This window comes from Leiobunum rupestre, chromosome 6 (genome assembly GCF_980474605.1).
Source record: "Leiobunum rupestre chromosome 6, qqLeiRupe1.1.hap1, whole genome shotgun sequence".
In the NCBI taxonomy this organism is placed as follows: domain Eukaryota; kingdom Metazoa; phylum Arthropoda; class Arachnida; order Opiliones; family Sclerosomatidae; genus Leiobunum; species Leiobunum rupestre.
In genome coordinates this window covers 17,239,253-17,383,431 of record NC_143389.1, presented here as the reverse complement: position 1 = coordinate 17,383,431, position 144,179 = coordinate 17,239,253, and the positions used below count along the sequence as shown (strand labels likewise).

At 36.3% G+C, this 144,179-nt stretch overlaps 3 protein-coding genes across 5 annotated transcripts; all 3 read left to right on the top strand.

Moving 5' to 3' along the window:
* The first annotated feature begins 23,558 nt into the window (after positions 1–23,558).
* KrT95D (phosphofurin acidic cluster sorting protein KrT95D) lies at positions 23,559–85,987 on the top strand. Of its 3 annotated transcripts, XM_090177351.1 has the most exons (22): positions 23,561–23,662; positions 23,740–23,885; positions 26,449–26,647; positions 28,338–28,425; positions 54,250–54,339; positions 54,819–54,944; positions 56,420–56,576; positions 57,192–57,394; positions 62,220–62,279; positions 63,404–63,549; positions 64,046–64,091; positions 64,156–64,215; positions 65,426–65,689; positions 73,274–73,482; positions 74,656–74,810; positions 75,452–75,671; positions 76,885–76,927; positions 77,680–77,722; positions 82,439–82,574; positions 82,769–82,992; positions 83,609–83,725; positions 85,265–85,987. In XM_090177351.1, the coding sequence occupies exons 3-22, from the start codon at positions 26,529–26,531 to the stop codon at positions 85,381–85,383; spliced, it is 2,625 nt and encodes an 874-aa protein (XP_090033477.1). In that variant the 5' UTR covers positions 23,561–23,662; positions 23,740–23,885; positions 26,449–26,528; the 3' UTR covers positions 85,384–85,987. The 3 variants fall into 3 exon arrangements, with proteins under 3 accessions (XP_090033478.1, XP_090033476.1, XP_090033477.1); XM_090177352.1 differs by having other exon boundaries at positions 23,559–23,885; positions 82,772–82,992; XM_090177350.1 differs by having other exon boundaries at positions 23,559–23,885.
* A 26,601-nt stretch (positions 85,988–112,588) lies between these two features.
* LOC149939622 (uncharacterized) lies at positions 112,589–114,868 on the top strand. The gene has a single exon (XM_090179163.1). The coding sequence runs from the start codon at positions 112,589–112,591 to the stop codon at positions 114,866–114,868; it is 2,280 nt and encodes a 759-aa protein (XP_090035289.1).
* Positions 114,869–126,843: 11,975 nt separating this feature from the next.
* LOC149939621 (uncharacterized) lies at positions 126,844–127,863 on the top strand. Its single transcript, XM_090179161.1, has one exon. It carries the CDS (start codon positions 126,844–126,846, stop codon positions 127,861–127,863), a length of 1,020 nt encoding a protein of 339 aa, XP_090035287.1.
* Positions 127,864–144,179: the final 16,316 nt, after the last annotated feature.

Genomic DNA, 144,179 nt, shown 5'->3' with positions numbered 1-144,179 from the left:
CCTACTTATGGAATGAAACATTTTCCGGTATTGTTTTACTTGTTGAAAAGTTTTTGCAATGCGTAAAAGCACAAATTTTTACCATTTTTACCAAATAAAAATAGATTTTTAGTAGAAAACACTTAAATAACTGCTTTTTAAGTAAAAAATCACAAAAACTTAGGTCAAATTTTTTATAATTAAATTTCCTAGTCATAAACGTACAACGCATTTTTCAAATTATCCGCTAAAGTTTTTGCGTCTGTTTTTAAAGCCAATAAGCGTTAGGTGGCGCTTTACACGGGTACCACAGGAATACGGAACAACTCCCGGCTGTCTGCTAGCTATAACTCCCGTATATTTTTGGAAAATCAAACTCCGCGTAAGGTGTCTATTTCTTTATTATGTCTATGGTAGCGTCTGTCAAAGACCAGTTTATTTTGGGCTATGACCAGTTAATGAAATGGAATCTGGGGGGTTCACTGGTCATAATGGCCAGTTTATTTTTAATTAAAAGTATAATTCTATACCGAAAAGAGAAAATGATAAAAGCGTTGCGCTCTCAGCTTCTCACAGCCAAAGAAATTGCGGATTTTGACTTATTTCTACTCCTAAATCAAACGTATTTCTTGGCAGTAATGCAATTGGACGTTCTTCCCCTACAATCAGTCAGATTCGTCGAGCTAAATGCGAAACATCTAGATCAATCATTAAGAATATGTTTAAGAAACATAAGCATAGAAGACATTGATGCCTATCGTGCAGAAAAAAAAATCGCTGTATTGTCCTACCAAAGAATAATATATATATATTATTTGGTCCTACCCAGCGTCGTTTTTAACCGGTGCCTTTTAACAGTGGTCATAATTTACCCAATTTTCAAGTCTGACTCGTCGTAGCTTAGGAAATATAGCGAACACCATAGAAAACTCATAGGTACCTAGAATGCTGCCGCGTAACTGAGAATTAGACAGACAAACGACCAATATTAACCAATCAGCACTCAAGAGCGACTACCGCCGGTAACGTGTGACATCTAGCTTGAGTTCTTAATAATAATAAATTACTATATAAATTACGTCACTATAGAACCAGCCGATATCTCTCTTTTATTTTTACTTTTACGGTCGATGTTTTTAAATATGGCGGGTGATCAAATTGTTCCGACGAGGCGATAAGATAAAAAAAACTATTTATTTAATAATTTTAACTTTAATTGTTAAGACTCCTCGGTGTCTAATTCCGACGTGCAAAAATTAATTCATTGGGCGCGAATGTTTCCTTGTACAGGTAATAAAGTGGTATAACCCTCGGGCGATTTGAAATGTTTGTTTATAACTTTATTTGGAGGGCTATCAAAGCAGCGGTCTATTTTTATACGGAGTTCAATTTAAGTGACGCAGAACGATTTAATTTTTTTTATTTAATTACAAAATATATGTCCAATGCTGGTATTGCTGAAAGTAAAATTATCCTTATAATGGTTGTGATTTGTTGCGTTGGTGAGAAGACTCAGTAAACCCAACTGGAATATTCCATAAATGTCTTTGGAATTTGATTGTAATGAAATTTATGGCTGTGTGTCTGGCAAGCAGATGGGTATTGTCAGAAGCTGGGTATTATAGACTTCTGGTATTGTTAAACCATAAATACATTTTGAGAAACTTCTTTACCTTTGTAAAACATAGTGTGGTTATAAGCAACGCAGCCCCAAATTGTCTCATAAATGGGACTTTATCACAGATTATACTAAAGAGAGTGATTGTGGCATAAGAAATTAATTTTTGTGGTTAGATTTGTGTTTATTCTATCAAAACATTTGGAACTTTAAATTAATTTGTGGCAAATTGTTGGATTTGATATTAAGGCAGGAGTTTTCTGAATGAATAAAGTTAAATTGTGAGAGATAGAGTGATATGACTATTATAATAGAGGGATTATTGTTTTGGAGCAAGCTAGACACAAACCTAAAGTTTTATAAAGTGCATTTAAAAATAAATGTTTTCTTCTACCAAATGTCGAAATCACTTATCAGTCTCATCTGGCCTCATCATACGCAGTTTTTATCAAGGAGGATAGGAAGGGAGGTGAAGTAGGAGGGTTGAACGCGCCTCCATCCTTGTAAGAAGCTTAGCGCGCGATCGGCGGGAAAATTTCGGGAAAATGGCGGCCAGATTGCGGCCGCTACGCTACGGGTTGCCGCCATTTATCCGAAATTTTCCCGCCGAGTTCGCGCTAAACTTCTTACAGGGATGCTGGCGCGTTCATCCCTCCTACTTCGCCTCCCTGGGAACGACTCATAATTCCGAAAAATAACAACTCCGAATACAAAATTCCCATAAATTCCCTTATCGCCGAATTCCCATTTCTCCGAATTCCCATAACTCCGAATTCCCATTACGTAGAATTCTCATATCTTCAAACCAAAACCCCGAATACAAAATTCCCATAACTTTCAATTCCCATAACTTCGAATTCCCATAACTTTGAATTCAAATAACTTAGAAATCCCATAACTTCGAATAGTAGTTTTTTGGGTACGGAAATGCTAATTATTATTCTCAACTCAATGGTGAAGTTTGTTTTCGTTGTAAAGCTCTCTTGCGGAAGTGAATAGGAGAAAGCGTGTTGATTTCAAATAAATGATGAAAAAAGGACTATAATTAACGGAAATAATGGAAAGATTCAATAGGCCATATCATAAGTAACATAATAACGGTAAGTATGACAATTAACGAGATTTACAACGGAACTGATCTTCATAGCTATTGCGCAATCCAGATGTTTTATCAGCACAGAGCCCCCTAGTGTCTAAAACACGCGAGACTTCCGCCTAAGCCAAAATATCTGGTTTCCGATAGATCGGCGGAATATTACACTTAATTGATAAAATAAAAAATAAAATTCGGCGGCACGAGCCCAAATTAAATATGTTTTTTGGCACGCGGGCTTCAAAACAAAGGCAAAGTTCCTCACGACTCCAGAACGGGCTCTCCGTTTGTTTTTATTATATTCTTAAAGAAAATTATTCACCAAGGACGGTAACTTCAAGAGAGTATCTTTGTCGCAAAAAGGTTCTGTAAGGAAATTAGAATTAAAGCAATAGAAAGTGTCCTACTTATTGTAGTTATGGCACCTATGGCCATATCTAGTTATATATTTGAAACTCAGGTATTATAAATATCATACGTCTATAATATTATTCAATAAGTATATCACTTTGGAAAATATTTTACTAACGTCTCGTAAGAGCTAATCACAGAGTGACGTCATCATGGTACGAAAATCGCCCGGCTAGACACGATAAGGAGCAGACGCAAAACGTCACCGAAGTCCATTATAAAGTCTCTCGTATCTAGCTCTCAGTAAAAGTTTTGCATGTAAAAGGAAGTGACAGACTTATGTAAAATATTATAAACTTATGTAAATATGTACTGGTGAAATAACATCACCCGAGTTCAACAGATAAATTACCTATACTTGAAAATTATAATTAATGATTATTTGTAATTTAAGATTAAATCTTGTCACATCAGGGCCGTGCCGAGCTTTCGTGGGGCTTCGATTTGCACTCCCCCCCCCCCTTGAACTTTTCCCGTGGGCACCTTCAGCTTGCGGGCCCCCTAACAGTCCCTCATGGGCCCTTTTCAACGGGACAATGCGGATTCCCCCCCCCCACTTCCCCTTGTCTGCACGGCCCTGTGTCCCATATCAACTCAATCTAATAATCACAATAACTCTGGTTGATTATCGTTTTTAGATATTAATATTGAGAAAAAACAAAATGGCTTATGTTTCACGATGTACCAAAAACCAACTCATCCAAAAAGTTTCTAAATTTCAATTCCAATCATCCTCACCAGGTGAAAACATCAGTGATAAAGGGTCTAAAAAGCCACATTGAGAAAATATCTGATAATCCCGTTTTAGATAAACAAATTATAACTAATCAATGAACAAGCTCGGACTATCCTAAAAGTTTGGTGACTTCTATTCTGAACCAAAATATAGTTCAAAATTTAAAACCAGTTGATTCTGAAAAATTAAAACATTGGTTCTCCCATACATGAAGAACATGACGGAAAAATTAAAACGTATTTTAAAACCATTTGGTATTAATCTAGTTTCGAAAACCACTATCACATTAGGAAAACAACTTTCAAAATTAAAACCAAAAATTTCCGAAGAAAATTTACGAGGTGTAATTTATGAAATTCCCTGCTCGTGTTCTAATGTATACATTGGAGAAACCAAACGTTCAATTACCGATAGAATTAAAGAACATAAAATTTGTAGAAAGAACTGTGATTTGACAAATGGTATTGCGAAGCATATTTGGGAAAATTCTTAGAAGGCATATTTATTCGAAAAAAGTGTACTTTAAATTTAGATACAGGCTGTTCAGAAATAACTAACTGGGGTTTACTTAATAGGTGGTTTTTTTTTCGCCTGTCCCAGGACAAAAAGTGTAAACTTTTTACCCTAAAATGTTTTATTCGCCTGTTCTCGGGGTAAGATTTACCCTGTTCCGAATTTTGTTCGCTTGTTCCAGAGCTCAAACGTTACACTTTTTACTCCTCCTTGAAAGGAGGTCTAGAGGGAGTAATCTTGCTTATATATAAAATTCATCTGCTTAAATTTCATTTCACGAAAACATAACGGGTTTTGAAGCTTTTAATAACGAATATCCAATTGTTAAATGCTATTTAATGACTATAAAAGTTGCTTGATGACCACTAAGGTGGTGTCTTGGGTATTAGCCTAGCTGATTATTATTATTATTATTATTATTATTATTATTAAATAAATAAGCCCGGACAGACCCACATACATACAGACAGACACGGTGATTGTAATACAACTCCAGGGTACAAAGTACCCTCGGAGAGGTAAAAACCATTTAATATGTTTATGCTTAATTAATTAATAGACCTTCATTCAAAAAAATGCTATTTGCAAATTTGTTACTATCTAGTTTATACCAATTAAAGTGTTATTGCACAGTAGTTTTAAAATATCATGACTGATGACGCGTCTATATCTAAAAAATATTCAAGCTAGAAAGGTTTGTTGATTTAATAATAATAATATTTCGCAAAATAAAACTCTGCGGGCAACCACAGAGGCCTATACGTGGTGGTTAGATTCCATTAAAAATTAGATTAAAGATTTGAAAGCTCTACAAGAAAGGTTTAAATAGATAAAACCAAATTAAAAAAAATTAAATTTAACATAAGAAATTAAGAATTTTGCGGAAGCCAAATGCCAAAAAAGAATTCCGATACGCAAGAACGAAATAGCGGAATTGATTTCTGAGTGACAGTCTCCCTGATTCCAGCCCAGCACCGTAACCAGGATTTGATTTCGGAGGGAGCACACAATGGGAATCAAAAAAAGCCATATGTTTCGGGGGAGGTGGACTTGCCGCTTGGCCCACCCATCTGGCTATACCACTGCATGCTCCTCTCTATTGAACACTGTTTGAACCCAAAAACGAACCTTTTTCTATTTGACTAGGCAAAAACCTAACTTTTCACCCTACCCCTCTAAGACCGAGGGGTAAGACAGTCTAATATAATCGGTACACCGAGTTCGTGCATTTAGCACTGTTAAAGGTACATATTTTCAAGAGTTCGCGAGTTCCATTTAGCACTGTCAAAGGTACGGCAGTGTACACCGAGTTCACAGAGTGTCCTACCCCTCGTCTAAGACGAAGCACTTAATTACATACGTTCCTGATTTCCATACGTGACAAGTCACAACGTAACTAAAACCAAAAAAGAAATGCCATAGCACCCACTTAAAGGAAGAAACAACTGGACCATGATTATCCAAATTATAGTTCGACAATTCAAATTTGTTTAATGCTGGGAAAAGGGTGGGGCTACTACCACTCTGCTGAGCGCCTGACACGTAGTCACAGAGTGGATAAGAGATTGGTTATGTAAGGTTACAAGGTAGTCGTTTTGGTACGGTTTTACCTCAATAGATCACCGTAAAACGAAATAGAGGCTACGCGGTACCGTATTTCGACTTACTCGAATTCGTTTTTTAGTGTTTGTCGAAAGAGTATTTCATATTTCGTTAATACTATAAATATGAAAAATAGAATCAATATAGTTTCAAAATTATTGGTTGTTTTCATTTTAAAAAAGCATGGGGTAAAAGTTAAACTGTTATTCAATTTAAATAAGCTTAATTTTTTTTGAACTAGCGTATTGACGTGGGATCTTTCGGGGCCCCCTGATCCAGGAACTCTAAGTCCGCCCCTTTGCGTCTTTGCGTAATACAGCAAACCGGAAGCTGTCAAACATGCATTGAAACCGGGTAAATCGATATTGTTTCCACATATTACAATTAAAGATTTTGTAAAATTGCGATGTTTAAATCGGGCGTCGAATTCGTGAGGCTACCGGCGAGCCGCGATCGGTGGAATTTCTCACGCAAAGAATTGCTATTGCGGTTCAAAGAGGGAACGCAGCATCAGTTCTTAACTCGTTCCCCCCCGGTGCTTCGCTCGCCGATTACCGGGCAACCTTGTGCTAATTTATTTTATTTTATTTTGGTTCATCATAAACATTCTATGTAACTTGTTTAAGTGCTTAAAGTGAATAAATCTATTACTAATAGTACGAAGCGCTCTTCAATCACACGTTTAAAGAAGAGGAAAAAATTCACCATTTTGGAAAATGACGACCAAAGTTATAAACAAGGAAACAAAAATATATTTTTGTAATATGAATCGTGTACCCGTGTGTTTTCTCAGATTGTTTATTGTTAGTAGTTATTTTAGTTTAAAGAGTGTAATTTAATATTTTTAATATTTTTGGAAATACTACTGAAATTAAATACTATTATAAATAATTATAATTGAAAAATACAGCAATTCAAAAATTCTTGGTTATTTTTATTTGTAACGAGATGGCGTTGGGAGCCCAGAATGAATTAAAATGACAAGATAATTAATTCGAGGAATTTCAGTAATATAAATTATTTGATATAAAAAGCAGATAAAATGTTCAAACTGAAAATAAAATTAACAGAAAAAAAATTATCTAAAATATATGCGGAAGCGAGATTTGAACTGACGACCGGTAGATTGACAGAGCGCGTCTTTAACACTGAGTGCAATAGCCAAAAAGAAAAATATGTATAAATGTAAAAGCATCCAAGTCTTAGCGATAAATTGACAACGAAATAGCCAGAAATAACCGATTTACAATTACATACAGGTCAAATCGCTAATTATTTTATTGCACAAACTCAATTTGCAACTAGATTTTGTATTATTTATGAATTATCTTTAATTTTGACCATAAACTAAACCCGTTTTGCCTGAATGCTCGTATTTTCTCAACGACGTTTTTTATATTTCATTTCTAGCCGGGAAGCTGAAAAGCGCATGCGCGCAGTCGTGAAACGAATAATGATAGTCTGTCTCGGCAATGACCATATAGATCATTAATAATAATAATAATAATAATAATATTTATTTCGCAACACAAAGTTTGCAGGCAACCACAGAGGCAAAGCCTGTACAGGGTGGTTACCAAAACAGTACACACAATTAAAATAAATAATTTAAAAACAAATACACAATATAAATTATACCAGATATTAATTAAATTATAAATAAATAAATTAAGAATTTTGAATAAGCCAATCCGAAAAGAAGACCGAAAATGTTGAATTGAAAAAGAAGTGGCATTCTACCGGATGTCAGCTGGCAAAAAATTCCAAGTCCGTGCACTTCTGAAGAAGAATGAATTTTCTAAAGCCAAGCATCTAGCAAACTTTAGATTATACGTAGGGCAGGTCTTCCGGGTGCATAATGTCATTTTGTCATCTGTATTAAAGGTCGGTGACTTGACAATTTTCAAGAGTGTGACCATATCCGAAACACTTCTACGAACGGAGAGTGGCCAAAGGTGAAGATTTCGTAAGCGTTGGCTATAAGGAATATGACCAGGCAAATACGACCGAGGCTACTTAAGGTAGTAACTCGGGAAATTACGCTGTACGCGTTCCAGTGCTGCAATATCCTTATTGAGATAAGGATTCCAAACTGGAGATGCATAGTCCAGCACTGGCAAGCACATCGAACGAAAGAATGTGGTAGATGCAGGCGTAAAACCAGTGGTTCTACGAATAAGACCACAAAAGCGGCGAGCTCGATGGCTAGAGTAATTAATATGGGAGGTCCACTTTAGATCTCTTGAAACGACGACACCGAGAATCTTCATAGAGTACACACGGTTAAGTGGAAAGCCATTAATATTATAGGTGACATCATCATGGGACTTCCTCCTTGTAATTACCATGACGTTGCATTTTTTAATATTGAGGGAAATGTTGTTGGCCACACCCCAATTGAAAATACTAGTGATGTTATCTTGCAAGTTCAAAAGATCCGTGGAAGATCTAATTGCGAGAGATATATAGCTGTCATCCGCATACTGATATAGATAACATTTTGAAGTCAACACAGATGGCAGATCAGACACAAAGACGTTGAAAAGTAATGGTCCCAAAATCGAGCCTTGAGGCACTCCAGAACGCACTGGAAGGTACGTGCTGAATTCACCACGATAGGTCACTCGTTGAAATCGATTGGATAAAAAATCCCGAAGCCAAAGCAATACCTCACCAGTGATCCCGATTCTTTGAAGTTTAAAAATAAGCCGCTTGTGGCAAACGGAGCCAAAGCTTTTGACCAGTCAAACGACACCACGTGAATGTCAGTTGGGTTACGCTCATCGAGAAAGGAAGACCACTCGTGGAAAGACTTCAGAAGCTGGTGCGTGCAAGAGCGACCCTTCGAAATCCATACTGCGAGGTAGGTATTAAGGAACTGTCTTCCAAGAACTTATTCAGCTTCTCGTAATCAATCGATTCCGAGTAATTTTCCAACGACAGACGTGAGTGATATAGGTCGATAATTAGAAAGATCGTTGCGCTTGCCCGACCCTTTGAAGACCGGCATAACATTAGCAAGCTTCCAACCAGAAGGCAGAGAAGACATCGATAGTGATAACTTAAACATTTTCACCATCGGGTCAATTATGGCAGGAGACATCAATTTAAGAAGCCAAGGATATAATACCATCCGGCCCACAGGCCGATCCATTCTTCAAACGTTTCAAGGCGTTTTTTCTGGTGTCGAAACGGATGGTAGAGTTAAGGTAGTGTCTGACATGCTAAAGCTTCGGTAGAAGAATTCACCAAAGGCCTTAGCTATGGCCAAAGGACATGATATTTGCCCATTCTTTACTTTAAACGAAGACGGTGGAGGGAGTTGGGACTTTGAGCGGACGAAACTCCAAAACCGCGTACGATAAGTAGCAATGGTATCATGCAAATTTGACACAAATATATCATGTGCACCTCTAGTCTTAGTTCTCAAAGTGTTGTTAAAATCCCGATACTTCTTCCAATCAAAATCTCTTCCCAACCATTTGGCCTTCCTAAAAAGAGAATTCTTCACGTGGCTCGCGTGAACAAGACCAGCCGTAATCCAGGGCGGACGCTTCTTTCCATGAAGGGTTATACTCGGAACATTGTCCCTAACTCATGCCCAAAAGAGATCAAGCCAAAGTTCCCAAGTCACATCAATATCACTTGAAGAAAAAACAATGTCCCAAGGAGCGTAGTACAAAGTGCCTGCAAGATCATTTTTAGACCGATCTTTGTAATTGAGAATAGTTCGATGAATTCTCTGAACAAAATACCGAGGTAAGTTCAGGCTTCCAGCAACCGCAAAGTGATCACAACCTGGTAGGCTGTCTCTAGTATGAATCTCAGTGAGGAAACGTTCGTCATTTATGAAAACCAAGTCAAGGAAGTTATTTCCGCGTGTGGGATTTGTTATACCGTCTGTTGAAGTCCAAGGCCAAACACAGTATCGCAAAAAATTTGCTCCTGGGCTGTACAAAGGGACGGATTCGACCAGTCAACATGTAGGTTAAAATCTCCCATTAAGATGAAAACATCGTGCGGTGGAAGAGTCTCGTGTAAGAAACCAAGAAGGTCACTTACATCCTAATGACTGACAAATCTCCGCGAGTTAAATCGGAACATATTTTAAACTTTATTTTTGTTTCTGAAGGTAGTTTTGTTCGAATTTGAGACACAAACCTTGCCCAAACGTGCTTTGGCTCGTATATACCGCCGTAAAAATAATCTTTAGACGAATTTCCGGTTAGGAATCCTCCCACGACAGACCATCATTAATATCATTAACCGACGTCTTTCAGTTTCATAATAATGGTTATTATGTTAGTTATGATATTATATATTAAATAGTATATTTTATTTTTAATAATAAAAATATTTTGGTACGCCCTTAAAGCAAAGAGTGTTTATGTAGTATCAGGGGATTTTAGCGTATTTTACAATTGTTATCTTTCTGTAAAATGAATAGCATCGCTCTTCGATTAGGAAAGCCCCAAATTTGTCATAATTTAGAAAAAAGGCTCCGTTGAAAATTCGTAGTTTTTAGGTTTGGCCCGAGGGGCAGTTCACTCCCATGATTAAATCTGCACTCTTGGTTGATTAAATCTGATTAAATTTGATGTCTGTAGCTTTGGCTGTATTGAATTTAATCCGATTAAATTTAATGTCAGTAGCTTTGGCTGTATTAAATTAAATCCAATTAAATTTTTAACCTTGATTACTTCTGCACTCTAAGAAGGAGTGAACTGCCCTTCGGTTTGGCCTCGGGTTTGGCCCCGTTGGGCGCATTTCATTTCGCCGTCTAGCTTACCTGCAAAAAGTTCCGATTCCTCGTCTGCTTTTATTTTTTGTTGACGTGCTTCGGTAAAGCTAAATTGTATCCAAAAAATTCCAAATTCGATTTCAAAGAACAAAATGAGCAGAAATGTTTAAAAAAATTAAGACTCGATGCAATGAAGTGAATAAACGACTACAGGCCAGCTCTTATTTTCAAGGAGTCGGATTCTACCTAACCTAACGTACATAATCTCAGAATGTTATAGAATTTTAGGAACGTGTGAAAAGTATGGGAGACGTCACACTGATACTACTCTATTTCCCATTTTCTGTATTTCTGCTTGAAATACTTTAACACAGTAATAAATAATCTAAACTACTAACGCCCCCTTTCAAGTGAAAATGGACTGCAATTTCTTGAAAACAATATAATAACTTACGAAAGTTAGTTCCGCCATTTAGATCCCCAGATTTAATTTTCATAAACCATGGTACGGATACTAACAAGGAGAGTACCCGAGGTGTTTTTTCTGATTTTGTTCAAAGGCGGGCTTAATGTAGACCAATATGAAAATTGAAATTTACCAAAATGAAACGGTGCACTATCCATTGGTTTTGCCATGGCAACCGAAAATGTTTTTTGACCACTTCAAACAGAAATGAGATTTTTTCCTTATTTTACCCAAAAATATTTACAACTTTAACCCAAAAATGTGAAAATTTACCCAAAAATGTTCCAATTTACCTAAACGTGGTCGAAATTACCTATTTCGTGATTTTAATTTTTTTTTTAAATTTTCGTAGGTAAAACCGAAAACATTCCATGCTTTTTAAAATGGAGATTTTTTGTTTAAAGTGGTCAAAACATTTTCAGCTTCCATGGCAAATCGAAAGGGAAGTGCAACGTCTCCTTTTGGGAAATTTCATATCTCAGATAGGTCTACATTATATCAAAGATAATTTAAACTCGTTGTTAAGAAACTGTTTAAAACTATGTGGAATGTTAAAATTAAAAATTAAAAGTTTCAAAACTAAATGTCAAAAAGATAAAAATTAAAGGTTTTCTTAAAAAGTATTTTGTATTTTTAAACTTGTCTTTCTGTCGTTAATGATGTATTCGTACACGTTTTAAAGTTCGACAAGCATTGTTCGCGGATGCTCCTTTTCTAGAAGGCCCAAGACACGTGTTAAGTGTTATCTCTTGGGGGGAGCGGAAAGCAGACGAGCGGGGTTTAAACGGTATCTTTGGCTTTTCGGACGCCAAAGCGTTCACCTTGTAAAAAATAAAAGTCCTCAAAAATAAAGCTATTTTTCTCGGTTTTAAATATACTTTGTTTCACTAGTTATTTCACCAATTCGATCAAACGATAGTTTAGTGGATTGTTTCAGTCCGATTGCTAAAATCAAACGCTCTCCTAAAATAAAATTGTTACGAGAAGAAATAAACCGAAATTCTTCACTCGTACCCTAGATTCGAATACTAAGAGCTTTCCCATTGACGGTTTTGTTACGAAGCGTTTACCCTTTTCCGGCACGTGACTTCAGAAAAATCGGGCTCCATCGGTTGCGGTAAGGTGCAAACCATGGAGCGAATTTTTTCTGAGTTCCAGCGGGAAGTGGGTAAACGCTATCGTACACGCGCGAGAGAGTTATTTCGAATCTAGGGTACGAGTTTAAATTATCTTTGATTATATACGCCCGACTTTGAACAAAATCGGCAATTAACACATCGGGGATTCTCCTTGTAAGTGCGCAGTTTGTACCCTTATTAGAGACTCTTATATTGGGATAATTACTTAGGTGGGGAATGAACTAGTGGCGACATTGAACCTAATCATCGCCGATTAAGTTCTATTTCGTCGCTAGTTCAATTCGCCACGTAATTATTCTAATTGTACTGCTCTAGCTTGTACCAAAATATTTTTATTGTTAAAAACTTGTTATTAAAATAAGCTGATTACCACTCAACTGAAAAAAATATATGATTTAATATAATATCATAATTAACATAATAATCATAAGTATCACTGAACGACGTCGGTTAATGATATTAATGATGATCTGTCGCGGGGTGATTGCGTAATCGGTGGATTAGAAACTGCAAATTCGTCGAAAAAATGACACCTACGTATTATGTACCAGCCAAAGCACTTCCTTCAAACACCAGGGTAATGTTTAAAATTTGCCCCGATTTAATTTGCAAAAATCTGTTCGTCCATAGGATGAATGGTAATTGCCGAGACAGACTATCATTAACTAACGTAGCATTGGGAGAATAGGACGTGTCATACTTATAGTTATTATGTATTAATATAAAATTGCAATTATAATTATAAACTAAAATTAGGTTACGTTTTTTTAAGGCTAATATAATTCTCAATAATAATATGGTAGATAACTATACTATACGTTCTAAAGTATTACTCGTTATGTTAAAATGTAGCTTTTTTCGCTCGACTTTTTCATAATTTAGGTCGACATTTACCAAAATGGCGATTTTTTCTTTTCTTTAAACGTGTGATAGACAATAATTCGTAGAAGAGCACTTCATACTATTTAAACCAGTGACGGCGATCCCGTGGGGGCTCTGGGGCTCGAGCCCCCACAGGGAAAACCAAACGAGGGCAGAGCCCCCACAGAAAAAAAATTGAGGAAAAATAGCAATCAGGGAAAAATTTATAATCTCACTGCCTTTATTTGGGCCCGAATTCAGTCTATTAACAGAATTTATTTTGAGATTGCAGATGCGAGTAGCATTAAGATGATTTAACCGTAAAATTGATTTCGATAGTTTCGTCCAAACAGAAAATCGCCGCGTCGTGTACCCTATTTTAGCTAAAATACCTTCGTAAAGTATGTGGTCAAGAAAGGCTTAATTATCTAGCCCTGTACCATATATGGGTGGGGTGCATTTGGCCGACTCCGCATTTGGCCGACTCCTCATTTGACCGACTTTTCATTTGGCCGACTGCTCATATGTCCGAATGCCCATTTGGCCGACAGCTCATTTGGTCGACTTTTCGGTCGGCCAAATGAGCAGACCATATGGCCGACTACTCATTAGGCCGACTACTCATTTGGCCGACTACTCTTTTAGCTGAAATTCTGGTCGGCCAAATGAGCAGCCCGTTTGACCGACTGCTCATTTGTCCGACTACTCATTTGACCGACTGCTCGTTTGGCCAACTGCTCGTTTGACCGACTGCTCGTTTGGCCGACTGCTCATTTGAACGACTGCTCGTTTGGCCGACTACTCATTTGACCGACTGTCATTTGGCCGACTGCTCATTTGAACGACTGCTCATTCGACCGACTGCTCATTTCACTGACTCTTATACTATAGCCTGTCCTTATCTATGTCTTTAGTGTTAGGTTGACTTATAGAACGGGCAATGTATTCTAAGCATTGGCGCCGGACGGCGCCGCGCACTCGCTTCGCTCGAGCGCTGGGGGGCCGGACCGGCGCCCCCCCAGCCCCGTTCTTTATAACCAAGCTGGGCCTTCTAAAACGCGACCTAGAGGACAGTACCTAGCCAAACGCACCTAGTATCGTCTAAATGACATATGAGCAGTCGGCGAAATGAGTAGTCGGCCAAATGAGTAGTCGGCCAAACGAGCAGTCGGCCAAACGAGTAGTCGGCCAAACGAGTAGTCGGCCAAACGAGCAGTCGGCCAAACGAGCAGTCGGCCAAACGAGCAGTCGGCTAAATGAGTAGTCGGAAAAATGGGCAGTCGGTCTAATGCACTGTCCATTTGGCCGACTGCCCATTTGGCCGAATTCTCAGTCGGCCAAATGGACAGTCGGAAAAATGTTCAGTCGGTCAAATGAGCAGTCCATTTGGCCGACTGTCCATATGACCGACTTCTCAGTCGGACAAATGTGCAGTCGGCCAAATGGACAGTCGGCGTAACGTGTATTTTGTGGTCGGCCAAATGAGAAGTCGGCCAAACAAAACTCTCCCCCATATATATAGGAAACGTATATAAAGGTCTAGATAAAATATATCAAAGGGAGTGAATACGGAGGTGACAGCTAGCAGAAACGCGTAATTTCTGCTGGCTATCCTTATAAGGCGCTATCTATCGGTAAGAAAGCTCGTGCTATCGTTGCGAGAGCCATGCATTGTCTCCTGCTTAAAAATTATACTAAAAGTCACCAACAGATGGTGTCTAAAGACTACGGCCTCCGGAAAGGTCAAGCACTTACGTCGTTAGTACTAAAATGCTAAGAGAGCTCGCGCTCTTGGTCACGTGCCTTCCTCGATGTCTGCTAGGTGTCAATTCCGTATTTTATGTTAGGCTTAGACGCCCCGAATTTTATCTAGACCATTGAGTTGGGAATATTAATCTAGGGGTCCAATCAAAACGTCGGATTTCAGTATTTCGCGATACAAGTTTTTAAAAAATAAGAATACTGTCGTCTGCTCCCAAATGACCAGAAAACTTTATCATTCTACCCGTGGCGCCGTCTATCTCTCAATGGTTCGTTCAAATAAGACGCGTTTTCCGGCAAAAAGTTTTTTTTTAAAAGTAATGAATGGCGCCACAGGTCATATGATAACGTTTTCTCGTCTATTTAGAGGAGACGGCACATTCGTAATTTTCAAAAACTTGGATCACGGGGAGCTGATTTGATTGGATCTCTAGATTAATATTCCCAACTCAATGATCTAGACCTTTATATACATTTATTATAACTATTCCATGTACACAGATATTTTTCTAAAGATATAGACTTAACCTTTATTATCAATGTATTCATTGACGGATGAGATATCAGAAAGAACACTTTAAAAAAAAATAAATATAGTAATAAAAATTTAGAGCTGTACGTTTTAAATATATGCATTTTTTGATAAAATAAATACTGGCCCGTGCCCCCACAGAAATGTTTTCCGATCGCCGCCGCTGATTTAAACAGTGAAATTTTAACAAATTATTTAATTATAGTATGTGGAATTTTGGATTTCAAGAAATTTATCTATTGACCCTGTTTCAATGCATGTTTCCCACCTTCCGGTTTGCCTGTACTATAAAGGTACGATTGTCAGGAGCCACGACAGTCTGCCCGCGCGATTTTAAAAAGTCGTAGTTTTTAGGGTCTTGATATTGGTGTTTTTTATTTAAAATTATTTATCTACCGCAATTTATATTGTCTTAAGTAACATATTCTACTTACAAAACGTTGACATTTTTTGTAAGAATTTTTTTTTGAAAGCTGTTTTATTCAGTAACCGCGGAAGTACTCCATGACTCCTACGACTAAAGCATAAATAACCCTACATTACCATGCAAAATGGGGGTGCATTTGGCCCTACCTGCCCCCCAATTCCGCGGCTCCTGCTTTTATTTAATTGTGTACTGTAGCTGACATGGATATTGAAAGCTTAATATGTGTTTTTATATTAAAAATTCATTCTTCTGTCCCCTTCTAACAGAGGACGTAAAACACAATGCCATCTACATTATAGAATTTGTATTGTAACAATAAAATATGCTACCAAACAATTTTCTTATACTGTAATAAAACATCATATTTAATTACGACTAAATTAAAATAAAGGGAAAACTTCAGTCAAGATTATTTAATTTCAATAATCTTGCTTTAGCCACAAGCGGGCGTGACACGTAGGAGGTTTAACCAAAGAGTATAAAAACTACGTAACCTAGAGATATAATGACGGTCGAAAGCAGTAAAGGAAGTTGTAGCAACCGGGGGGGAAGGCACTCAGTGAATTTGCACTTCAAATTTCGGTACCGCAGTGCCACTACGGCAGTTTTAAGTGGCAATCATTTTGATTTAGTTCAACGTTCTTGAAAATTCCTTAAGGACTTGGCTACCTTTAGGACTTGGCAAGGTTAGAAAACAAACGCCTTATTCTTCAATTTTTTAAAGTAAACACCGAAACAACGAATCCACAAATTCTAACTAAAAAAATCACGAAACAGTAACCAATTACTGTCACTTTTTTGAATTGACAGATATTAGACAATTAAATATCCAAAATGCCAAATTTAGCACCTCCGCAACACCGTAACTGCCATTTTTCTCCGGTATTATTATTTATTGTACTAAAAACTGCCGTAGTGGCGCTGCGGTACCGAAATTTGAAGTGCAAATTCACTGAGTGCCTTCCCCCCGGTTGCTACAACTTCCTTTACTGCTTTCGACCGTTATTATATCTCTAGGTTACGTAGTTTTTATACTCTTTGGTTTAACTCTGCATAGTGTAACTAAATACATTTCGGAGAAATGGGACTTCGGTGATATGAGCTTTCGGAGTAAAAGCAAGAATATGTCAATTCGGTGAAAAGGGAATTCGGTGATATGGGAATTCGGAGAAAGGGGAATTCGGAGAAAGGGGAATTCGAAGAAATGGGAATTCGGAGAAACGAGAATTCGGAGATGTGAGGTCACTAAATACATTTCGGAGAAATGGGACTTCGGTGATATGAGCTTTCGGAGTAAAAGCAAGAATATGTCAATTCGGAGAAAGGGGAATTCAGTGATATGGGAATTCGGAGAAAGGGGAATTCGGTGATATGGGAATTCGGAGAAATGGGAATTCGGAGAAATGGGAATTCGGAGAAATGGGAATTTGGAGAAACGAGAATTCGGAGATGTGAGGTCACTAAATACATTTCGGAGAAATGGGACTTCGGAGATATGAACTTTCGGAGTAAAAGCAATTCGGAATTATATCAATTCGGAGAAAAGAGAATTCGGTGATATGGGAATTCGGAGAAAGGAGAATTTTGCGTTGTGAGGTCGACCCGCCTCCCTTCCTATCCTCCTTGTTTTTCTGAGCGTCGTCTGAGTCGTCTCGCCAATTTTGGCCAGGCAGATTGACCTAGGCTTAATATTTTCGAAGCGCACCAAGGAAAGAAACCGTTGAAACGGAGATATATTATTCCAAATTACTCCAAATGTTCCTTATTTATTACATATTAAAAATAAAACTAAAAAACTTGGTATATTTACCGTAAAAATTGCGTTATTTTTCCAAAACGGTTAAGATCTCAAAATCGAAAAAAACCCAGCAAAATTCCATCGTCTGCAGCTTTCATATTTATCCGCCGAGAGATGATGCCTCGAGCGTAGCGTAGTCACTCTATCGCCTCTCCTTGGCTGAACGGCACCTGGCGAACAGGTGACAGGCCTGCCTTAGACGGCAGCATTCTAGGTAATTATGAGATTTCTATGGTTGAGATTGAGTTGGGAATAAATAGAGGTACAATTGAAATCAAGTAGTCGCGGGACAAAAATTTTGGTTCAAATCTGAAATTTTATCACTCGACGATGTTGCCATCTATCTCTAGCGGTGTGAATCATTAAAGCCTGGAAGCAAAATCCAGGAATTTAATTCTGATTTGTGTATTTAGTTACGTGGATTTTACTTTCAGGCGACGTTGTTTCGCGCGAAATTGACGCAAAATTTTAAACGGAGAATAAGCTTAGCAAACTAAACGCGTCTTGAAGTTACAGTGATTTATTAGACTAAAGTAAATTAATGTAAAAAGATTATTTTTAATACGCTATTGTAATTGTTTAATAAGCTATAGTAATTGTTTATTAAGGTATAGTAATTGTTTAATAATAAGCTATTGTAATTGTTTAAAGGGAATATAACCTCAGGTATTTGGTGTGGAACACCAACGGTTGCAGCTCCAGCCGCTCTTGCCTTTGGCTTTAAAAATATTTGGCGCCACTGTACAGGGTAGTTGGAAAAATTTAAGGGGTCTTCCATAAAGATTGCTTTGCAGGTTATATTCCCTTTAATAAAAACCATAATGGGTCGAAACGTTTCAGTTAAAGGTTGTGTTAACACCGGTAGAAACAAAAATGTTCTATGCATAACTAACAAGGAGACATCCCGAAGTGTAACCCACCGATTTTGTTCAAACTCGGGGGATTGGTAGACCTTCGTGTAACTTGAAAAATCCTAAAGGGAATTTATTCAATGGGCAACCGTTTTGCCATGGCAACGAAAAATGTTTTTGACAACAAACAATTAAAATTTTCCCATTGAAAATAACATAGGATTCTGACCGATTTCCTAGCCCCCCCCCCCCCCCCTGTGAAAAATTTTAAAAAATTTCAAAATTTCTATAATTCCGAAAATAGAAAAAATAGATAAAAATTGGCAAAAAAAAACATCAAAACTGATCAACTTTTGATCAATTTGAGGTCAAAATCCCATGTTATTTTCAATGGGAATGTTTAATATTTTGTGTTGCCATGGCAAAACGGTTGCCCATTGAATAAATTCCCTTTAGGATTTTTCATGATAAATGAAGGTCTACCAATCCCCTGAGTTTGAACAAAATCGGTGGGTTACACTTCGGGATGTCTCCTTATAAGTGTATAATAAGGAATAGAAGGGATTTATCTGAAGCAATGATTTAATATTTAGATTCCCAATTAAAAGACCGACTTTAATAAAGAAATTATTGAGGCTATAAGGGAACTTGATGCGACAACTGGTCCACAACAGGAAGACGTGATTTGCGGGGTTCATTTTGATCATTCTGCTTATCGTGACAACGCGAAAATAAGAGTACTATCAGGTAAAATGCAGTGCCAACTTTGAAATTTTATTTATTTAAAGGGGCTGGAAAGTGGGGTTTTGAAATCGTCTAGTGACGTGGTATCTCCAAAAAAATCCGGACCCTGCTTTAATTTCTTTTTTCCCCGCTTGAGGAATTTGGCTCGGACGGAGATGTTTTGAAAATAATGAGGAGCGACACGAGAGAGAGAGATTCATACGCGAACTAACATATTCGGGCCTTCGTGGACGTGGTTTTGGTTCTAGTATGAACGAGTTTAATTTAAATAAAAAACGGAAACGTTACGATAGGAAAATATCTCTTGTTGGTGAATTTGATAAGTGGGAAAAGACAAAAGAACTGTGGTTGAGTACCAAGGTTTATCAAAATGCTCCAGTGAAACCAAGCCCTAGGAAATTGACTTCGATTTATCTAGCGTTTTTTCGATGAAACTAGCAAATAATAATTTAAAAATTTACGAACACACTACTACCAAAAGACCTTATCGCACAATAAAGATTAATGAAATTTTAAAACTTCCTACGAGCTCAGCTAACACTAACCCAGACCACGCTGGATTTCGTCATACAAAAATCACAACACAGCAGTGCCTGTTTACGTCTTCGCGAACTTGAGAAAAAGTAGTTCTACGCGCCAAATTTCGATAATGACGTCACAGATCACGTTTTTCAAAACACCACTTTCCTGCCCCTTTAATGTTAAGACGTTCTCGGCTTGTGTACAAACATACCAAAAAGATACAACATAATAATACATTCATAAATGAGATCAAACTGAAAGAAAAATAATGTTGATGAAAATTGCAACAGAAAGTGCAAAGTAGATCCACAAATACAATTAAAATATAAACCAAATTACAAAACCTGAGAAAAATTAAAATAAAGTTAAATTAAATTAAATGGAAAATTTATAAATTAAGCTTATAATTAAGGATATACTTTGGTTATTGGTAACGTTGCTTGAGCTGGCGCAGGAAGAAGGGATAAATATCGCCAACATGATTATTACTTAACATCGAAAGGCTTAATAATCCTACGGAATCATGAAGGGTTAATAACTCCATCTGAAAGTGTTGTTAAAATTCTTCAAATAAAGGAAAAATGCATAAGAAGCATTGAACTGGAAAATCAATGGGCCTCAAATAAACGCCTTGCCTCAAAAATGAATTGCTGGTTCGAATGTGCCTTAACCATGATCATATTTGACCATGATGAAACACTTCTCCCAGCCTCAAATAAACGCCTTGCCTCAAAAACTGAGTTGCTGGTTCGAAGGTACCTTAACCACGATCATATTTGACCATTGTGAAACACTGCTCCCAGATTTGAATGATCACATGTTTGACCAAGAGGTTGGTTTGAACTACATCATTTAAATTTCCCCGTCCCTAAAGTACGTAATTAATATTTGTACCGTCGACTTAAGACTCAGTAACGTAGCGAAGAATATTAATGGGAAGGTGAAAAGGGAATGCATTAGGAAAATACTAAATTGTTCAAAGGCCAAAAGTTATTTTAATTCTAATAGTTTGGAGTTATGTTAGAGTAGTACAATATTTACATTTTATTATAATCAGAATATTAAACGTTATTTTGATTTTCTTCCCAGTAATTTAAATATCTAAATACAAATTACCACTACGATTCACGTGAACACATTCAAAAAAAAATATATAAGCAGACGATATTTTCAAAAATATAGTTTTTTGGAAAAGATAGAAAGCGCCACCGCCGAATGATGAAGTTTACAATCAGTGAAGAAAATGTCCCGCGAAACCCCGATTTCTGAAGCCGTATCTCTAGTTATATATTCCCAACTCAATGGCGCCACCTGCCTTCGTCAAGTTACTTCATAGATAAAATAACTTCGTATATAGGTAGGAAACTTCATGTTGTAGAAGTGACGCCAGAATTTTGGCCGACATCTGGTGGCGGCACCTGAATAATAGTATTTGGTGTAGTTCGCACTACTCGAAGTCCGTACTAAAACCTTGGTGTAACGCAATCCCAATTGCAAAGGCTTAAAGGGATCCATCGCTCACAACAGGGGGAGGCTATAGGGGTAACATAAAATCCAGACTTGCAGTGTGCTTCAAAACCAGTGTTTTTGTGACCCCTATGCCTTCTCCTGTTGTGAGTGAGGGATCCCTTAATTTAAGCGAGCTATATGTATTAAAAGTACTTTTTCTTGAACTAAGAGCAAATTTAAAAAATAGCACTAAAGAAATAGCATTCATTAAAGATTTCAAGTTTGTTTTAAATGCTATTTCTGGTATATTTGAAGACATTTACGTTTATAGAGTAGTATCACCTCGTAGCTTTGGCCATGGCCGCCATTTTAGTAGCAGTGATACCACTCTATTCCCAAAACTCCGACCTTAAATTTCTCAATACGTTCTACGCTCTTGAGAACACAGCCAACTGGCCACGTTCACACTAGAGCCTAAAACCCAGTTTAGGTTGGTTTGAATGCCAGTTTTGACCGCCGATGATATTTCTTGGTTCACACGTGCAAAATCACTTCACCCCGGTTCGCTTATAGCCAAGGCTTAACGCCATTTCAAATTATGACTAGAATTTTGAAAATACTAAAATGTATCCCAAAACAATTAGTTAATCATGTTTACTATACATACAGTAATATTATTTGACCGTATTTAGAATTTTATTCCCATTATTTTCGAAATTACGAGCAGTTTTACTTCGTTCTGAAAGCGATTCTAAGCGAACCGACTTGGACGAGTTGCTTCCCGAACCAACATGAAGCGATTTCTCACGCTGGTTTTGGAAACTAGTTATCTAAACGAAGCGATTCTAGGGGTAAGTGTGAACACAGGGCAATCTCGTGAGAGTCAGTTGGCCCCATTGAAGTTTCCTATATATATTTCCGAAGTTATTTTATCTATGGTCAACTTTTAGCGTTTTCCTTTTTATTGCTCAAGATTCGCTCTGAATCTGTCTCTGACGTCACAGATCTCGCTCCAATCAATTAGAGTAAAACCGCAAATGGAACCTTCCATGAACATATTCTCGCGCTTTTTTATTTTTCGTCTGCTAGTAATTTAAATTTTCGCGTCTTGGTCTGCCATTTTGCCAAAAAAATCTAAAAGGAACAAAATTTGCTCCGGTATCGATAGCTTATATAGTCTTTGGACAAAGACTATATAAGCTATAGAATTTATATAGTCATTGGTTGATCTGTCGAAATCGGCAGATCGGTTTTGGGCATAGAAATCTCATAGGTAACTAGAATGCTGCCGTGTAACTGGCAAATGGGCCAAACGCCGTGGCAGACGATAGCCAGATCTCAGCCAATCAGAGCTCAAAGAGTGGTTCTGCCAAGAATTTAATGTCACCAGAGAGAATGACGTCATCTATCTCCCGCTATAGTAGCAGATCCAAGGAGGATTATTATCCTCCTTGGCGGAACCACTCTACGGCCTCTTATTGGCTGAAGGTCCAAGGCGAACTGGCGTCAAGCTCGGCCGTAGGTGGCAGCATTCTAGTTACCTATGAGATTTCTATGGTTTTGGGCGATCTCGGAGCACCCGAGAGCGCGAAATGGAAGACCCGAAACTTGATCGGAGCAGATCCGAGCACGGTAATGGAACATAACATGTTGAGAAGAGCGATCTAGAGTGCTCGAGAGCTGTCAAATGGAAATCGCTTTAAATATGTGAAGAAATAGAGGACGACTTTTGAATTTCAATGTTTTTGTGTTTTTGGGCTAAAACTTTCAGCTGTTGTGTAGAGATAATTTTGATCGAGCAGACAGCTTTCAATTTAAAATCAATCAGTTAATGGTGATATTTGTGATCAAAATTTAAACTACGCATGAAGGCTACATTATTTTGGAGCATGGCTATGGTTGGAGGAGTTGCTGAAGATGACATCTATCGTATCATCTAAGCACTACACTAAAATTTATCATCAAAGATTATTAACTCGTTGCCCCCGTCATTAACTTTATTCATAAACAAAATTAATTTCTATATTTTCATAAGAATGTTAATTTTTACCAAATTCCACGGCTTTTGTGATTGGAATTGATGTCCATTGGCTTGAAACTTGAAATTCGTCAATAAAAGTGTATAAAAAATATATGATATGATGATAATTCCATGTTGTTTTATCCCCGGAATGAACGATTAATGTCGGTCTACTTGTGACATCGCGGAAGGTGTCGTTGGTGTTGGAGTGATCAACAGCCAACTCGAATTTTCAATTTCGTGTTTCCCGCTAAAACTAGAATAGGAAGGAAATTCCAGAAAATTGTACCTCTAACTCCCCAGTCTTATAGATTGTTACTGGGGAAAATGTAGTTCGATTTTGTCGGAAAATTGCTTCTGTCGTTAAATTAAAATTCGTCAGTTAAATTCGTTAGTTAAGTGTGTGCTTTTTAAAAATTTTAATGTGGTTGGTTTTAATGTAATCGTGCTAACCTGTAGTGAAATTTGACCTACAGTGTGGTGAGTGAAGGAATTATGACAGGAATCAAATGACAGCTAAGGCCTTGGTGACTTTGAATGGCATTAGGCTATCTCTTATAGTTATGCCCAAGTGTCGTGGGCCACTGCTTTGAGTACATGGCGACCTGTCAAAATAAACGTGGTTAGTAGTGATTTTTTTTCTATTCTTTTGTGTAATTTAGGCTGCATCTACACCTAGGAAGTTATTTCTTGGTGTGTTCTTCCTTTGGTCATCCTAGGGAGATTAAGAATTGTAATTGAGTAAATAAATGAGACTATCGTTTATCTGCAGAATGATAACTACATAAAACTTTAAGAAGTAAAAATTACCAACCTTTTTGGGGATGCTAAAGCTTTATTAGGGAAATAACATAATATTTATTCACCCAATTTATGGTCCAATTACTCAGAATCTCTTGGCAAGCTGTTTAATCTGTCAAATTGCAAAGCTGCCATAATGTGGTAAAAGCACCAAAATAATATTATCTAGGTATGATTTAAAGTTAGTGCAACTTTGGGTTTAAGGACTTATCTGTTTGATGTAGATAAAACGTCACCCATGCTTTTCCCGATTGAAACAAGATGTATGACGGTCAGGATACACACAATCCTTCTAATGTGTTAAGTTTGTTTGAGCTATTCACAGCAACCTGCAACGCCGGTATCACAACCAATATATATCCACAGTCACACATTATTGTATTTACACTTATTTGTTACTTCTAGTCATACTTTGAAAGCATCGAAGGTTCCTTCGAATCTTCAATCAGTGTCACTCTTTTTTTTTTACTTCTGATCACACTTATTTGTTACTACTAGTCAGCCATTGAGTGTCACGCTTTATTTTTTCTGGATATACGACAAAGACTAGCTCGATCAGTTTCACACTTATTTGTTCCGTTGAGTGTCAGCCTTATTACTTCTGGTCATACGCCGAAGACTAGGGCGATCAGTGTCATACTTAATTGTTACTTCTGGTCAAATGTTGAAAGCGCGGCGCACTCTGAACGGCCTTGAAAAACGCAAGAGGGAAACGGGCGTGTAAACCTCTAAAAACGCGTATTTACAATGTTGGAAATTGCGGGGGTCCGTATACGCTGCCCAAAAAACCTTACTTAGAATTAAAATTAAGGCACTTATTTGCAACTCTAGGTTATATGAAAACCACAGCTATTCAAAAATATAACTTTCATGAAAATCAAACTTAAATTAAGAAACTATATGTAGATTTTTAGGCGAAAATATAAAACCATGAAAATTGGGTTCCCGTAAATTACACTGAAAACTACACTTAAATTTAATATTTACGGATATAACCAAAGTTGTAGGGCTGCTGAATCCTAACCTATCCAATAATATTTTTTTTTACGTTATCGAACTTCATTTTTAATAAAATATCTACAACATAAAGCGAAACCACCAAAAATAGTAAATTAGGCAAATGCCCAACTTCTAGGGCTCCGATTTGAAAACTTTATGAAAGGCTATCAATGGCGATGTATGTACATACGAACAAGATAACATTGACTCTTCTAGCCCTAACCGTTGAAGAGATATGCGTGACACAGCGGCATCGACATCGGCATTGGCTACACTGTACGTGAGACTAATACACACAAATCCTTAGGATTGTGTGTAAAAAAGCATACCAGTTTGGTGGCCATAGCCAAAGGTACGGCACAATGTCGTGTTGCCCAGTCCCTATTTAAAAATAACAATAATAATCAGCTAGGCTAGTACCAAAGGCACCACCTTAGGCCCAAGTCATCGAGCAACTTTTAATGCCTTTGAACAGGTGACCCGGTTACAATGCCTAGGAGGGTGGTGGCAAGCCACGCGAGCCAACAGAGCCCTACACTAACTATTACCGTTAACCTCTACTAGTTTTTATGGAAGGGGAAACCGAAGTACTCGGGGGGAAAACCCCTTAAACCAGTGGAGAGATAACTTGCAAATTCAACGGGGAAGGAGTTATTCCGAGTTTTCAGCATAAGCTGGAATCGAGGGTTCTGGTTTACTGAGGCTACACTTTTTTTATTATGCCGGTGTCCAGCTCTACATATAGAGTTTCTGATTTTCCCTTTTACTAGCATTTTGCTTTGGTTGAGCACAAATAATGAGATAGATCTCATACTTTCTTAACCCTCCTTCGCTCACATAAATGATCCAGTATTTTGATTTCTTAACATTTCCAATGACTACTTTAAATTTCTTTAATAGCGTTTTTGTAGATATAATTCTTTTAAATCCAATTAGGCATTGCAGATTTTTCGTATCAGATAAGTTAGGTTTTTTTAATAATACAGTGTGACTCCAGTTTTTGGGTTTTGAGTAAATTCCAAAGTTTTGCACTCTCCCGAATTCTGGAAAGCGCTTAGACTCTAGAGTTCTTAAAAATACATAAAACGTAGTAGTTGATTCTGATTCTAGTTCCAAATTTATCTACAAATACGAAAATGATAACAAAATTTAAAAACAAAACATCCCAGAACATTTATTTTAAAAGTGAAAATGATTGAACTAACTTTTTAGGATAGGTTATTTTTACTTAATCATACCTATGACAATTTAGTGGACAAAAATACCATAAAAAACTTTATATCTGACATGTACGAATATAGTAAAAGTATTAGAATTGTAATAGTTTCTTTTGGTGGGGCTATTTCATGTAGATATGGCTAATAATAACTTTAATTTTCTTTTAGGGTTTTCTTCTGGCATTTGAAGAAATTGTATCTGTACTTGTTCATTTAGTTCTGGGACTAGTCTGAAGTAACTTGACACAATGGCTGAGAAAAATCTTAAGCCAATGCAACCATCGCCTCCTGGCTTCAGCAAGCCAGTTCCAATGAAGCTATTTGCAGCTTGGGAAGTTGATAGAACGTCTCCTAATTGCATACCTAGGTACCATTATTTTTATAATATTGTAATATTGTCTCAAGTTTCAATAAGATAAGTAAAAGAAATTTTTAACAAATTAATACCATGACAGAGATACATAGTAATATTTGGAAAATTTTAGACTTTACTAGAGAAGTACATTGTGATAAATTGAAGATTAAAATGATGTTTTTTTACTGTTATAACTAAAAATTAATTTATACCTTGGTTTTATCAAAACCTTTGTACTTTCAAATAACATTTAAAGAAATATACTCTGTATTGTAGAAATTGCAGAAATAACAAGTTCCTTGCATTGATTCGAGTAACCTACACATTGAGCAATTAAAATTGATTTAACCTTTTTTCTATCATAAAGACATACGGCTTATCTATGTTATATACTAATAATCGCTTCAAAAAACCAATTCCTTAATTTGTTAGAAACTTTGAATACCGACAGCTAGGAGCAACAAACACAAGGAGAACGCAGCTAGCCTTTAAACACGCTAATGAAGGGTTGTGTACGAATTTCATTGGACGAGCGTCACGAGCCTTTAGGATGAACGGTTTACGGGCGGGGGGGAGACAATTTCCAAATTTTCCCCCTTCCGACGGCAGCAGGTGCTAAAGTGTCTAGCCAATGAAAAACTTACATAAGAAAATCCACGACTTTTGACGGGTTGCGTTCTCCTTGTGTGGGGTGTTGTGTTTGTTGTTCCTAGCCCACAGCCTGGACGTGCAAACTACTATTTTTCTGAAAGGGGAAAATGTTGTGACAGTGAGCATCATCTAAAAATTGTGGTTTTGTTGCTGAAGCTCAAAGTCGCGGTAGTCTCTGTAGAAAAAAAAACAACAAAAAACTAAATCTGCTAGGTTAGGTAACCTTCGAACCACCTCACTGTTTATGTTCAAAATGTCCTACCAGAGTTAAGGTCAACCAACCTAAAATGTCCAATTTCTACTGACTCTAAATGGTACTTTGGCCTATTCTGAAACATTGTTGGGCTGACTTGGTATAAATTTGTATTTTTGAGTTAAAAATTACTAATCTTAAGGTTTTAAAAATTGTGGTGTTCAAAAACTAGAGATGAGTAAGTTGGACTAATGCTATAGGGAAAAAAAAATTTAGGTGTTTGCTCATGGCGTTTGCTCACTTGTCTTATCTCTATTCACAGAGGATGAGTAAATGACAATTATTTTGTCTTCATGAAACCACATGAATTGTAATTATTCTCATTTATTAGAAACGGTGTAAGGTATTTTGAAGTTGGAAATTGAACTAAAAATTACAGTCGGAACATTGACTAAGAAAAGTAAAAAAAAAATTGGTTATCTATTTTGGTGAGGGTCCTGAAACTGACTGCTCGACCCCAGTCTGACCCTTAAACGACTCCCTTGTGCTACAGGACTTCATTTTTCCTTTCAGAAAATTAAAGTGATCGTTAACTTAGAAAATTGCAGCTATAATGTCCACCTAGTTGGTTTGACTTGTGTAATGGTTTGTAGGTACACGCTTAAAAATAGTGATATTTAACTAGTCTTACCTGGTAATCAACCAACACCATTTTGTATGGTGATGCTGACTTGGCTATGATGGGGGAAAGCTGAAAGAACGAGTGTCCAGTTTTTGAAGCGTCTACTGAAAATGATAACTTACTTAACCCCATAAATGGAATTGTAACTGATGTTTCTCCAAATTGATTTTTTTTAGGCTCTGTACGTTGACTCTTACAAGGCTGGTTCTACTCAAACCTCTTGGTGGGGAAATTAATTCAATAATAATCGCTGTAAAGATGCAGGTAAGCTGCTTGTTATAGTCATTGAGTATCCTAATTAAATATAAGGTTAACCTTCAAAATTACAATCGCTTGGGCGGCTTGGTGTAATGAAATTAATTAAAAATGACTGATAGAGTTTTATTGTGGTTTCTTGTATTAAATGTATATGGTATTTACTTTTACTGTTATGAAACTTTTGGACATTTTGAATTTTTTTGAAAAACTGACCTAAGCAAATTTAGTTTTTAATTTTTTTTAACAATATTGACTTTCCAATGCTCTTTGTCATCTCTGAAGGAAAGTGATATTTAGATGTGACAGTACTTCAATTTGTGAAATTACCAAAATTGCAGTCTACCGCTGATTTACCAAAATACGATTTGGAAGAAAGGGGAAATACTTTATATAATATTATTTAGTAAAATAGGACTTATGTAGGTAATTTTCACATTATACATTCTAGATCATATCATTTTTATGTATACAGCAACAAGGGTGTAGAATGAATGAATGAATGGTTTATTTGTTTGCGTACAATACGCGCCCTTTTATATCAGGGCGGCTTCGCTTAGGGGAGCACAACAACATAGAATTAAATTAATTACATTGAACCAAATATATATATATATATATATATATATATATATATAAAAACACAAGAGCAAAAAAAATTATTGAGTCGCGGAACTTATCTTCTGTTGTAATACACGAGTTTTTTGCCAATGCCATTTTGTTAAAAGGTGTTTGATTAGAGCGGGGTTCCATTCCTTTCCTGATAGTCCGAGAAGGTCTTCAACGGGTAAATAAAAAGTCTCCTCTCTCCAATCTTGGATTTCCTGGAGATCATCCAAAGCTGAGCAAGCCAATAAAACATGTTCTAAAGTTTCAACATCTTCACCGCATTGTACGCATCTTGTCAAAGATCCGAATAGCTGGCCACAACGTTCACCGGTTAATAAAGCGCCTGTCCGAGCTTGAAAAAGAAGGCCACTGGGAAAGCTACCATCGTAACAGTCTTCAGCACTCTGTCTTCCATTTTTTTCAGCCAATTTATCTCCGCGTGCCGGTTAACATCTTGGTCCACGTAACAGTTCCACTGCACTTCTGATCGTGCCTCAGATCGTTGAGTTCCAACGCCATATGTGCGATTGAGAATAGCCGCGCGTCTCGTGAAGCGAGAGCTGAAGTGACTCAAATTGCGGGCGACTACATAAACTTTCTTCGCCAGCCTGTGGGGAGCCATGAACTTCAAGCGTCCGAGGTACTTAAGTTTACCATCAAGCTCCAGCCCATTTCTCCCTTAATGGCTATATGCGCCGCCATCGGACCAGCACACAAGGCGTATCGGCCGACTTCACGTTGGACATATTCGAGAGATTCCAAAATAGGCTTAGAGACGTCGAGAACTTCATTTGCGTACGTTAACGCCGGTACAGCTACTGTCTTCCACAAAGTTCTGGCAACGGAGTACGAATTATAGGATTTCTCCGCGAGGTTACGGACCAACCACCGAAATTTATTTCCTTTAGGCACTAAGGACTTTTCCCATTGTTCAAGATAATTCCTCCCTGAGGAGAACTCCACTCCTAAGTACTTGTACGACTCGACAATTTTAATCGTACTATGTTGAAGGACGAAATCACGTTTACACTTCAGAGTCGACGACAGAATGGGCAAGACATTAGATTTTTCGGCGCTGAAGGACAGCCCTTTCTGTTCAGCGAAATTCGTACATTCGTTCAAAAGTAGCTGCAAATCGCCAGCGTTATTTGCCATCAAAACGATATCGTCAGCGTACATCAAACAGGGAATGATGGTAAACTTCCCTTTTACCTGCTCTTCCATGTCATTGTACTTAGGAACACAAGCTCCCATCCCGAGGGAAGACAGCCGAAACGCAAGTTCATCCAGAAAAGCGATGAACAACAAAGGGGACAGGGGACAGCCCTGACGTAGTCCAATTCTGCTTTCGACGGGTGTAGAGTATACGTGCTATAGAGGCTTTTAACGAGTTCGATGCTTCCCATAGTGACTCCCTTCGCTTCTAGACTCGTCCATAATCGACCTCTATCCACGCTATCGTAGGCCTTAGTGATATCAAGGAAAGCCAGAAAAACGTCAAGATTTCGATGTCGTGAGATTTCTATTAGATGAGTCAAGACAAATATGTTATCAGCTATCCTACGGTCTTTTCGAAAGCCACCTTGCGCCTCATCCAAAGAGTTAGCCGCTTCGAGTTCGGTACTCAGACGCTCTCGCACCAACATAGCGTAAACCTTGTACAGCACAGATGCAACTGCTATAGGTCTGTAAGAAGTAGTTCATCTTCCGGTTTATCTTTGCCCTTATGAATAAGAGTCACTCGAGCTTCAGTCCAATCCTTCGGAATAGTCTTATTTTCTCTGCACTCATTACATAAGCGAAACAAACACCGCCTAGCCAATGGGCCCAAAGATTTGAGACTTTCTGCGTAAATACCGTCAGAACCAGCGGCTTTGCCCGAACGTAAGTTTCGCAACGTACTCTTCAATTCCTGATAAGAAAAATCCTCAACGGCAATGTCTATGTAGGCGGTGCGTCGGTCTGGTGCACCATCACTAGATCGAGCTGACAGTGACGAAGCTTTCAATAATTCATTTTCAAGCTCCCGAACATATTCTTGGATGCGATGCACAATAGCTTCCCGTTGAAATAACAAAGATCCATTTTTTCCTTTAATACCCATGGCCGCTGTCAAAGTTGGCGCTGTTTTTCGCAGCCGCTTCAAATACTTCCAAAATTTCGTTCCGCGCTCTTTTCCAGCGGTCATGATGTCCTTCTCTGTCTTTTTATTTATGGCGCGTATCTTTTTATCAATCAAGAGCTTGCAGTCAAGTCTAGCTTTCATGTAAAAATCCCATTTCGCCTTAGTCCTGATCGTTTCTTCTTTTTGATGTAATGCTTTTCTGTGAGCTCGACATGCCGCTTTACGAACAGCTATTGCCTCCTTAATTTCATCATCCCACCAGCTTTTAAGACATTTGTCCTGTCCAGTATAATGACCCTTGCTCTTTAAACGAGAAAGTGTCACTTCCATTGTGGATTTAATAGCTTCTACGAAATCACCATATGAGCACTCCCTTCCTGACTCAGTCGCCCAACTTTCCATTTTTTGAGCATAATTCGCCACCTTCTCCATATCAGAGAAATCCCAAAAGACTCTCACTCCGGCAGCGGATCGTGCACTTTTAATTCTCGAATTCTGGGTACGTGTGGTCCTTGGTAACAAAACCGACGTCGTAATTAAATTATGGTCACTTCCCATGCTGTTGGAACCGTCCTCGTTTATCGAAATTGACTGAACGTTCGGTATCAAGTTTTCACTCAGTAGGATAGTCAATAGACGAACTGGAACCGTGATTTTGCCAAGTAGTTTTACCGTCACACACGTCCATTAGATTACCTATTACCAAATCATTGTAAGAACTAAACTCTTTTAAGAAGCGCCCGTTAGAATCATCTGTTCCGTCCAATTCAACGATATGTCCATTCATATCACCCATTACAAACAATTTTGTCTTCCCAGCGACATTTCTTAACTCTTGAACGTCCTGCGACAAACACTCGTAAATCTTTCTGTTCCATTCCGTTGTAGTCGAGGTGTTTCCCGTAGCGCAATACACTATTGAAAAGGCAATGTCTGGGTAATCCGGAAGTGCAACCCACAAATGTTCATGGCATTTTTTTATTACTACTAAATCATTAAATTTTGACAAAACTCCAATTCCTCCACCCTGTTTTTTGTCACCATCTCTGTTCAAGCCAATCCACTTTAAATTGTATATTTATATGTAAATGTGTTTCAGTAACAGCCATAAAATCGTAATTTTGAGAGAACATTAGTTCAGAAAGTTCAGTCCATTTTCTTTTTGATCGTCCCCCGCACATATTTAAAAAACCAAATTTTAAAGAAACTTCGTCGAATGATTTATTCTCCTTCTCCCTTCCCGCCTTCCTCGGACCCCTTTTCCGATTGCGTCTTCTCACTCTATTGACTGTGTCTTCGGCGAAAGGGACTACTGCTTGCAGCATCGCCTGGATCCGCCTTGTCACTATTTTCAGCATTTATCTTTTTGTTCTTTCGAATAACTCGCTTGCCACGAATGATCCAATCACCACCTCCATCTCTCTTCTTTCGTAATTCGGCGCGAAGGCCCTTGTCTTCTTCCCTTTCTAATGGCGTTAGATCCTTTCCAATGTAAATTTGGGGTGCCTCGAGCTCTCTTAAGAGTTTCGACGCAGACAGTACCGTGTTACGACTTGTCACCCCATCCAGAGTCACTACTAAAGGTCTTGGGTTTCCAGAGCGACTTTGTCCCTGACGGTACGACCGAAAAACCTTTATCTCAGAGACGTGCAACGTATTTCCAACCACTCTTGAACAATCGAATTTTCCGCCGATACGGCTTCAGACAAGTTAAAAATCACAACATTGGTTCTCCTCTCTCGACGCTTATTGAGTTCAATTATTTCTGACTTCAGTTCCGCTTTAACGCGCTGACTAACTTCTTCACGACCCGCCGGCTGAGTTTCAATTGTCCCCTCTTTTCCTTTCTGGGCACTTAGGCTACCATAATCATCCATTATTCGTTTCTCAAATTTCGTCATTCTGACGTCTCTGTTATTTAAAGCGAGCTCGAACTTCTTTGTCATACGGTCTTCACTCTCTTTGACGGCCAAATCCAGTTCTTTCTTAAACGAACCTTGGTGCTCTTTGAGTTTCTTGTCGAACAAGGCTTCCATCCTTGAAAAGAAGACGTCGTCCATCTGCTGTTTTTGGGGTGATTCAGTTCTCGACTGGTTTAATTTCGTAGAACCGCAGCCATCCAAATGGCAGTACCATTGCATTCTCTCGTCCTCCTCGAGAGCCCAGTAGAGACTCTGACACTTTAACACATTTGATATGATATGCCGAGCGGCATTCCGCACACACTACTTTTTTGGTCTTCTGTGCAACTTGCTGATCACAGCATGAACAACACAATTTCGAAGCCAAGGCGTCATCAAGTCCATTAGCCGTTCTTTTGCTTTGATCTTGAGTCATAATTATTTCAAATCACTTCGCGCGCGGAAATGCGCCACGTTTTAAAACTCGCGCAACCGATTAAAAACTGAAACCTAAATATAGGCTTAAAACTGCGAATTTTCGACGATGCAAAGTTTTGGAAAATACCAGATAACAAATTATTTACTTATCCAAAAGGTAAAAACTTTTCGAAAAAATGTCCTCCACTTTATACCAAACGTATTATATAACAACTTTAGTTAAACTAACCACTATCAACACATAAAACTTCGGTTTAAATATGAGCGTAAACAGATACGACTGTATTAAATACCGTCAAGTATGGTAGACATCCCTAGTTGGGGGGGGGGAATTGTCTCAATCAAAGATTTTATATTTATTGCCTACATTTATACGTATCATTTTAGGGCTGTGCGAGTACTCAAACATTTTAGATTATTCTGAATTTTTTGCGTATTACTGTAACTCGACCTCGACCTCGAATAATTAATCGGATGATACTTGTCAATTATCGACTGCCAAAAAAATGCATAGTCGGGTACCTGACTCCTCGAATAAGCTGCTCTCTAAAAACTCGTTGAGTACTTGTTTTTTATCCTTGTTGCTTCAAAGATCAAAGAGTGGTTTTTGCAACATTTTGGGGTGGCAATAAACAACAAACTCTTTGAATGACCGTGGAGGTGGTAAAATTCGTAGTGCACCTAGTGATCGTATGGGGTGACATTTGAGTCGGGGTCGGGGTCAGGGAGAGAAAAATCATGGAAAAATCAGGTCGGGTCAGGGTTTTTTGTAATTTTCACTTTTAAGTGATTTCTAATTACAAAAGTGACGATAGTAGTCGCATCGCTTCAGTGGCCGACTATTTAAAAGTAAAAGTAAAACCAAAAGTGTATAATATAGTTTCATAAGTGTGACACTTTCTTTTCTTCACATGTAAAAAATTTACTGACATAACAGACTGCATTACGGGCTTCGTTGCCGTTTTGCGTCCGCTTGCTAACGCGTCACACCTAGCCTTTGACAGCGACTCGCTAGGCGGAAATCACGGTGAACGATAGGCGTGTGTGACGCGACCTTTGTACCTTCGAAGTCGCTGAGAGAATAGGCTGTTGGCTTGACCCGTCCTTCCCATCAGGTTTACAAATTAATTGTAAATCTGATGGAAAAGTTTTATATAAAGATAATTCTAATTGAAAACTGTAAAGAAGAACACCCGCAAAAATATTGAACTGTACTTGGCACTGTTTTTGTTAACTGGTATAAACGTATGATATCTTTGCGTGCCTTTGATAGTTTTAGCAGAGTCGAATCGCTTTTTAGTGCAACTGAAGTTTCATTAATTTCATTGTCAGATACGTAGATAAATTCATGTCTATTGGGGTTAGTATTTGACCCGAAATCGGTCTTTGGAGACTGGTTTTGGCTGTTTTTCGTTTTACTGTACCGCCTATACCATCGCACGGAACTTTACCATGTGATGTTTCGAAGAAATGCCACTCTAACATTGAATTTATCTACGTATCTGACAATGAAAGTATTACATTGGGAAAGTATTAGACAGTTCTGCGGAATTTGACAATATTTTTTATTTTATTTTTGTATCCTGCAGGGGTGACAAGTAGTTTATATTGGCCAAAGAAAAATGATAAATGTTGGGTTCCCACCGAATATGTGTTATGCAAAGTGCAATGCCCTACACAAATTAAACAATGCAGAAATAAATATATCATAAAAGTCGAAGATAAATTACACGTAGAAAAATGCTACTTAGTGTATTTGTCTAGTAAATAAATAATATCGTTAAATTTAAATAAATATGACCAATGTTATTTTCATGGTTAAGAATCTAATCGTTTTAACACGGGAGGGGTTAGATAAATAATTTTTTTTCTCAAAAACAAAATAAATTACCCTCGATTTTTTTTGTTTTTAACTGTATTGTGTGTGGAGAATTCCGAAAAAATATAAAAAAAATAAAAAATAGCTATTTTCATGGTCAAGGGTCAATTATTGAAACCCTGTTTTGTTGTAGGTTAAATTACTTATGGTGTCAAACCGAGTATTTTTTGTATTCGGCTGCCTACCTTTAAAATGATACCTTTTATGCCTTTTTACATCAACCAGAAGCTGAGAAAATCCAAGAGTTGTTTTAGGGGTCAAGGTCACTTTCGCGAAATGTCCCTATGCCGTATCTCAGAAAGCGTTCGTCGGATCTCAACGAAACTTTCAAATTTGGGTTCTACGGCCAAAATAACCCTATGTAAAAGTTTTCACGATAATTGGAGAAAGTAGGGTGGACAAGGTGGGTCACTCTGTCGTGGAATGACCCATATGTGACTTACAACCAACCTACTTCCAGTTCAAGACAGAGTAAACCGAAAATTCATGTAGGTGCCTTTTTAGCTACCATCAAATATTTTATTTCTATTCCAAATCTATGCCCCCTTTAGGATTTGGGGGTACTCTGAAGGCTTGTGCCTGTTCATTGTGGGGGCCCTATCTAGGCCTCATTTTCAATAAAACAAACTTGACCATAAGTTGCCCCCCCGCTGTTATATTACTGATTATAGAGAGGGTAAAAAAAAATCTTAGCACTGCTTTTGGTACATTGTTCATTATGTTAATTTGTAATTTCTGCTGTTATATTGTCATAACTGTTTGTTGTAAATATTGTCATTTTTTACTTGAAAATAATACTTTTATTAAATTGTTATATTTGAAAGTCTGAAATTTCATTGAAATCTACTGCATTTTCTTGCTATAATTTTGTCCTTATCAACTCCTTTTGAATATTTAGCAGCAAGAGTTTCTGCTTTACACGCCGGTTTCATTAGGGTACTGCCTTTAGATGTTTTCAAAGCATTTTCATATGCCATTTGTAAAAGATTATCAACATATTCTGGAAACATTTTTTTTCATATTAAACATTTATTGCATCACTGAAAAAGTTGAAAAATACCATACGTGTTTTCTTCCAAAATAACCTTAGCCTTTGCTTTTGGGTTAAGTCGTTTCGCTTTCTGTCCATTTTCATTAAAATGAAGGGCTGCTAGATATGTTCTTGGAAGGAAAAAAATGTGAAATTAATATCAAATAAAATCAAAGTTTGGGATAACTACCTATATAGCAACGAATCTTTATGAAAATGGATCGTTTTTTGTGTAAATGAATTCTGCACTGAATGAAAAACCTCCAATGAATAATAATAATAATATGATCTTTATTAAGGGATATCCCCTTCAGTAAAGCTGATTTTCAAGGGGGTCCCGGTTAAATATACCAAGTCTGTAGATAACAAGACGGATAATAAAAAACAATAAATTAGTTAAATCCTACATATGCAGATTAAAAATTAAATTAATTAGTTAACACCGTTTTCGCAGATGGCATACTTGAATTCACGAGTATTAGTCATAGTACGTATAAAGAAGGGAAGATGGTTCCACAGATTTATGCCTCTGCATTTGATCGATAGAGTACGTAGGTTAGTCTCTAAACTTTCAACATGGAAGGTGTTCTGACATCCTCTTGTGTAGTGGGTATGAAGTGAAGCAGGTATTTGAAAGAGTTCTGTAATATAATCAGGAGTTCGAGCAATTGTAACGAGGTGCATAAAGATTGCCATGTGGTTGTCTCGTCGCAGCTTGAGAGGGAGAACCGATATAGTGTTACGAGAAGTGGTAGCAGAGGAACGCCTTGGTTTACTGAGAATGGACTTACAGATAGCATTTTGTTAAGTTTGTCAAGTTTTGTAGCAGTTGCCGCGCCGTAGAGAATATCCCCGTAGTCGAGTAGGGGCTGTATAATTGAGTTGTAAAGCATCGTGAGTGTAAGAGTATCAAGATTTGGTCGAAGAGATCTGATGATCCAGGATCGTTTATTAACTTTTTCATACGTATTGATAATGTGCTAACCCCATGTCAGATTTTCATCAAGTTCCAGTCCAAGATATTTAAATGATTTCACACACTGGATTTTTGAGTTAGGAAAAGTGTCATAGTTTTCTAAGCCTTTGGTTGTTTCTTTGTGAAATAGCATGAAAAAAGTTTTAGAATGATTTAAGACCTGAATAAGTTTGAGATTTCTGTGATAACTGAGCAACTGCGGCTAGAACATTAGGAGCAGTGATAATAGGCATTTTTTTGATATGTGATGGATTCTGCATATGAAAAAATGGCAAAATTGCACTACAGCGGCCTCATGTAATTTCGTTTTTTTTTGGTGGAGAATGTAGCACTTGACGCGTAGATTACGAAACTAATTTTTTTGGGCTGCAAATGATAATTAAATTAATTAACTTAATTTAAAAAATTTAGTAATTTTAGGGAATTATAGTGTTTTTGTATTTTTTGTGGCGCAGAATGTAGCACTTGACGCGTAGATTACGAAACTAATTTCTTTGGCCCGCAAATGATAATTTAATTAATTAACTTAATTTTAAAAATTTAGTTATTTTACGGAATTACCGTGTTTTTGTATTTTTTTGTGGCGGAGAATGTAGCACTTGACGCGTAGATTACGAAACTAATTTCTATTGCGGCCGCAAATGATAATTTTATAATCAACTTAACTTTTAAAAAAGGCGTCATTTTAGGAGTTTAGTAACGTTTTTCTAAAAAATATTTTCGTCGTGTAAATTCCCCGTATTGGCGCCTGACACACTTTGAGATTCCCCGTATTGGCGGCTGACGGCGCCGCGCACTCACTTCGCTCAAGCGCTGGGGGCGCGCAGCGCCTCCCCAACCCCATACTAAAAAAAGCGATGGGCCATCTATAACGCGACCTAGAGGACAGTACCAAGCCTTACGCATCAAGTATATACTTTAAATCTCAACCAAAAAAAAAGTGGCTCAAAAATAAAAATTACCCTCGGCATCTACGGGACAAGGTCTATCAGGCGCAACCAAATTTAATATAAAATTCAATGAAAATGAGAAATTTCTAAAATTAAAAAAATTAAGTTAAACAATTAAATAATCATTTGTGGCCAAAATAAAAAATACCCTCGTCATCTACGTGACAAGGTCTATCAGGTGCAACCTAAATTAATATAAAATTCGATGAGGCCGCTGTAGTGCACTTCACCCAAAAAAATACTTAATTGGATTAAATTATATACAAGGTGTTTTATGGGACATAAGGAGTAACAAGAATGTATCTATTTATACCTAGGGAGAATGTCTATGTAGAGACGTTTTTTAGCGTTTCTCTCACCCGTTGCGCTCCTCCCCTTAAAATTAACCCAATCATCCCGTTAATTCAATTGCTGCGTAAAATTTACGTCACCCATTGCGGTAGAATCAAAAGCAGGTGACGTTTTGTCTTTCCCTCCCCAAGGCATACCCTCCATTCTCCCCTCCCAACTTGTATTTCGCTTTTAGCATTCATTATGAAAAAGGTTCGAATCAGTGGGGTAGCCAGGATATCATTTCAGAGTGGCACACAATGAAAATAAATAAAAAAAGTATAAAATTTGTACCCCCCTGTGCCCTCCCCTAGCTACGCCACTGGTTCAAATGTCACATTTTGGTAATTGTGCTACTTTTGGTGTAACATATATTTCTTACCTCTGATTATCCAATATCTCTTATCCTCAGTGGGTATTTCATCAGCAGACAATTTGTTGGTTCTTTGGTGTGACCCTATGTATGTCGCAGATATGGTTAAGTAGGGGAATTCATTTACCAATATGTTCATCCTTGATTTCTGACACGTGGCTGATAATCGACTGTATCCAAAACTCAAGGTCTTAATAACCCTTTATTTTCAATACTTTTCTTAGTTTCTTTAAGTCTAAAAAAGTATTGGTTAAAAATCACTTAATAATGGTTGAAAACTTGAAACCATTGAAAAATATCTACTTTTAGCCACATGCCAGTTTTCAAATTCATGGGTAATTTCTGGGTGTTTTTTCCTTATGTATGCTGTAATTGCAATGTGTCGATCTGTTACTAATTTTCCAATTTTAACACCTTTGTCCCTGAAAAATTTTAAGCCTCTAATTAGGCTTTCAATTTTCATAGCGTTAGAGCTCTTGACTTCAGTTGATTGTACAAGCTCAATATGAATGATTTTTCTAGTTTCTCCAATCATAAAGTTGTACATCTCGTATTTAGCAGAGAAACCTAAATGTACAATTTAAACATTTATATTTCAAGGTTAATTTTATCAAAGAATTAAATTAATTATAATTAACTACCTGGCGAATCTGCCCTTCCATCTGCACTTTTTCTAACAGTTTCTCCTGTTCGCTATGCCATAGCTATAAAATTTAAAAAGCAAAATTCATATAAAAATAAAATTAAATTAAAATGAATGGATATCTTATACGTTTTCTATTATTGGATGAAACATTTTTCGGTAATAGAAATACATTCTCACACTGAAGCACTGGAGTTAAAATTGTTTCAAAACCATCAAAAATTTAGTGGGCAAAGCTCCAGAAAAGAATATGCATGCAGCGAGTAAATAATTTCCCCAAGCTGTTTCACCAAATTTTGGCTCGCTTGACCATTTAAAAATGTGACTATCCAAGCATTGTGTCTCAATGCTCAGAAAAGAACTAGAAATTCTTCGTTTAAAATTTGATACTGGACTTTTATGGCATACATGGCAAATTTTGAAAAGTGCGAAGAGACATGATGAAAAGACAATAAACTTATCCTCAAGATGAGGATCAAGTTAAGTATATAAAAAGAAATATAATACCTTAAAACATTTATCCAAATTTAATATCATTTCAAATAAATTACTCTGAAGATTCAAAGTCCTCATCAGTCTCTTGACTACCAGTTAAAGTCTCACTGTTCGCTTCGTAAGTAGGATCAGAAAGGTGCGGGTCACTTTTAGTTGATAGTTCCTTGGGAAAAAGTAATAGGCTCTGGGGAAGGTTCTTCAGGAAAATCTTCTTCTGGTTTGGACTCGTAGGCATCAGGTTGATCCACAATTGGAGTAGAAAAACATATAGGGGAGGGAAATGGTTCTGTAAAACCTAAATCTAAACAAACGAAGTTGTTATGAATTGTACATTCTAAGTTAACTTCATTTTTACCAATTGGAAGGACCATGGTTCCAATGTCTCTTCTCTTTTGTTCTGAGGTTTGAACAGCCATCAATTTATTAGTTTTCTAAAATTAATTCCATTTATATCTTAAATAAATTTTACAATAGAGAAGAAAAAAATTTCTTACCCTAGAGGCATAGGAATGTGAAAGCAAAGGCAGTGGAACATTCTCTATACTTTTACATTTAATCCTTTTGGATTTTCCATTGGTTCGGGGATTGGAGCCTCCACAAAGCTTGGTCCAGCATCAGGGTCACTGAGTCTTAATCTTTTAGACTGGTTAAGATCATTATTTACATGTGGTACTGACGTTTAAGACTTTTTTTCACCAGCAGCATTGAAGTTATAACAGTGATCAGGGAAGTGATTGGAATGTACGGTTAAATTTACTGGAGGAACCCAATTGTCAGATCTCCCTATTATTTTAATCCACTGACTTTTAACAGTAGGATCATTGGGAAATCTATGGAACATTACATTATGTCCTTTTGTGTTCTGGCGATAATTATTACAGTCAAATCTATCTATCTCCAGCAGACATCTGTAGGTGTAGAAAGTTACTGTTAGACTGATTTGTTCAGCCACTGTTAAATAATGCTCATAAAATTATTCTCTTACTGATGAAATTGAACTGAAACAGCTTTAATTACTATTAAATAACCATTATAAGCTTTTTAAAAGCCCTTATTACGTTTATAAATTACAATTTGGCAAAAATTCTGAAGTTGCTTGAAGTAGGCTTGGCAAAATAAGCGAGTGAAGAATGCCAAAATTCCGGTTTTGCGAATTGAGATCTCTTATTGGCGGCTAGGCTCGAGGGGCGAAAACAGCGGCGATTGGTTCCCCTATATGAATCTTGACAGCGGCAAAATACAGTGGAAATCAGCCGACGTCTGCTACAGCCAGCTTTCACTGAAGTTTTTATTTAATTAAAAATTGAATTTAATCAATAACATTTTGTAAGTACCATTTTCGTACTTATTTTCGAATTAGAAAAAGAATAAATATTGGTTTAATAGGGATTTCATTATCCCTATAGGGGAAATTTTTATACATGCCTTTCTTGCAAGATTAGTAGAAGTACCAGACAGCCATATCCAAGAAATCAAATGACATTTGAATTAGAGCTATTCTAGATCTTATGCATTCAGATATCTGGGGTCCAGCTAATTAAGTCTATAGGGTGAGGACCTTTTTACCACAAAATAAGAAAATTCTTGGATGTAGATGGGTCTATGCACTACAAAGAGATAACAATTACAAAATCATTTATGGGAAGGCTTTCCCTTCAAAATCCCAGCAGCAAATTCAAAAAGACTTGGTCAAGAAGTGGAATTCTATTAAAAAAGATACTAATCCTGAAGACATAGTAGTCACTTTTTCAAGAATGGTCAACATTAGCTTTAAGGAAAAAAAGGAAAATTATTAATTTTCTGGGCTAAACAAAGCGATCGACATAAATGAAAAACATTTTACACGCGAAGACCAACCAAGTACTACAAATGCAACCACTGGACTCCCAGTCTCAGGTCTCAAAAAGGTCCAAGGTCCATGATCAGCCCTATAGTGAGACTTTAAACTACTCAAAGATGGCCATCCCATGAAAACCATATCTGAAGAAGAGATGGGCACCATCCAGCGAAGGATTCTGGAGAGGATAGATGTGATACCCTCAGGTGACCCTCTACCTCGATTCTGGAATTTTAAGCTGGAAGGAAGCGCAGTACACTTGTGTCTACTGCAGAATGGTTGGGGAAGGAGTTCGACCAGAAGGAGTTGGTTCCAGGTGGGTCATTGCTTTCTGTAATGAAGGTAACAGACCTGCTGAAACCATTCAAGGTCGCCTTCCGCACCAAGGACTTAAGACTTTCAACATCGCGTTTAATACGCAATGCTGGAAGATTGTCAATAAGTCTGAGGTCCCGACTGCCATCCGCTGGATTTTTCAGATGGATGGAGCGTCGAGCAAGTCCATCAGGGAAGCAGGTCTTAGAGCTGAGACTGGCTTGGACAGGGGCTTCTTCAAGATACTCTTTGATCCTAGCTCGGACAACTCAAAGGACCCGACCAACTTGGAGGACCCATCGCTGGATTTGGAACAATCTGAGGTCTCTGAGATGGAAGACGAGATTCTAGCCACTGGGGAATCTGGGGAGGAAACTCGCTGAGATCCTTAAGGCTATTGACTTGTCGGACTCATATGGAGCAGGGTTCGTACACGACCTGGAATACCTGGAAAACCTGGAAAAGTCAGGGAATTGGAAAATGTTTCCAAAAGGTCAGGGAATTGGAAAATGTTTCCCAATGGTCAGGGAATAGTCAGGGAAATTTAAAATGGTCCAAAATAGTAAGGGAATTTTAAAATGACCCCAAAAACAAATCCGGCATACATAATTAACATTTTTCAAGATTTTACCTCAAAACATAAATTTATTCTACCAAAATGGTCAGGGAAATTTGGCAATTTATTTAGGGAAAACCTGGAAATTACAGGAGGGAGCAAGGGGGGGGGGGGCTGGGGACGCTAGTCGGGCTGGTGGGAGTGATGTGGCCTCCACATTTACCACTGGGTATGGCTTGGCAGAACTTGCCAGCCACCAAGTTAACCCCACCTAAAGTTGAGTTTGAAGGTGGGAGGGCTGGGTTCATTCCGCTGGAACGTGCTCTCCCCATCTCCCGGGGACTTGTACAAAGTTTATGTCAGGTCGTGAACTCAGACAATTGTCTGAGATTGATGGTCAGAGGCAGGCCAAAGAGTTTACTCTTGGCCCTCCTAGGGAGAGAGCCAGAGAACTACTCTCGCTCGCTATGGCTAGTATTAGGATGGATATTGGCCTACTTTCAGGCCATTGACATCTAAACAGGCTTTTAACTCTTATTGGGGTTAGCGATGACCTGATTTGCAGAGCTTGTCTAGCTGAGGAGGAAACTGCCTCGCATGTACTCTGTAGCTGCGATTACTATGCAGCCCAGAGGTTTGAGCATTTGGGTATGCACCAGTTGGAGACTTATGACGTCTCTAACATCATGGCCAGGCAGATTTTAAGCTTTGTGTCAGCAATAGGACTTATTTAAGCCACCCAGTCTGGAGATGCACAATGGACAAGGTCGAAGTGCTTGGCTTGCCACCCCACTCAATAATAATAGTAATAATAATAACCACTGGTATTAATGTCAATTTCATCTACGACAATGGGGAGCAGACGCAACTGTGGAATTTTAATTAAATGTTATTAGGGTAGTTAAATTATTGGTTTCGATGTCTAGGGGTTAAGGTTATATAATAATGATTAAATTTAAATTGTTACATTGAAGAAATAAAATAAATGGTTATAGAAGTATTTAATTAATTATAATAAAAATATAAAGGCTGGTCAGGCCACAATTATGAATATACACGAACATATGTACAATGCAAAAAATATATTTACACAGGACAAAGGTCCATGGCGTCCCAACGTCCACTGGCCGAAACACTCGGCCCACACTACGGGCACTAAGGCCCTGCCGCTACGACGCGCACAATAACTCTTTTAGCTACTAGCTACTAAGACATGTCGTATTATCAGGTCAGTGATTTTCTCAATTCTCTTCCTTTTCCCTCGCTCGGGTCTGAGGTCTTAATCCCTACGAAGGGTATTGCAAAATTAGGTTTTGGACAACGGAAAATACGCGAGGCAACGTCATAGTTAAGGGAGAGTAAAATACGTTACAATTCTCCCTGACTTAATGTTTGACGTCCTCGTTCAAACAACACGCGAAAGCAGAAACCACGCGCACAAGCACCAAACAGAAAAAAGGGTGCGAATCAAAACAATGACGAAAAATGTTCCGTAGACATTGAAAATTACAAAATGGCACAGCGGAAAAAAAGAATAATAAAAACAGATTATAAAAGTTTAGACAAAATGTCCATAATATGGCCATGACCAATAAGAAAAAACAAAATTCACATGAAAACAAGTGAAAAACCGTGACATGGCAAAGCCGAAATACATGGTAAAAATACGAAATTACAGAATATAACGGTTATAAAAAAACTATAGTACAAAGGCATTTACAGAGATAACCACAAAGTGAACAAAAGAGGTCATAGACCAGTAAAACAGTGGTGGAACACACACCGAACAACTTAAAGGTTCACTGAACTCTAAAACAGAAAATAACAGAGAAAACTACTCTGGACAAATGTATAAACAAGTATGGATTTTCAAATTCACTAAATACAATCATAGAAATTAGCCAAAATATATACAGCGAAATATAAACCAAAATAGTTATGGATAGATACAAAATGAAAATAGTTACACATTGAAATGGCCATTAGAAAATGAAACTAAGGGTATGAAACAAAATTATACACTACCTAGAAGTGCACAAAACATTAAAAAAATTGATCAAATTGAAATCATAATTGAAAATTGAAAATTTACATAATATACAAGTGCGTTACGCGTCATTAAAATGACAAAAAAAACTGGATCGCGGTTAAAACGAGCTGACCCATAAAATATAAAATAACCCACATAAGGAATTGAGGCCTAAACACTCCTATGGGGTAGACGACAGAGGTTTACACACTCTGGAAATGGGCACCATCACTCAACGAAATTAAATCAAACGCACAGAGGTTTACACGCTCTGGCAATATAACGGGATCCCTTCCCAAAGAAAGATACAAAACAGAACAGAGGTTAACCACGCTCTGGCCACGGGTTCAACACTCATAAAAAACGTCGAATTCACCACTCGGAAGAAAAGCTTCGGGTTCACCACCCTAGTGTGCTCACAATTAAAATAAATTAATCCTTGGCCATTCCGCACAGATAAGAGGTTGATCACACTCATTTAAATTGGCAGTTTCAGGCATGGGGGATAATACAAAATAAAACAAATTAACTAAATGAAATTAAGGAACGCTATGGTATCCTCGACACCACCCATACCAACGGGGGTTGTAAAGAAAAAAGCTTAGTATGAAACGGGGAGCGAAATAAGGATTGCCTGGCCTAGCTAAAGCGATGTTTCACTAATTGGTCCATCGTACTTCTGCGCTAACCCAATCGACGCCCATAACTAGCTAACAAACATTAAATTAAAATAATACATTGGGCAAAAAAGAAGCTTTAAACAGAGGGAACATACCTCGAACAAAGAACAAAAAGGTTAGTAATCGAAAGTAAAAAAAGAGGATATAATAAGAAATAAATATAATATGTACAAATGGGGCAAACAGTACTTAAAAAATAAGAGGGGAATTAATTTAAATTGGTGATATAGACAGAGTACTTAAATAATGGGGCATGTGAGGCAGGCAAAAGAGGGATAACCGAAAAAGTTAAAAGAAAGAGTTGACCAGCAACTCAAATTCAAATTACTCGGTAAGGAACGTGGCAACGGGTCCGAAACCACTCCGTATCCTCTTGGAGAGTGGCACAAGAGAAAACATTTAAATTAAAATATCTAAAATATGAAGGGGACACTAAAGCTAACATTTCCAAAAAAAAGACCGTAGAAACATAACCGTCAAGGGTAAAATCAATGGGGTTCAAAGCCACATCGAAAAAAAATATATCGAAGCGTTAAAACACTCGACGAGCTGAAAAAAGTAATTGGGAAAAGCTGGGTTTACAATAAGCAGAAGTGGTGTCTATCTTCGACTCCTACCGCGCAGAAGTTTGTCACAAGAAGGAAAACGCCATGTCTCAACTGTTCCCGTGAAACTTGTAAAGGGTCAAAATTAAAAACAAAGTGCACATGTTGATGGGAATTTTTGCACTTCAACTTTAAATCACTTGGAAGAGTTGGCTTCCTTTTTGGGAATTTAAGGTACAAAAAATGGCTTAAAATTACAGCAATCAACATACATCAGCTAGGCTATACCCAATGCACCACCTTATGCCTAAATCATAAATTCAGGTGGTTGGGTTACAATGCGTAGTAGGGTGATGGCTAGCCCTGAATGCCACGCGAGCCAACCGTCAGCTTCCGACACTACCTATTACCGTTAACCTCAACAACTTTTTATGGAAGGGGAAACCGAAGAGCTCAGGGGGAAAACCCCTTAAACCAGCGGGGAGAGAACTTGCAAACTCAACACAGTTGTTCCGAGTTTTCACCCAGTGCCACAAGCTAGAATCAAACCCGGCTACTCTTGCTGCAAGGCCATCCCACTAGGGGGGTTAGCTGTGAAATTTAAGATGAATCTAGAAAAGCCAGTTACTCTACCTATGAGTTCAAGTGTTATACTTACAAGACAAGATTGTCCAAATGCAGATAAAGAACATATGGAGAGATGTCCTTATCGCTTGACATAGCTTTATCATAGTTAAAAAATAATCCTGGTTTTCAACACTGGAAACATCTGTCAACTTACTATGTTTTGGCTCCATTAAGTTAGCATGCAATTTTCAAATTAGTAATAATGATAGGATGAATTTAGGATATCCCCTTCGGCAAAGCTGTATTCCAAGGGGGTCCAAAGTTAATTACATACATAAAAATTCAAAAAAATAAATATCTTACAAAGCATAAACACATTCAATTTGTGATAGTTGCACAAAGAATTTTTTTAAACATATTAGTTCCTTTAATCTCCTGAATAAATGAAGGAAGCTTGTTCCAAAGCATTATTCCCCTGCTCTTTGAGGGAAATATTACTAAGTTTGGTATTGAGTTCTTCTACATAGAAATTACGCTGACTACCTCTGGTTTTATGATGATTAATTGTATTTGGTTTGTGAAAGAGTTCAAAAATATAGTCTGGGACCAAATTATTAAATATTAAGTACATAAAGACCGTAAGTTGTAAATATTGTTGGTGATCAATAGAAAAAATTGATAATAGGTTACGGGCCGTACTAGTGGAAGATCGTTGATGCTGACCGGTGATAATTTTACGTGTATTATTTTGTTGAACTTGTAGTTTTTCTAGTTTGTTTAATGAGGCAGAGCCATACAGCACATCACCATAATCGTAAATTGGTAGGATAATTGAATTGAATTGCATTGTTAACGTTGCTACGTCAAGGCTTGGTGGTAAAAAGCGAATAAACCACAATCTTTTATTTACCTTTTCATAAGTATTAACTTTGTGTTGACCCCTTATTGCACCTATTATGCACCGTAGTGCACCACCAAAAATATTTTATGCACCATTGGGGAAGGCTGGAAATTGCAAAATCAAATGTGCCGTAATAATCGATAAAAACACGCCTAAACGATTGCACCAACGGTGCACTACCATACACCTTACATCTTAGAGTGTTTTTGAAATAAGATCATTAGCGTTAATATTTTCATATTGAGTGTCCTGAATGCTTGATATTTTGGTGCAATGGAAATTAATTGCGGTGCATAGTAGTGCATTGAGGGTACAATTGATTTTGGTAGCTATTTTTATTAATATCATATGTGTGTGGGGGGCGGTTGTTGTTAACTTAGCCCCGACGTAATATTTTAATGTTGAGCGCCCTGAACTCTTGATATTTAAATACGTCGTATCTCCAAAAGGAGTGTGGTGCAATTAAAACTAACTGCGGTGCATAGTTGTGTATTGAGGGTGCATTCGGTTGGTCATTTTTTAGTTTAATATTTTCTTTTTTTATAAGCTTAGAAAGAGAAAATTCAATTATGGTAGTGCATCGTTGGTGCAATCATTTACGCGTGTTTTTATCAGTTCCGAATATTACGGCACATTTTTGTTTTTTAAATTTCCCATCTTTTTATGAGGGTGCAATAAAATATTTTGGTGGTGCATGATAGTGTACCGTTGGTGCCTTGAAAGTTAGTTCATACTCATTTTAAATTTATTTTCCTAATGACTTGAATAAAACCAGCTCCTAATAAAGTACTCGATAACTCGACTCGTATAAAATATATTACTTAAGGTCTGTTCGTAAATACTTGACTCAAATAAGAGTTTCCTCTTAATCAAGTATTAATTACTCGACTTGACTCGACTGTGATAGTATAATTGGATTTTAAGTTACTTTGCCCTACTACCAACAGGGGGTGCTATATTCATTGTTCAGGTGTGTTGTAGATGGGTTCAATAAGTATAACTTCTTTATGAATAATGAGTAGTTTATCATTTAATTAGTTAAATTAGGCATAGTTAATAATATACATTTTACATACAGTAGAGTGAACGATATAATGGCTTGGTCAGGAGTAAGACCACACAAAGAAAAAACAAGAATGCGGATGCTATGATTTTACAGGGTTGCCAACCACTAATACTAAATATTTCCCCAATGACGTTATGGCATAGATCTATTAACATTATCACACTCCCCCTCTATGACAAATCAATTTGAAGTCAAATTTGTAAATTTAATAGTGTTAAACAATGACGGAAAAGAGATTTAGTTAAGGTTTTCGTAAAAATATCTGCAGCTTTGTCAACTGATTTCACATAACTCACATTACATATCTTGTCATCAAATACTTTTTCACAGATGAATCGATACCGAATGTCGATATGTTTTGAACGGTGATTCTCACTGTTATATTCAGCCTCAGCTGTGGACTGCAATAGATTGTTGTTTTACCGATCTCCATGAAATTGGTGTTGAACCCATGTAGACAACAAATCCGCAATGAGAGTGTCTACTGTCTATATCCGCACCCCAATCGCTGTCACTATAGAGACTCAGTTGCGGATTATCAATATGACTATAAATCAGTCCGTAGTTTGCTGTATTCAGTACATATCGCAACAGTTGTTGCAACCGAAACCAATTAACACGACCGGGGTTGGCATTAAATTGTGATAATTCGATGACTGAATAGAGAATGTCTGGCCGAGTGCGTTGCGCTATAAATAATAAGCATCCGATAAGTGCTCGATAAGGAATGTCTTGCATACCTCTTTTGTCTTCTGTCGTTGGACAGTCCTTCTTTGTTAAAACCGTATTCTGTACCATCGGTAGACTGATGGACTTACATTCGGTAATACCAAATCGTTTGCCGACGTCATTGATGTACTCAGTCTGATGCATTTTCAGTGTCCCATCATCTCGGAAGTCAAACATGACCCCAAGTAATTTCTTGAGTGGACCAAGATGTTTCAATGAAAACTTTGTTGATAATAGCTTGTATGCGTCCTGTATTCCTCCTGCGGTTTTAGCGAGAACAACAAGGTCGTCAACATAAACTAAAACTATCAAGCTGAGGGGTTTGAAGTAAACGCAATTTGTGCCATACAGTTTGAAGAAACACAGTTCCTTGAAACTATTGTCCAGTTCTTTAAACCATTGCCGGCCACTTTGAGGTAAACCATAGAGGGCCCTTTTTAATTTCAAGCAATTGTGAACTGGATCTACTTTTTCATACCCCGGAATCTGTCGCATGTATACATTATCATCCAATGTCCCATATAAATATGCGTTAGTAACGTCCATATGTCCATGTGCCCAACCGAAACTAATCACGAACAGTGATATAAAGAGACGTATGAGTGAAAAATTTATGACCGGTGAGAATGCCTCTTCATAGTCTATACCAGGTATCTGTCCATATCCTTGGGCTACTATGCGTGCCTTATAGCGAATTATTTCTCCTACCGAATTCTTCTTCAGGGCATACACCCATCGACATCCAATAATTCTCTCATTTGGTTTTTGAACCACTTCTGTAACCTGCCTTTCTTCTAACACCTCCATTTCTTTGTCCATCGCTTGCTTCTACTCGAGGTGTTGTGGTGAATGTATCGCTTCATCATACGACTGTGGTATCTTGACCTCAGTACAATTCAAAAATTTCAGATACATCCTGTTCTGTTATAGAAGTGATCAGTGAAGATGGTGTCAGTGTCTCCCTTGTGGAGAAATCAAATAAACCCAAATCGTAATTGAGGTTCTTTGCCTCAAGATATTTCCGGACATCTGGTTTTGATCGCATTTGTACTCCATCCGGATCGTAATAATAGATGTCTTTGCGACCAGCTGTTGCTCCGGTTTTTCGTGTTCTCAGTTGTCTTGTCCAACCAACGGGTAGACCGATAGCCTCTTAAGTGTCAGGTCTTACAAAGTTTGGTAGTCCAGCCGTTTCGTCACGCAGGATTTCCGTTAGTAAAGGTTCTGTTGCTTGAGCCATTTCCTGAGGTGGGTTGTCTTCAGTAATACCTTGTGTCGGTGTTGTGACTTCTCCACCATCACTCTCTTCCGCTGCCCAAAACATGACTTCTCTGTCGTGATGAGCCACACTGACATTCTCCACCCCCAGTTTATGTTCTGCGAACTTAACGTGCTTTGTCTTCTTCACTTCTTTGGTATCTGGGAACCATATTCTGTACCCGTGTGTGTTCTTGGCGTAAACAACAAGTATACCCAGTTTTGTTCGACCATGCAGTTTGCTCTGTTGTCGCTGTGATGGAATATACATGAATACCAGACAACCTATGCGTCTCAGGAACCTTGCACTCGGTTTCTTTTCCCACCATAATTCAAGGGGCATGGTCTTTCCTTGTTTGGCATGTCGGGTACGGTTTCGGAAAACAACCGCAGTATAAAGTAACTCACCCCATAACGAATGAGGTAATTTACTGTCGTCCAGTAGCGCCCGGACTGTATTCAAGAGTGTCCTGTTCATGCATTTGGCTACGCCATTCATTTGCGGTGAATAAACATTGGTACGCTCATGCTTAATACCATTTTCGTTGCAATATTTGGTAAACTGACTTGCACAATACTCCATACCATGGTCAGTTCGCATAGCTTTAATGGTTCTCCCAGTCTGTTTTTCGACATCTGCCTTATACACCTTGAAAATATCAAAGACCTCACTTTTATTTTTCATAGTATAAAGTTTCATATAACGACTGTTGTCATCAATAAAAGTGACATAATATCTAGCTCCCCCTATCGAGGGAATTGGAGCTGGTCCCCAGACATCAGAATGGACCAATTCTAATATCTCTTTACTACGTATAGTCTTCATAGGTGGATACGTACTACGTGTACTCTTCGCTATTTGACATGATATACAAATATCCAAACTCCCTGTTTTACAGTCCAGCCCCTCTAACATTTGGTGTGCAATCATGACATTAATATCTTCTTCATTAATGTGGCCGAGACGCTTGTGCCACAGATCTCGACCTCTTAACAGATGATGTATGAGTTTCGAGAACTGTGTCTATTTCCTCTGTTTCCTGCCCTTGTCCCAGTACGTGTGCTTTGACTGTATAGAAATTGTCTTTTGATAGTTGTGCCTTAAAAGCTAAATTCCCTTTAGGAAAATAGACAGTGATACAGGCATGTTCTACGATGGCTTTGTGTATATATAACACCCTTTAACTGGAAAATGTTACCTCCATCCTCATCCATCTTCAACCAAACATTGCCCTGGCCTTCCACTCTCGATTTGCCTTCACCCACGATTGCGTCCGTTTTCAATTCTAAATAGTTTTCAAACCAGTGCCGTTCGTTACAAAAATGGTGAGTGGCTGCAGTGTCAATGATCCAATTACTTGACATCGTCGTAGTTGACATAAATGCTGAAGCAATAAAAGCTCCTCTTTCGGGTTTCTTTGGGTCTTTATATTGCGATTGTTGTGTTGTCTTCTTTCGACATTGACTTTCCCGATGACCCCATACATGGCAGAAATGACATTTCCCTTTGAAATGTCTATTATCTTTTGTCTTCCGATCTGCCCGTTTATTACGTATCTGCACGGCATATGCATTCGCTGCTTGCACCACCGTCGCTCCTTTTAGAGTTGTTTGACGACCATATTCTGCAGTCAATTGATTTCTGATAGTAGTAGAGACAAACTTCGTGTCATCAGCATCATAGATGATAGACACCAGACTCTGATATGTTTCCGGCAATGACCCAATGAGTTGGTATGAAACATCTTTATCGGTTACTGTTTCGCCAGGCTCCTCTAATTGTCTCTTGGCATAATTGATACGTCCTGTGAAGGCCGGCATACATTCTCCTTCTTCATATTCTATGTTATAGAAAAGTTTCCTTAGTGTCCCAATTCGGGTGTTGTCTCGCCATCAACTATACTCGTCACAGTGGGGGATAAACCAAGCCCAATAGTGGCATACGCCTTTGATTTTCGAAGGTTATATCTGAGTATTACGTCAGCTGCTGCCGTAGAGGCAGGTGGGACTTCTGTTTGGTTTACTATCTCCCATACACCTTGCCCTCTAAGAACCATCTCCATTTCATAGCGCCAATTTTGGTAGTTACTTGAGTCTAATTTCTCAACTTGGCCTTGAAACGATACTGCTCGTCCATCCGCCATAATGTCTATGACGTTCAATGCGAAGCCTAATTTAATCCTAATTCGATCCCCAGCAGAGCTGCCATTTGTTGTAGATGGTTTCAATAAGTATAACTTCTTTATGAATAATGAGTAGTTTATTATTTAATTAGTTAAATTAGGCATAATTAATAATATACATTTTACATACAGTAGAGTGAACGATATAACGGCTTGGTCAGGAGTAAGACCACACAAAGAAAAAACAAGAATGCGGACGCTATGATTTTACAGGGTTGCCAACCACTAATATTAAATATTTCCCCAATGACGTTATGGCATAGATCTATTAACGTTATCACAAGGTGTTTCTTGGCACTAATCTGTCAGTCTAGTCAAAGCTCCTCAATGAATAGGTTATGCCTTATTGTTATTAGTGTTTTGTTAATTAGTTCCCTTACCAAAAATAAGTTGGATTTCATTTTGTATTTAGTTTGTATACACATTATTAGTTGATTTTAACTTGGTATTAAGTAAGCTCAAGTTGTCAGCATATTTCAAGTTACTAGTTGAAGGGGTAATAAGTTGTTATTCAGTTGGTAGGAAAATACTTCTTTTGCTAAGTTTGTAATTAGTTGGTTTTTAGTAGTCAGGAAGTTACATATTATTTTTAAGTTGGTTTTAAGTAGTTAAATGTAAAAGTTGATTCTGGTTTAGTTGGAAATAAGTTGATTAATAAAGACGATTTAAGTTATTTTTTAGTAGGCATTTGTCCCAAATACAAACTCAAAACCAAGTTGAAATACAAGTTGTCGTAAGTGGTTTTTAGCCAACTTATTTTTTGGTAAGGGTTACTACTTCAATTAATATTTAGTTATTTGTATATGCTGCCATGTTTTAATATTCATTAAATCAGTTTAAGTTAACATTGGGAATTGAGTTATTTGCGCAACATTGACTTCAGTTTTACTCTACTCAGATGAAAAAAATTTCGTACGCGATACCCGAAACGATTACTTAAAACCACTACTCGCACAGCCGTACATTATTTAGAACTCATAGAAGTAACTAACAACTATGAAAATATGAAAGGGAATTGAATGGTGCCCTCTAGTGCCTATATTTTCATAGAGTTGTGAAAAATATTAAAAATATTTATTATTATTTTATATATATTATAAATTATAATACTTCATTCAGCGAATTCAAATTAAAAATGTATCTTTCCATTAATATATCTGAGAGGGGGACACAAATTTTTAAAGCATTTCCATACCAAGATTTAAAGATCATGGTAAATAGTTCTTAGTTACTTCTATGCGTTCTTTATATAATGTTCTTATTTAATAGTTATTATTTATTATGAAATTTTAATTAAGTATTCGTACTGGTTCAATTTATTGTAAATTTGTGTTAGTGTCAGTGCTGAAATTTAATATTTCTGATAAAATGTATTGATCAATTGGCTTTTTAATACTGTATATTTTTCCATTAATTTAGAGCTCCAAACGCACGTTGCGTTCAAATGAGGTTATGATTCCTAACAGTGGTTTGTTAGATACGGAGTTGGACCTCACTTTCTCTTTACAGGTAAATGGTAGAAATATTTTCATATGTACTACTTTCTTTAAAAAGAAAATGAATTAATAGTAATTGCTTAGACTAATTAATATAGGGACATTTTGGTGTCACTGAATTTCGCTAGCAAGTGTGTAACACTATTATTCATATCCATCTATCAGAAAAAATTAATAACCGCTATTGAGCAAGTGTGAAGGCCATGTTTAAAAACAGTAGACTCTAAAATAACTTCTCCGGAGAGAGTTAACAAAGAATTGACAACAATCCTTCTAAAAGTGTTTGTTGTGGGCTTGGAAACAACTAGTCTCTTGGGTCTTCAAAAATCTTTCTGTACTCCTGGAAGGAATCACACAAAATGAAATTGTATAGTAATTTGTGAAACAAATGTAAATAAAATTCAGAACAATGCTTTGTAGGCAGCATAGGCATACTCCCAAGAAGAAATACCTATACTATATTTTGAGATGGTTTAATGTAATTTTTTTCAGTATCCTCACTTTTTGAAACGAAATGGCAACTACTTACATGTAATGCTCCAAAGAAGAAAGAGATATAAGAATCGAGCTATTTTGGGCTTCAAAACTTTAGCAGCTGGCGTTATTAATATGGCTGAAGTAAGTTATATATATTTTTATTATTGGTTTAAATCCATATCTTTTATGTTGTAGCTTTAATGTTGCCACTGCTATCCAAATCAAAGTTTTAGCTTTAAGCATTTGCTTAAATATAAATGCTGTATGCTGAAAATTAATGACTTCAAGGTGTTGAAAAATGTTAAGTCAGTACTTAAGAAATTGATATGAAGTGATGAAAAATCAGTTGTGAAAGAGAGAATGAGCTAAATCGAAAAATTGTCTGCTTACATGGGCTATGACTGGTTTTCTAACTTAATAAGTGCCAATAACTCCTAGCTTCCATTAACCTGGTGAGATAAAAGACGTAAAATTTGTTGATCCACCACAAGCTATAATTGGCGGGCTAGCTCTATTCCATTTTGGATAATCGTCATCTTATTAGAAAAATTTTACTTCTTTAATTGTAATACCCATATTTTTGGTTAAACAAAATTAAAAGTTAATATTACACGACGAAGGCTATACTGAAAATTTTTTAGATACACAAATATTATATGTGGCAATATTTTGTCTCATCTGCATGTAATTTTGATTTAAGTAAGCAAACTAGTGTTGTTAATTTTCCCAAAAAATAAAATGCGGAAAATTTTCCGCAAATTGAAAAAAATCAAAAATTTAAACTTAAATTACTTTTTAAAAGTTTTTTATGGTTTTTAATTTTTTATCGATATAAAAAGTTTAATAACAGTAAACATACTACAAAACATTAATAGTGTTACATTGTTAATCAGTTTAAACTAGTCTAGAGGTTTAGTTTACGTTTAGATTCGAAAAAATTAAGCGAAAATGCCGCTTCATTTAAATTTGCAAACAATATATTAGTTTAATCATGGAATGAGACCTTATTTTTTTTTTGGAAATATACAGAAAATATTCCAGAAAAAGTCCTCGTTCATTTTCCGGAAAATTTTCGAACTTACAACACTAAAAGCAAACCCAGGTTTTTCAGTTAAATTTAAAGTGTATAGTCATGAGTGGTTTGTTTCTTAATGTAATGATTTTCGTTAAAACTATACCCATTATTAGTGGTTGAATCTCATAAAGCACTTATATATTGAAGTCTTCAGTATTTCTAATTGCGCGGCTTATACAGCAGTGTCATAGTGTGGGTTACATTCTTGATTTATGGTTATAATGAACTCTATTCACCGTTAGAACCATTACAATAAATCTTAATTAAATATTAAGAGAGAACGCCTAAGTTTACTTTAAATCAACATACGTTTATTTTGCACTCACTACTTTCCTCGAGCAATCCTTTCCACCAACTAACTGCCAGGGCATCCAAGCTCTTACTATTCTCTGGCTTCCATAAGGGGCATTTATATACACTAATAGCTGGCGCTACCCTTGACCGCTAGTGGGGTTTTTGACCTTTACCCTCGGGGGCGCCCTCTATCCTGACTTTCACATGGTAATCTTACTAAATGTTTTGTTGCTTTAAACCTTTTTAGGTACTGCAGAAACCTATGGATAAAGAGTTAGAATTGTTAACAAATGTTAAAGAAAAAGGTGAAATTGTATCAAAAATAAAAATGCTGGCTCTATCTAGTCAACCAGTTGATCAAGAGGAACCTGAGAGGCAAAAAATAATATTTCCTGACCAAGCAGGTATGCAAATTTTTTATTATTTTCTCTTAACATTCCTTATTGTAAAACTTAAAAAAAAATATTTAAATCACAAAGTATTCAATAGATGGAATACGTCAGCAAACTAAGTTATTAAATTACAATGAAATTTTAATGTCTTAGCTGAGAGAATAAAGGCATTAATCAAATTAACCAGTAAATAATAAAACTTAAAAAATTTGATTAAGTTATTTTCTGTCAACCAGATACCCTCAAAATATTATATACATTATGAAACTGATTGAAATATCATAGTGTTAGTCCTTGAGTGTGGTAATTAAAAAAAAATTAAATGTAGAATAGGTCTTTCAATATTTTAATTAAGCTTTTACAACAATGTCTCGTATACTTGTAAAAGTGAGCATGCTAGAGTCGCCAGGAATTTTTACTTTAGCTAAGATTAAAATAGTACTGTACATGTGAAGCAAGAGCAACATGTTATGTTTTAATGTCTATTACAATAATTTTTGCTAAGTGTTACCTAGAGTTATTTTAAATTCTTTTAAATTTATGCCCATTTCATTATTAAGTATTGACATGTCTTAATTTTTACATCAATTGCCTGTTTATTTTAAGTACTTGATTTGGTTATTTTAGATTTAGAAAGAGGTGGAGATGTAGATAATTACTCTGATGAGGATGAAGAGTTCAGCTCGGAAGGAAGTGATAGTGAACCAGCCTTAGAAGGAAAGAGCATGATAACGTCGTCGCATCCAAGTAGAAGACGGTCTCATCTCCAAAAAACATTGAGTGATAAAATCTTCCAGGGTTCTGTTGAAGATAGACCAGATCCAATTCAAGTATTTTGTCAACTTTTTAATCTTCAAATTGTTCGCTACTGGATTGTAGCATGAATTTATTTAAACCATGAATAGCATGAGTATTCAACGCTATGGTCTACTCTTTAACACCAAACAACTGACAAGTTTACGTTTCGGGTTGCTCATAATACCTCTCTCCTGGTTGGATACCACCAAGGATCGCCATTTAGAAGACCCTCGGCCTCGATATTTTTTCGCGGATTATCCTCGAGCAGGACCCTGGACGCCATTTGCCTTTGTCTTGCGGATTTCGCCCAAACTTTTTTCCCTGGTTTATTTACCCTAAAAATTAAGCCTCCTGGAGTTTAGCGGGCTAATTTCCAAAATTTTAAAAGCTATGATTTTTTTGAAATTTCATGCATTTTGGCTAGTTTCGTTACTTAATAAACATTTTTTCAGTAACATGATTCGTAAAGCTCCTCAAAATATGGAAATGGGTACTCTTAGGTAAGAAGACCTAAAGATTCCGAATGTTGCTTCCAATTTACTCTATGGGCTCTAGTTTTTGATATAAGAGCTGTTTGGGGGGGGGTAGCGCCAAACGTCGTTTTTCAAAGGGGTCCATCTCAGAATTCAATAAAAATTTCAAAGAAGCACCTCCTTGCACATAGAAAGGTCCCTCTTAAATTTGGTGTTGGCGACCAAATTATTTTCATCAAACCAAATTTTTTGAAATTGGTAATTTTTCTCATTTTTCGCAAAACTGCGGTGTACAAGCTGAATAGAGGGGTGGAACTTATCATTTATTTAACGAAATATACCACATCCAAATTCAACGAAATTTTCAAATAAGCACCTTCTTACGTATTTTTTTTTTAATTTGCCAATTTTAGCATCTTTCGCAAAACTTCAGTGCGTGAGATTAGGCGGGGTGGCACTTAATATTTAAAGATCCCATCCAAAATTACCAGAAATTTCGACAACTTTTTATTTCTAGGTTTCACCCTGCCTAAGCTCACGCGCTGAAGTTTTGCGAAAGATGCTAAAAATGGCCAATTTAAAAAATTCGTTTTGGTAGAAATAGTTTCGTCGCCAACACCAAATTTGACAGGCCTTTCAATACGTAAGAAGGTGCTTATTTGAAAATTTTGTTGAATTTGGATGTATCATATTTCGTTAAATAAATGATAAGTGCCACCCCTCTATTCAGCTCGTACACCGCAGTTTTATGAAAAACGCGAAAAATGGCCAATTTCAATAAATTTGGTTTGATGAAAATAATTTGGTCGCCAACACCAAATTTAAGAGGGACCTTTCTGTGTGCAAAGAGGTGCTTCTTTGAAATGTTTATTGAATTTTGAGATGGACCCCTTTGTAAAAACGATGTTTTGCGCTACCTCCCCCCCTAACAGTTCTTATATCAAACCCTAGAGCCCATAGAGTAAATTGGATGCTAAATTTGGAATCTGTAGGTCTTTTTACCTAAGAGTACCAATTTCCATATTTTGAGGAGCTTTTTACGAATCATGTTACTGAAAAAAATGTTTATTAAGTAACGAAACTCTAGCCAAATTGCATAAAATTTCAAAAAATCATAACCTTTCAAATTTTGGAAATTAGCCCGCTAAACTCCAGGAGGCTTCATATTTGGGGTAAATTAACCAGGGGAAAAATTTTGGGCGAAATACATTACTATCGAGCAACAACGCTTGACGATTTCACGTGGAATGACCCATTTTTACTTGGTGGGAATGACTAACAGTTATTGGTCTCTTATTATTATTGTGTAGTTCGTTCTAAGGCCTCCGAAGGCATGTTACCCAACCTTCTAAAGTAAAGATCGGCTACATAATTGGTGGCAACGGTAAACGGTAAAAGATAGCAACATATTTGTTGGCTTGCTTCAGAAGATATTTATATTTCTAATTTTTTTCTGCGTTCTATTCCAATGCCACCAATTATGTAATAATAATAATGGAGCTTTATTTGGATAATCCCATTCTGAATTATTTTTTACAAGGGAGTCCACACCACATGAAAATTTTTAATTTAAGGATTAACATTAGAATCTTGCAACTATACTAAATACACCATTCATTTTTGATACAATATCTCTACATTTAGATTTAAAAGTTTAAGCTCATTAGATTAATTGTTCCATAATTCCACATATATTATTCTTAGGTTTTGATTACTAAGTTTGTTATGCTTAATAGACACTGCAAAGTTATTAACACTTCCTCTAGTGCTGTAACCATGGAAATTACCCTCAAACATATTATTGATATATACAGTGGTATGCACAGTACATCAAAAGTAACAATGACCAATAGTAATATTGCTTTAAAGTTAACCAATCTAGGTCAGTACGAGGCACGCTTACCTCTTCTCATCAAATATTTAGCACATTTATTATAAACGACCTGCAGACTATTTACCGTTGCATTTGAAGCACATTTATGTAGCGTGTTACCATAAGCAAAAATAGATAAAATTAGTGTCATACAGTATCTTGGTCACAAAAACGTCTAAAGATCTAAAGAAAGGATACAAAATCCATAATCTCCTATTAATTTTGCTTATCATATACTCAATATGCAGCTTCCAAGAGAGATTTTCTTACTCTCTTAATCCCAGTTTGTCCAAGCGTATTAATATTTTTAGTTAACTGTTTTAAATTGTGGGGAACAAAATTCATAAAATAAGTTTTCCTCAGAATTCTAATTAATAAATTGTAATCGACCCTATGAAATGCTTAAGATAAATCTAGAAAAACAACACCATCAATCTTTTTATTTTCAAGCTCATCAACTATCGATTGATGTAAATTAGTTGCACAGTCTATCGTAGAATACTCTGGTCTAAACCCTGACTGACTTGGCGACAGTATATTTTTTGAGTAACAAATTCTAACAATTGTTCACAGGCGCATTTTTCAGGAACCTTAAGATAGGAACCTTGTTAGTTAGAACTTGAGGGGTCAAATGGATCACCCGATTTAAGCAATGGAATAATACTGGCCATTTTCCACATTGAAGGAATTTGGTGTTTGGCGAATGATAAATTAGTTATTTTTGTTAAAATTGACGCTAGAATGTTATACGTAAGGGGTGGTAATGTGGCCCTCTGAGGCTTATCAAACGACTACACAATGTTGTACTAGAATTAGGCCTCACTATAGGCTTGATTCTACTAAAAGAGACATCCTTGTGGAATTATAAATGTGTCATCCCTTTCAGGAGCAAGAGATGCAGCCATTTCCTATCAACCCATAGCTTGTATGGCGAAGCACAGCTACTAGCCCCGAGGGAATCGTTAATGATACTGTATTTTCACTTCCCCTGTACCACTCAGCCCTCACCACGATACCAAACATTAGCTTAAGGAAGAAGCAGAGCCTTGATTAGCCAGTGTAGGTTGTTGCCTCCCCACCTGTTACTCCCTTCCACCACGAAAAGGTTCAAGGTTGCAGTTTACGGAAGGGTACTACATCTTACCAAGAAACCTTTATTTTACCAAAATATTATTTTCAACTAAAAAGGCATACAAATTGTCATCTCCTGTACTAAAATTTTCTGAAAATTATTTTCAACAGCTCTATTATTTTCTTGACCTATATCAAAAAAATATTTAAAGCACTTAAACGCTTCGAAACTGTATCAAATGCCATAATGGGTTCCCTACTTAGATTTGTCAGCAACTTCTACTCAAACTACCCACACCTTTCTAAATTAAATATACCAAATTAACTATTAAGTTACAAATTATCATAATTATTTTAAGCACTAGAGGACAGTTTGATCTTGGCTTAGGTGACCTACGGCATTCCTGTTGAATATTCATGAGATACATCCATGATTGTAGTATTTTTATTTTTATTTTTAAATTATCTGCCCATAAAGGAAACTCATTTAAGCCTGAAAGCAGACTGATGAGAACATTATCCGGTTCATATAAGCTAATTTATAATACACATGTGTTCTTTCTTATTTTAAAAAAACACATACTCTTATTTAATTGAAATACCTATGCACACTACATTAAATAAAAATACTAATATTAACCTGCTAAAAAATATTTTAGAGTTATTGATAAGGAATTGGCAGTTTAAAATTTTAGTTAGGTTATATTCATAGAAAGAAAATTTTCTTTACCTAATATCAGAAGTTTATAATATATTTCTTATGCAAGAAGTATCCATCTAGGCCAATAAAGTTTAAAATGACTTTCACAGGCTTGATGCAGATTCCGTTGAGTAAAAGTCTATACTTTTCCAATTAAAAAGTCTTGGTTGTGTACAAAGCTCACAATTTACCGAGTCTATTACTTTGTCTAGCGATGTTAAACAAAATATTTTACTTAGACACATGTTTCAACCAAGATGAATACTTATCTCGTAAGATATTATATAATCCTGCTAATATCAAAAATATTATTATATTAAGGAAATTTGTTAGCTCTGTATCAATAAATATTTGTATTTTCAAATCAAGGAAATTTTCTATTTATGATAGTATATCTCCTATCAGATGGCATGTTCCTTTTCCAGTGGCTGTGTTTCGGAGACAGTACGCTATAACTTGTAGCCTTGATAAACTTGCACACTAAAAGGGGTGGTAACCTCATTATCGTGTACCAGTATCAAGAAAATTTACTATGCCTATATCCAAAAAAAACTTTCTACTTTAAGAAAGAGTTTAATTTTTGGTTTGGTTCCCTGTTTAAAAAAAAGGAAATCAAATTCATTATTCCAGTCAAATATCCGTCCTATAAAAATATTTACCTGTCTTCCAAGTTATATTACATTTTCTACAGTCAGTTAAGTAAAGGTTTGATTTTTTAAACTGTGTATTTATATTTCCAGAGAAACATCAAGCAGAAGTTTATTGCCTTGCTTAAGAAGTTTAGGGTACCAGAAGCAGAAGTATGTTGCTCTTTGGTTGTTTGGTGTTCATTTTTCCAATTGTTCATAGTACTAAAATTTAATTTGGTTACTGATAATGTAAAAGTCGACCCGTTTACGAAATCAAGACATACAAATTTGGTATTCAAAATGGAACATCGACATAATCTGTCTGGGAATTGTTTTATAATATTTTTCTTTAATTGACAGTATCTGATAATCAAAGACTTTTTTCGATATTTTTTGTGGTTTATAAATTGATTAAGTTTAATTCAGTTTTTATTAATTTTATTACATTCTCAGTAACAGTAGTGTGAGTAGAAAATTAATTACTTAAAATATGGTATTTGCACTATTTAAATACCCAGAAGCTCATCTTCAAAAGTTGCTATTTAAATTCTGAAGTTATGTAATAAGGTCGTTTTTAGTAGAGGTCTAAGCTTTATTTGTTCCGATCAAGGATCTGTTACAAAGTGGTAGGTGCTAAAAGAGGCACCTTTCTTTTTATGAACTAGGAATTTCTAAATTGCAAGATTAAAAAATAGGGAAAATGATAACGAACTATTTTATCAGAATATTTTTTCAGGAGAACCTAGTAGTATTTTCTGCCACAGGGCTGCAACACGTCAGAGAAAACGGAATTTACAAATTGGTCAGCTAAAAAGTCAGGGAATTAAAAAATGGGCTAGCTAAAAAGTCAGGGGAAGGTCCGGGAATTATATTAAACTCTACACTTTTTAACGTAATTTTAGTCTAGATCTATGATAATTTTTTTCCTTGAAAGTGTGGCTAATTTTTTTAACATTTCACTAACCTTTTTAATAAAATATAAGTCCATTTAAATTTATCAACTCTTGGTAAAAGTAAAATATAAAATAAAATTTTGGCATTCAAAATTGGGGGGAAAATCTTAGATTATTTGAATCTCAAAATTTTGTGTCAACCCTGTGCCACCTAAAGAATTAACCTTATCACTGGCTATACTATACTAATATATTCGGTCCAATTATTATTATTATTACTTGTCTACTATCTGGACCACACGTTACGAAATGGTCGTTGGTTTTTTTTTTAGTTTTTAGAGAAAAAGACCTAATGGATTGTGGGCTTTCTGCCTTACTATAACACTTTAAATTGTCATTTAGTACCAAGAAGACTTGGAACACGAACTTATTTCTCAAAATCCTCAAGAAATTGAAGATTTGTTATTTGATGACATGGACGAGTTAACTGACAGTGGACCAGAAGTAGATGATGTTAGTATTACTTCAACACCAAAACCAAGCTTAAGGTAATACATATGTATTTTTATAAAAATTGAACCATAGAGGTGTAATATTATGTCATTGACTGCCAGTATATAATTATCAAATAATTTTCTTCAGCAAAGTTGTTATAATTCAGTATTAAACATTTTTAGTGTTTAAATTGTGAATAATCATCAGAATTAAGGCAATTAACCTTTCTACAATATAGTGCCTAGCCAACATATTGCTACATTTTGCAATATGTCCTAAAGACTGTTAACATTATATTTTTGATAAATTTTAGCTTAAAGTTGACTCTTGAATTTATTAATTAATTTCGTCATGAAATGCAACACATTCTTGTTGATTTCTGCAATGCTTCTATGAATTGTTATATTAATATAGTAGTGGTGATGTATGTTTTGTATTTTGAAAATGGCATTAACTTAAAAACGTTTTAATTATTTAGATAAAAGGTTTAATTTTTAGATCGAGCTGAATGGTGTGTTTACTTTATGATAATTTATTTGCCTTTTTTAGACCTTTCTTTTCAACTACAACACTTGTTGACCCAGATTCTGAAAAAGTAAGAAAGTTAGTATTACTTTATTTTCTGCTTATTAACATTTTTTCGTTTAAAACCAATTTAGGCTGCTGTTGAAAAGTTCAGTGATGAAAGTTTGAAAATAACGGACTCTGATGGCATAGCTGTGAGTACTCTAATTTCATTATCAGGCTACCTTATTGTCAGGTCTACAGTATAGCACCTAGACAAGGGCCCCCTCCAGAGCATACGAAAATTAATTTTTTACTTTTATCTGAGCCTTCCACAAGCCACACGTGCACCCCCCCTCTGCCTTTAACTAATTTCTTTGTGCGCCAATGCATAGGCTCCATTAAGTTGGCCCCCCCTCTCTACAGATTTGAAAAATTTTATTTGCGATCGAATGCGACCTGGATGCGACAAAATGCGAAAGTAACAAAATGAGATGCGACATAACTGTTAAGTAGGAATAATTAAAACAAAAAGGGGGGCTAACTTAACGGCAGCCCCCCACTTTACATATCAACTCAAAAACACAACCAATACAATGCGACCTCAATGCGAAGCAATGCGACACTCTTAATTTCCAATGCGACATCTTAGTTAATGAGATAATCGCAATTAAAAGTGGGGGGCTAAGTTAACGTCAGCCCCCCCCTATCTTCATTAAGGTCTCCGAACACGCTTATTCGAATGCGACCTCAATGCGAAGCAATGCGACACTCTTACTTTCCAATGCGACATCTTAGTTAATGAGATAATCGCAATTAAAAGTGGGGGGGCTAAGTTAACGTCAGCCCCCCTATCTTCATTAAGGTCTCCGAACACGCTTATTCGAATGCGACCTCAATGCGAAGCAATGCGACACTCTTACTTTCCAATGCGAAATCTTAGTTAATGAGATAATCGCAATTAAAAGTGGGGGGTTGACGTTAACTTAGCATTGAGTCGCATTCGAATAAGCGTGTTCGGAGACCTTAATGAAGATAGGGGGGGCTGACCTTAACTTAGCCCCCCACTTTTAATTGCGATTATCTCATTAACTAAGATGTCGCATTGGAAAGTAAGAGTGTCGCATTGAGTTCGCATTGTATTGGTTGTGTTTTTGAGTTGATAGTTGAAAGTGGGGGGGCTGTCGTTAAGTTAGCCCCCCTTTTTGTTTTAATTATTCCTACTTAACAGTTATGTCGCATCTCATTTTGTTACTTTCGCATTTTGTCGCATCCAGGTCGCATTCGATCGCAAATTAAATTTTTCAAATCTGTAGAGAGGGGGGGCCAACTTAATGGAGCCCAATGGATACCTATTACACACATTTTTTGCAAACCACGAAGCTAATTGGTTCAGTGAACAAAAGTAACAAGTTCTTTTTAAAGGATGCTGGTACTGATCAAGAATATGGAGATTCAAATAATCTACTTACTGAAAGTCCACCTAAGCCAGTTCCTGAAGAAAAGAAACAACTATCACATACACTTTCTAGTGGTGGAAATGAAAGAAAACCGAAACTTTTCAATAGGGACCGTCATGTTTCAACATCAAAGGAAAAAAGGTCTTCTAGCATGAAAGAAGGAAAAGAAAAAGCATCCGTTGAAAGATCAAATTCCTACAAAGACTATAAGGACTCCGTGGAGAGTAGTGTTAGTATTAATTTATTATTTTGGTTTTTTCCTTACTATATTTGTCCCATCTGAAATAGGACTGCAAAAACGGAGACAAGAGTAACATGTTCTTAGTCTATTTATTACTTACCTTTTGTATTTGGCTATTCGGGTTCTTTAAATTAAATTAAATTTTTGGATACTTAATAAATAGCCAGGGAGCTACCAGCGATTTAAAGAAAAATTTAGTGCAAAAGGTTTTAGGGTTGATTATAGATGAAAAAGTGGTGCTGATTTCGAAAAAAAGTCTTGTATGTCACAAACTGGGCAGTTAGCTGCCAGAGGACGTTCAAGGGCAAAATGGCTGCTATATGACAGAAATACATGGATAATTTGAAAGCAACAGATTAATAGGTGGTTTCTATGTGAAAAAGTGGCGCCGAGTTCAAATAAAGTCTTGCGAGTTGCAGACTGGGCAGTTGGTCTTCAGAGGGTGTTCATGGTCAAAATGGCAACTACACAATGGATGGCAAAAAGAACAGCCAAAAGTCAAATAGTTGGTCACCTTCTCAATATGACTGGAATAAAGAGTCATGATACACCTAATCAAGAACTCAAGCCGTACATAATTTCTTGTGATAATTCCGATCGTATAAAACTTATTGAAAGTAACCAGTCAAATTGGAATCCATTTTTACAAGACTTTCAAGATGAACATCTTCGATGCCTTACCACTGGCAAAGAGCTAACTTTGAAAGTTACCGGGGAACTAACTAAAGTACGAGAAATTGGGTTAATGTGGTATAATGACCTCAGTAACAAATGTTTTAGCAATGCTAAAATTTTTAAAAGGCTATTCCTCTTAAAAAAAATTGTAATTTCACAGTTAACTAAATTAAAACCTCGATCCTTCCAAAGGACAAAAAGTTACTAGAACTAGAAGGAACAAGATATTTGTTTGGCCTACTCTTATATTTAGTGTCCACAAAAGGCATTGATCTATTGGTGTTTCACTACCCTTTGACACCAGTTCTTTGGTCACTTTCACAAGTTGATGACACCATGACCAAAACATTAAAATCAACGCTGACGAAGTCATTGGAAGAAAGAATGGAAACTTCGGCTCCGACTAGATGCCGCTGTGAAAATTTAAAATATTTCAAACCTTACATTGGCTTAAAAGAATTCTGTTACCATTCTTCCAACTGTAATGGCGTGTTTTAAAGGGAAATAGTTGAAATTCTAAGCTCCTCACACGAAGAAGCCAACTCTTGATTATCATCCATGTATCACACATCTCAAAAGAACTTCATAAACATGCTATAATTCTAGGGACCGATGATACAGACTTGTTAACAATTATTTCGTTCAACTCGCACCAATTCAATGCCCAAATTTGGATGGAATTAGATCAATCAAGTAGAAACAACAGGCTCTGTATTAATAGTAATGCCTTACTTGAAAAACCAGCCCCTGAAGTGTAAAAAGCGGTACTTCGTAAAGGAAAGACGTGGCCGTTTTATTTACTTGAGAAATCGAAGACATATTTGTTATCATTTTATGTTGTTTGGTAATTAATACACTCGATTAGTAATAAAACATTTAATATAAAAAGAAACTAATAACTGAGTTACATAAATACAACGTTCTGCGACGGGATTCATGACTAACCACTCAAGTGAGATCTCGGGGAGAAAAAACTTAAACTTTACAGTGCTGCCAAACGAGTGATAAGGAAAACTAATAATGTAATACTTTTATGATGTAAGGCAACGGTGGGTGATTTAAATGACAAATAAACTATTCCAACACTCCCCCTATTTGGCATTTAGACTCAGAGCATTTGTAAAATTATCAAAATTACTTTGTAAAACGTTGGTAAAACTAAATGAGACGTTTAACTTTGAAGGCAAAAATTTAGCATTTAATAATTTTATTCTAATTTTTCGCGTACAAAATGATACTTTATATCATTGTGCTTCGATTTCTGATTTTCGATACTATTATTAGCAAAACCAATTTCTGATTGATTGTCACAGTACAACGTTGGCTTTAGTATATTCACGTTAAATAGCTTTAGTTAATCTAAAATAGGGTACAGCTATAATAGTCCTCTCACTGCCTCTGACAGTGCCACATACTCAGCTTCCATTGTTGATAAACTGATTTTTGCTTGTTAGAGCGCCACGAGAAAGGTGCTGACCCTATGAACGCTGCATATCCGCAGCTTGATCTTCTTGTATCGCGGTCGGATGCCCAGTCACTATCACTATAAATTTTTAGTTCTGGTTCCAAACCTCTATGATATACGAGTCCAATTTTTGACGTTGACATGAGATACCTCGTTAGTTGGCAAAGTCTTTGCCTATGTACTAAGCCAGGATTGCTATTTAATTGCAAGAGTGTGATTTCTGAAAATAGTATATCGGGTCTGGTTAATAAGCAACCTAAATTTGCGTGACGGTTTCCCAATTAGCGCCCAACAGTTGAGTGACTTTAGGTTGCATAAAAATTGTTTTAAAAAGTGCAGATATAAACAACGTAAAATTGCTCACAATTGCCCAAAAGTTGCCCAACCATTGTGCCTATAAATTGATAAAATGTATCCCAACTATTAGTTGCTTTTAAATTGCGAGAAAGCAACGCAACCACTAGTTGCTTTTAAATTGGCCGCTACTAGCTCAACCAATAGTCGCTTTTAAATTGTCTTAAAATAGTTAAAAGATAAACCATAGTAAATAACTTATTTATTTAAGAACTAAAATTCATAGGGCAGTACATATAATAACACCACACTTATTTTTCTGAAAAAAATTGATTCCTTAAATAGAAATATTTTCGTATTTAAAATTTTATTTTGGGAGTAGTACTTGATTTAACAGCAATGTCATATTTAGAATGCAGTGGAATGAACCTTCAACTTTGCTTTTAATGAATATGCTTGAAGTAGCAGTTGAATTTGCACTGGAGCGTGATGTTTAGTAAAAGAATTTTTTTAGAAAATCTGTGCCACTATCTTTAGCTGTTTGGTCCAAATTTCTACTGGCAATGTTTATAGCTTTAGCTTTATCGTACTTCTTTTGGCTAAAATTAACAACATCATGGTTATTGAAGACGTTTTATATGTATATAGATTTATAAAAGGGTTAACTAACTTCGAAATTGTCGAGTTCATTATCACAATACCAAGGATAATAAAACATTGTTAGCACACAGCTCCAGCTAGTACTCTTGTAGACTAAGATTAATACTATAAACTGTATTTGTTTTGACCTAGGCTTAGCCAACAAGGTCAAAATCTGGGCATTAATTTATCTTCATCGTGCTATAAGAGAGGGATTTCTACAAAAATTATATTATTAATTTTTAATAATAGAAAAGTAAAATAATCGATTGACTTACTTTTAATTAATATTTGGTAATCAGATGTGACGTGAAGCTCTCTAACTCGAACATTGCCCTAAGTTTAAAAAAAAATATCCCTAACTCCCCCAGTAAATGACGTTTTCGTGACGTGTCGGGACCCATCTCTAACAAGTTGGGCAAGCATAAAAAATTTATAGAAAGAACTATTGTCTTTGGCAACTTTTAGGTAATTTAGGGGCAATTTTCAAAACTCATTTTGTATCACTCAGAGTAGTCCTTTTGGGTAGTTCTATACCCTTATTTCATTTACACTATTTTTTGCTGAATATTCAGCCTGCAATATTTTAAACAGCAATCTTAAGGCGATTTTTAGGAAACAACAGTTGAGGTGATTTTTAGGAAATATTATAGCAATTTTTAGACCATTCATTTTCTTTATAAAACTAGAAAAACTCATCAAATGTAGTTGTGTTTGGTTGCCTATTAGTTGCCCCAAAAAATCAAAGTTTCTCAATAGTTGACAAAATATTGTCAGTTGGTTGTGTGAAATTTTTGTAAGGGCTACCAAATCGTCAACGTGTACTAATATGATAGCTCGGTATGGGAGATAATATACACAGTTTGTACCATTAAATTTCTTGAATCCATTGTTCGCAAATGTCTTATTCAGCTCCTTGAACCAGTGGCGTCCGCTCTGCTGCCGCCCATATAACGCTTTTAGTAGTTTAAGACAATTCATTTTGGTATCAGCAGTTTCATAACCAGGAATTTGGTTCATATAGATGTCTCTGTCAAGTTCTCCATACAGAAATGCATTTTTGACAACTACTCCAGCCTAAGGTGATGATATGAAAAAACGAATCAGCGAAAAATTCACCACCGGCTAAAATGTTGAGTCATATTCTACACCTTCTACCTGACTAAAGCCTTGTACAACGATTCAAGCCTTGTACTGTAAAATTCGTCCTTCATAATCTCTCTTAATCGTGTACACCCAATGGCAACCCACAATTTTACGCTCTTTCAGCTTTTCAACAACCTCAGTGACCTTTCTCTGGGTTAAAGTATTGACCTCCTCATCCATTGCCATCTTCCATTGATTACATTGTGGAGATTTTATTGCCTGTAGATATGTTCTAAGTATTTGCACCTCAGTGCAATGAGCTTCAAAAATCCCATCTATTTCTTCTTGAGTTATGTCATGCTGGAGTTCATTCTGTTTTAAAAACCTCCGAACCTCTGGCTTAGATCGAAACTTCTCGCCCTTCGGACCGTGATAGTAAATATCAGCCTGACCTTTTGTAGCTCCAGACTGTCGATAGGTTACTTCCCTCTGCCAACCTGTCGGTAACTGGGGTCCCTGTTCCTCCCCAGTCCCCTGCTGCGTCTCAGCTCTTGGAGGAGTTTCTACTCTTGATGGTCTCCACTCTTGTCAATGTTTCCACTCGGGGAAATGCTTTATCGGGAACTACTATCTCAGCCTGTCTAGTAGATTCTCCTAGCTTGCTACTCTCATCCTCTTCCAAATCATCTTGAGGCCACATAAAGAACAACCTCTCATCATTCTTTGATTTAGTAATAAACTCCATTCCCATTATATTTTCCTCGAAACTCACGTGCTTGGACTCTATTACAATTCTTTCGAATGGGTAGTACACGCGGTAACCTGAAGTTTTAATACCATATCCTACCAACACTCCCATCTTTGATCTGTTATGCAATTTACACATTCTAGTCTCCCTTGGTAGGTGAACAAATGCAAGGCTTCCTATTCTTTTCAAAATGGTTAGCACCAGAAGAAAATAGGGGGAAGTACGCTTCTAGTCAGCTTTAGCAAGGCGTCACTTTTCACGAATTTTCGCGCCATAACGGTTTGCTGGGAAATCGCGGATGAATACATCGTTTAAAAAAACAATTTTTCTTAAATCGAACAATTGTAACATATTTTCCTTTTCATTTTCTGCTAAATGAGCTAAGGTGTCTTTGCTTTCGACGTTTATCGCCGTGTTGAAATAAAACCAAAGTGGAACTACTTTTTCAGTTTGGTTTATTTTGCGTTAAAAGGCGTTTTCGTGGGTCACACGACGACTTCTACGGCTCAAAGCTACAGATACGTACTTCCCCTATTTTCTTCTGTTAGCACTTAACCTCTTATCTACCCAAAAATCCATAGGGACTTTATTTTCAATTAAAGAGTGCTTTGACCTATTCTTTAAGTAAGCTGCTGTTACTAATGTTTCTGCCCACATGTTTAATGGTAGCTTTGCATCCTCAAGAATAGTTCGGGTTCTATTTACTCTCTCGGCAACACTGTTTATAGCTGGCGAATAAATATTGGTACGCTCGTGCCTAATAACTGCTTGGTCACAGGTCTTGGTGATCTCTTTATTACAGAACTCTAAACCAGTTCTCAACGCCTTAATACGCTTCCCAGTTTGAGTTTCTGCAAGCCTTTTGAACCTCTCAAAACATTGATAAACTTCGTTTTTACTCTCCATGATGTAGACCCTAAAACGTCGGCCAAAGTCATCAACGAAAATTACATAGTAGCGACCACCTCCCAACGAGATGACTGGAGATGGCCCTAAACCCGTGAATGTATGAGGTCTAGAATATTTATATTGTGAACTTCTTTTGTACTTTTACTCAATTTACAAGGAATACACGTTGCTAATACTCCTTTAATAAACTTCCAATTCCATGCAATAACTCGTGTGATGATAAGTTCTTTAAATCGCCCTCATTAATATGGCCCAATCTTCTATGCCAGACGTCTATCTCATTTGCGGAACTCGGCTCAACTTAATATGCTTCACCTTCAATACCGTCTTTAATTACAGCTACATTTCTAAGCGTATATTAATTATCTTCTGTCAATGAAGCATGCCAAGCATATTCTCCACTTGAATCGTATATCGTATATTTGGAATTTCCAACCACCCCTTTATGACCAGCCTGGTCAATTAGTCTGCCTGAGATTAGGATAAGTTTCATCCCCGGTGCAAACAGTATGTCTTTTAGTACGAAAATATTTCCATTTTTACTGCCAATTTGCAGTTCTATATTGCCGTTGCCTTCTCTTCTTGATTTACCTTCTCCTCGTTAGCTACAAAAATGGTGTGTAGCCGCAGTGTCTACAATCCACTCATTGGTCATTAATGATGTACATTGAGCTGAAACAAAGTACGCAAATCTCTTCTTTCTGTTCTTCAAGTCATTATTGCTTCTTCCACTATTAGATTTATCTTTTCTACATTCACTGGCCTTATGCCCAAACCTGCGACAACTATGACATCTTCCCTGGAATCAATGACTGACTATTATGACTTGAATCCCTTCCATCAGCGGCTCTGTTATGCCTCGTCTGCATTGTCAGTCAGTGCATTTGCACTATCTGCACTTCCGCCTTCCATTGCCATCTGTCTACTATATTCTGCGATCAAAGTTTTCTTAATATTTTCTGGAGTGAATAATTAATCAGCGTAATGGTAAATTTGCTGTACTAGATTGTCGAAACCCTTTGGTAGCTTCTGAAACATTTGATATGAAATATCCTTATTATTTACTATTTCACCAGCCTCAACCAATTGATTCTTTATCTGATACAACCTGCCAGTAAAAGCCGGTATAGACTCTCCAGGCCTGCAAGCAATAGTGTAAAACTCTTCTCTTAATGTGGCAATCCGGGCCCTTGACTTTGGGTAAAAAGCATCTTTTAACGCCTCCCAGGTTTCATGTGGTGTGGCTGACTCCTCAATCAGTCATTTAATATCTTGGCCAATCGTTAATGCGATGGTTGAAAAAGCGTTGGCCTCTCTTAACTTATATTTCTCTTTTGCTTCTATTGTGTCTCATAACACCAATTCTTATAGTTGTCTGAGTTTCAAAAGATTTTTCTCATAAAAAAATCAATATCTTGATATCTTCGAGTAAAATGAAATTTTCTATTTGTTGTATATAATGCAACCTTTAAAATTTTATGACCAATATTTTTCTTCAATTAAATAACTAACGATCTTTAACCAAATAGTTTCTTAAATACGACTCCTAATTGTAGTAGAAATTGGCCTTAAGACTAAATTATATAATCTTTAGTTCAATCATGTTTCCATTGATAACTAGAAATTTATTACTATTACATATCAGATTTTCTCTTATGACTAGGAAAATATTTCCATACTTTTCGAAAAACTACATTGTCACTGTCTTTTTAACTATAAAAACATTTTTGTTAACTAACAAAATTTTTCTTTATAGCCTAGAAAAATAGTAGTTGATCAACTAGCCAAGATTTTTCCGATAGATGACTCCATCCCAGATCATTTCTTCCTAGTCAGTGCAGTGGACTCTGTTGGCCAAACATTAGCTCAAAGTTTACAAGATAAACAACAGTGGGTTGTTTCAACACTTACGCTTTCTGATCTCAGAGCCTGCATAACTTCTCTAGTTAATAAAATTCAGAAGTTGTAAGTAGTATTATTCTATAATTTTTGCAAACATTTGATAGCAGTAGCAGCGCCAGCAATAGGCCGGGGTAGGCCCAGGCCTACCAGACACTTTATAAATAATAATAAGTAATAATAAATTTATTAGTTTTGTAACTGGTTTACAAATATGTATAACACCAGAGGGCCAAGTCGGTTAGTCAACTTTTAGCCTGTTAATATAAAAAAAAGAACAATACAATGTATAGACAGCCAAAAATAACCTATATAGTAAGTAAAACGCAAAATTAAATTAAATAGGCAAGTTTAAGAACAAACAATATTACATATTATTGGGAAGGATCAAAAACTGCCGTGCTAATTTTTTTAATTTGTGTAGACCAATATTATTAGGTGGGTTAAGTTGATTAAATATACCCGGACTATTACCAAATATTGATTTAAGTGTTAGAGTAGTACGTGCGCAGGCAACTTCAACAATATAAACACTTCCAGAAAAATATTTTGAGATTTTACTTATGTTAAACGGGCTATAAATAAATAAATAAATAAAATAAACTTTGTGCCTACCCGTAAAACACTTATGGCGCTGCTACTGTTTGATAGTTCTTTTTCCTTTTTATTCCTTATCAAGATTATAGCCCTTCTTTTATGACAATCTTTTTTAGTAGTTTCTTCCATTTGGTCTCATTGTTGTCTAGTGCTTATTATTTCTCTAAATGACAACAGAATTGATTGAAAAACGCCTTATAAGCTAATTGATTAAACAATTAAACAAACCACGAAATTAAGGGATAAATTAAAAAGTTTTACTTATGCATTAATTTTGTTGTTGGTTTAATGTTTTAATTTTCAAAATGTTCTTAAGTTTCATATTTTTAGTTGGTTACCCTTCAAAATTATTAAGCATTTGGCTAAGATAAAAGTATGCAATAGTTTTAATTGGAGTTATTTCTTGTATGATAAATATTTAGATCAAGCCAACTTTAGCATAGCTTCTCAGTATAATTGAAAGCTAAAACATTATTTAGGTCATTTTAACTGTGTCTAAAAACTCTTTCTTGATGGCTTCAGTAATAAATTTGTTATATAGCTATCGCAGAGCCAGAAATTAATAAATGTTTGAAATACTTTGTCCTTTTCAATATTATAGAATTTTTTCTAACCTAGTGTTTATTTTCTTTCCTTTTCAAGTTGCAATTGTAACAACAGGGCTCCTCCAACAATAAGAATAGGAGTCCTAGGACAGGATAACTTTGTCCATCTTGTCCTTAAATTATACGTTGATAATTTTTCTAGCAAACCACCAGAATGGCAAACATATGTAAGGTTTCACATAGTGCCTTTAGGTTTGTATTTTTCTTTCATTGCCTGTATACCAATATTTACATATTAATTATCCTACAAATTGACTTACTTTGGCAAAGTAAAGGTCTTCAAACTTTTATGTATGGCAATTAAAGCATGGTTTTTAACTATAAACATGATAGTTCATATTTTTCCTTTGCAAGAAAACATGTTGCGTCAATTCATTTTGTTTATAGAGATATTTCAATTACAAGTATTAGAGAGAGAGGTACAATTGATTACTCATGATCCCAATGATCAAAATAACTGGAATGGTTGAAAGATATAGTAATCATAAAAAGTTAGTCCTTTCCATGTCTTGATTCATTCCTGAACTACTGTAGCAGATGACAGTTTCTATAGACATTTTAGCTAGCTCTAATAAATGTTCACTGTTCATCGCAAAGTAACCTGATTAAATTACTTTTTCAAACTCTTCTGAGGTTTTAAGGTTTTCAAAATTGTTAATGTATGTGTATGGCTTAAGCTCACAATAGATTTGTAGGCCTAGATTTTGGAACAAATTTCCCACAAATCAGCGCATGCATTGTGTTAATTATGCCAACTAATAGATTTTGAAATTTAATGAAAAATATTTTTCCCATTTCTTTTTAATTTGGTGTTCTTTATATTATTTAAACAGGGCCCAGTTTGGTGTCCAAATACTTGGGGAAAGTTGACAATACATATGGCCTTTCTTTTGGTGACACTACATGGAAAGATCTCTTAGAAAGGCTTGGAGAAATTGTTCTTGTGGTTGAAGTCCAGGAAATTGTTAACAGAATTATGAACTATTTTGTAAATGCTACAACAGTCTTTCAACTTCCTGTAGCAGAGGCTATGGTTACATATAAGGAGAAAAGGTATGCAAAATAATGCGTGAGTGGAAGGTATACAAGGCTTAACCATAGTTTAAATAAACCATAAGCTTGTATTCTTAAATGTATAAATGGTTGTGTACTTTGTATCACCAAGAATGTAATTATTTATAATTAGAGAGATTGAGTAATAAGGCCTTGGTGAAGTTTTCTCCTGCTCAAGAGGGGGGGGGGGGGAGAAAAACGTCAGTCACTGGTTTCAACTTTGTTAATCGTGTCAGAAGAGTTAATGTGCCTTGCATCTTACTGCAGACCTAACATTCAGAAAAAGTGGATTGATCTCAAAATAAGCAGGTAGTTTGAGATCGTTCCACTCTTTGGTGGCATGCGGACAAAAACAATTTCTGAATGTTTGTTTGGCAGTAAGGCGTATTAAGTTTTTGCCGACCCTGTTCGTGGTGAGTGGTTGGAGCTACATTAAGGTTAGGCAGGTATGAGGCACTGTTAATAGCTATGCTGGAAAAGGTAATTAGCCAACTCACTGGCCTTCGCTGTTTAAGAGAGGGCCATTTAAAGGATTGTATCATGCTGGTCACGCTAGATTCACAATCATATGACCAAACTTGTACCCTAAAGAGCAGAACATGGTTACAGTAAGTTTTAAGGAACTGATGAGATACTAGGTTGATTAGATTAAAGGGAGGAGCATATTGGTAGATTGTGAGAAATGTAAAAAATTGTCTCCATGTATTCATACTCAAGTATAAGTAAATATATTCTGGGCATCATAAATGTTAAAATAGTATTATATTCTTACTTTGAAACCACTTTGGAGTAAATCATCTTTTAAATTAGCCATGTCTATTAAAAGGGAATGAGTACTAGTGTATACAAAGAATATCGGTGCCTCAGTAAACTTTCTACAATTTAACTAAAGAGAATGCCAGCAGTTTCCCCATTTATTGATCAAATGAATGACAGCATATGCTTAGAGCACACATCTCTAAAGTTGGTAATGGCTTTTTTATGGCGGTCAAATTTAAAACAAAAACCAATTTTATAGACCTCAAATGTTAAAATTTCACTTAAGAAAACCAACTTTATGATAGATCTTGACTATGAAATGTTCATATTTACTCAGTCACTACAGGCTGGGACACTCCTGTACAATTTCTCATGGGCCAAATATTGAATATTTTAGGGTTAAATGTCATAATTAATTATCATGCCTAACAAATTTAACCCTTTTATTTTTAAGCTCTGATGATGAATCTACTCAAGTATTTGTTCCATTTATCAGTGTAAGTTAGTTACAAATTTAACTCCTCTAAGAGTCTGTTCACAAATTACCTAATGAGATAAAAATCAAACTCAATTGCAAAATAAAACTGATAATTCAAATTCTGGCATCAAATGGTGATGTGATGTAACATTTGAGCAACCCTTCCGCTTCTGTTACATAATAGTAATGCTGTCAAAAACACCCACGCCCCCTTACTGCGTTAAGTAATTTGTGAATGTCAACTAAAAGTATTACATACAAAAAAATCTATATTCATGGTTCATATTATTATAGTTAACCTAAAAGGCAATGATTATTCTTGCACCCTGTGTACAGATAGTGGTATCTCCTTTTCATGTATGGGGAGATAATAGAGGTTTCACCCTCCTGAATAGTTACTCCATTTCCTAATATATGGTGCTATGGGTCACATATTCCAGACTTGTAACCCTCAATACTCTCCCACAACTTACTTCAGGACTCAGTATATGATTATTTTGCTAACACCCTTCCACAAATAATTGAGTAAACAAAAGATAATCATGAATTTTAAACATTTTATCGTTCATATAATGCTACTATGGCTACAAACGTAAAGGACACTTTGTAAACCTCCTAAAGTTTGATTTAAATTTTCAAATTTGATTAATCGATTATTTCCAGTATTGCACTGAAATTATTAGGATTTTGCTCCTGAAAATTGTTCCTAGCATTAATTAGTTTGATGTTTCATTTTCGGAATGCTTCTAAAATTTAGTTTTAAATTATTAGGATGTTAAAGTTGGTGCCATGGAAGGATCTCAAACACAATCTGGTAAGTTTACAGCATTAATTTTTTTTTGCAAATAGAACTATTTCAGTGCGACTGTAAACCATAGTTGCTGAAATGTTAATTGAGTGGTTTTCATGTCAATTCTGTAAAATAAAAAATTTTAAGTGGCATTCAGTCATCTTTTAATTGCAATTAGAGCCTGAACGGATCGTTGTTTTTAAAAGTCCAATCCGTCTGTGATCACTTGTTTCGGATTCAATCCGTCCGTGAACGGTTTACGTCGGATACAATTCGTATGCGTGGCATCTGTAAGTAATTTAATCCGAACTGTCCGATCCGTCTACCAAAATAATCCAACCTGGAAAAAATTCCAATCCATAGGATTACGGATGAATATATCCGAATAATTGGACGAATTGGTCAGTTGATGGATTTTCCCCTTTTAAAAATGTACGGGTTGGATTTTAATTGGTTGAATCTGATACTGAACGAATTCGGGTTTTCCAAATCCGATCCCTCCGTGGTCCATTCACGTCGGATCTAATCCGTCCGTGGTATGTTCACTTCGGATTCAATCTGCCCGTGGTTCGGTCTCTTCGGAACCAATCCGTAATTTAAAATAATCCAATCTGTGAAAAAATATAATCTGTAGGATTACGTATGAATACATCCGAATAATTGGATGGATTAGTCAGTTACGGATTACAATTTGACGGTTTGGAGTTGGTTGAATGAAACCAAGACGATCACTAAACGGATTTGGGTTTTAAAAAATGTAATCCATCTGTGGACAATGGCTACGAATTGGAGAGTTTCGCATTTTACTTATCCTTCCACGTATTGATTTTTCTTAAACGGATTGAAGTGAACAAATTCAACGGCTACGCATTCAAGGTGTTACAGAGTAAGGTTTATCTTTGAATACGTTGACGATGAGATAAACGTTTAAATCTAATGTATTACATTAAATACAACTTATGATTGTACGATTTTCACTTTTCAGTTTAACACTCATTACGCACCACTAATACCCCCATTATGCAGCCATGGGGCTCTGAAGGAATTAACAACTTAAAAGGGAGTAACTCTACCCTAGCCACCCTACTTTGTACTTTTTACATTAACGTGTTAACCAGTGAAACGCACAAATTACGCACAATTATGCACCACAGTTTTAATATTGCGCATCACAAAAGTTAATGGTAACATTTAATTGTAAAAATGTTGCTTTTCCCTTTGCATTCATAGGGGGTCAGAATTACCTCAGTTTTATGCTAGTTAATTGAAATACTTGGGTTTTGTTTTTCCCACTTTGGGGCCGTTCTTAAATTACGTAACGCTAAAAATGCACTTTTTTAACTCCCCCTTCCCTTCGTAACTAAGAGTAATCGTTTTTTAATCACAATAGCTATAAGTGGTTTAAAAATAATAATAATTGAAGTTAATATTCCATCTTTGAAGTTAAGGTGGCTAAATACGCATTAAGCTTTAATATAGCGTTATTCAAAATTGAACGTTAAATTCCCAGAAGTTGCTATAGATTATTAGTTCAAGCTGCCGCTACCGAGAAGCGCTATTTCGGAATTTTATTGGCGGGTGGCAGACAATTGCCTGATGACCTCATTGAGACACTATAACCCGAAAAAAGACAAATGGCGACGATGCGACTTGATAAAAAGTAAAAACATTTCTGTTAAAAGCTAACTTTGACATAATGAACTATTTATAGTGTAGTCAATAGCCGTTAGATGGCGCTAGGAGCTAAGCTTTTGAACCATGTAGAGGTACAAGTATAGTCTATGGTGTATGTATACAAAGTAGGTCTAATTGGGTAGTCTTTGTAAATAGTCAGAAAAAAGTTGGCAACACTGAAGTAGACGTAGTGGGTCAGTAGTCCTCTAGCTTTGGCAGTGATAACTTTATACTTTTGTAATGGATTAATCAATACTAATTATGTTAAATTAAATCAATGATATTTTAATTGGCATGTTAATTTATCCTACGAACCACTCATAATCGTCTTTTATTTACAATAGCTATTAGTTTAAAAAATAATAATAATAATTGAAGTTAATATTCCATCTGTGAAGTTAAGGTGGCTAAATACGCATTAAGCTTTAATATAGCGTTATTCAAAATTGAACCCCAAATTCCCAGAAGTTGCTATAGATTATTAGTTCAAGGTGCCGCTACCGAGAAGTGCTATTTCGGAATTTTATTGGCGGGTGGCAGACAATTGCCTGATGACCTCATTGAGACACTATAACCCGAAAAAAGACCAATGGCGACGATGCGACTTGATAAAAAGTAAAAACATTTCACGCTCCCCTCTCAGCCTCTCACGGCCGAAACAATAATAATCAGCTAGGCTAATACCCAAAGAACCCCCTTAGGCCTAAGTCATCAAACAACTTTTAAAGCCTTTAATTCAGGTGGCCAGGTTACAATGCGTATAGGAGGGTGGTGGCAAGCCCTTCATGACACGCCAGCGAACAGCTCCCTACACTCACTATTACCGTTAACCCCAGCAGGTTTTTAAAGAACTGGAAACCGAAGAGAGGAGATAACTTGCAAACTCAACTCAGGAGTTGTTCCGAGTTTTCACTTAAAATTGTCAGTTCCACAAGTTGGGATCGAACTCGGTTTCTCTTGCTGCGAGGTGAAAGCTATAACCACTCCGCCAGCCCAAAAATGTCTCTCATTCAATAATACCTCGCTTCTAAAACATTTCCGTAATTTAAATGAGGTTAAAATACCTTTTTTTTTTAATTTCAGAATTTTTATTTTAAATTAAAAGTATGCCCCCTCCCGTTTTAGTTTTATGGCGCTTGACGACAATTACCCCTTTTGACCACCTTTATACGAACCTGGCATGGAGTGTGATCTGAAAAAATTGTAACTATTGTTTCAATTTTTCTGTTCTTGTGTTCAATTAATTTGATACAATCAAGTAACCCATTTACTTGTAGTGTGAACGGGGCTTTATAAAATAGTCAAAACGTCACCACCTAAAATAAGGGCTTTATATTATACATCCAGGGTTAATCAGCGTAGGAAGCGGGAAAAACTCCACGGGACCCAGGGCGAAGGGGGAAAGGGAAATTCTTAGTAGAAACTCCAACTTTCTAAATGGAGTAAGATCTCGCGATTTTGTGATAAGTATGGTGTTTTCTCTCGTGAATACCGTTCTGCACATTGGGGCGTTTATACGACTGTAGACTCGGCGCAGTGTCATTTTGACCTCCTACACTTTCGAATTGAACCCCCCCCCCCCTCCCTCGAGACATCCAAACCTTATCATTTTTATGCTGAATTGCCCAATTGGCCCAATTTCAATCCTTCATACGATCGAGGCCCTAGTCGCGCGTATTGACCCAAGACGGAGCACCAAGATGTTTTCTTTCGTAAGACTATCTCATGAACGATGGTAGCCACGGTTTTTACTCTTGTATATATGTCCGTGATACATAATATCGTAAACTATGATGACCAGAATGTTTAGTCTCGTAAACCACGCTGACTTTGAGGGTTCTATCATAAACTACAATGACCTTGAGGGTTCTATCGTAAACCACGATGACCTTGAGGGTTCTATCATAAACCACGGTGACTGAGATTATTATATTTCGTAAGCCTCTATGAACAAAATGTATTCTATCGTAAACGATGATGACCACGATGTTTTCAGTCTTAAATCATGCTTGCCTCGATGCTTTCTCTCGTAAACCATGAAGGACACAATGTTTTTCCAGAAACATCACAGGCGAAAAATCTCAAAGGTCGCGATGTTTTCTCTTGAAGAGCAAACAGGGACGCATCTCAAATGTAAAAAGAATAAATTGATATCAACACCGCTCAGTTATAATTTGGACCCGGGAAGCACTGTTATTATCGCCATACCAAAAGCACCCTTGGTAGCTCTAAATTATAGCGGTACCTCACGTCCAGGACTAATGCAGAGTATCGTAGATTCTATGACACTGACACGTGAATCATTGACTATTCGACAAGGAACAAATTCAGTCTACGCTCCGCTAATTAATCAAATGCATTCAAGTTCAGATTCATACACAAAAATCCCCTTCGTATAACGAGCAAGAAGTCAAAATCCATAACTAAGCAAGCAATCCATTTATTCGGATATATTAGTCCATTTTCCTACAAATTTATGCGTTTTTATCTTCGGATTGGACTGTTCGAATTATATTTACTTCGCATAAAACTCTTACGGTTGCATCCGAAGTGAACAGATGACGGACGGATTGAATTTGAAAAACCCGAATCTGTTAGGTATCGGATTCATCGCATCAAAATCCAATGCGTTAATTTTTAAGAGGTGAAAAACTGTAACCGACCACTCCGTCCAATTATTCGTATACATTCATCCGTAATCCTATGGATTGATTTTTTGACAAACTGTATTATATTAATTGTGGGATCGGATGGTTCGGATTAAATTTCTTGCGGTTTGAGCGCTTGCGGATTAAATCCGAAGAAAATGGGCCGCGGACGAATTGGATCCGAAGTGTACGGATCACGGACGGATTGGATTTTGAAAATCTAAATCCGTTTAGGATCAGATTAATCCAAGCAAAATCTAATCCGTAAAATTTGAAGATGTTAAAATCCAAAACCAACCAATTTGTCCATTGCTACGGATTACTTAACCATAACCATACGGATTGGACGGATCGGATTTTTCACAGAGTATCCGCAATCCGTTCAGGCTCTGATTGCAATTTCTATTACCCTGAATAGTTGATGATGACATAGGGCCAAGCTTAGTAGTTCCTGGAAGCTCTCCTCCATCTTGTACACCAGTTGAAAAAGTTCCCCGTGAAAATATCACACCACCAAGTTCTCCTAGTATAACAAGCTCTCTCCTTCTTAGTAGGTCAGTAAATTTAATATTTTTGTTTCAACCTGCCATTTTAAACTACCAGTAGGCTGACTGTGTTATTTACCTACAAAAGGTTGTCAGTGGCATCAAGTGTAGTACGCTTTTGAAATGTTTTCACTGCAAAAGCTCTTTTTAATGGCAAAAGAAATTCGATATTACTTAACATTTATAATGTTTTTTTTTTCTAGCAGTAATAACTCAACTCCCAACTTTGCTAGTGAATTAATGGATCTTCAAGTTGAATATTGGACATTAACAACTAAAGTTGATCCTAACAAAAAACCGGAGAGCTCAAAATTTACGTTAAAAACTACTTTCAGGACTTTGCAAGTAACCAGGCTGCCAAATGGAAATGACACACTTTCTTCAACGCTTACATTTAGCTATGTGACAAAAGAAAAAAAGCAAAAAAGTATGTTAAAATGGTTTATTTTTTTACATGGTTTGTGTTGAAGGTAATAGTTTCCTCTTATACATTAGTTATGGAAATGCTTTATTTTTAATCGATCATAATTATCATAATTTGGGATATGGTATGCAAGATTTATCATATGACTTAGCTATTGATTTTTTAAAAGCAACACATGTTATTACATAATGATAATTTTATTGCCTCTTCAACATTGACGAGTTTTTAAACAAATTTTTGAACATGCACATATAAATTTGCATTAAGACCCTAGTTTATTTTTTTCAGACTTAACCCTTATCAAAAAATAAGTAGGATTTTAGTTTATATGCACATTTTAGTTGATATTAACTAGGTTTTAAGTAGACTCAAGCTGTTAGCATATTTTAATAAACTAGTTAAAGGGGTAGTAAATTTTTATTAAGTTGGCAGGAAAATTCATTTTCTTTTTTAAGCTTAAAGTTTGCTGTTAATTAATATTTTGTTTGTATATGTCCCAAATACAAACTTAAAACCAAGTTTAAGTAGTTCCTAGATGACTTATTATTTTGGTAAGGGAATAGTGCATTTATAAATTTATCTGAATATCTATTTATAGATTATTAAATGTTTGTTTCAGTAATGCGTCTTGGTAAAAAGAAAGAAAAAGACAAGGAACTTGAAAGTCGGTATCAAGTTGTTGAAGGTATCAACAGGTTGATTTGCTCGTGTAAAAATCCCCAAACTCCCATAAAAGGTAAGTCCTTTTATTATGTTCCGTTTACATTTGTTTACCTATCTATTTTTCTGATACAAACACCTTTTTAAACTATTATCTGTTTCTTTGAGGTGAGCTTTTTTCTGTGTACGATAGTGGTGTTCTTAGCATTTCTCAAAGCAATGTAATATATAAATCTCACTCTCGTGTGATTCCAAGTCACTTTTTTTTTAGCAATAAATAACCACAATGTATTGGTGCAAGTTTTGTTCTTCGTCTAAAGAAGAAATGTACTGGCAAATTAGATTAAGGGGTTAATATTTCACTGGAATGGTGATAATGTGCTCAAAAATACATTTCTTTAAATTATATTAATTTCAAATTAAACAAATCTGTCCTTTAAATTAAAAAATTTAAAATTGGTATGAATTCTTTATAATTTGAAATAAGGTTTCAAAAATTATAATTACAAAATTAGAAATGCATTGCATTGGTAGGTTTTAAGTATAAGGGCCACACTGGAGTTTGAAAAATTTGTGTGAAAATCCAGTAGCTCCTTCACTTTGATGTCTTATGATAGCAGATCTGGCCAATAATTTTTGGTAGTCCAATTTTTTAAGCTTGTAAAATTTACTGTATATAGAGATTGTATTAGAGCTAAAATTAAATTTTTTGTACCACACTTATTAAGCTAAAGTGTTGGTTGCACGAAAAATCGATAGTAATAAAAACGAATGAATGCAGGCTTATTTTGAAGCCCAGGACGTTCTCTTTCCAAAAATGTCATTGTCGAAACAAATTTCCAAGCCTAAGTGTATTAACTTTGAGTCCGAAACTGACCTTTTTCGCTCCTCAAAATCCTGAAATTTTCGGCGAATTTCTCTCCTCCGTAGTACAAGCAATTTGGGGCAAATCAAAGCTGTAGTTTTATTCCTAAAATAGAAGGAACTGAAGTGGAGGGATTCTGTTTACTTGTAGAAGTTTTAAAACCAGAGGTTTTTAATCATTGTATTAGGCTTATTATCGAAATAAAAAATATATTTTTATGTGCGCGCTAAGCAGCACGTGCAACCCGAGGTTTAACAAAAAATTTACGAGGAGCCTTCGGTTTCATATCGTTTTTCTACTACGTAGGCTTGTGTATGCCTATTTCAATTACTACTGTGTAGGACTTTTTCCTGGGTGTTAAATCAGCCTGCTTTTAATCCCAGATGTATAGAAATGTATTACAGACAATTAGCCAATGTTACGCTTCACATTTTCGGACATCATGGGTGCCGAGAAAGTCTGGAAATTCACTGAAAAACTCGATTTCTACCATTTCGACTTCTTTTTATAATAATTCAAAGACCACTTAACCGATTTTGATGAAATTTTCTGTACTTGCTATAAAATGTTTGCTCTTTCTAATGAATCATTAATTAGCCATAGCTAAAATTTCGTGTAACCAACACTTTAAGGGGTTGACTATATACTGTGTAAGGTTAACGTACCTCTCAAATGTTTAATTTAGGGTTTAATTTTTAAGTTATGGTTTTTTCAACCTCATTTGTTTTTTAATGCTAATTTTACTTTTAGTTGTAATTGATGGCATGGAATGGACTGGTGTAAAATTCTTCCAATTGTCGTCTCAGTGGCAAACTCACATTAGGTCGTTTCCAGTTGCACTTTACCATCATCCAGATCATATTGCGTAATAGAGTGCCAACAACTGTTTGAAGAATGTATAGAGCTTACAAAGGTTGGCAATTGTTGGGGCCTTTGATGTGGAGGTCTTCAAAAGATAAAATCTCAAGAAATTTCATTAAACATTGGCTATTTATATCACGTTAAAAAAATCTTGCAATTTGCACTATTTCTAATATATTCAAGATAAGTGAAAAAAAATAACATTTTGTATGGCTATGCCTAAATTTTTACGCTTAAAAAGCCAAATATTATAGATGTATATATACATATAAATATATATTAGTACCAATTTAGGTACTTTTCGGGTCTTTTCATGGCTTAGGCTTTTTCAAAATATATTTTATGGTCTTATATAAATTAAAAATAATTGGAATTTTCTGTAATTAACATTTTTAATATGAAAAAGAAATATTTTTAAACAATTTTTTTAAGAATTATGCTACAGGCTTTGATTATCGAGCAGTACACAGTCCTAATATCTAAAGTACTTTGTAGACTGGAACTTTTATAGTGACGAGCAGTATTTTGGTTCTTTTAGCTAGGAGTGTGGCATTTCTTTCCAAGATTAAAGGGGAAGTGTGCAGCTTATCCAAGAATTTACTTGTTTGTGTTTTAGAAGTTGACCAAAAATAATATAAAAAACATTTAACTTCCAAATATGCTTAAATACTCCAGAAAAGCTATTCCCTTGCTAATGCGAAATAAGAAAACTAAAATATTTAGATTAGCAATTATCACATTAGCTGCCTCACCATGGTGACATATGAATCATCTGAATAGAGCTGCCGCTCAAATCCAACAAAAACAAAATTATAGATTTTTATTTAAAAAAATTATTTTTTATAATTAAAGCCGAACACTTCCCCTTTAAAACACTTATGATAGCTGAGAGATCAATAAGTAGTCAAGTGGGTATCCTTTCCATATTTTCAGTATAATCTTGGATTTTTTTGTTATTTACAGTCTATTGTTAAACTAGAGTGATAAGCGAACAGGTGTTTGACCAATGATAGGGTAAATGATAATCAAAAAGCACACACACTTAGACTGTGGAATCTGATGTACACTTAAATGGAATATTGGATATTTAAATTGACCCATTAAAATTAAGGCAGAGTAAGAAAGCATAGACTGTTGACTTGTTTTTACTTAATTTTACATATTCTTATAAATGTATTAGGGAATCAATACCACTTGGAACAATTACTTATTCGACTATCCTTTTGAGATAAAAATCTCACATTTACTCACACCGCTGGATTTAACCTTACATCAAAGTTTTAGAGGTTTTTATCCCAAAAAGGTAATAAGCGTCATAAAAATTTGCTAGCATCATTTAAACTGATGGAATTATAAATTCAATTTATTATATCTGGAAGTTGGGACCAAAACAGACTACCACAACCAATCCAATTTCGATTCATGAATTCCTAAAGGGACATTTTAAATGAATAAAGTATTAAACTATGTCTTTTGCATATAATAGTATTCTTTGTTTTTGTTAAATTTGCCTCCATGCCAAAAAGGTAGTAATTTGTGTACAGTTATGTAATTCCATAGTGAAGATGTTAATAAAATCTTTTACAGTAGAAGTATCTATTATCCTAAACTAGCTATTTGGCTAAATCATCAAGCATCTTAATTTCCTGCTTGATTTTAAAAATAAGTCTTTTATGATTGGATAGAAAAATTGACAACTTATAGAAACCGTGCTAAAGAGTTTAGGTAATTTCCATTTGCTAAGGTTCATTGCATGTTTAAATTTAATACCATAAATGTATTTCTCTTTGGTTATTTTGCCTCTTTTAATTTTCATGTGAATAACAAAAGGCTTCATATGCATCAATGTATTTTTTTCCAAATTAGTCAAAATTTTTAACAAAGAATACATTTTTTAATCAAAGATCTTTCCTTCTGAGCAGAGAGTAACATTCAATTTTTACAATTGTTTATTATTTAAGCCAAGCACTCACTACCCAATTACCCTTTTTTGGCTTTGGAAGTAAATTGAATTTTAGCGATTCTGATTTACATTGATCGGATTCGTCTTACAAAAGATTAGAAAGATTAATCTTACTTAAGGTAGTACTAAATTTGTTTAACATACCCTTATCAAAAAATAAGGAACATTGAAGGGCTTTCCACCCTACCCATTGTAACATGACCACCTGAATTAAAGGCATTAAAATCCGTAAGCTGACTTGGTCCTAAGGGTGTGCCTTGGGTATTAGCCTAGCTGATTATTTAATTAAGTTATCATACTTCCCCCATAGTGATAATTATTGACTTCTGACTATACCTATATTACATGTTTATATAAAAAAATTAAGTATATTGATCCACCCCACTAATGTCACAGAATTATTTTCTTGGCTAGTAAGTTTGGGAGCTGTGATGATTCCCAACTCTGTTATAATAATGAAAAAACAATGACAATTCCCAAAATAGAAATAAACCCAACAAAAAATAAGTTACATTAACCAATAAAATGGAACTGTTAAAATACCAAGAATATTGCTTTAGTCTGTGTGAATAATTACTCAAGGCCATAAAATAGAAAATATTTTTATTTTAGTACTGTGGTACAAAGCTCTTAGTTTTTGAAAGTGTGCATTAATAGCTGCCCCAAAAATGGACGACGTACGAAGGTTCATTTTTGTTTTGTGTTTTTGTTATTTCGCTAGTTTGATTTTTTTTTTCTTTTGGTCAGACTCAAATTTTTCATCTTTCTTTGTTAACATTCATTAAAAGGACATCGCACTTCTTCTATGGGATTTAGCTTTCGACCGATTTTTTTTCAAATTGAAACATGTTGTTTTGCTTGATCAAAGGAGCAAAATTGTCCATTACCATTCGACCCTAGCTTCTATAGTTAGTCCAGTATCAGCGGTCCTTTGATCAAGCTTAACAACATGTTTCAATTTGTAAAAAATCTGTCGAAAGCTAAAACATAGAAGAAGTGCGGTGTCCTTTTAAGTCATTGTTAAATTATCAAATTTATGTTAGGCAAAATAGTACCCTATTTAATTTAAAGATGTTGAAAGGTTTACTAGTAAATATGTATTATAATTTAGGTATTCCTAATCATACAAGTCCAATTTTCTAGAAAGTTTGACGACAAATAATACTGATTTTAATTTTTGTTATTATTTTATTAAAATCTTGAAGTTGCTAGATTGCAAAAATTACTTGCCCCTTGCGTGGCTTTCCATTTCATGTACTGCACAAATTTTACTAGCCACATGAATAGACCCCAAAGGTAAATTAAAACATTTGTTCAGACTTTGCAAAAAAATGAAATACCCTATGTTGTTTTAATTTAATTTTAACTAGAAGTTGAGAAATGAAAGGGTTACTGTAATATGTTAAATGCATTTCTGATAAATGTTAAACATGGATTAGCCATTATTTTAAGTGTTATTAAATATGGTATTTAACTGGCCAAATTTTAACAAATAAAGATTTGATTTAAATTAATTTTAAAACCCTATTTTGATTTTATAGTTGTCTATATTGTCTTTTAAATGCATGTGATTCTTATTTTACTGTCAACATTACATTAATCACCATTCTTATTAGTTTATCAGAAATGCATCTTACAGAAACTAAATTTGTTGAAACTGGGCTCAATTTTGGATAGGCAGATATAAAAATACAAACTGTTTATTTATATTAAATCTAAAGCTTGTATTTATTTCATCGTTTCATTTTCATTTTATTTAGTTTTTAACAAATGTATCTTTCACTCCTTTGTGTTAAAGACAGTTTTGTCTCTTGAGCCCCTGGAAGTTGGTAGAGAGGTGATCATAATTCCTCATAAACGTGCTGCAGTGCAGAACTTGCACAGGCTATTTCAACAACAGTTAAAGGTTGAAAAGTTGGGGTAGTAACTTTTAAGCCAGAAAACTCACTTTTTTAGAAGAGTACTACTGGTTAAAAATGTTTGACAGTTGAGGAGTATGAGGATAGCATGTCGGAACTATACCAGTAATAGAATCTTGAAATTGTGGTCTTAAATTTTATTAAGTATACTATAACAACTATGGCCACAGCAAGTTAAGCACAATACAGAGGCTTATCTTTAATTTGTTTCTGTAATTTTATTTAAATCCTTTATTCAGATTTCGTAAATGGAAAAAAATACCTGTGTACATTGTAATTGTATTGAGTAATTGTGTAAATTCAAATTGTTCATATATATTTGCCCTTGCAAGAAACCCATACTAGTCATTTTCAAATGGAGTTTGATTTTTTAATTCTATGTACTGTATGTATTGCATCAGAAGAGAAAAATCAGAGGTGTAACTTTTTAAATTGTAGGGATTAAATTATGAGCTAAAGAGGGTTTTCCTCAGGCACTCTCGGGAATTATTTCAAGCCACATTACCATAACAGGCGTGGGAACTATTCCATTTAAATTTTTGTGTAAAAGAAAACTAAGCTCATAATGTATCCCAGAAATATTTTGAATTTAGTTTTTTTTGCTCAAGTATATAAAAGAACAGGAAAGACAAAAGTGTGAAAAGTTTTTAATGAACTGAACTGGAGTTGCGATCACCTTCGTGGTGCAATTGAGATGATGATCAGAGAGTAGTCGTGGCACTAAATTAAGCCACCATTCCTAAAATCTATTGTTGTGAATCTCTAAATAAAAGACAGCCAATCATGATGAAGAGGGCCACTATTGCCATAATTCTATTTTACGTAGGGAAAACACAATCTTTAAAGTAGCTTATTTTGTTTATTTATTGTATTTTACAGAATATTGAAACTTAATGCAGTTATTATACCATTTAAAAACATGATATTTCAAATAAAAAATACATCAATTTTTTAATATCTACCATGATTATCATCTAACACACTGGGAGTATTTTTTGTCAGGAAAATATTTTTAAATTGAACAGAAATGGGTGAAAATATATTCCTAGTAAATACCTTTATTATTGATTTTATAATAGCACAGATAAGTATTAAATTTAATTAATATTTAATTATGTTAGCCCTGGAAAATATTGCCTGAAAGGAGTGAAAGACAAACATGTCTCCTGATTTGTTTAAGTGATAATTTTTAAGTAATCATTTCCTAGACCCAGATGGGTGATAAAGTTCAATTTTCATAGTAGTAACGAATACATTCATGGGTATAGGAAGCCCAGACTTTCTCCATTATTGTGGTTGGTCAAAAGCACAATTATGTTTTGAAGTAGAATGGAATCATTCTCTTTTTATTCCCTTCTGATTGCAATAGTTTTGTTGTCACTCATTATTAAAGTCAGTTGATTGTTATTCATTTTCAAACTTTTGACATGTCTATTCTTGTCTAATTAGTCTTTCATTTCTCATTATACACTTGTGTACATTTGTAGCTGTAAAAATGTGTTCTTGCAAAGTATATAGTAAACTTTAGAAATTTCTTATGTCAAAAAAACGTGTGTTCATTTATTTTGACTTTCACAAAAACAACGTGATAAACAATATTAAAACTACCATTCTAATTAGGAGGACGTATACAATTTACTTTCTTGTGGGTAATGTATCCCTTGATGTACGGTGTTAAATATTTTCGGTAAAAAGGGTCAAAACTTACCAAGCGTGTAACAGTTGGCAAGCAGAACATTTTGGGTGCCCCATGAAAAATATTCTTGGTCTTGCAAGGGAGGATTGGGACTTTGAGGCAGTACCGTAACTAGCCTTTTATGCGCCCGGTGCGAGCTTCTATAACTTCGCCCTTGAAAAATGCAGTGTTGCCAAAACTGAGTCCTAGTCTGGTCATTTCTGCGCCCCTCCACGGTCTGCGCCCTGTGCCTGGGCACCGCTGGCACCGCCCTAGTTACGGCACTGCTTTGAGGTGATCCAAAAGGTGTTGGAGACTTGGCAGAAGAAGAAAAATTCACTTAATGTGTTTCCGGTCTACGTAGTACTTCACCCTAAAATATATTACATCACATTGGATATTACATTATACTACATTGCGTTTTTGTTTTTCCTGGTTATTTTTCCTTTTATTTTTTATTACTATTGTATTGTATAATTAATGCTGAGCTCCCATTGGAGCCGCCCTGTTACAAAAGGGTGTACTTTGTACGAGCAAATAAAAAAAACCTTTAAACCTTTATAGCATTTCTCTCAAACTATAATAGGTATAGTTCTGAAATTTTCGTGGGATATGTAAAATTTATTTTTGACCGGTAGAACATACATTAAAACGGAGAAATAATAGAAAAAAACGATTTATCATAAAGATATAAGCATAAGTAACATAATAACAATAAGTATGACAATTAGCGAGATTTACAACCAAACTGATTTTCATAGCTATTGCGTAATCAAGTGTCTAAAATATGCGAGACTTCCGCTAAGCCGAAATATCTGGTTTCCGATAGATAGGCGGAATATTAGGCTAAAATGGTAAAAATTAAAAAGGTTTTCTCGGTGCCACGAGCTCATGTTTTTATTATCACGCATGATTCGCACGCGGGCTTCTAAACAAAGCCAAAGCCCCTGGCGACTCCAGAACGTGCTCTCCGATATTAGGTTTAAATTTGTATCATAACATAGTCATCCAAAACGGTAGGTCGCGAGTCCAAGTCACAGCTTGAAGAGAGTATCACCCGGGTAGCAACGAAACGTTTCACGTTCGTTGATTTGTGGTTTTGTGGTCAAATTGACGTTTTCTCGTTTTTAACAACTTTATATTCGACGTTGAAAATAAGTGAATATTTCACAACTTATCCACTGCATAAATGTTAACGTCCATGTAACGTTATATTATCGTTTAACATAGATCGTAACGTTTTCGTTATTTTATATTAAAATCAAAACGTTTTGCTAACGTTTTTACTACAGACAATCGTAGGGGAGGCGAAAGGGTCTTCGTTAAAAAATATACCAAAACATTTAGCATAGCTCAAATGCTTGGGGGCATAAATTTGGCCGCCTTATGAGCCAAACCTGCAGGCAACAACAATGCTACATTCTTAATCTTTTAGTGTAAATATGAACTATATTGATATTATTGTGACCGTACTTTTGACAAAAATTACCCACAAATTTACTTAATAGAGTTGCCAGCAGCCAACTGAACTTGCCTAAATGTCCACCTTAAAGTAGCAGATTATTCTGACAATAAAGTTTGGTTATATTCAGGAAATTCTTGTTATTAAAATAAATCAAATATTATTTAATTAATTAGGTAGATTTAAATAAATTATTTACTTATTTAATAATAAATTGAATATTCCCACCATATTACGTAAGTACAGCCGACTTAACTGCCATCCAATAAAAATTGAGTTTTACGTATGACAACCCTGTTAACGGTTTTTATCCGGAATTGAAATTTCTAACGACGCAAAAGGCTTTCCTCAGTTCCTGGTGTTCTCTAAATATTTTAATATGGTTTGCACGTAATAAGAAATTTGTTAGTACAAGAATTCAATTTTTTGGTATTTTAAGTTTATTTTCTGCCCGGTGATTCAGTTCTTTATTACCGAAAACCGGAAAGGTACTTAAAGGTAAGCTCAAGTTGCTCAACACTAATTAATATGCAAAGGCTTAATACGCAAAATTTTTGGTTTCATTGAAATTTGGCAAACAAAATGGTCAGTGGAAGATCTTTCTATCTATTTTTGAATTATTTGTATTATACTATGAAAATCAACCGCTACTTAATTCTAGTGTCTAATTTTCATGAGCAAAATGTTTCCAATTGATATTTTAAAGTGAAATTTAAGTCTACTAAGGGGTTGTATAATGAGGATAATTGGTGAAAATTATTACAAAATATCAAATAAAATATATTATTACATGTTTGATGATTTTGATCTAAGGGGAAATTCCATGGAAAATGGTAAATTTTTAGGGACTGAAGAAAAATGAGATTTTAGACCAATGTGGCAAATAATTTATAATACTTTTTTTTACTAGAGAAACTCATGAAAATTAAAATTTTACCAGAGTATAAAGGTATTATTGGGCTAAAATTTTGTGTTACAACTAAGTAACATTAGAACATTACTGCACTAAAATATCGAGTTTTTAACTTGTAAAAATACTGATTTTTAGCTTTTTTACATGCAATATTTTTTTATTAGCAGCTATTAGCCATTTTTACCATATTTTGCACTATTTTTTTACTGGCCCAGACTTCTGTAGAAAAAACTAGCCTCTTGGTATCATTGGTTAAATTTATTATAAAATATGAGTTGAATAAACCCATATTTGATGTTTTTAATTTGCGACATTCAAGTAATTTCTTTCAAAACAGCAGGGGTTAGTCAAGTTTTCAAAAGTACAGTTTTCCCAATTGATATTTTAAGGTGAAATTTAGAGCTTTGAAGGGGTTAAATAATGAGGTTGGTCAGTTAAATTTATTATAAAATATTAGTTAAATGGATTAACCCATATTTTATGTTTTTGATTTGCGACATTCAAGTAATTTCTTTCATAACAGCAGGGGTTAGTCAAGTTTTCAAAAGTACAGTTTTCCCAATTGATATTTTAAGGTTAAATTTAGAGCTTTGAAGGGGTTAGATAATGAGGTTGGTCAGTTAAATTTATTATAAAATATTATTTAAATGGATTAACCCATATTTTTTGATTTGTGACATTCAAGTAATTTCTTTCAAAACAGAAGGGGCTAGTCTAGTTTTCAAAAGTATAGTTTTCCCAATTGATATTTTAAGGTGATATTTAAAGCTTTGAAGTGGTTAGATAATGAGGTTGGTCAGTTAAACTGGGCTGGTCTTAACAAAATGGGTTTTATAACCCTACTTCTGAAAGATGTTGTTATTGGTAATTTTAATCAACTGTATTTCTTAGATTAAATATTTTTGCAAGTAAATTTTTTGTTTTATAGCTGCAGTACGGTCAAACGAGTGCTTTAACAAAGCGGATGAGTTTGTAATTGCAGCTGCGATTAAAATATTCCAAGACTCGTTTGAAGAGCCGAAAACAGCTTTCTAGTACCCCCGTGAGCTCTACAGTAACTTCAGAATCATCTTTGACTGAATCGAAAGAACCAACAGATCCTACTGAAAATGCAGCAAAGACAGCTAATGCTGAAGCTCTCAAGCTCTTTTTAAACATGGGCTAGATAAAACCAGGCTTATTGCAAGATTCTTGTTTTGTTAATGTGTTTTTTTTTTAATATTTAATTAGGCGTAAAAGACTGTCGCTAATTTTTTTAGTATTTTTATTAAATCATACCAAACCTTTTTGAAACACCACGTGAATGGACAGTTTCTAAGTAATTTTTTTTTATAAAAGTTTGTTTTAATAGATAATTGTTTTGAGAATATTTGTTCTGCAAAAATATATTTTTTTTAAGAAATTAAAAATTTGATCTCAACTAGCTAATCGTTTAGTTTTTTCTGCATTAAGACTAACGATTCCATTTATCTAAGATTGATTTTGGTAAAGTGTTTTGTTATGGTTAAAATGTGCATGCTGTGATAACGAGTACCGTATGGACCTCAACCTAGAAAGAAGTTTTGTCGACTAAATAGAAACTACCTCGTTTTAAAAGTTATTTAAAAAGTAACCTGATATTAAAATCTTCATAAAAAGGATCTGATACTTAAATAAACAAATTGAAACAAAAGTGCCTTCTTTAAAATACGCCTAGTGTTAAAAGCAATCATTTGATTTTATTAACTAGCATTTGATGTTAAAATCTACCACAGGGTCAACTGTGGTTAAGTGAAATAACTTAAGCAAAAAAAATATTTTGTTGTTAAAAGTTAAAAAAAAGTTTTTGTAAATTTCATTTTATGGTTTTTTTATTGTATTTAAAAGCCGTTAAAATAAAATATCGTCGTTATTCTGTGAGTGTGACGTTTCTTCAACCGTTTTAAACATCGTTTAATTGCCAGACATTTTCAACGGATTCATAACGTTTTTGTTTAAATTGGTATCACGTTACAAAAACGTTTTAATAGAGACGTTCTAAAGACGTTAAAATTAATATCGTGGATATTTGGTGAGTATAAAGTTGATCATAACGTTTTTTCACCCGTTTTATCTGTCGTTTTATTGCCGGACATTGTTGACGATTTCATAACGTTTTTTTAACAACAAGTTTGTAACCGTTTTACAACCGTTAATCAACGAAATTTTGCTACCCGGGCAGTGCCGAAAAAAGGTTCGTTTAGAAAATTAGCATTAAAGCAATAGGAAGTGTCATACTTATTGTTATTATGTTACTTATGATATAAGGTCATGAATAATAACTAGCTGGTCGTAGGAGGCAATAGCTTATTCGGGCACTGAGAAAACACATTTTAAGCTTAATGCAAATGCACCAAAGATTAATCTTTTTATTCCATAAAAACCGCACGATGAAGCATTTCTCGAAATGAACGTTGTATCATATCGGGAGTGAAAAGTTGGAAGGCATCAGTAATTCTTTGGCGCAGTTCTTCGAGGGTCGTAATAATCGTCTGGTAAACGTGCTCCTTGATGAACCCCAGAGGAAAAATTCGAGCGGTGATAGGTCTGTTGATCTTGGAGGCCATAAAACGGTACCGTTCCTTTCAATCCATCGCTGAAAGTATTCAGCTTTTAAATGAGCTACAACAGCTTGAGGTTGCTGCGGTGGCACACCGTCATGCTGAAACCACAGCCGGCGTTAGTTGGCCAGAGGAATATCGTCCAACGCATTCGCTACTTAGCCTACTTCATTCTGTAAGAGCTCCTAATAATTCAGCCCGTCACTGCCGTGAGACGATGCGGCAAAAAAAGGGCCAACGTTAAGTCGAAATTGGACTTGATGATGAACGAATCTCCAGTGAGGAAAGAGCCATCTCTGGAAAACGAACATCCATCGGAAACCAAGAGTAAATTGAGAAAATCCGGCTTTTATTCACACATGATACTCATAACGACGTTCCGTATATAGCAATCGTAAAGTGCTTGGTGGAGAGTCGCTTGAAATGGATGGAAATTGTGGTTTCGCAGGGTTCTCCAGACGTAGTCCCTTGTCAAAGTCAAACCCAGGTCAGCACTTGCACTCCTGCTACTGCGTCGAGGGTAAGCAACAAAGTAGGACAGGACAGTATCTTCCATGGAACTTCGGATTGACATCTCCATGGTGGTTGAAATGTCGAACAGCCCCGAGAATGGGGCCACGAGTTGAAGACTTGTAAAAAATACATTTATTATTTCAAAGACATTATATATTATTTAAACAACTATGAAAATCATTACGTTCACAATAATCTACATTACCGTAAATTTCATTTTTATAAACGATTTAAATTTACTTGAAATAAGCATAGAAAGCTTATGTCTAATTGCTTTCCCATTCATTTCCAGGTTTTTTCTCTGGAAATTGTGTTCAGGCGAACTTTGGCATAAAACATAATTAGTTTTCTAATTAAACTATTGCGATGATGGCCCATACTCAACTCGACGTCAAACATATGGTCTTGAAGTTCGCTAAAAATTAAAAACACTTATATTCCGAGATTAGTATAAAATAATTCCTCTAATATTACATACTTATCTAATGAGTATTTTATTTATTTCCGAAATCGGTTAGTACAGAGCAAAATATTTTCACATTTTTAATTATCCGCGGTTATGCTTATAGACGCAAAAAACGCGAACACAAACGTACCGTCACTGCCGTAACCATGGCGACAATGTTTAATGCGCTTGTCAGATGGCGCTGATAAGCCGATTCCACCTTAATGGCAGCCTTCTAGCTTCCCCGTTTCCTTTGGCATTGGCGGAAATCGGAGTGGTTCTAGTCTCATTTCTATTTCTATGGCCCAGATCATTTTGATCCGGGAACTGACAATCCTGCCGCGGCATGGAAATCATACAAGAACAACTTCAAAATTTTTGTGACTGATTCAAAGATGTCTAACGAAACTCCTTCCACTCAAGTAGACATTTTTTTATATACAGGGTCTTTTTTTTTGCTCGGAAAAGTGTTTTTTTTCAAAAACTATTTATAGTACCGATTTCAAATTTGGAAGGTCAATTCTCTATACCGGGGGACATCAGTTTGAGAAATTTGAGCGTTTTCGGTAATGTTTTTCACCAATTTTGAAAAATTATTTTTCGACCACTAGGTGCGAGATAAAAAATTTCTATTATAAAGTTGTAGGCCGTCATCGAAAACCCTTAAAAATTGTTCACTCGACGAAAAACAATTTATTTATCAGTGAAAATTCGAGCTTGAAAAATTTACAAGTTGGTGAAGCCAAATTACGATTGTTTGAAACGATAGTTGAAACTTTGGTTAAAAAAACGACCGGATTTAAAAAACACGAGGCTATAGGTCAATCCTAAACATGCATTGGGTATTTAAAGGAAAACTTTGGGAGATTATTATCAGTGTTTGATAATATTTCGAACAATGCCTCGTTATTCAGTAGCTGAGCGTACCGAGATAGTTGCCATTTACTATGGAGAAGCAGCGCAAAACCTTAGAAGAGTGACTGAAATCTTCGCAGAAAGACATCCAAATGGAGCACCATCTGTAAATACAGTAAGACGAGCAATTCACGATTTCAATCAATTTGGTAACTTGCAACCTAGGTTTCGCGGATTGGGTCAACCGGATTTAGACTTCGAGAACAATGTACTCGCGTACTTAGTGGCATATCCTCGTCACAGTTGCGCTAACGCCGCTGCTGATTTGGGTTGTTCTGCAAATCGTGTGTGGAAAATTCTTCGTAAGAATCGCTATCACCCATACAGAGCTACGCTCCACCAAGGACTAATTGACGGAGACCATCAAAGACGTTATGAATTTAGCAACTGGTTACTAAATGCTGTCCAAGAAGATAGACAATTTTTGTTCTCCGACGAAGCGTCATTTTCTAGAGATGGGCCCTTTAATCATCAAAACAGCCATCTTTGGTCTGACATCAACCCACATTGGGGTTTTGAATATCATCACCAGGTTCAATTTGAACGGGTCAATGTTTGGGTTGGACTTGTTGGAAACCGTTTGATTGGTCCCTTTTTCCTGCCGACGAACCTCAACGGCCAAAGGTATTTACATTTTCTACAGAACGAACTGAGTGACGCAATCGACGACCTTCCATTGGCTAAAAGACGTCAGTTGTGGTTTCAGCAAGATGGCGCCCCTCCGCATTTTTTCCGGCAAGTAACTGAGCACCTCAACAACGAGTTTCCTGAAAGGTGGATAGGGAGAAATAGTCCAGTGCATTGGCCAGCAAGGTCACCTGACCTAACACCGCTGGATTATTTTCTCTGGCGATTCGTTAAAGCAAAGGTATACGCCACGCCCATTGAAACTAGGGAGGAACTCATTAGACGAATAATCAGTGCTTGCCGAGACGTCACACCAGAAATGGTAGAGAAAGCGTTTGAGAACTTAATTGTCCGCGCACAAACCTGTGTTGCAGCCAATGGTGATATTATTGAAAATGTTTTGTACATTTTTTCAAGTGTGAAAACTCTACTACGTTTGTATTAGACTTGTTCCCTTTTCAATTATCGTTTCAAACAATCGTAATTTGGCTTCACCAACTTGTAAATTTTTCAAGCTCGAATTTTCACTGATAAATAAGTTGTTTTTCGTCGAGCGAACAATTTTTAAGGGTTTTCGATGACGGCCTACAACTTTATAATAGAAATTTTTTATCTCGCACCTAGGGGTCGAAAAATAATTTTTCAAAATTGGTGAAAAACATTACCGAAAACGCTCAAATTTCTCAAACTGATGTCCCCCGGTATAGAGAATTGACCTTCCAAATTTGAAATCGGTACTATAAATAGTTTTTGAAAAAAAACACTTTTCCGAGCAAAAAAAAAGACCCTGTATAATAGGCAAAATTGGCCAGAAGATTTATGGCAATTTATTGATATCTTTGCCTGCTGATAGAACTGACCCTACGTTGGATGAAATTTATCAGACTTTGGATAACTATTACGAACCATACAATAATCCGGACTCATACAGATATATGTTTTTCCATTTCATAACGGACCATCGCGCAATTCTCTGTTTCGGTACTAGATCATCGCTGGATGGAACAAACCAGAACTGCGTAAAATCGTGTTTTCCCAACGTAATCTAACTTTAGCTCAGGCCATCTCAATATGTCAAGCTGACGAAACATCTTCTGCGCACTCTGAGCTTATGCGCTCTTCTCTTCCTCCAACTCCGGATGAGGTCCATGGCCGATCACGATCTCAGCCACGTCGCCATTCTTTTCAGATTTCACGTGGACGGATGCTTCCTAATATGCCACGTCAGAGTTCGTTTCATCATTCCCGTATGCAACATTGGCCTCGCTTTGCATATAAATCTTCAACAAGCTTGCGATACCCTGCATGTTCCAATTGCGGGTTACAACATGCCACTCAGTTTGCTATAACTGCTCCCGTAGGGTTCACTGGGCCGTTCCAGATCTACACAATCATTAGATTTACTGCACACAGAACCTTGCCTAACATTCTTTATCACTGATTTTGGGCGCAACTGCATCTGAGACACTTTCGCCTCGCAGCAAGAGGAACCGGGTTCGATTCCAGCTTATGGCACTGGGTGAAAACTCGGAACAACTCCTTCCGCGTTGAATTTGCAAGTTATCTCTCTCTCTCTCTCTTTCTCTCTCTCTCCCCCCCCCCCCTGGTTTAAGGGGTTTTCCCCCGAGTACTTCGGTTACCCCTTCCATAAAAACTAGTAGAGGTTAACGGTAATAGTTAGTGTAGGGCGCTGTTGGCTCGCGTGGCTTGCCACCACCCTCCTAGGCATTGTAACCCGGCCACCTGAATTAAAGGGTTTAAAAGTCGCTCGATGACTTAGGCCTAAGGTGGTGCCTTGGGTATTAGCCTAGCTTATTATTATTATTATTACATTGGCTTTGATCCACTGTACGAGGAGGCCATCCATATATATTTTAGCTTCAGTTATGGAGACACGAGCTTCTCAAGAAGCGCCAGTGCCTATTCTACAGACATTTTCTGATGTTTTCGACCAGATTGGAAAAGTCCCATACAGTGTGACATAAAATTGAAATCTAATGCTACTCTATTTATATCAGTAGCACACAAGATACCACAAGCTCTCCAGCAGCCTGACTATGAGGAGCTAAAACGGGTGTTAAAGGAAGGTATTATCGTGCCTGTCCACGAACCATCCGTGTGGGTCCACCCCCATGGTTGTTGGGTGATGTCCATGTATGTTTAGACCCTAGAAAGCTTTAATTCGGCGATTAAGAGGCAGCATTTCCCAATCACGACTCCACAAACAATCTTTGCCAGCTTACATGGGAGTGATGTCTTTACTGTGTTGGATGCTAAGATGAAATGGGGGTAAAATCGTCGAAAAGTCAATGTATTTAGGGTATTTCTCGCGACGATGTGTTTTCTCATATATCAACATATTGTGTCCAGGCCAGCTTGTTCATTTATCTCCGCTTATCGCGAAAGACACTTATATCACGTTTTATCGTACGTAATAAGATAAAATGATGTAAAAATTGATAACCTAGGCGACGCGTGCGCAGATTCCCCGGGGGACGCGGTTAATTTGAATTTAAGATTGTTTTGACGTCATGGAATATTTGTTGTTAAAGTAGAATGGAAATATTTTTAAACTTCATTTTAATAACATTATCACGTAAGTGGTACTAAAATATGCTTGGCACTTGAACCAATCTCACGAGTATTTCTTAAAACGAATATCTCGATCGCGTTTTATCGTACGAAATAAGTGGAAATTATGTAAGTTGTATGATACTTGATAACCTAGGCAGGAAGATAGCGCGCGCGTGCGCGGATTACCTGGGAGGCGCGGATTGCCCGGGCGCGCGGTTAATTTGAATTTAAAACATGGATTTCATCTCTGAAATAATTCATGTACCCAAAATTGGACCGCAAGTTTTTTTCTTTTTAACATTACAATAAAGCTAATAAGTCCAGTTTGGGGTACTTTTGGTTCGAAATGGGGTACATAGGGCCGAAAATGGTGACTTTGGTCGTTTTAAGGGTACTTTTGGTCTAATTTGGTCCATTTTTGGGTACATCAGAAAAGCAGTTGGAAAAACGAAGAGCCTTTTTATTTCCACCCATCTCCAAACTCCAAAAATTTATTGCTTTAATTTATTTATCGCTTCCGTAGGTATAAAATAAGATAAAAACCACTTACCTATATTTTAATTACGGTAAATTAAAAATACTTAATTAATGTACTAAGTTACGTTTAAAAGAACCATTTGTAACAATTCCAATATGTAAATATAGGTAAAAGGATTGAAAAAATACTTAAAGTAAGTGGTTTTACTGATAAACTCTAAAGGAATTTAACTTTAAAGGGTATCTTAGATTATTGTTTTTAATTTTATTCAAGTTGAAAACGTATTAAGAGTCCTTCAAAGTACTATAAAAGGATTTTATTTACGAACTAAATTCATATTTTCTTCAAACTTTCAATTCGCTTTTATTACTATTTAAATACGGTAAAATAGAATTCTAATACACAAATATAGTCAGAAAGATACTATCAAACACTAAAATTAAAATGAAATGAAATTTGTGTGGATAAGATTTGTAAATATAATTTTGAAAATAATTACTTTCACGCTTTATTTAAGTCAAGCAATTACATTTTTTAAAATGAATGAAGTTAAACAATATAAAAATTTGTAAATATTGTAAATATTTTTAGACAATAAAGAAATTAAGAAATGTTTTAATTAAAATATCTTTTATTTTCTACAATAGTTATCTTTTATTACTATAAATATTCCAATATTAAATGGGAACCACGTTTGCGTAACAATTTCACTATGTAAATATAGGTATAAAAAATACTATAAAAACAATTACCTATATTTTAAATACGGTAAAATATAAATACATTTCCGATATGTAAATAGGTAGAATAACACTATGAAAAATTCCTTTTTCTACTTTTAATACGACAACACACAACTCTGATACACAAATATATACAGAAAATATTAAAAAAAAACAATTTTCCGATACACAAATATAGATAAAGAAATACTATAAAATGTAAAAAGGTAGAAAAATACTACACATTAACCATTATAAATTTAAGCTTACAACATCCTTCACGTATAGAGCATAACATATATGTTCAGAGTTAACTTGTTTCCTCGTTATCTTTATCTCATATGTTTTAAATAGCGTATGGAATAAGTTAAGAATGTACTGAAATGGTGTATGTTAAAACCTCGTATAATAAAGAGTAAAACATATGTTCAGAGTCGGCTTGATTACTAAAGCGAATAACACAGAGACGTTTCCGGTGTAGTCACGTAGGAAGAAAAATACTACAACAATCTCTATACTCTACATTCAACACGTTAAAATATATTTCCGAAATGCCAATATAGGTAGTAAAATACTACAAAATCTCTATACTCTACCTTCAATACGTTAAATTACATTCCGATATGTAAAAATAGGAGGAAAAATACTACAAAAGCCTCTTTTCTTGGCGTTCAATATGTTAAAATAGATTTCTGAAATGCAAATATAGGTAGTAAAAATGATATGCCTCCGATCGAATCGTTCATTTTTTTCCCTATTTATTTAAATATAAGTATTTAAATTAGAATTGCTTCTAGTCTTCGGCAGTCGATTAATTTTTATCCATGAATAAAATAAGCTCGGCTATATTTAAATAATATTTATTTAAATAACCAATAGTTGAATAAAAATTGTTAAATGTTTAAATAATCGAAAGTGAATAAGCCTATTATTTAAATAAAACAAACAATTATTTAAATAAGTACCACTTTTATTCAAATAAATGCTTGGTTACGTAAAAAACCTAATTAAATAAGTTAAAATGATATTCTTTTTACCAACGTTTTTTAAATAAATCGGTCGGTATATAAAGTTTAAAATGTGTGTTCTGAGGGTAGAAATAATATCAGCCCTATTTTGATTTTCTTCCAAGTTAAGTGTTTCAGATAACGTTTACTTATTCCGCACCTTCCATCCATTTTTTCACATTAATTTGATATAACCTTGTATCTTCCTACAATTCAATTTTATGCTATGTACAATTCCCTTATTCATTACATCATTCCAAATTTAGTCTAATTCATTCACGGGCGTTGATCTTCTGAAATGGATATTCCAATAAAACCTTTTTCTTATATCATCGCTTCTGATTAATCTGAATGTTGTCAATATAAAAAACATCATATGCTATATTTAAATATAAAGGATAAACACTGCTTAGGTTAAGGATAGATTGAAATGGAATATTTAAGTAAAAAAGCATAAATTTCTGAGGGCCTTTTCCTCCAAAATATCTAAAAGGGCAAGTACATTCTCGATAATTATACAAGTTCTTTGGAATAAGAGACGTTTTTATCAAAGATAAGCCAAGTTTATACCTTATTGTCATTAGTTCCATAACAAGAACCACGTTGTAACGTGATAATGGCTACCCCTATCGAGAATTTTCGGCACTAAGAAATTCTACGTTTCTATGTATTATACGGGTTTTGACAGATTGATATTTTAAATATCCGTGAAACGTAAACTTATCAGAATAAGAAATGGCATACAATGAGATTAGATAACTAGATAACGATCATTGATAATAAAATTCTAATCGTTTAAATTTAACATATATATTTTACTAATAATAAAATTACCGTAATAGTAATAAAAGCGAATTGAAAGTTTGAAGAAAATATGAATTTAGTTCGTAAATAAAATCCTTTTATAGTACTTTGAAGGACTCTTAATACGTTTTCAACTTGAATAAAATTAAAAACAATAATCTAAGATACCCTTTAAAGTTAAATTCCTTTAGAGTTTATAAGTAAAACCACTTACTTTAAGTATTTTTTCAATCCTTTTACCTATATTTACATATTGGAATTGTTACAAATGGTTCTTTTAAACGTAACTTAGTACATTAATTAAGTATTTTTAATTTACCGTAATTAAAATATAGGTAAGTGGTTTTTATCTTATTTTATACCTACGGAAGCGATAAATAAATTAAAGCAATAAATTTTTGGAGTTTGGAGATGAGTGGGAAAAAAAAGGCTCTTAGTTTTTCCAACTGCTTTTCTGATGTACCCAAAAATGGACCAAATTAGACCAAAAGTACCCTTAAAACGACCAAAGTCACCATTTTCGGCCCTATGTACCCCATTTCGAACCAAAAGTACCCCAAACTGGACTTATTAGCTTTATTGTAATGTTAAAAAGAAAAAAACTTGCGGTCCAATTTTGGGTACATGAATTATTTCGGAGACGAAATCCATGTTTTAAATTCAAATTAACCGCGCGCCCGGGCAATCCGCGCCTCCCAGGTAATCCGCGCACGCGCGCGCTATCTTCCTGCCTAGGTTATCAAGTATCATACAACTTACATAATTTCCACTTATTTCGTACGATAAAACGCGATCGAGATATTCGTTTTAAGAAATACTCGTGAGATTGGTTCAAGTGCCAAGCATATTTAAGTACCACTTACGTGATAATGTTATTAAAATGAAGTTTAAAAATATTTCCATTCTACTTTAACAACGAATATTCCATGACGTCAAAACAATCTTAAATTCAAATTAACCGCGTCCCCCGGGGAATCTGCGCACGCGTCGCCTAGGTTATCAATTTTTACATCATTTTATCTTATTACGTACGATAAAACGTGATAAGATATACGTTCAAGTGTCTTTCGCGATAAGCGGAGATAAATGAACAAGCTGGCCTGGACACAATATGTTGATATATGAGAAAACAAATCGTCGCGAGAAATACCCTAAATACATTGACTTTTCGACGATTTTACCCCCATTTCATCCCTAAAATCCTGGATCCCAACGATCCCGACGATCCCGATCCCGGGATCGGAGTCTCGCCATCACTTTCCTTCTACTAATAACAACCGTTGCATTACAACCATAAGTGTACAATATTGTTCCATAAGTTTGTCACTTTGGGGAATATTTTACTGAGAGCTAGTAACGGAGTGACGTCATCACATGAAGAAAATCTCCCCCTAGCTAGGCGCTGTCAAAGGCCACGTGTGACGCGTTAGCAAGCGGACGCAAAACTGTGACGAAGCCCGCAATGCGGTCTGTCTTGGGAATAGATCTCAGTAAAGCTTTTGCATGTGAAGAATAGGAAGTTTAACTATTATGTAACAATATTATACACTTATGACAATACGTAGTATTCAAAAAGCCTTACAATCACGTCAGCACTCCATGATGCACGCACAACGAGGGGTGAGACGCCCTGTTCCTGAGACATTCAATCCCGGAGAACCTGTCTATTTTCAGAACGCCAACCGTGACTGGATACCAGCCATCATCTCGCATCAAGTGGCACCATATAGAGGCTTGCGCCGCCGCTAAACGCCGCCACCGCCGATAATTTTGAACGCGCCACCGCCGATTGTTCGACCCGGCATAACTGCGAATAATTTTGGAGGTCGTTTGGCGTCAGGCCAGTGGTCTACCTCGGAGGGACCATGGACTAATTTATGTACTTCGCACATTAACACATTAAAACAAACGTTTTACAAATTAAGCCAGTCCCACGTGTTTTTCAGCTGCTGAGCTACATTTTTTTCCCTCCGCTCACCACTTTTCCTTCTTCCCCGGTTATCAATAGTTAGTTAGTTCCTAACTCCGCCGCCAGAGCGCACATTTAACAATCGTCCGAAGCAAATATTCGGCAAAGGGGCGTCCCTGTGCGAAGTACATTAATTAGTCCATGGAAGGACTAGTACGAGTTGGTATTTGCCCTTGCCCTTCTGGTCGCGTGTTTTTTAAACTGTCGCTACAAGAAATAGCTCTAAAATTTATACAAACGCCGGCGTACGCCGCCACCGCCGGTATATTTTGGGTCAAACGCCGCCGCCGACCCATATCAGATCGGTGCAGGCCTCTAGCACCATACTCTTATATCCTAAAGACTTTCGATGGGCAATTTCTCCGCAGGACGTGAATACATCTGCGACCTCGACCAGAGGAAGTTCAGCCATCTCAGAACGTCCAACAACCCTCTAATACTAACAACGGAAATTCAGAATTGCAGTATATTCTCCAAGCGGCTCCCATAAGAAACACTTCCTATCTTTTTAGCAATGGCCGAACGAAATCCAGCAAATAACGCACGTCTGAACTTGTCAATAATACCTTCCATCCATAGAGCAGCAACATCTAACCCAACAAGCCAAACTCAAGGTACACCCAAGCCAATACAACGAACTCAGTTCATAACTGCAGCACCTAGCCAAATGCAGCAACCAGAAACTCTCAACCCAATCGGAAAAATCTTCATGGGAAATTATTATAGGGAGAATATAAACTCGAGGGGCTAGTCACTCCACGTAATCGGTGTACAGTCATCTAACAGTGGTTAGCCCCTCGTATAAACTAAAATTTGGAGTACTCATCACCATCATTTTCTAGCCTTAGGAATTAAAAACAGGGTATCAAAATCCTTATAAGGGTATCAACAATAAAAATAAGGGGCCCTTTTATACTATAATACTTGGCGTTAATAAAATCCTAGCGTCGCCAATGCTGAAAAAGTCTGTGATGTAAGTTGAATATGTGATGTAATTCCGCATCTGCAACATTTTTTTAAAAGGTGGTGCTAATAGTCTTGGGCTACGTTGAGAAGACGCGTTTTGCTGATGATAGCTGTCCTGGAGAATCTTTTATTGGTCTATGTTTTTCATATAATTTTCTACAGTGCAAGACACAATTTTCCAACACATTTCAGTTAGTGAAATGAATTAATTCGACCAGGAATCCATACCTTTACTTGGAATGCTTATGCTGCCGTATCGCGTATGGTAAGATCACTCTGACGGCTTTGGCCCCGCCTATGTAGAAATAAAAATCCCCTCTGCGCGCGCTCCCCTCTCACGTTGTTGTTTGTTAAGTTAACATAGTGACGTCAAAAAACCGTCAGCCACATGAAAAGCATTCCAAGTAGAGGTATGGATTCCTGATTCGACATAATACGCAAACAAGAATCTGTACATAAACATAGTATAAAAATGTGCAAATTTAAGGTACCAATTATCAATTGGTGGATCTTAAAATTAATGGGCGTTATTCCTATTTCCCTCAAGCGGCGGTTTTCGGAAGCTTGTGTGTGGAACATGGTAAAACAGACGCTATTTTAACCATGCCATACAATTTCGATGACCTTTTTATTATAGCTTGTTCCAAAACAAAAAATACCAGGAAATTTATTTCCAAAACTGAGAAAACTAAATCTAATAATGGAATCAATATCCACCTTGATCAAAAACCTCTCTCATTATCTGAGCTGTGGTAGGATTGGAAAAGCACCACGTTGAGTTTCGCATAGCTCGCATCAACTCTTCGGGGTTTCTTACGTTTGTATGTTTCACAATGCGAACCATTTCCGCCCACAAGTTTTCAATTGGATTCATGTCGCAACCCTTCCCTTACGGAAATAGGGGATCAAAATTGGATCAAATATTGATATAACTTAATAAACCTTTTTCGTTTGAAATACGCCATCTGTTGGAAAGTCCCATTGCATTTTGGGTATCAACATTTATCTTAAAACTCGTCTGCTATTCTCGACGTCGTAAGCGAAAGGCTTAGCAATATTACGCGTATTTTCAGGATTTAAAAACTTATAGAGATAAATAACAGGTAAATAGTAATAAATATTTTCCAATATATCTTTGAAAGTGTAGTTTTTAATCAAAATAAATTATTAACAGATGTTTAGAAACCCCCAAAAAGGGAGGAACAAGATGCTGTGTGGTAGGTTGTGGCAAAACCAGTTACAACAGCAAGGGAAGTTTTCATTTGTTCCCAAGAGATAGAAAATTGAAAGAGGAATGGATTACAAGGGTCCAGTCTGCACATCAAGAGTTCAAAACTTTATACAAATTCAAAGGAAAATTTTCAAGCTCGATGCCCTCACCAACTTGCAAAATCTGTGGACACCACTTCAATATATCCGGCACCAAAGGATATGATGATGTTTTGCCACGCTATTTCCCTTGGAAAATATTTGATCATGTGGTTTTAAAGCCTCTTAAAGGTTGGTAATAATTAACTCTTACGCATATATTGTAACTTCTCCCCTGTTTGTTTCTTAAACAGAACACCTGGGTGAGAACTATCTTATATTACCACCGGGGGAAACCTTGTCTCTTGGAGCTAATGTAGCTATTAATAACAACGTTGAAAAGCCATCACCAAATAAATTAAACACGAATGAAGAAAAATCTGCCACCCATTTTGAACATCCATATGTAATAAAGGACCGTTACTCGGCAATTATAAGTGAACAAGCTGCACAAATTAAACAGTTGTTACTTGAAAACAGTGAACTTAAAAAGAAGGTATCAACTCTAGAAAGGAACCATGAAGGAACCTTGAGTGAATTAACCAACAAATGTAAACAATATATAAATCTTGAGATTGAGTTTGAAGTGTGCAAAGCTACGAACAAGTCTTTCAGTGTTCTGAATGTCTTAGATGATGAGAAAAAGCTACAATTCTATACCGGCTTTGAAACCAAAGAAAAATATATGGTTTTTTTTTAAGTTTGTGATGGCTGGCTATGCTGAAGCCCGTGAGAAATTAAAAGGGGGAAATGCCACCGTACTTGAAGACATCAAAAATTCCAAAAGTGGAAAACAATTTTCTATTCCCGAAATTGATCAACTATTTCTTGTGCTGTGTAGGTTACGTGTAGGATTACTGAAAACTGATTTAGGTTATCGCTACGGTGTCAGTTGTTCGACTATAAGTCGAATTTTTACGTTCTGGGTTGATTTCTTGGAAAACACACTGAGCCAGGTTCCAATTTGGCCAACAAGAGAAATTGTGTCAAGGTATATGCCTAAATCCTTTGCTTTAAAGAATATCCTACTACAAGGACCATACTCGATGCGACAGAGTTTTTCATTGAAAACCCATCGGATTTCCGTGTGCAGTGTGACACGTATTCATCATATAAGTCACACAATACAGCGAAAGGTCTCATAGGTATAACACCTAATGGGTTTATCAGTTTTGTGTCGGACCTTGCACCTGGTCGTATCTCCGATAAATAGGGGCGGCTCAAGGGCCGGGCAACTGCCCAGGGCGCCGGTTTGAGAGGGGCGCCGAAATTGAGTTGAGCGCCTTTTTGGTTTAACAAGAATTGGATTTGTTTTAATGAAAACATAACATAATTTGAAAAATATTTAGCTAATTAGAAATACAAATCGTTTTCCCAACCAAAATGTCCAACATGAACGTTTTTTTGCGACTATTTATTTTACAATAGTAAATAAACCAGAAAATTACGGTGCATATAGTTCTGACGGGTGAAGCATTATCCTGTTATTTTCATTATAAACCAGGGTATGTAATATTAAGAAGAAAAAGGAGTCGGGCGGTACTACAAGAATAGAAGTGTGCCAGAATTTTTAGCCCGGTGTACCTAGCAACAGGGGCCATACCACCGGGGGCCTATCATCATAGTGCCCTACGCCAGCGTCCCCAAGCCCGGACAGGTGACAAATCCAGCATGGGTAGTAGTACCCTACTACTGATGGTCGCAACTTTGACGCAAACCACTCAACCCAGCAAATGGTGCAGCAATGGGTGGACCAATTCTCACTTCGCACACAGCGGTGGGATTAAGAGTGGATGCTATAGCAACTCCAGCTGACACCCTACTTACGTAGGTAAAGAGTCATACCCTTTGGAGAGAGCTCCTAAAGTGCAACGATGGGAACACAGCGGTCCACATAACCCGGCACAGCTGGCTTCGTAGATCCCGGTGTGCTCCAAAAAGCCGGGAAACAGGACCCCCGTGCCCTCATACGGAGGCCCGCCACCCCACAGCAGGCTACCCAATCCGCTGAGGTGGCCAGTTTGCACGGACCCTCTCCGTTAGCCTGAGCCGAAGCTCAGTTTCCAGCCTAAACCTGACCGAAGTCGGAGGTGAAGGTAGGACCATTTGATCAGAGCTAACATCTCCCAGTGCGCCACCACCCTTATGGGTTACAAGAACCGGACCCCAACTCCCCGGTAAAGTCACCAGTTATTGCACACCCATTTAGGGCCACAAGAATAGAAGGAAGCCAAAAGTAATACAGTACTTCAATGTACTTGCTTGCTATTTCGTTGACGTTTATCCACCTTTATGATAAATAAACTAGCCATCTTCAAGAATTCTATTTGTTTCTCAGGCTATTATGAACCTACATTTAATATTCTAAAATGCATTTAAATCGTTTTCGATGGCTAGTTCCAAAGCAGTCTATCGGTACGATTTAATCTGTCGTGTGTCCGTGGTTACAGTTAGTCTCTTCTATTTTACGCACACGCGCAGAAAGCCATTTATTAGTTTCAGTTAAATAGATATTAATTGGAGTCACGTTGAATTGAATTAAGATGTCCGAGAAAAAGAAGCATTCTGGTTCTTTATATAAAAAAAGGAAATGAAGAGAAGTCATTGAAGCAGAAAAGCAAGCGACAGCTTTAAAAATGTTCATACGTGTAGGCATATGTAACATAATTACTCATATGTATGCCTCTGTATAACATTTCAATTGAAAAAATTCAATGAGACCTTGTTTCACGCGGAACACACATAAAGCGAACCCTAAAATGCAAAAATGCTTATAATCCTTGCGCTATTGAAAAGGTTACCGGGGAAATTAAATCATGTGATCGCGAGGCACGAACTAAACTTGACATGGGCAAAGCCAGAAACGCGCGAGGAATTCTCACTAACTTCCGTTTCCAATCAGTAAAGTTGATGACGCGTATTTCGTCACGGAGTTGTAAGTGACGTAATTTACGTCATATCCCGTGAACCAGGTTTCATTAACAAAAATGCTTTTATGGCATACTTATGAGTGATTATGTTACATATGGTGTAGGCCTTAAAAAATCCCGCAAAAAAAGTTTTTTAATTAAGTTGTTAAAGCAATTAATGTAAGGAATAAAAGAATTAAGTTTACTAAGAACAACCCGTGAGTTAAAAATTAAAATATCCATTATTTTTATCTTTAACTCACGGGTTCTTCGTAAGCTTAATTCTTTTATTTCACATATATTAACCGTGATACTATTCAGTATGGACATGATTATTAATAAACTTAAGGTATACTAGTCTTGCCACCTTACCTAGTGTTTCAAGCTCGATGTAAAATGACCATGTACCAGAAAGAAGGTATTAAATATGTTTACACAAAGTATTTAGAAAGTGATTATAGGGATTATTTATTGTTATGAAAACGGTAAATTTAGAACATGGACATGGTAATGTTTTTACGGGGGGGGTAGTTTTATTTAGTCTCAAAATAAGAGGGGCGCCAAAAATCCCCCTTGCCCGGGTGAGAAAAATGTCTTGAGCCGGCCCTGCCGATAAAGAGATAACCTATCATTCGGGGCTTCTTGATAAATTAGAAAGGGGAGACTCAGTTATGGCAGATCGAGGGTTTGTAATTAAAGAGATGGTAGAAGAAATAGGGGTTTCATTAAATATCCCACCATTTTTAGATGGTGCAGACCAGTTAAATTTAGAAAAAGAAATTGCAACCCGAAACATTGCAAGCGTTAGAATCCATGTAGAAAGGGTGATTAGGAGTTAAATCATTTCGGTTATTGAAATTTGTATTCCCAAACAACATGCACGATAAGCTAGATAAAATCTGGAAAATAAGTTGTTATTTAGTTAATTTTATAGGCGACCCCTTGCTCGATAAGAGTCCTTAGTATCATTTAAAATAATTTTATTGTAAAACCCTATTACCACAAATCAATTTATTTCAAATTCCTCATAATGAAATTTAATATTCATAACTTCAGGTACATTTTGAGCTTATATAGTAATTAAGCACTATTTAAAATTAAACAAACCCCAGTCACGTTTTAGGAATATTAAGTTGAGGTATATGTAGTGTAATATTGTTATTTATTGTTTATATCATTATTGTTAGATTAATCCACCAGGGGCGCTTTAGGTGTCATGACTTTCTAAGAACTAACACCTAGATTCATTATGTTGTAGCTATCACGCAAACCAGTCATAATCATGATCGTATATTTTAACTAATAAAAAGTACTTTTTTTTTAAATCGTTAGTTTATTTTAATAACACAATATGGTGTCAGAAGCGGTCGAACTTTTTCCATCGGCGCGGTGTTGATTTATTTTGTTTTCTGAACTTTTGGTGCGATTGCAGTCCAAGGCCCTCAATTTAAGCCTTGTCTACCTCATGGCTCATATCAAGTATCCAACGGAATTTGTTCCTGGCTCGAATCCGGCGGAATCATGGCAGTTTTATAAGGAAAAGTATCATATTTTTGCGGCAGCGGCGAAATTGACGGGGGAGGCAGATGCTCCACAATTACGTGATATTTTCTTACACGTGGTGGGCGATGATGGTTTGAAGTTATACAGAACTCTCCCATTTCAAAGTGCACCAGCAGACAGGACCTTAGGCGAGATCTTTGCCGCTTTCGATTTACACTATAAACCATACCACAATGTCACATACACTCGATACAAGTTTTTGACTACAACGCAGGCTCCGCAACAACCTTTTGATGACTTTTTGTTGAAGTTACAGACTTTGGCTGATGGGTGCGAGTGGGGATCTCTTCAGGACTCCATTATTGCCACAGTCATTACTATTGGAATCCAGGATGCGGAACTCAGAAAGAAACTATTGCAACAACCGACTCTAACGTTACAATTGGCTACATCCTTGTGTAAAACTAACGAAACAGCAAATAAACAATCTCAATCTTTTAGTGCAACCAGTAACTCGACTACAGAGATGCTCACTTGGGTGGATGCACTACTTCGACATAAAACAGCTCGTACTAATGACCGGACAGATCCACCTCGACAAGATTACTTTCGACCACGGGCATACAGCGATACCACAACTTCTCGCACCACATATCCTAGACCTTGGCAACGCCCGAATAACACCTTCCGTTCAAATTCAACTACCAGCAGATGTCAACGTTGTAACCGTTCACATAGACCTCCACAAACCTGTCCAGCTAGAGGCCAATGTTGTCGTGGTTGCGGAGGCTTGGATCATTCCATGGCTACTTGTCGTGCAGTAAATACATTGGAACAATATCTACCCTCGGATCAATATCAATCTTCACATCAATATATATCACCACCACAGTATGAACTTTCCCATACGTCTACGTACCATCCAGTGGACCATTTGACTCAGGCACCAAATGAAACTGACTATGGCAGCCTTACTAACCATGAGAGCGATCCTTTCCTACACCTATATAGTCTCACGGTACACAAAATTCATTCGCTTACTTCATGGCAAGATCAGGTACCAGATGATCCATGGACAACTAGATTACATGTGGCAGGTCAAGCTATAATTTTCAAGATAGATACAGGGGCCCAAGTCAATGTTTTACCGGAGTCCCTATTCCGGACTATATCAACGGACCAACAACTACAAGAAACGAGAGATGCTATTAAAGCTTATTCTGGTCACAGTATTGATGTTATTGGTACAGCTATGTTGCCCTGTTCATCAACAGTTGCTACATTCCCGACTTTGTTCCACATCATACGGCAGAACAATATACCCATAATAGGTGGTACAGCGGCTTTACAACTAAGCCTAATTGCACGTTTACCACATAGCACGGTTAACCAAGTCAAACCACATAACACATTGGATGTGGTACAGTCAGTTCGGAAACTTACATCGGATAGAGTGTCGTTTCCACAAGTTCTATTAAACCTCAGAGAGGCACGACTATTAGCGTCACCTTCCAGGTCCGGCCAAACACCACAAGACTTACTACACGAGTACAAAGACTGTTTTGATTCAATGGGAAAGTTACCTGGGAAACATACGTTGCGGCTCAAACCAGGTGCAGTTCCACATATATCACCCCCGCATTATATTCCACAAAAACTCAAACCGAAATTAAAGATGGAATTAACAAGAATGGAAAAACTGGGTGTCATTGTACCCGTGATTGAACCAACAGACTGGGTACACCCCATAGTGGTGGCTACTAAACCAAATGGAGAAGTAAGAGTGTGTTTGGACCCAAGAGTGTTAAATGCGAGCCTATTAAGGGAATATTATCAGATGCCCACTTCACAAGGAATATTCGCAAATTTGTACGAAGCCAAAATATTTACTGTGCTAGATGCACAAAGTGCATTCTGGCAAATTGAACTGGACGAACCAAGCTCTTACTATTGTACTTTTAACACCCCATTTGAAAGATATAGATTCACACGTTTACCCTACGGCATAGCTACGGCATCTGAAATCTTCCAACGCACAATGAATACCATTTTTGGTCACATCCCAAAAACCCAGATATCTACCGATGATTTCCTAATCCATAGTGTCACAACAGCAGAACACATGATACTCCTAAAAGCAGTCCTAGAACAAGCTCGAAAAGCAGGATTAAAATTTAGTACTGGAAAGATTCAACTCGCGGTCCCAAAGATATCCTACCTGGGTCACATAATCTCTCAATAAGGTATTCAGACGAACCCAGAAAAGATTAAAGCGATACAGGAAATGGCGCCACCAAAGGATAAATCAGACTTACGTCGTATCCTAGGTATGGTTAATTTCCTATCAAGATTTATTCCTGACTATTCCGAAATTACGGCAGTACTCCGCCAACTCATAAAAAGCACGGCCGATTTCCGATGGGATGCCAATTACCAAAAGGAATTTGATCACCTCAAAGACGTAATTACCAGAGCTCCGGTACTCACTTTCTTCGATCCAAATAAATCAACAGTCATCTCTGTGGACGCAAGCCAACACGGCATAGGATCAGTCTTGCTACAAAACAATCAACCAATAGAATATGCATCTAGAACATTGACACCGACTCAACAGCGCTATGCGCAAATAGGAAAGGAATTACTGGCAGTTGTCGACGCCTGTAAGGCTTTTGAGTTTTATATTGCAGCTTCACCAGTAACAATACAGACTGATCATAAGCCACTATTGGCTGTCACAAAGAAACCATTAGCTTTGCTATCACCAAGACTTCAAAGACTCTCCTTGGAATTGGCACGATACAATCCGACATTGGTATACGTTCCAGGATCCTTGCTTCACATAGCTGATACCTTATCACGGGCACCTGTACCCGATGAAACTATTAACACCAATCACCTAGAGGGTCCTCATGCTACAGTGTACAGTCTAACTACTATGTCAGAAGAACGAGAGCAAACATTCAAAGGAGCTACACAATGGGACCAAACACTGCAGTTACTAAAACAGTACATATCAGAAGGATGGCCTCAACATCATAATAAGATTGCATCCAAAGAACTTCAGCCATACTGGTCACTACAGGAGGAATTGCACGAAAGCAATGGCCTTCTATATCGTGGAAACCGTCTGATAGTACCCACAGAATTAAGAAATAATACGATGTCTCAAATTCATGGGGTCCATCAGGGAGTCACGGCATGTCTGGCAAAAGCACGTCAAAATGTATATTGGCCCAACGTGACAAAGGAAATTACCGATTTCATTCTGACATGTCCTATTTGCTGCCAAAGAAGTCGAGCAAATATACCTACACCGTTACACCCTCATAACATACCACCTTTACCGTGGCATACTGTGGGAACAGACATATTCAAATACAACTCAAAGAGTGTAATACTACTTGTGGACTACTATTCAAAGTACGTGGAGGCTCAGGAATTAACAAGTACAAATGCAGAAGCCATAATGAGATTCATGGTACCACATTTCACAAGACATGGTGTACCTCAACGCATAATATCAGATAATGGACCACCTTATGGCTCCTACATGTTTGAAACTTTCCTGAAGAAATCTGGTATTAAACACGTCACCTCAAGGCCATACTTTCCACAGAGTAATGGGCTGTCAGAACGAACGGTTCAGACCCTGAAACATCTGATGAGTAAGGCTGAAAAAGAAAGGAGAGATTTAAACTACGTCCTCATGGAGTATCGCACTACGGCCCAGCCACCATTACCAAGTCCAGCAGAAATGCTAATGGGAAGAAATATTAGAACCCCACTTACAACAAATGATGCAGTATTGAAACCACATTACCCTACAAACTATATTAAAACAACACTGCAACAGCGACAACAAACTATGATCAACCAGTCTAATCGGAGACCACAAAAACCATTAAGAAGGCTCTTCAAAAATGAACAAGTTTGGTAATTTCAGCCATGCGAACTTGGCTTCCTGCCAAGATAATAGACATGGACAATAATCCGGACTCTTACATTATCAGAACAGAACGAAATCAAATCTTCCGGAGAACAAGGGTTCACCTTCGTCCAAGACAGGCACAGAAGCTAGTACAATATAGAAGAGCAGATAATGGGAGAGAATGTCTAACAACCAATTACTATAACCAAGCACAGGACCTCAACATAAGACAAAACACACCTACAAAGAATCTTGCAGAGCTAGAGGAAGACGCTGGTGCTAAGATATATATTTATCCAACAACTCGAGATGAGAAAAGGATAATACCACAGGAGAGGAGATTACATCAAGATAATGGAGAACTAATAGTAAATCAAGAGGTTCAGCTCCAAAATCAAGAAACATTTCACACACCAGATAATTCCCCAACAAGATCAGAAAAAGATGTCTCAGGTACACCTAGTGAACAAGGATTCCATCTTCATTATCGAATACAACAACCCAATAAAATGGATCACATACTGCCACCTCCGGGGAGACCAATAACACCATTCCCAGAACAACTTCCAATTTTACTATCCCCAATTGGACCAACTAGTGAAACTCAGTCACCAAAAAAGGGAAGTAGAAAACCACCACCACCATTTCCAGTTACCGCAATGAGAACTATGGACATAGAAGAGAACATCAGATCCTCCCGAGGCAGAATAATAAAACCAAAAAGACCATATACGCCTAATTAAAAAAAAAAGCTTGTAATATTGTTATTTATTGTTTATATCATTAATGTTAGATTAATCCACCAGGGGCGCTTTAGGTGTCATGACTTTCTAAGAACTAACACCTAGATTCATTATTAGAAATTATGTTTAATTCAGAGAAAACGGCATGGTATTAGAAGATAAAACTTATTTTATACAAGACGTTTCGAGCCGAGGCTCTTCTTCAGTCTTCTAATACCATGCCGTTTTCTCTGAATTAAACATAATTTCTACTAATATTCACCATGGTAAATAATAAGTTTAATATATAGATTCATTATGTTGTAGCTATCACGCAAACCAGGCAGTCATAATCATGATCGTATATTTTAACTAATAAAAAGTACTTATTTATTTAAATCGTTAGTTTATTTTAATAACACAATATGTAGGAGCTTTTATAAGTTCAGATACTTGTAGGAGCTTTTATACCTTAATTATGACAATACATGTAAATTTTTCTAGAAAAATTACTATTAAAAAATTTGTATTAACATCACAAGTAAATTTTTTTCGCAAAATGACTAATGTAATTTTGATAAATTTCATGGAAAAATGACTTAAAAATATTATATTCTTATCACAAGTTCAATTTTTTTTCACTTTCCCATAAATCTTTGTCAAAATAAATTCTTTCGGTATAAAAATCGTTTCCGGAGTACACTAACACATCGCACCACTTGAGGCAGGTCACAGCTAATTGCCCCAGAATTTGAAAGTAATATTTGTGCGTATGGGAAAATTTAATAACTCCATTTTGTTCCCTAATGAAAACTGGTTTTAACTGTTGAACTGCTTCTTTTACAGTCAACCCCAGTTCTTTGGCTTTGGCTAAGGTTTTAATTTCCATTAACCCCCATTCATTGATATTACTATCAAAGATCAGTCTATCAGGGGAAGCACCAATAAAGGGTAAACCTGGATTTACGCAAAATCCAACAAGCACTATTTTAGTAATATTTTTATAAAAGGCAGCAAACATTTGAGTGGCTGGCTCTTCACAATTTATACCTTTTTTCTTCGGTATATTGGCCCAAAATGAGAAGCGGTGATTCTTTCCAGTCTTGCATTTTCCCATAATTTTGTACCAGACTGTAACCTGGTTTTCTCTTCTAATTCCCAAGAATCTGATAATGTTAATTTAAGGCCATCCAATGATATTCCCGTCGCAAGTTCAAGCTCTTGCGTGTTAAATCCTTTCATATCAATTTCATATTGAGGGACTTGAATTCTGTCTTCATTTTCTTTTGGAGAATCTTCGTCGTAAAATCGGTGACTAATACAAGTTTCAGGTTTTCTGGATAGCTCAGGCTTAAAGTTATGTGCCTTAATAATGTCTGAAAATATAGGTGTTAAGCTTGTGTCTTCTGATAAGCTCTTCAAACTATTTTCTTGAACTTGAACAAAAGTTAAAGCTGAATTAGCTTTTCTTTTATATAAGTATTCTCTTTGGTTTTTCTCCTTTTTATTAGGATCATGCTTATCAAATTATAAACTGGAAAATCTCATTGGGGTTTGGTTTGCATTTTGAGATTTTAAACTTGGGGCATTCATGCCAAACACATTTTTTATCCGTGCACGACTTATCATTCTCATTCTGAACTGTTTCTTCTACTATATACTTGTTTCCGCAGTTTAGATTGTCAAGAATAACAAATAAAACTGCTATTACATGGCAGCATGTACCTCCTACCCCAGATTTACAATCACAATAGCCGCCTGAAATAGCCACGGAGTACTCAATCCAGACTACAGGATTGTACATTTTATGCAGGCTATAAGATGATTGCATCAAAACTTTTGCCCAAATTAGGCCAGGACCATAATGAACTACGATATTGCGCACTTTTCTTGATTTAGCCATTCTATACCCTTTCACATAATGTTTACCAGCCTTATGTTTATTTTTAAGAGCGATAATATCTTGCTCACTGAATGTTTTAGGAAATTTGCTTAGTTGCTTGGTCCAATTTCCAGTTGGAATAATTGTTTTTTTAATTTCACTATTCATTTCTAAAGTAAACAATTACCCTTGGATTAATCCAATGCTTCTGTAGGCTCATCAGATACAAGGCTTAAGAAGAAATTCAAAGTGGTTCTACAAATAGAAGTTAATTTTAATAATTTACACGTTAAAACTTTAATGGATAACATACAAATAAATACAATACCTGATTTAAATCTTTAAGTAGGCCATTTTCATTACATTATCCAAATATTAATCAACGTGCAGCCAGATACGTGTTATCAACAATAGGAACTAGAGCAGACGATATTATTTTAAAAATTCCAAGCGACTCTGGGTAAAATGTTATTTCCCATAATTCCCGGTCTAGTTCTAGACTAGGCCACCAGGTGTAGTATTCAAACGATAAAGATCTATTGATCCAAATTGGATCCAAAATTTAAAAATTTTATCAAGTGATTTTCGTAAGGGTTACAAGACAAATAAAACTGCCAAGCCTTCATTCTTGGGGCACTGCGATCGGCCACAAAACTTCAACATTATCTTTGCCTAAGCCATGCTGAAGTCTAAAACATTATCCTAAATGTATCATGCACCTTTCGACGCTAATATTTTGGGGTGAAGCAAAAAAGTCACGGTTTCAATCGATATTTTTTTACGTTCTTTTACGCTTGCCCTTGTTTCACTTAAAAATTAAATTAGTGTTAATTTTCATGTTTTTCGTCGTCACTATTTCTTCAATAACTTTAAAAGTTTGAATCCGATTTACTAAATTGAACTAGATTTGGTTTATGCGTGTGATCATGCGTCGAACACGCGTAGGTACAATATAATTTATTCATTGTTTCGTGAAGTCGGAGGGTTTTTTCTATTTCCGGCTTTGCTTACGCGGAAATGGTGCTAGCGCGTTAATTTTCACTGCATATTATTTTCGTGAAGGTATTATTTCCAAAAAGTTCCCTGTCGGTTCTCTACATAATATATAATCGAAATGGCTACCAAGAGAAAACGGCACGAGTTTTTGATCTAGACTGTACTGGCTAATAAGCAGACGATTTGCTATTATAAAACAAAAAGAATCTGATTAGCAGATGAAAATTTAGCAATTTATGAGATTCTGGCGTTGACCGTTACGTGGCACTAAATTAACTATCGGATAAACATACATTAAATTAGATTATTATTGTATTATTCAAGAATTAAAATTAAAATCTAGTGGTTCTCAATTAGGGGTTTTTTAACTCGCTTGATATCTACGAAATGTAAAGCGTATTTAATATTACATAATACCATAAGTCTATAATATTCTTCCATAAGTTTGTCACTTTGGGGAATATTTTACTGAGAGCTAGTAACGGAGTGACGTCATCACAAGAAGACAATCTCCCCTAGCGAGGCGCTGTCAAATGCAACGTCTGACGCGTTAGCAAGCGGACGCAAAACTGTGACGAAGCCCGTAATGCGGTCTGTCTTGGGAATAGCTCTCAGTAAATCTTATGCACGTGAAGAATAGTAAGTGTCACACTTATGTAATAATATTATACACTTATGATAATACCAAGAATAAATCCTTTAACGTTTTCATAGGGCCACGTTGCGGATTTAATCTGGTGGATTTTCGTCTGCTAAGTATTTGCTATTCTAAAATCGAGAATGTAATTATTGCTACTTAGCGATCTTCGGGCATCTTGGTTTAATTTACTCATTCTCCCTAACTTTAAATAAATACATTCTTGATCAAACAGTGTTTCCCCCTACTAATCAGACGTTAGTGTTTGACAAATATTAACGTCTGATTAGTAGGGGGAAATCCAGAAATTTGCGAGCTTCTCGTATTGGCCGCTACGTGGCTCTATGTCAACTAAAAAAGCTATTATGGGCAGGGCTGTAGTCAGGGAGGGTGGCCCGAGGGGGCCCAGCCCCCTCAAAAACAATTTGTCGAGAAGGGGGTGGAAATTTAGTACAGTCAAAGGTATGACCAGGGGGGGTCTGAACCCGGAAACCCCCCCTTGTCTACGCCACCGTTGTAGATGGATACACACTATACTTTCCAATGCTAAAGATTTACTGACTGCCGCTATCGAGATAGACTAGGCTAGGATGGTCGTTGCACTTTATTTCTGGTTTGGTCAGTTTTGGTCTTCCGTATTTATTAAAACGTTTCCGTCGAATGGCAAAAAATCAAAACGCTTGCTAGCCTTCTCCAGAGCTTCCTTAGTTCTCGAAGCCTTTACCAGGTGCCATCATTTCTTCTTTTTAACTTCTTTCCCTCCCCTCCCCTCTCCACTCCCCCCTTTTACTTCGCTCAAAACATTCATTCAAAAAAAAACGTTAAATTGTCACACTTTTGGTAATTAGGTCACTTTTGCTAATATAGGTATGCTGGCGCAACCGGTTTTGGGCGACGAAAAAACGCGGAACTAAAAAGATCCTGAAAAATGTCATACAGTATTCCCCAAATATGATGCTACCAGACTGGCTATTTGGATCAATAAGTATAGAAGAAAATATTTTTTTATTCCATCTACCAAATAAAATGGAAAATTGAAACTTCGCTATGTTCTACTTCGAGAAATGAAAGGAAATTCACAGCTAGAAAAGGAAGACAAAAAATTGCCAAAATAATTGAAAAAGAAAATGAATGATAAAAAAAACAGTTCTTTGAACTGAAAAAACGCCGTTTATTCTTTAAAATATTACGGCTAAGAAGCGACAGATATTAACAATTTATATTATATGAATATTAATATTAATATCAGGGAGTACAGAACGGGAGATGAAAAGAGGGTGGTTTTTTGGTTCTGCTGCAATGAGCTACACTTCAGCAGGCGCCTCTGCAAAATACGGGACACCACGACTATTTAACACCATCTATCATCAGCGGCCATGCGGTTTTTGTTGAGAAATTCGAATTTTACACACGTGGTGAAAATAAGCATGGACCATTGTTACATAAATCGACTTTCGAAAGTCAAAAGAAAAAAAATTATTATTATTTTAACCGATCTTATAATTATTTTATATCATTTTATAAAATTTATTGTTCTATTTTTGGGAATGTGTTTAAAAAGGCCATGTTAAAGGCAAAAATGGGAAATATATAAGCCAATCATTGCAAAGGCTTAAGGTTTGAAATATGATACAAAATTATATTTACATTGATTTAGTACTCTGATTTAAGTTGTATTGTATCCTAAAAATGATACGCTTTACTCAAGAAACATGGAATATTGCCAGTCGTAAGATAATTTAAATATTTACAATTAGGATCTACGTTATCTAATGAAAGACGGCAGCCTCCACTTCCTCCATAAACAACAAAGCCACACAAATTAGGTAGATGGCGCAAAAAGCCGTATGCTGTCCCGTATTTTGCCAACCTTTCCACCCCCTTTCAACCCACCCACCTCGATTCTCTGGCTTCTTGGTTGAGAACCCTAAAAGATCTGGCAAAACGACTCCCGTTCTGTACTCCCTGTTAATATAATATGATTTTTCCAATTCTTTCTATAAGTATTTATGTGAAAATTTATTTATCAGGCTAAATGTCCTTAAAACTTGCAAATTAAATATCTTAACTCAAAGTTTTAAAAAAATTAGTAAAATAGTTAAATAAATATAAATTGTTGTTAACTTTTACTAGATTAGCAAACAGATGACTAGTATTTGTACTTGCCAAACATTTTAAATTGTTATTTTTAAAATAATTAAATAAAGGTATTAACAATGTTACACTGCGATAGACAACATTTTTCGCTAAACTTTTAAATTTATGAAAATTTGGTAATAATGAACTTTACTGTTTTGTGTTTCCGTAAAATTAAAAGTCCCTAAATATCTTACAAAATTTAAAAAAAATAATTTAATGTAATTAAATTGTCTACATGTTAATTTTTTGTAACATGCCAAACATTTTTTTAAATAGAGCTAATACCCAAGGTTTCAAAACAATGGCAAGTATTAATAATTTCAGACTGTGATAAGGAATTTTTTCAAACTACTTTAAGTATTATCTTCACACCATGATTAGAAAATGTTTTAGCTAAACACAGGCCTATAGCCAGGATTTTCCAGTTGAGGGGGCCCAGAAAATTCCTTAGACCTATGAGGCTATGACTACTTAAAAATAAGCTTAAGGATCCCCATGGGCCAAGCAGGGTCGGCTCAAGTATTTTGTTTTCACCCGGGCAAGGAAGATTTTTGGGGCCCCTTTTACTTTGAAACTAAATTAAACTACCCCCCCCCCCCCCCGTAAAAAAACATTACCATGTCGATGTTATAAATTTACCGTTTTCATAACAATAAATAATCCCTTTGATCATTTTTAAATACTTTGTGTAAACATATTTAATAACTTTTTTATGGTGCATGGTCATTTTACACTACGTAGGGTGGCAAGAGTAGTATACCTTAATTACATAAATTATAATGCCCATACTGAATATTATCGCGGTTAATATATGTGAAATAAAAGAATTAAGATTTTTAACTCAAGGAGTGTTCTTAGTAAACTTAATTCTTTTATTCCTTACATTAATTGCCTTAACAACTTAATTAAAACACTATTTTGCGGGATTTTTTAAGGCCTACACCAAGAATGTATTTATTTATATTTAGGAAGAATGATTATGTTGCGACAATCGCCGGGCACGTTGAACGCCTTTCCCCCGTTTCGTGCGGGGGGAAAGACAAAACGTCACCGGCGTTTGATTACCATCGCGTTAGGTGACGTAAATTTTAAGCAGCCAATGAAATACCGGGACTATTCGTTTTATTTTAAACGGAGGAGCGTACAGGGGGGACCAACGGGTGGATTGAGAGAAAGGCTATAAACCGTCTCGCCATAGACATTCTCCCTAGGTATAAATAAATACATTCTTGCCTACACTTATGCACATTTTAAAAGCTGTCGCTTGCTTTTCTGACCGGCGACTAACTTTCCCAGTATTGACTGGGTTATGCAGAAAAGTTCCTCGTCAGTGGCAACGAGCTTTCTACATACTCTCCTAGCCTCTCACCTCATCCAACGTGTCACTGAGCTCACCAAGGTACGTGATTCAGCTTCCAACATCCTTGACCTGGTTCTGGTTTCCGATGACAACATTCTTGAAACTGTCTCCCATCTTCCGGGCATCAGTGACCATGATTTTCTCCTGCTCAATATTCGTGGGGTCCGCCCCTACCCAGGAATCCTCCTAGATCGGTTCCTAACTTCAACAAGGCCGACTTCGCGTCTATGGCATGCTTGCTCTCTGATATCCAAATCCCCGAGGCCACTTCTGTTGAAGAGATGTGGAGCGCTTTCACCTCGGCCGTCAGGCAAGTGGTGACGGATCATGTTCCCACAAAGCATCTATCCTCCAGGCATAATCTCCCGTGCGTAGGTTCTTCTGTCAGACGTCTGATGCGCATCACAAAGCTTACGTACAACCGCTCCCGGAAGTACCCTTCTGCTGCCAATGTAGAAGCCTTCAGTCGGCATCGTGCTATGGTCAAATTTGCACTCCGAGCTGCGCGCACCCATCATGTTGACAAAGTAGCGTCGGATATCACAACCCACAGGAAAACGTTCTACCAGCTAGTCTCCAAGAAGGCGAAGTCAGCGGGAGTTCCCGATCTCTCCAGCTCTGGAACGACGTTCACTACAGCAGTAGACAAAGCCAATCTCCTGGCGTCGACCTTCCGACGTACTTTTCCGGCGCATGATGTAGCCGTAGTTCCGCTCTTGGCGCCTCTTGCACATCATCTTCTCAGTCAAAGGAATACACCAGCTGTTGACCAAAGTCAAACCGCATAAAGTCCCTGGCCCTGACGGCATCCAGTCAATTGTATTGAGCCAGTGCGCCGATGCATTAGCGGCTCCGCTTACGACCATCTTCCAGCTGTCTTATGACGCCGGTGCTAATCCGTGTGATTGGAGTCGGGCTAACGTCACGCCGATACCCAAGGGTGGAGATAAATCCGATCCTACTGAGTACCGCCCGGTTGCTCTCCTGTCCCAAGTTCTAAAAGCCGATGAGCATGTCTGTGCGTCTGCCATTTCTACGCATTTCATCCAGCACAATCTGATAAACCCGTTCCAGCACGGCTTCAGGAGCAGCCTTGGAAATAACGGCGGTCAGGTGGTCAAAGACCAGTTTATTAATTGCTCAGACCAGTTTATTTATTCAAAATTTTGGGGATCACTGGTCACCATGTCCAGTTTAATAATTCGAAATAATATAAAAAAATAGGAGATGAGCAGTTTATTAGTACAAGGTTTCTATCAATTTTGATTTCCCTATTCACCGGATTTCTATGTACCGCGTCCGCGACTCCGCGTACTACCGCATTCCTCGAACGAGTCGAACTGGCCTCAAACCATCAATCCTCTAGTCTCGCTTTCCCCCCGAGTACGGTAGGCTACGTGTGGTAACGGAACGGGGACTCGGGAACTACGCGAAATTAAGAGGGTCTTGTAGGCTTCGAAAGTACTAGGATTTTCTATGCAGTTTATTTAAGCTTATAAAATGACATTAGAACATTTTATGTGGGACCAGTTTAATAATTCATAAGCTAAGGGGTCACTGGTCACAAAGACCAGTAAAATATTTCATAATCAAGGGGGTCACTGGTCATAAGGACCAGTTAAATAAAAAACCTTATTTCCAAGGCTGTTCAGGAGTGACTTCAGCACCGAAAGCAAGCTCCTATGCTGCGTCGAGGATTGGAACTCTGGCCTTGAGCAGGCTGGCCGTGTCCTTGACTTCCGCAAAGCATTTGATTCGGTCCCGCACGAGTTTTTCAAATCCAAGCTCCACTCTTATGGGGTCCGGGGTCGCACGCTAAAATGGCTTACCTTGAAAATAGGGAGTTTTGGGTTGTTCTGCCCGGTGCCACTTCCGATTGGCTCCCAGCATCGTCTGGGGTCCCACGGCGCTCGGTCCTGGGACCTCTCCTCTTCATCATCTACATCAATGACATTGGAGACAACGTCGTCTCTAAGATGTACTATCCACTGCAATTTTATGGTTTATTAATATAGTAACGAAAAAACGTTCATCGACGATGGTGGACATTTTTGTTGGGAAAACGATTTGTATTTCTATTAGCTAAAGATTTTTCAAATTATGTTATGCTTTCTGTTGAAGAAATAAAAAACAATGAAGATATTTTTTGTAACAATTCATATCTTTCCGTTATCTTTTAAGAGATAAGACTTCCCCTATATAAAACTAACATGCGTATAGCTGTTACCGCCACTCAACAATACTAGTCCGTTCTTACTAGTCAGTTTTATGTTGTACTACCATCTATTCATTAATTGTAATGTATATATATTTTAACCAAGTTGTAAATAAACCATTCATTCATTACTTTTAACTGAAGTCACTGGATTCATTTCGGTATCTGCGCTCTGCTCAGTGTTGCTGTTGAAAACTTCAACAGGTTATGGGCCCAGCACGCTCCCACTGCGCTACCAAGATGTCGATGTTCCACTGATGGTCTTTTCTCAACTGGTTCCAGTATTCTAGTTCCGGATATACTCAACAATCTGATCCTGACCCACTGTATCCTGAAAGATGGATGACATAGACAAACTGTCTGGTCCCGAGAATTGGCGGAGCTGGAAGAGGCAGATCAACGATGTCCTGGTCATTCGGGACATTCATGAGATTATCACGGGAGACTGGACAGAACCGATGAGAACCACGACATCAGAAACGGCATTCCCAGCTGCTTTCAAGAAGTATCAAGTAGCGTTCAGTACCGCCCGCACCATCATTTGGTCAGCACTTTCCGTCAAAGTCCAGAACATGATTGCCGACTGCGAGACGCCCAAAGAGATGTGGGATAAGCTCCTCGAGATTTTCGAACAGAAGTCATCAAACCGGCTCAGGAAGCTTATCGCTCAGTTAATGCGAGCCACAAAGTCCTCTGACGTGGACATGGCAACCCATCTAGCCCAATTACGTTCCTTATGGGCTGACGTACTGACTACCGCTAAAAGAGAGAAAAATATCTCTTTTGATGACTGCATCCTGGTTGCTTGTATCTTCGAGTCCTTGCCGAATGATGAATATCGAGAGTTCAGTATGCTGTGGGACACGCTTCCCCAAGAAAAGCAAACTGTCGATGAACTGCAACGACTACTGATCGGCCGTGCGATCCGAGACGGAGATGCTTTCACGGAATCAACCGGGCTGGTAGCTAGACGAGAAGGCAACAGTAGCATTCAATCCTCGTCAAGGCAGAGTTCCCAAAAGCAACGCTATAGGTGTTCCTACTGCAAACGATATGGGCATCTGACCCAAGACTGCAGAAACGCTAAAAGAACGCCTAGAAGCAAAGGCACCGACGATGAAATCCCGACAGATCTCCTCGCTGCGAACGGTTTCGTGGCTGGTTCATCTGCAAAGGGGCTCTGGTTTTTTGACTCCGGCGCAAGTCAGCACGTGACGAACGACGCCTCGAATTTCACCAGTTTTCGCCCTTTCGACAGTCCGGCTACGTTACAAGTCGGAAATAAAGCTCGAATGACTAAAATGGAGAAGGGGACGTTAAAGTCCGCGTCAAAATCGGCAAGGCAGTTGAACACATAGTCATCCACAATGTCTGGTACATCAGAGACTTCGCCTGCAATTTTCTCTCCCTCAGGAGCGCCATGAAGCGGAACCCAAAGTTGGAGTTTCTAGCTACGGCAACGGCCTGCGGACTGTACGAGAAGTATAACGGCAAGCGTCGACTACGTCTTCCAGGAAAAGTCGAGTCTTTATACCGTGTGGATATGCAGGTGGTCCAACCTTCAAACCCTATCCATCTTGCCGCCGTTTCAAAGAACAAGCGATACAAAGTTCTTCGGTCCCGAGATGTAAAATCTGATCCTGAGCGATGTTCCTTTGAAACTCCTATCCTTGCTCATGATGATGTCACCAGACAGGGCGAGCAGATGTCGGTGTCCAGCAGCTAAGATGGGATAGTCAGATCGGATGAGGTATCCCGAGAGACGAGCCATCCAGAGCCGTTGACATCCCGAGAGACGAGACATCCAAATCCGTCGATGCATCCCGAGACGTGCCCACCACACTCGTCGGAACGCCGACCGAAGTCACAGGTCCTGTCCTTCGAGATCGATCAACACTAAGGTCAAGAAAAGACACTTGCTGCACATACACTCCAGTCGACAAGGTCTTCCTTATCTGCGATGTACTTCCGAAGACGACAGTAGAGGCACGATCTAGTCTCGTAAAGGTAAACTTACCTCACGGGAAGAAAGGTCATTGGGAACTGTTGAAGATATTTTTTGTAAAAAGTCTTATCTTTCCGTTATCTTTTAAGAGATAAGACTTCCCCTGTATAAAACTAACATGCGTATAGCTGTTACCGCCACTCAACAATACTAGTCCGTTCTTACTAGTCAGTTTTAGGTTGTACTACCATCTATTCATTAATTGTAATGCATATATATATATATATATTTTAAAAAAGTTGTAAATAAACCATTCTTTACTTTTAACTGAAGTCACTGGATTCATTTCGGTATCTGCGCTCTGCTCAGTGTTGCTGTTGAAAACTTCAACACTTTCATTAAAACTTTTATAAAAAAATCCAATTCTTGGTAAACCAAAAAGGCGCGCAACTCAATTTCGGCGCCCCTCTCAAACCGGTTGCCCTGGGGCCAAGGTTGGTAGAACTGCTGCTCAGCATTGCCCATGGGCCACACTGGCGTTTGAGATTGAAAAATATAAATTAAATTTTTATGAAACGTAAATCGAAGTTGAATTTCCAATCACCTTAGTTGGTCTTTATTTCTTTGTGTTTTTCCCGAAAATGTATCCATACCTGGACTTACAATGACTCATGCGAGTTCGGGCTGTGCGAGTACTCGAACATCATCAAGTACTCGGCCTTTTTTGAGGTCGAGTACTTGAACTCGACCTCTAATAAGCAATTGGAGAATACTCGTCGATTACCGAGTACCAAAAAAATTGCATATTCGGGTACCCGATTACTCGAATAAGCTGCTCTCTAGAATTAGTTTTTTCTATCCTCGTTGCTTCAAAGTTCAAAGAGGGGTTTTTACAACTTTTTGGGGGACAATAAACGGTACCTACAAAGTTGTAGAAACTGTGGTTCATTTAAATTAAAGGAATGTTTTTCAGCATTGAAAGTTGCTTTATACTCCTTTTAAATTTAATTTCATAATTACTTGAATAAAACCAGCTCCTAATCAAGTTCTCGATAACCCGACTCGTTAAAAAAATTTCTCAATTTTTTTTTAGTTACTCGATTCGACTTCAATATTACTCGACTCGAATACTCGATGAAAAAGAATTTGGTACTCGGTAACCGACTCGATTGCCTGAAACCACTTCTGGTACAGCCCGACATGCGAGTCGACCTAGGAATATGAATGTCCCCTGGAACGGGAAAATGTATTCCCCCAAACACGGGCTCTCAGTTCTAGCTATTTCAGCGCTTAATCCTATACAACCTTAGACATATGTCTTTGCGCCACCTTGTGAAAAACAGATAAACTACATTTATATTTTATTTCGTCTGCTAGAAACGGTAGCAACGGTTTTTTACGTTCAAACTTAGTAGCATAAAAATTATTTTCACTAATTGAAATATGTTTCTTAATTTGTGAGATGGGGAAATATTGTTGTTACTACAATTGCCGAAGCGATTCCAGGAGTCATAAGAATATATCTTTCTATCTAATTCCTAAACCTGGTAAGAATAACCAAAAATGGATTGAAACTTTTATCATCATCATTACCACCTTTCTTAATTTTGTTAGGCTTAAATTCTAAGTTTCAAAACATTTCTGTTAAAACTTATTTAAAATAAAGAAAAACAGAATATATACCTTTTTCCTGTCCATCCTCATTGGGCTTCAAGGGCTTCGACAAAACACTATAGCTGATAGGGGTGTGCAAAATATTTGGTACAACCAAATTATTTGGACCAAATACCAAATCAAATAACCGGTTTGCCAAATCAAATAGTGTTTAAAACTATTTGTCAAATATTTTATTTCTTGACCAAATAATTTGATATTTGAAAATAGCTATAAAAAGTATTTGGTAATATCAAATAGTTTGGTATTTGGTCAAATAGTTCCAAAATCAAATAATTTGGTGTCTTCAAATAGAATTTGTTGATTTCAAATATTAGATAAATTAGTCAAATAATCAATTAACCGCTAGAAGTTGTCTGGGTTTTCCCGCCAAAAATTTTAAAGCTCGCGTGCTTTGGCCATTGGCTGAACAATGGAAATATGAAAGCGAAACTAAAACACAAAGCAAGAAGCATTATAAGCTGGACCAGTGTAAAAGAAACTTGGTTCTTTACTACTAGTTAGTCTATTGTTTTAGTTAGATTTATTATTATTTAAATTTATTTATGTTAAACCGGCATTAATAAATGCTTTTATTTAAATAGTTTGAGACTTAAGTTAATTAGAAAAGTTCAAGATTAAGACTTGAACAACTTACACTAATGGTAAGAAACAATTTAAAATTCCATTTCTATTAGACTTAATTGTCACTTAATACTTATAAATCTAGATAAAGGCACGGTTCACATATTTGGTTGGAGGAAATTTAACCTATAAAAGTAGTTATTGGATATTACAATGGAATCACTTTATAATTAACAAACTATAAATAGGTTGTATAAAAAAAATATATAAAAAAAGGGATGATATTATTTTTTATTGTCAGCGATGTAATTGTAAATATTGTAAGTGTTAGTATTGTTAACATTTAGGCCGAAAGCTACCTTTTTTATGACTTGGTAATAAAGTATCTGTCTTTTTAATTTCTATTACTTAAATTTTAAAACCATGGATCGTAATTTTAATATCTATAATTATAAATAGTTAAACTGAATAGTTTGATGATTAATTGATTAATGATAATTAAGATAGTTTCATTGGGTAATTGACTTATTGTTAAATATAAATGAAATGGAGGTTAAGTTATTTTACTTATTTAAATTGAAACTGGTTGTAGACAACTATTTGACACTATTTGAAAACCAAATTATTTGATATTTGATCTAGTATTTGATATTTGAATACTATTTGGTATTTGATCAAATATTTTTAACCAAATACTATTTGACCAAATTATTTGACTTTTCAAATATTTGATTTGGTATTTGATGATATAAAAAAAATTTGATATTTGATTTGGTCCCCAAAAAAAGGTATTTGCACACCCCTATATAGCTGTGTTCTTTTAAAAAGTTATACATTTTAGTTAAATTGGCAGGCGCTTAATTTTCTTACAATATTTATTTTCTAAATTGTTAAGCGTTTTAAATCTTTCATCACCCATTTTTACTAAACCACCAAAAACATTCAGTTCAGTCAACTTCAGTGAGGTATAACACTCAATCGTTTTCATCTGGGCTTAACATGAGATTAGAAACTAGCAGACGAAATCTACTGAAAATCTACTCAGAGCTTCCAATTTAATCCGCTAGTAGCCTCTAGTGAATTAACATTCATCCTCCTAGAGTCGATAGCGTAACTAAAATGATGTATTGGGCGTTATTCCTATTTCCCTCGAACGGTGTTTCTCGGAAGCTTTCGTTTGGAACATGGTGAAACCATAGAAATCTCATAGGTAACTAGAATGCTGCCGTGTAACTGGAAAATGGACCAAACGCCATGGCAGACGATAGCCATATTTCAGCCAATCAGAGCTCAAAGAGTGGTTCTGCCAAGAATTTAATGTTACCAGAGAGAATGACGTCACCTAGCTCCCTCGATAGTAGCGGAACCAAGGATGATTATTATCCTCCTTGGCGAAACCACTCTACGGCCTCTCATTGGCTGAAGGTTCAAAACGAACTGGCGACAAGATCGGCCGTAGGCGGCAACATTCTAGTTACCTTTGATATTTCTATGAGTGAAACAGACGCTATTTTAACAGGGTTGCCACGCATTTTTCGTTCTAAATTATTTATTTCGCATCGAAAATGTATGATATTCCTGTTTTGCAGCGACTTATTAACAGGGTTGCGATACATTTTCGGTGTGAAATAAATCATTTACAATATAGCATTACGGGAAATTAGCCTTAGTTAGTTTAGTCCAATCAAATTTGTACCTGATTAGGTGCCATATTATTGTTTCTGCTACAGCTAAAACTTTCAACTTCAAATGGTGGAAGTGATACTAATATAGTAAAGCAAGGTACACGAAAGTTAATAGTATAGTTTGGAGAGTTGGACTTAACTAAATATAATATGTGAAAAGGATATATTTTATTAATTTTGTTTACTTACTTTATTATTTTAGTAGGAGCACAATGATACTTTTAAGGGGGCACAGAGACCTTTTGAGGCGGCACGATGGGGCACTCTAAAATTTGTTTGAGGGGGCACAAATTATTTTTGAGGCGGCCGGGCCACATGAGGCTCCCTCGCTGGCTACTGGCCTGGCTAAACATTTTGATTGAAAATAGTATGGCACAAATTAATTTTACTGTTCATTTTGTTCAAATTGTAAAATAAGTTCCCAAAAAATGTTTAAAAAAAATAAAATATATTTTAAATGCCACTTAATTGTTTGTCCAAAAAATGTTTAAGGTGAAATTATAAGTAATTTTAGTAAATAATTTATTAAACCTTTAATTATTATTTTTATTTCAATTATTTCCATTGTTTAATATAACTTTAAAATAATAAACCGCGAGCGTCAGCCCAATAGACATGTTGTTAGTTCGTTTGGCGCTCGCGGAGGTATATCGCTGACGTCACGCAAACGAGGCTGCGATAAAAACAGCCGTTGCGTTGACTCTCCGTTTACAAACGTGACGTCAAAACCGGAAATTCCGAAAAGTCGTACAGTAGCGATTACGCATTAACCGCCAAACCTTTTATCGTTACTGAACGCAGCCATTGTATCGAAAGCTAAGGGGCCGTTCATAAATTACGTCACACATTAGGGGGGGGGGTATTCGACAAATTGTGATGTTTTGTGATAGGGGGAGGGGTGGTCAGTCGTCACACTTCATATTTTCCCATTAGATTTAAGTTTCTATATTAAACTGATTAAATTTTAGGGACGTATATTACATATTAGCAGAGATGGGCATTATTTGAATAAAATTTTATTTAAATAAATTACTAAATAACAAAATATTCGATCATATTTATTCGTCGATTGACAGAGCCAAATATTTTAGATATATTTATTTGAAAAATAATCAAATACTTTGTGGGGACGTTATTTAGTAAATACTTTTTAAAAAACATTTCCATGTTTTACGAATATTTAATGTACATTCATTTGATAAATAGTTTTTAACAAAATATTTTCAGACGTTTATTTTGTCGAATAAAAAAATTCAAATAATTCAAATATTTTCTTTAATGCAAATAAGGAATAAACAGTTTTCTTCTTTTTGTTTGGTTAGTCCATAAGCAACGTAACAACAATAAGGATCACACTTCCTATTATTTAATACAAATTTCATAACGGAACCTCTTTTCAACACTGGCACTCTCGATCAACTTCGACTTGAGCTTGAACTGAACTCGGTAATATATTTTCATCCTTGGTTAATAATGTATTTTTTTTATCTCAATAGTCGCCATTTTACTTAATGCCATATACTTATTGTTATTAAGTTACTTTTGATTAGTCGAGTAAACGTTTGCGGGATTTTTTTCTTTCTGTTCAAATAAAATTGTCGTCGTCAACCTTAAAAGTCTTTGACACCAGAATTTATCCCAGTTCACATTATTGAATTAGTTGGGCCACTTAATTGTGTCCAACTAATTGTAAACAAGAAAATTGTATAATTGTATTATGTGAACTGTAAACATTGTTCCCACTTTTTCTATTCACACTATACAATTTTCTCGCTCGCAATTAGTTCAAAACAACTAAGTGGCGCAATAAAATCAATAGTGTGAACTGGGCTTTACTTTCAGTATTTGAACAATTGATAATCTTGACGGTATCTTTGGACAAAGGTATTTATTTATTAAGGGATTTAATTATTAAAGCTTAGGCACGTAAAGTTAGTTGTTAAGTTGTCAAGTTAGTTGTGAAATAGGCAGAAAGGAAACAACTGACGTATTTTAATTTCCGTTGCTTACTGTATTACTGTTTAACATTAACATACGAAGTGCCTACACTAATTTCAGCCAAAGAGACAATTTACATAATGCGGGTACAAAAGGCTAGTATAGTTAATAAATTCAATTTAACAGCCATACTCTTTCTAAAATATTTGGAAAATAAGATATTACATGTATCATTTGGGGCGACGTAAACTACTAATTTTCACTCAAAATCTCTAGAATATTGACTAAGTTTGCGTCGTTACGCGGAAAGTCGACCGACGAAAGGCGCAAAAACGACCGAGGCTTATAAAACTTATAATTTTTTCAGTGGTTTGAGTGGAAATGGATGCCCCCAAATGATAATATTTTATTTTCCAAATTTTTCGAAACCGTAGAGCTATTATTTGAACCGAAAACTATGGATACGCCCTCTTTTAACAATCAAAGTCTTAAATAAAATATATTTTATCCCTTTGGAATTATTTGTTTTGCTATTATAATACAACACGGAACAGAATCGACTCCCAGATTTACGCAATTTCGATTATAGCAGACGCTACAAACACAAGAAATGGCGAGGGAACATCGGCGCTACAGCACCACCTAGAACAGTTTCTGTCGCGAATATTCAATTACCTTAAACTCGTTTTTAAATTTACACTAAAAAACCGTAACGCTATGAGAAACCATTACCGTCACTGAGAAAATACTCTTCTGTCAAACGTTCGAAATCTACCACTAGAGGTCTTAGGCAAGATTATCAAAAAGTCCGAGGGGTCGGACATTTACCAAAATCCCGTACACTTTGTCTAAAATCGCAAAATCTATTAACTCTCTCTCTATGGTAAATGAACATTGAAATCCCAAAATCAATTCAAAAAGTAATGATAAAATCGCCAAAATCTCTACGAAATCCCGAAATCCCGTACAAAATAATGGCAAGTGTCCGACCCCTCGAAAAAGTCTCTCTATAAAGTAACGCGGCCTTCTTGTTTCTTTAGCTTAAAAATATGGCAATACTTTCAGCGATTTTACTTGTGTCTAGCCCTCTCAAATAAAGTTATTTTCGACGATCTATTTGTAAACTACGCAAACCGAAAATAGTTGATGACCAAATATTTAAGTCCTATTTTATTTTCAAAATAAATTTACTTGAAATGATTAGATAAAACAGATATTTAGGACTTTTTATTTATAAACTAACTGTTTTAAAAAATATTTTAGTATTCGCGACCGAAACAGCTCTAGGTGGCGATGCGGTGCCTTAGTTTTCCCACCACTTCTTGTGTGTGTAGCGTCTGCTAGAGCCGAAAATAAATACATCTGGGGTCTATGACGTTCTGTGTTGTATTCTAATAATAAAACTAGTAACTTCTGAGGAAAATATTATATATTTTTATATATTTCAGCGCGATTTAAAATTTTGATTGTTAGTACCGTCTGCTAGTGCGCGACCTGTTACTGCTTCCGTCTACTGCCGAATAGTTTTCGGTCGCGAATACTTATTTCAAATACTTTTATTCGATTAAATTATTGGCAACGTTATTTATAAACAACCCTAAAAAAGATTTATTTTATTCGTTATTCAACAAATGATTTTATGCCCATCTCTGTATATTAGGACTAAAAAGGCGAGTATATGTAGTCCGAATAGTGAGAGAAACGGATGTCATCTTTTTTTGGTAGATGAGAAGAATTTTAATACTTGTACAATACAAAAATTAGGGCGGCTTTTTTTAATAATAAAGCAGCGTTTAAAAATTCTAGTTTACTGAAACATAGGTAGTTCCGATAAGGGTGAAGGCCAGTCGAGGTCAAAGGCCAGTCGATAACGTATGATTAACCAAATTTTATTTTTACGTCTATTAAATCTGCGAAATTATTTAGTCTCTTAAAGTTGACCGATTTTTAAGTAATCACGGCCACAAGGCCTTGTTAATTTAAGTTTGTTATTAATATAAGTAACATCTACTGACACTCATTTGTCTGCGGCTTGGGAAGAAATTTGAATAAAACTACTCTTTTACTATTATTACGCTTTTTTTATGCATGGGGGGGTTGTGATTGTGAGGGGGGAGTCGAAAATCACGATTTTTTTACGTGACGTAATTTGTGAACAGCCCCTAACCGCTTTTTAATTATAAAAATCAAACCCAGATGGCGATAGTCGGCGTGAAAAAGTGTCAGGGGGAAGTGGAAAGCGAACGAACTTTCGCTACGCGAGGATAGGGTTAGCCCTAAATTCGTATTCTTAGGTTTCCCGATAGCCGAAAATATTAAGTCGCGTGATTATTTGAAATCGTTAACTCGTGAATTGCTCTTTCTATAAAATACGGTGATTATGTTAAATTCGTCGCATTCACATTTGTTATTTCAGGGAACGAGTAGAGTAGAGTAGCGATCTCACGTGGTTTTTCTTTCCAATTTTACCAGGTTCGTCAAGACCAAAAGAACTTTTCCGCTTATTCATTCGCGATAAATACAAAGTCCGGAATCGGGAAATCTATTCGACAGGGCTCCTTTATACGCTGGTAAGTATCAAATTGGAACGTCCATTCGCGCCTCCAAATTCTAAATTCCGAAACGGCGTTCCTTCAGTCGCGTTAGCAACCCCTCATTACGTATGTACACGCGGATTTAAATGCTTTATTAGGCATTGATATCGGCCTATAATAAGGATTGGAAAAAAGTATACGATGTAATCACACTTCTATTTTGGCAAACGGCAAGGCGCGTACAAGTACGAAGGCGTATACTTCAATTTGTACATTAGCCCCATCTGCCATGATGTGCCCGGTAATTTCGTCGTACCCTAGGGATGTATTCTTACACTCTTTCCTCCATACTTATACCGTTCCCTCTCTTTCTATATCTCCGCTTCTATGGGATTAAAGTCTTCGCACTTTGATGTTCCGTTTTCCGGTCCAGCGGAACATCGGGGAGCTCTCAGAGACTAGCGGAGAGAGGTTTGTTATCTGGGGAATAGTTTCATCGATTTACTGGCAGCCCCGCCTAGAGGTCGCCTTTCTTTCCCGCTCGACCAATGGCAGACGGCGAAGGGGGGCCGAAAGAGACGGGGGGTTCCGCCGTCGGACCAATCGCGAATTCGCGCGTCTTAAGAGTAAAGCCAATTTGAAATTTTCCTTTGTTTTTGTCTCTGGCTGGAAGCTCAGACTTTATGCGCTGCCAAATTTTTACTTCTGCGAGAGCGGAGGAGCCAAGAAAAATATTGTTTTTAGAAACAATTTTATCGGGCGCGTGTAAAGATTTTTTCCCTTTCTGCCGTTATTATTAGATTAGAAGTTCTGTTAAAAAAGAAATATATATATATAATATACACGTCGGTTGATAGTTTTAAATCGTAACTAAATAATTAACTTAAAATTAAAATTACAATCTTACTGAAACTTTTTCTTAAATTTTTAAAGACGGGAGTTTAGGACTTAGCTTCTGGGGGATAAATGTCATTACACGAATGATGTGATTATTTTCAGCTGTTTATCGTGATCTAACTAAGGTTATTTCGAAAGGTTAAGCCAACGCTAGAAAACGTGTAGAATGTACGCGCACAGACTAAACGTGGTACCAGAAGAAAATAATATCTCGTAGAGAGAAGTTTCAGTTTCTAATCCGCTAATGTTAAAATCTTGAAACACGTACCTTCGCGGGCTAACGCTGATTTTTTGAAGAAAAAATATGCCTGAGTAATACATTCGGTAGATTTGGCGTTCAAGTGTTTTAGCGCGGCTTAAAATGTGCATTATTAATATTATCATATGTAACATAATTACTCATAAGTATGCCTCTGTATAACATTTCCATTGAAAAAAATTCAATGAGACCTTGTTTCACGCGGAACATACATTGAGCGGACCCAAAAATGAAAAATGCTTATAATCCTTGCGCTATTGAAAAGGTTACCATGGAAATAAAATCATGTGATCGCGAGGCACGAGCTAAACTTGACATGGGTAAAGCCAGAAACGCGCGAGGAATTCTCACTAACTTCCGTTTCCCATCAGTAAAGTTGATGACGCGTATTTCGTCACGGAGTTGTAAGTGACGTAATTTACGTCATATCCCGTGAACAAGGTTTCATTAACGAAAATGCTTTTATGGCATACTTATGAGTGATTATGTTACATATGATATTATCTTATTCCCGTTCACGTATGAAGCTCAATCAAAGCGGGCCTTCTGATCAAAATCGCTGAAAATTATGAAGTGAAAATTTTCCCCTGATTCTATTAGTCTTTCTTGGTTCTCCTTTAAACAAATAAAGGCCCATTCGAAGTGTTTTAATCTATAATTAATGTTCCGTAAGTCGTGAAAAATAAAATTATTAATATTCCATTAGTCGCGTAAGTCTATAATAAATATTTCGTAAGTAGTGTAAGTCTATAATCAATGTTCCATAATTGGCCTAAGTCTATAATTATGGTGCATAAGTCTATAATTAATGCTCCATAATTTTCTTAAGTCTATAATCATGGCCCATAAGTCTATAGTTAATGTTCCATAAGTGGCCTAAGTCTATAATTAATGTTCCATAATTGGCCTAAGTCTATAATTAATGTTCCATAATTGGCCTAAGTCTATAATTAATGTTCCATAATTGGCCTAAGTCTATAATTAATGTTCCATAATTGGCCTAAGTCTATAATTAATGTTCCATAATTGGCCTAAGTCTATAATTAATGTTCCATAATTGGCCTAAGTCTATAATTAATGTTCCATAATTGGCCTAAGTCTATAATTAATGTTCCATAATTGGCCTAAGTCTATAATTAATGTTCCATAATTGGCCTAAGTCTATAATTAATGTTCCATAATTGGCCTAAGTCTATAATTAATGTTCCATAATTGGCCTAAGTCTATAATTAATGTTCCATAATTGGCCTAAGTCTATAATTAATGTTCCATAATTGGCCTAGGTCTATAATTAATGTTCCATAATTGGCCTAAGTCTATAATTATAGTCCATAAGTCTATAATTATAGTCCATAAGTCTATAATTATAGTCCATAAGTCTATAATTATAGTCCATAAGTCTATAATTATAGTCCATAAGTCTATAATTAATGTTCCATAATTGGCCTAGGTCTATAATTAATGTTCCATAATTGGCCTAAGTCTATAATCATGGTCCATAAGTCTATAATTATTGTTCCATGAGTGGCCTAAGTCTATAATTATGATCCATAGGTCTATAATTATTATTCCATAACTCACGTATGTATTTCTGTTGTATTTACTGCCCGCTCACACCAAAGAACTCCTTGAGGGTTATATTTCTAGTTGTATATTATATTTCCTAACCCTTAATTGTACTTAAAGGGGAATTGTCACCACCCTAAAATTGGTTAAAAACCATTTAAATGAATAGAGGACGTCCGAAAATGGTTATACAAAAAATTTCATGTTAATATTTCCCGCAGAAATAGAAATGAGGCTAGAACCATTGCGCTTTGCGCCAATCCCCAGGGAAACGGGCAAGCTAGAAGGGAGTGGAATCGGGCTATCCGCGCCATCTGACAAGCGAGTTGAGCATTGCCGCCATGGTTACCGAGGAAATTTTGAAGCCGGTTAGCCACTGCGCATCACGTTGTGCGCAGTGACGGTACTTTTGTGTTTGCGTTTTTTGCGTCTATAAGCATAACCTCGGATAATTAAAAATGGTAAAAATTGCATATTTTTGCTTCGTAATAACCGATTTCGGAAATAAAATGCTCATTTCATAAGTATGTAATATTATAAGAATTATGTTTCAAGAGACAAACACCTGGGAATGAAAGGGAAAGCAATTAGACATAAGTTTTCTAAGCCTATTTTATTTCAAGGTCAGTAAATTTAAAACGTTTATAAAACTGTAATTTACGGTAATGTAGATTCTTGAGAACGTAACGAATTTCATATTTCTTTAAATAACTTACATATAATAAATAATAATAAATCTGTCTTTTTTTATAACTCAACATTGTCGAAAACCGATAGAAAAACACAAACAAACCAGATGACGATGCATAAGACGTTATGCCACGTGATCATATTTAGTTTAAATTATTTTTGTTAGATGTGCAATTCCACTCTAATGGCGGCCATCTACCTGGTACATTTTCCCCCAATCCGATCGTGGTTCTAGTCTCATTTCTATGATATTTCCAGTATTTGATTTATTATTAGCAACAAATTTCGTGTTTTATCCCCCCCCCCCGACTCGAGAATCTCAGAAACGCTTGGTTGAGAACCTACCCGCAGCGCCATCTCGTGAACGAAATATTATTTTCCCCGGTTTTATCGTTTTTCGGTCGGAACTATCGTCTGCTACGACATTCTCCTTGGCTTTTTAACCGAGTTATATTCGTAGATTGTAGTTTATCGTATTTTTAAAATGCCTTACATACCACCCTTTCTCAAATTTTTGCCGCTTCATTCTTTTGGCCCTGCTCGTAGGTTCAACCGCGATTTCTGAAATTTTTGGAGCCGTTTGATGTAGGTTGCGGAACGGTAGCGTGACTTTTTAAATACTTTTCCAATAACTATAAAATTTCTGGGACATAATCATTAATATATTTTCTATCATTCTGTAACTTCTGTAAAAAACCTCGTAAATTTTGGTTTTGGTGACAATTCCACTTTAAAACTAATTTTTTAAATTAATTATATTTCTAGACATTTTATCGAATTCAATGATGAAGATTTTTACTCCAACTATATTTAAGATGACGCTAGAGGGCTTTCTATTTAATAACGGCGCGCGACGAACGCTCGGTGGCACGTTCCAATTAACACGTGACACCAAGCGTGCGTCGTTATTACACAGCGTAGTCGGAATAAAAATCTTCCTCATTCTAATAGACCGATCATACACTGTTGACGGCTTTTAAAATTAATTTTGCGAGTGAAAAGAACCCGCCATGTTTTGGGCTAAAAGCAGGTAGATTAAAATTAAGCTGTCTGGCCAGACAGAAGATTCTTTCCATAAGAAGCAAATATTTAAATACCCAAAACTTTACAACCTGACAGGTCGGAATTTTAATTTATAGAGAAAACGCGTATATAAACCCTAGATGAACTTTGATTTATAGTTTTTATACGAAACAACGCTTAAAATTGTGTTAAAAATGGATTTTCATTGAAAAAAAACAGTCAGTATTTCATTCCAACTTTTAAATAAGCAAGTTTCAAACTATCCGACGTGTGCGCAGTTAGGCAAAAAAAACTTTCCTTGGTTGTGAAAAGTGCCATCCTAATACACTGAACAACAAAGAAAATGATTCGGGCTCAAAATTAGCTGATATTAATTAAACACGAATATGACAATAATAAATTGTTGGTTATAGCTCTAGTTTTTGAGATACAGTCATAGTGACTGTTCAAGTCATTTTTTATTGTCATAATCGTGTTCAGCAGAAAAAATACATTAATATCAGCTAATTTTGAGCCCGAAACATTTTCTTTAATGTTCAGTGAATTGATTTAATTAATTTAATCAAGATTGTTAAAAGAAAGCGAAACCACCAAGGGGGATTTCGGTTAAGAACTAAGGAACCCTTTATACGCAGTTGAATGCTCTACTACTGACCTATTTCCCCTTGCGTGTGGCTGCTTCGTTTCATACCGATTATCATTTTACTTCGAAACATTAGAAACAGCCCATAATATATTAATGTCTATGTATTATGTATTAATATCTATGTATTATGTATTAATGTCTATGTATTATGTATTAAGGTCTATGTATTATGTATCTTGGAAACGGTAGTTAATAAAAAAAATCATTTCCATATTCGTTTTTCTTGGCCCAAAAATAGTCGGAAATGGTTCAATTGGGTTAGGAAACATTCCAAAACATTTTTGTTGTTGTTCAGTGATATTTGTTTTTAAAGCCGATAGATGGCGGCGCCATTATTGAAACTCGTTTAGTGGCGCCATCTAGTAGAAGTAAAAGAGTTAAAATCGAACCACTAGTGGCGTGGCTCTATACAATTTTTTACTGTACCGTTCATAATTATATTTTGAAAGATAACGAGAGAGAAATTCCCCTCTGCGCGCGCTCCCCGCTCACGTTGTTGTTTGTTAAGTTAACATAGTGACATCAAAAACACCGTCAGCCACATCGAGACGAAAACCTGCCACGATAAGCAGTCCAAGTAGAAGTATGGATTCTGCCTCTAATATTTCTATCTTGGTTCCAAAATTATCCGTTCCCTACTCTGGCTTTTGTCATTTTCGGTGCTGCTTATGTGGTTTTTTCGCGGAGGTAATCCCTAACATTATTTGTGAACGGGTTGGAGGTTCTGTTCCCTTTAAACCGTATTTGTAATAGCGATATGGGTTCCGCACGAAAATGCAGTTAGTGACACGCGCCGCTCAAAGGAAAACGAGGTGAATAAGCGCGCCTATTTTGGGCTTTTGAATCGTTGAAACGCGAACCGCTGGAAAAAAAGAGCATCTGACTACTTTGAGAAACGAAGTGCCACACGCACCGAAGCGCATCTGCTTTCCTTACGAAAGTGAAAGTTCACTGAATATTCGAGGGTTTCAAGAAAGTAGCGAGCCGTACTGCGCCAGTTGCATTGGCGAACAATTCCTCGCCAGTCCGTGGAAAGAAATGGAGCAGGTTTCATCTTTGTAGAAAGCGAGCAAGTGTAAACCGGGCTTTCCCTAATCCCCGAACTGTATCCAAGTTTTATATACTCTCAGATTCACCGCGAGGTTTATCCCGACTAAAAGCGTATAATGTTGTCGATCAGCCAGGATTGGAGGCCAGCGGGAACGTGGTGAAGTTCGCCGCAGCTGCTAACGGGGTCCTCTCCCCCGCGAACAGATTTTGATTGAGGGTTCCTGGGCCGCTTTTAAAGATGTTTTAAGCGGGCTCCCGCGGCGAGGGGAGCACTCCGCGGGACCCTTTGTGTCGGCGGCAAATGCCCCTTAAATAAAAAAGCCGAAAATCGAGAAGCAAAATATTCTATTCCATTCTCTTTTTTGGGTCGGGGATCGAGGGGTCCGGCGCTAAATGCGGATAATGGGGAGGGCGTGCTCGGAGCCGTCACTGCACGCGCCTCTCGCCAACTCGCGCGCGTCGGGCACGCGCGATAAGTAAGCTACACCGCCGATGTTCTCGAAGCGAATTGAAATGTTTCAATCTCAAAAACTCGTCGAGTAGCCGTCTACAGGATCATAATATTTACTCAGCGCGCCCTCGAAGAGCCGAAAAAGACGTACGCTATTCATTCTCAAGGACGTCGTATTATCAAATATATCACTCGACTACGTGTTATTCATAGATGGCACTTTTGTTTTTAATAAAAATCAAATCAATCGGGTTTTATTTTATTTTATTGAATCTATTGATTTTGAGGAGGTAATGCCTCTTTTCCAGCCTCATATAGGTGGTATTCACGAGAAGATGGCGGTCATTGCTCTAAGGTACTACAGTAATGATGAAGACACGAGAATACACCCTATTGATTTGATGCTTTGCTTCTAACACCTTCTATCGCTTGTATAATCTAAAATCGAATGAATTCGATATTTTTTATTCCTCGAATTAAATGTTTTATGTGATTTAAATCCAATAATTTTTCAAAATCACTTGATTTAAATCCAATGATTTTTCAAAATCACTGAATTTAAATCCAATGATTTTTCAAAATCACTTGATTTAAATCCATTAATTTTTCAAAATTACTCGATTTAAATAAAAAAATTCCAAATTACTCGATTTAAGTTAAATTTTTCAAAATTACTCGATTTAAATCAATGATTTATAAAAATTACTCGATTTAAATCCAATGATTTTTAAAAATCACTTGATTTACATTAT

Bases quoted from the DNA above. Each gene is read 5' to 3' on its own strand.
- LOC149939621 (XM_090179161.1), top strand. From the start codon at position 126,844: ATGGATGACATAGACAAACTGTCTGGTCCCGAGAATTGGCGGAGCTGG.
- LOC149939622 (XM_090179163.1), top strand. From the start codon at position 112,589: ATGGCTCATATCAAGTATCCAACGGAATTTGTTCCTGGCTCGAATCCG.
- KrT95D (XM_090177350.1), top strand. From the start codon at position 26,529: ATGGCTGAGAAAAATCTTAAGCCAATGCAACCATCGCCTCCTGGCTTC. The intron at 65,690-73,273 runs GTTAGTATTAAT...TTTTCTTTATAG, and splicing joins AGGACTCCGTGGAGAGTAGT to CCTAGAAAAATAGTAGTTGA. The intron at 82,575-82,768 runs GTCAGTAAATTT...TTTTTTTTCTAG, and splicing joins AGCTCTCTCCTTCTTAGTAG to CAGTAATAACTCAACTCCCA.